The sequence below is a fragment of the Corvus moneduloides genome, chromosome 2 (genome assembly GCF_009650955.1).
Source record: "Corvus moneduloides isolate bCorMon1 chromosome 2, bCorMon1.pri, whole genome shotgun sequence".
Classification (NCBI taxonomy): domain Eukaryota; kingdom Metazoa; phylum Chordata; class Aves; order Passeriformes; family Corvidae; genus Corvus; species Corvus moneduloides.
In genome coordinates, this window is record NC_045477.1 from 48,066,800 (window position 1) to 48,210,978 (window position 144,179).

At 43.5% G+C, this 144,179-nt stretch overlaps 3 protein-coding genes, 1 long non-coding RNA gene and 1 other non-coding gene across 7 annotated transcripts; 3 read left to right on the forward strand and 2 right to left on the reverse strand.

Annotated features, from left to right (window-relative positions):
• Window positions 1-29,412: 29,412 nt before the first annotated feature.
• Window positions 29,413-62,278, reverse strand: USP12 (ubiquitin specific peptidase 12). Of its 2 annotated transcripts, XM_032099482.1 has the most exons (9): window positions 62,101-62,277; window positions 51,166-51,246; window positions 45,500-45,713; window positions 42,313-42,539; window positions 37,279-37,355; window positions 37,009-37,092; window positions 34,464-34,661; window positions 32,571-32,649; window positions 29,413-32,033 (listed from the first exon to the last, which is right to left on the reverse strand). In XM_032099482.1, the coding sequence occupies exons 1-9, from the start codon at window positions 62,146-62,148 to the stop codon at window positions 31,932-31,934; spliced, it is 1,110 nt and encodes a 369-aa protein (XP_031955373.1). In that variant the 5' UTR covers window positions 62,149-62,277; the 3' UTR covers window positions 29,413-31,931. The 2 variants fall into 2 exon arrangements, with proteins under 2 accessions (XP_031955373.1, XP_031955374.1); XM_032099483.1 differs by lacking the exon at window positions 34,464-34,661 and having other exon boundaries at window positions 62,101-62,278.
• A 7,801-nt stretch (window positions 62,279-70,079) lies between these two features.
• LOC116439654 lies at window positions 70,080-76,498 on the reverse strand. Its single transcript, XR_004238222.1, has 2 exons — window positions 76,147-76,498; window positions 70,080-75,771 (listed from the first exon to the last, which is right to left on the reverse strand). It is a non-coding gene; the product is annotated as an uncharacterized LOC116439654 (long non-coding RNA).
• An 81-nt stretch (window positions 76,499-76,579) lies between these two features.
• RPL21 (ribosomal protein L21) lies at window positions 76,580-81,392 on the forward strand. Of its 2 annotated transcripts, none has more exons than XM_032099485.1 (6): window positions 76,580-76,668; window positions 78,057-78,135; window positions 78,692-78,753; window positions 79,768-79,880; window positions 80,528-80,678; window positions 81,254-81,392. In XM_032099485.1, exons 2-6 carry the CDS (start codon window positions 78,069-78,071, stop codon window positions 81,341-81,343), a joined length of 483 nt encoding a protein of 160 aa, XP_031955376.1. In that variant the 5' UTR covers window positions 76,580-76,668; window positions 78,057-78,068; the 3' UTR covers window positions 81,344-81,392. The 2 variants fall into 2 exon arrangements, with proteins under 2 accessions (XP_031955376.1, XP_031955377.1); XM_032099486.1 differs by lacking the exon at window positions 76,580-76,668 and adding an exon at window positions 76,688-76,706.
• Window positions 79,940-80,072, forward strand: LOC116440493. Its single transcript, XR_004238646.1, has one exon. It is a non-coding gene; the product is annotated as a small nucleolar RNA SNORA27 (small nucleolar RNA).
• A 5,374-nt stretch (window positions 81,393-86,766) lies between the features above and the next one.
• On the forward strand, window positions 86,767-88,873 carry RASL11A (RAS like family 11 member A). Its single transcript, XM_032099484.1, has 4 exons — window positions 86,767-86,957; window positions 87,040-87,096; window positions 87,169-87,248; window positions 87,448-88,873. The coding sequence occupies exons 1-4, from the start codon at window positions 86,837-86,839 to the stop codon at window positions 87,898-87,900; spliced, it is 711 nt and encodes a 236-aa protein (XP_031955375.1). The 5' UTR covers window positions 86,767-86,836; the 3' UTR covers window positions 87,901-88,873.
• The last annotated feature ends 55,306 nt before the right edge of the window (window positions 88,874-144,179 follow it).

Genomic DNA, 144,179 nt, shown 5'->3' on the forward strand with positions numbered 1-144,179 from the left:
AAATATCCTGAGGCCTTAAAAATACCATCTTCAGGCAGACTAAACAGGTAAATATTCATGAACCAGAGAGCTGGCAAGATGCATTGGGTAGAAAAGTCTTTAAAGGAGATTCTCCTTAATAAAAGACAACTATAACAATATGTGACCATAGCAACAGCAAAGATGCATGCAGAATGCAAGAAGGAAGTATTCCCTTTAGCAGATGGATGTCTCTCCTGCCTCCCATTGAAATTATGTGCTGAAATACTAACATCAAAGATTTGTTCAGAAAATTGTTATCTGTGAATGCTCTGTGCATACACCACTCCTGTGAGCCTCAGGAAAGCTTTTTTTTTTTCATTTTACAATTCAAATGCTGTTTCATGGGATGGATTTGGATTAGATTTTAGAGAGCAAGCCTGGGAAATCTACAGAACAGCAGTGTTCTCTCCTGCTGGGTCTCCTTTGGCAGTAATGCTGGATCTCCCCACCATCCCCGAGCTGATCCCCCCATCTCACTCCTTCAAGTAGTTTGGTGCCTCTAAGCTGGTGTTAAAAGAGTAAGGTTATGAAAACAGGGAAAGGAAATTCACTGAGAAATAAATTAACAGCTGCCTGTTTTTCTCCATGCCTCATTTCTTGGAGTGACAGAGGGCACAGGACTTTCCCTTCCTTCTAAGAAGCAGAGACACCAGCCATGAGTCTGTGTCCACCACAGCCACACAAGCAGAGAAAAACCATCCCACCGGCAAAAGGAGGTCCTGACAGCCTTTGATTTCAGTATTTACCCTTCCCTTTCGATTCCATGCATGAAATATTTCCAGGTGACCCTGTGTGAGTCAATAAATAATATATCATCCCCTAGTGAAAAAAACCTGACTACGTCAAAGGCGCCTTTCAGTCTGAGGCTGGCTGTAGTTTATCTCTTACCTTCAACTGGCAGTTTAGAAACATTATGACAATCAGATAACCAGAAATGAATAAGCATTTCGATGGTTCAATATCTCACTCCACAAGTGACAATAAAAAGCTCATAACTTCTCCAGTGACACATTTGTGTGTGCAGCAGGCAGAGGAGGCAGAATAGCAGGGGCTGCTGATGCCAGAGGTGTGGCACCCACTGCCCATCCGTGGGTCTCACATCTGCTGCTTTAAAGAGGAGCCCAAAAGCACAGGTCTCCACAAAATGTTTATTTCTCACCTGCAGAGATGCAGACCATGCGTCTACGCAGCCTAAGGCTGTTTTCCCTGGGAGCTCATTAGAGTACAGACAAAAATGGCTCCCTTGCTCTTACTCTTTTGCAGGCAGAAAAAATGGGGGTGATGTACAGGTGTGGCAGGACAAGGTTAAAATTCGCAATTTGTGAGCCCTTCCCCATGTCCTGAGCTTGTCCCTCCATTTGACCGTCCTGACTTCAAATGGGATGTACAGCAGAAGTTTTATAAAACCTCAGGGAAAATGCATGTCTGTTTCTAATGGAAATGGGACATGGTGAAGTGCAAAAGGCTGTGTCCCTGATATACACAAGGGAGCAGGAGATCTGCAACAGCTCTGCCAGTGATGACTTTAATTTGCCTCTGATTGCAAATGTGCTGCATACGGACAGCAAGAAGGAAGCAGAGGGGATGGAAATCTTACTGATCCCCAAGAAGCCGTCCCCAGGATTGTGCAGGATGTGGCTTCAGCCAATTTTTCTGTGGTGGGAACTTCGTGAACACCTTTTGGGTGCATTATTGCTAATTCCGTGCTAATCCTCCACCGAAGGAATCATTGTGCACGTATAGAAAGAATCATTGTGCGTGTTCTGTAAGAAAAGACATTGCTTTCCAAGGTTTGTCAAGATTTCCCACCCTTTTCAGGCTCGAGGGGTTGGGAGAGGTTAATAACTACTTGGGCGGCGATGGGGACCGGATTTTGCTCATCGAGGGAGGACTGACCAAGCAGCTGTGCAGGGCTATGCCGTCCCGGGGCCGTGTGTCGCTGCCCGGGGCGCCGCGGGGACCGGGAGGCGACAGCGGGCAGCTGCAGGAGCCGCCCTGTCCCACCAGGTGGCGCTGCGACACCGAGCGAGCCCTGCCCGGGCCGGGCGGACACCGCGCTCCCACCGAAGGCGCGGCGGCTCCCGCGCCGCCTTTACCCATGGATAATGCAAAGCCTCAGCTGCTAAGGAGGGCGTGCAGGGCTTCCTGGGGACCCCCACTTGTTTTCCCAGCTGGGTGGTGGGATGGGAGTTGACTGTGGCCATCCCCTGCTGTAAGGACACTCAGACCAGCTAAGGTGCAGTGGAAGGGCCGGGATGTCCGGGACGTCATGTTTACAATTTGCCGAGAGGGAGAAGAGTGAGGAAGACAGAGGGAAAAAAAGGAATTAGCAAAATGTGACAGAAAGGGGAGGGCAGAAAACGTTCCCCAAAATCATGGGCGGGGACCAAGGCTAGGTGGGCATAGGAAAGCTGCAGGAAGGGCAAGAGCTGTTGAATTGTTGAAGAAGGGTTTCCTAAGGTGTGGGGGGGAAGCACGTGGCTGTTGCTGGTAGTTTATCTCTCCTCCTCTCCCCAAAAAGACTTTATGCTCTGTGATACTTCTTATGCAAAACAAAGTGCCAGGGGAGTGGTATAGTCTGTAAGGCTTGAGATACTCTGCTCCTCTCTGGGGCACAGGTCCCCATGCACCCATCTAGGCTACCTCGGTGCAAAATTAGACCAACACAGCTGCAAGTGTGAGTGATTGAGAGCACTCATTTTCATTCTCAGGAACTGGGAGTCTTTTCCTTTAAAATTGTAAAACCTTGTTGAAGAGAAGGAGCATAGATGTTATAATCTGTCTTCCTGCCAGTGCTGAATTATTCTTAGTGAACATTCTTATAGCTTTATTTAGTTACATTTTTTATGGCAAATAAAACAAATTCACTATCTAATCCATCTTCCAGAAAGCTCTATGGATACAGAGCTTAATCTCTCACAAGCATTTCTTGTCCTCTTTGAGATGATTTGGGCTAAAGTTTAAGCAAAACAAGAACAAATAATAGTAGGCTCATAGCTCTCAGTCAGTGTGGACTTTCAATATTGGCAATAGACTGCTGCTGTTTAAGTTCAGTCTGGTGCAATGACTCTACGTGACATACAGCAATATCTCTAAAAACATTCAGTGTTACAAATGCAGCCAATAGGAGAACAAGCAATCAAAAAAATCAATCCTACTTTGACTGTCAGGTTGGTACTTGTTTGGGGACTCGCCTATTAGCATAGAGATTGCCTTTTCCATAGTACATGATGTACTTTAAAACTTTGAAAAGCCTGAGAATAAGTGGACTTAAAATTGATACACTGAGGAGTCAGAATTTGAAGAGTGATGTGAGTAGTGAGACCCTGGGACAGAGTCTTCCTGGACAAGCAGACCCAAGCTGCCGACTTGAATGACTTACAGAAAGGATGAGGAGCTTGCCAGCTGCAGCAGGAGGGGATGTACTGTAGGACTCTGCTCCTGGAGCCACTTGGATTTGCCGATTAAAGCATGGAGTTACTCAATAAGGAATGAAACAATAAAGAACTGTCCCTTCTCTCTGAGGAATGGAGAGGAGGTTGCATTGGTGGTGGCATTTCCCATGTGGTCTCAGTGTTCTCAGCAATGTCTACTTTGTCATTGCAGGGGGCTTGTAGGACAGAGTGTAGACTCTGTCCCACTCCCTCCTCTCTCCCTTCCTTCCCTTTCCAGAGCACATACCAGCAGTAATTCTCCTCTGCTGAAGCCCAGAAGTTTCACAAAAGCTTTCTTTGGGTATGTGCAGCTGACTGCAAGGCTCTGTGGCCAACAAGCTGCTGCAGGACCCACAGGGATGCCCATGTGCCAGTGCCCGTGCGTCCTGACCGCTGACCCCATGCCATCTCTGCCAGCTGATGGCAGAGATGTTGCTGTTTGCACAGGAATGTGGAGAGCTGCCAGTGCTGGGTCCTGTTCCAGGTTTCAAGAAAGGAGTGTGCTGTACTGGTTACAGACTGTTCTTCATCTGCTTATCCCCTCCGAGGTAGTGTGACCCCTTCTGCCCCTGCTGTCTCCAGTCTGTCTGTCTCCTCAGGCCCTGCTCCTCCTCCCCCCACACCTTTTATCCTTGAATGAACTTATTTCTGTTTGGCATTCAAGCAAAAATACTTCCTTTCCCTCCTTGCTTCTCTGTGCCAATGGGAGAAGTATCAAAAGCAGAGGGCTGAGAGGCTTCCTGGCCTCTGGTCTTTGGCACTCAGGAGCTGAAATAAACTATGGCTGAGAACGTCCTGCTCTGACATTGCCCTGTGGAGAAGCAATGGGTCATTGTGCCCTAGAGATGGCCAGTGTGGAGGATAGGCAGTGCACAGGGGTATGCCAGAGCACAGCAGGCCCCGTGTTGGTGTAAAGCATCCACAGAGAAGCTGGATCTGGAGAAGTGTCTGGGGAACACGTGAGATCTGAGAAAGCAGAGGCTGATAAATTTCCAAAGCATTCATGTCCTGTGGTGGCGTTTTGAGACCAGAACCTCTACTGTTGCATCCTGTGATGTATAAAACAGTTACCTGCAGAACATTTCCACCAAATTTAGTTCTCAGAAACAGCTGAAACACCACAATCCTGTAACTAAAAAGGAGCTCAAGGCAGTCTACCTGCATGGGAAAACTCTGTTCAAATGGTACAATTTTGCACACTTGGCAAAACTGTAAAGCCACCAAAATCACAGGGATGGCATAAATGAAAGCCTGAGCTACAGGTGGCACCACATGGAGCATGTTTTGAAGTGGTAGCTACAAGCCTGCTGGATAAGATAGTGCCATCATGTTCCCTTTCCTTGATATCCACTAGCAACGAGTCAGTAATAGCAATTATTTAAATCCAAAACCCTAACAATTAAACAATGTCTTATTAAGTCATCAAAAAAGCACATTTTCCCAAGCTGAGTCACCCCAGCATGACTGTCCCTCTGACTAACAAGGTTCTCAGGCCACAGTCCCTGCCACAGCATCCCTGCTCCGCTGATCTTTCTGCTGCCTTGCTCATCACTGCTTTATCCTCTGCCGGCTTTCATGTGTAGTGACGACTGAAGCGAGGCTGAGGGGGGGATGTGTCTGCATTTAACACCAAACATGGCGTGCTTTGTGGAGGCTCTTATCAGGTGGATGAGCTGCATTTTCTGGGCCTGAGAAAGAAACAATAGAAAGAAAATAAAGCTGGTGCAAGCCTGTGTCTGGATACGTCTCCAAATGCAGCACAGCCAGTGACTTCACCAAGGAGACAGGGCAGAGTGGCATTTCTCCATTGGCATCAGTGCAGTTTACTTATCTCCCTCCTGCTCATTTATGGAGAGATGCTCCCCAGCTCAGGATAGTTGATTTAGGCAAGGCTTAACGACTTTCCCCACTGGGTAGACATTTGTTGCAACTGAGGAGGTTCTTTTGTGTCTAAATTTATCAGCTTTAACTCTGTGCTGACTTTTGTGGGGTAGGTATGAAATTCAGGTGGACTTGGAACAGACTGAGCCAGAATCACTCCACTCCACTTGCAAGCATGAAATAAGGGGAACTACAACAGTTTTGAGCATTAGTGGCGTCAGAGGACCTGCCTCTGGAGAAATGTTTGCATCCCCAAGGCTGCTGGTTGATGTTTGGAGTTCTTGTGATGTTTTTGAACCCCGTGCAGCTCTGGCCGGCTTCTAGGCCTCAGTTTGCTCTTGCCCTCATCTCCTTCTTTTCTGAGCCAGATATGTTCAGTCATTTCCTGAAGCACAGCATCCGCCCACATCCACTCAAAGCTCTGGTCTCCATCCCACATGGCTGGGCTTGGTCTCTCAGCCAACAGCTTCTCCCCAGCCATCCATGACTCTCTCAACTGCTGCAAGAGTGAACTGTCCCAGCCCTAAGAAGGGCTGCAGGCAGGGATTAGAGGACAGCCCTGGGGACTGGGCAGGAGGAGGGGTGAATTGGCTGAATTCAAGGGCATTCAAGGTTAAACACCCCCAGCTCCCTCAGCTGCTCCTCATAAGAACTTGTGCTCCAGACACACTTGTGCTGTGGGAAATGGTATCAAAAGGCTACTACAGTCCAGAGACACAACATCCATGATCTTTCCCTCATCCACTGAGCTTGTCACCTTGTCACAGAAGGAGATCAGGTTGGAAGAGCAGGACCTGCCTTTCACCAACCCATGCTGGCTGGGCCTCATCTCTTGGTTGTCCTGCACGTGCCTCATGATGGCCCTCAAAATGATCTGCTCTATGACCTTGCCCAGCACCGAGGTCAGGCTGACAGGCATGTAGTTCCCTGTAACCTCTTTCTAGGCCTTCTTGTAAATGGATGTCACATTTGCTGACCTCCAGTGGTCTGGGACCTCCCCAGTTAGCCAGGACGCTGACAAATGATGTCCCATCATTCAAAATGTTCCAGACCAGTCTGGGTGGGCCTTTAAACTATCTGATTAGTGGGAGATGTCCCTGGTCATGGCAGGGGGGTTGGAACTAGATGTTCTTTAAAGGTCCCTTCTAACCCAAACCATTCTGTGACTTTATTATTCTATGAAAGTGGCTCAGTGAGCACTTCTTCCAGCTTCCTCAATATCCGAGACAGGCGATGAGTATGGCAGCACGTGGTGGCTGTGGAATACTGGAAAAGATTGAGAGGCACGCAAGGAACAGGAGCTGCCAAGAGCTGCTGGTATAGACAGCCTTCAGGATGACGGCTGCTGACTTTCTCAGGAACCTGAATGTCCTTTACCTTGAGTGGGTTTGGTACATGTTGTTTTCACATAACAATTTTTTCCCAAATGACCTCTCAGGGTGTTTTCTTTCAGGCCTGAATGTGGTGGGCTGAGTGCTCTCTAAAAGGACCAGCTTTTTAAGGGACAAGATGTACTTTCAACTAATTGCCTCTGTGCTCAGGTTCTCTCTTAATTTCCCAACTCCCTGAGCAGTGCCCTTATCAGTGGGACAGAGGTACTTGTTAGAGCTTTAAAGGAAGTGATACAGAGAATAGACTAACAGTTACCATCCGTGGAGAACAACCTGTTTAAAATAACATCACTGGAGGCCCAGATTACTAATTACACTTTATTAGTTGGTAGATATGAGTTTTCTGAAGAAGCAATTTATGTAATGCTACTGCTTACACCAAATGCACAGCGTGAAGCATTACTACGAATACAGTGTTACCAGATTAAATGTAAAGGTTGTCAGTGGCTACTGAAAATGTGGCCTTTTTTGAAGCCAGATAAACCTTCTTTTTCACCATCTTTTCCCCCATGCAGTGGAAACATCAGTAGCAGTTAAGGATACAGGCACTCTGGCCTGCCTGAATTGTTGGAAAATCTTGTCTGGTGAAAAGGAGATGGCTGGTTACTGAGTGTGCTAAATAAGCCCAGCATCTCGTAAATAAATCTCTGCCCTTGTATGAATTAGTAGCATTTTCCATATGAGTGAGAAGTTTACACCTTCCAATAGCCTGTCATGCAATCCCAGGGACTCCCCTTTGTCTGCTTAAGGTCTGGGAGTTATAGGAAGTCTGCATCTCGCACCCTTCACAGGTCTGTTTACCTGTGGGGGCTGCATTCCCTGACTCCCTGTGCATCCCTTACCTTCTCCATGTCGGCTGATCTAGTGGGGCGATGGGAGGCAGCAGCATGGCCATAAGGGTGGCTCTGGCTCCCAGGACCTGGGAGAGTCTAATGGGAGGTTTTCCCTTCCCTGAGGAGATGAGGTAGAAGGTGGTGTGGGATGAAGAGCCCTACCAACAGCCCCTGGAAAGCCCAGCCCTTGCCCCCTGAAGGCTATTCCCTGTCCTCAACCCCCTCAAATATGTGCCCCAGCATGTCCCCCACACTGCCCCCTCCCTGGTGCCTGACTGCTGCCTGCAACAGAAATTAATTTGCCAGCTCAGTTTTGAGCCAGCTCTTGGATTCCCAAAGCTACTGAGAAACCATTTCTTACTGAGTAGATGTGCTTATTAAAATGAAACCATTACCTGAGTCCCCAAGAGCTGAGAGACACATGCACAGTTTGAAGTCCACTGGCTTGCGCGTGATGTGCTTGGCACCTCCAGAGAATGACTCTGAGCTTATTTCTGAACCCAGGAGGCTCAAGGGAATATTTTCTATGGTACCATATTCTTGCAACAGCTACATGCACACCCATCCTGGCCTTTGCTAACTCTCTTTCATTCTGCTGGTGAAAATCATCACTTAAAACAGAGTTTAAAAAAACCCCTCTAAATAGATGAATGGAAGGAAAAGCTACCTGTGACGTCAGCAAAACAGATACTAATAGACAGATATCAAAGGGATACTGCCTTCAGCTTCACTTGAAATACTCCTGACGTCAGTCTAGGGCACATTTTAGCCTCCTATGCTTTGCATTTAGGAAACTGAAGCACATTATATATAATTGGTTCCACCTACATAGAATTTGTTGAGGATAAAACAACAAGATTGCAGGTTCTCACCACGTCTGTAGGCACAAGACATATTCCTGACACCCCAGCAGCCATCCTGCGCCCACAGAGGAGTACAGGCAGGAGCTGACACAACTACCAGCCACCACCTCCTCGTCCTTCCCTGCCTGAACTGCCGACCCGGACAGATCTTGGTGTGTGCACAAGAGGGACCACAGCCCCATCCCCACATACCTCATACAGCAGATGGCAAGGGGGACATAATGTTTTACCAGGGCCTGTGGTGACAGGACCTGGGGAATTGGCTTTAAATAGAAAGAGGAGAGATTTAGATTAGATATTAAGAAGAAATTCTTCACTGTGAGGGTGGTAGAGCACTGGTTCAGGTTGCCCAGAGAAGCTGTGGATGCCCCACATGGAAGAGTTCATGGCCAGGCTGGATATGGCTTTGAGCAACTTGGTCTAGTGGGAGGTGTATCTTGTCTGTAGCCTGTCACGGACTAAGTGAGCTTTCAACCAACCCATTCTACAATCCTATGTACTTTCACTTGCATTTTCAGCCAGAAGCTGAGTGGGTGCTATCCTGAACACTACAGATTGCACAAGGAAATAGTGATACTACTGCAAAGGGTTTTACTTCATAGCTATCCCAGTGATGACGGCACTGACTCAACTGGGTGGCAGAAAGCATCTGCAAGGTTCACAAGACCAGGAAAGGAGCGTGCCCAGGCACCTGAGCACTTGGGTACCAGGTTCCTGTGACTCAGCTGGCAGCATTAGCCATCAAAAAAATATGTTGGAGCCACTTTCTATGAGATATGTGTCTCCTGGCTTGATTGCTCTTATCAGAAAACAGGTTAATTGAAATAAATAATTGTGCTATTGTATTTATAGCTGCATTCCCAATGCAATCGCAACAGGCAGGTCAGTATCCCACAGGAGCTGGTGGGAGGAAAGACACTGAGATGAGCTCAGTTGTTTGGAGCACAGTGCTAATAATGCCAAGGTTGCAAGTTGGATCCTTGTGTGGGCCATTCACTTTACAGTTGGACTTCATGATCCTTGTGGGTCCCTTCCAACTCAGAATATTCTGTGATTCTGTGAAAGGCAGGCAGACAGAAGCATGCTGCTAGTCAGGTGGACAGGAGTAGCACAGCTTCTTGGCAAGAGTCTTGCAGCAAAAGGCTTCACCCTGTCCAGGAGCTGTATCTGGCTTGCCAGAGCCCCCACCCTCCTAGATCAGGGCATAGATGTTTTTGCATCCCTCTGGCACCCTGAAAAATCTCCAACCCTGATCCACCAGCAAATTTGTGCAGGAACAATTATTGTCCCATTCTTGCTGTGCTGTCCTGTACCCTCCCCGTGGGCAACATCAGAGGGTTTCACAAAGCCTTTCATGTTTATCTCCAGACTTCAAAGAAGCACTCAGTTCTGTGAGTCAGTCCCACTGAAGTCATTCCCCTAGAGAGGCAGGGGGTGCTGAAGGGAGCTGTAGAGAGATGGCCTAAAGACTTCCTGTCTTCCCACTGCTCTGCTGCTCCTCTGGATATAGAAGGATATTCCACATGTGCTCCCTCATTTAATGCACCTCTTCTCTCTTTCCTCTTGCCAGTTGCAGTTTTTTCCCAAGAAGAAGGCCTCTCCAAGCTCCCAGCAGCAAGAGCCTTTCTTGGAGAAGACATAAGTGAGGTGACTAAGGGAACCCAGCAAGTACCTGGACTGAGCAGACAGGCCCTAGTGCTTGCATGCTGTTTCTCCAAGTTATTCTGCAATCCCCACCAGAAATAACCCCAGAGGCCCACGACTGCCTCTCACAGCACCCACACCAGCAGAGCCAGCTGCTCCTTCCCTTCCCACTCCCCTTCCAAGCAGCCGCACATGGACGAGCACTCCTACACCCTTCGTACTATTTAGTGTGGCACAGCAAGAAGAGGAGGAGAACAAAGGACAACCCTGAACCAGTCACTGAACTGGATGAACCTTTGCTCTGTAGGGATCTCACATCACGACCAATTCCAGGCTCTTGCAGACCTGCAGGGAAAATGCTGTGTGTGCAATGTGCTGGGGCTCTGATTCCTTACACACCCCAGGAGCTCCTGAACTTTGCTGGAGGCAGCAGGTGCCACAGCTAGGTTGGGCCTTTGGAAATGAGATCTTTTACCATTAGACTGTATCTAAAAGGAAGTTGGCCTATATCTGAGGACAGCAGGCCGAGGAGGGACAGACAAAATTACATTTGTGCTCAACCCGACCTACTAAATCAAACGAAATTACATTTGTGCTCAACCTGACCTACTAAATCAAACAGCCCAGTGTGAGTGTTGCAATGTAACATCTTTGCTTCCTACAGACTTGGATTTAGAAAAAAAAGCATTTTGGAAACCTTCCTATAGGTCTTACTGAATCTTTTACTTATCTCTGCTTTAAAATAAATGTGCTGCTTTAGGCAGCCCAGGCTGGGTCTGGCTCTGTCTTTGGGGAAATTCTGGTTGACCCTCTGGAAGGGCACATTAGCATTGCCCTGTCTGCCAGGGACATGAACATGTCCAGGTAAGAGCTTGGCTACTGAATCCTGGGCAGCTGGGACCATGGGGCCATCTCCCACAGGGGAGATGCCAAACAGATCCCCCCACGGCTGTCCCCAGCTGCCCAGCACTGAGCTCCTCAGGGCTTCTGTGGCTGCAGGCAGCACCTCCTGCCCTCTCACAGGCACTCATTGCTGCACCTCCAGGTCTCTCACTCTGTAATTATGTCTCTCACATTATATACCTGAAATGAGAATGTTTTGGGTGAGGGGAGAATAATTCACTGGAAGGTCTGGTAAGTGACTGAGGCACTTGTAATGCACACTTCCATCATCTCTCCCTTTTTATCTCTCATCCCCCACTGGAATTAAATACACTCCATGGTAGCATAGACAGAGAAGGGAAGAGATTCTAAAACCCAGAGTCTTGCCATCTGAGAGGGAGCTGCATTGACCAAGCCAGCAGAAAATGCTGCAGAGAGCAAGGGACTTTGAGATGGAGGCCTTCTTCATGTCCAGCCCCGGGGACTTTTAATCTCATTCCAGATCAAGCATATCTCCGTTCAAGTTTCAGTATCACTGTTAGGACTGCTTGCAAGCAGGTTTTAGCATTTTCAGTGCAACCTGATTCTCAGAGAGGCCCTAACTAACTTGGGAAAACTCGGCTGGCAGCTGCTGTGCTATCCATACACCCACTGCTCATTGCAGCTACATGTACACCCACTGCTCATCACAGCCCAGAGCCCTCTTCCCACTTTCTTTCTAGTATTACTACCTTGAATAATAGAATCATCTTTAGGGTCTACCAATTTGAAAAACGTCCATTAATTATCCAAGAGACTGGTTAACCACATGGAACTGAGCCATCATGATGCCAGTGTGCCTCTCTGCTAGGGAGACTGTTACCTTGCTGCCCGGAGACTTTCTAAAGGCACTTGCCAGTGGAACAGGTGATATTTTTCAGAGTTAAAGAAGAGGGGGATGGTCTGTTTTGCTAACAGCAAGCAGCATGCAATCCCCAGCTGCCTGGGGAGAGGGGAAGAGCCCCAGTCCCCACTCTCTACTCGCCAGGTCCCCCTCCTTGCCGCTGATGACAGCGAGCTGAGAGACCACTTGCCTTTCCCTTGCCTTGTCAGACATACTGGAGGGGCTGACACAAGCACTGTCCCCAGGACGGCTGGAGGGTGTGCCACGAGGGATCCTCAGAAATGGAGAGTGAGGATTTGTGACTGAAACTCCAAGTCACTGCCTACTCCAGACAAGCAAACTGCAGCAGAGTGGGTGAATAATTCTTATTAAGTGGAAAGATGTTCACAATGCAACCACAAAACCCTTTCCATGGGTTTATCATCAGCTCTAAAAATAAGCCGCTGCCCACTCAAGTTCTTTCTTGCTTTTGATGACAGATGAAATACTTGCGGGACTTCAATACCTGTGTCTGGCCTCAAAGCAGCAAGGGCTATTTAAGGGCTTAGAGGAGCACCTACAGAAATGCAAACGCCGCCGAGCTCGGTGGATTCAGCAGAGCCGGCTCTGGCTTTGTGCAGAGCCTTAGGGCTGCCCTAAGGCGGGCGCGCCGCTCCCAGCCGAGGTATCCTATTTAAATTTCAAGGACATTGTCCACAGCAGAGGGCTTGGGCAACAAGCCAGTGGCAAACTCCTGGGGTATTTGTTTATACCAAGAATATGCCCTAGTTTAGGATGTTTCTAAGAGAACTGCACACCAGATAAGCACTGCAAGGCACATTGACCAGAACTAAGGCCCTAGCACTGATACTGGGGTTAATACCTTCCTATCATCCACGGAATTAAAACATCCTGCCAATTCTTAACCATGCCCCACCTCTGGCCAGACTCCCTGTGCCGAGCTTTGAGGGCCCCTAAAGGAAACTTCTAATGTAGTGAAGGACTATAAAGAGTAAGGAAAAATGAGCCCTGATGTGTGTTTCGATAGAGATATTGGAAGAAGAATAATTTTTAAAATGGAAAATACAAACTAAGATGGAAAAAAGAGAAGAGATTCAGCCTAGAAAAATGCATAGTCCCCTTGGTACGGGGCGGTGCTGTTATAAAAACCTGAACTATCTGAGAAGCTTGGGGGGGGGGCAGTGGTGTGAAGGAGACTCCCTGGGACTTGGGCAAAGTCACTGACACTTGGCAGGGAGCTTTCTTTCCATCTTCAGCTCTCAGAGATGGTTTTCACTCCTCAAGAGTAAAAATACCTCAAGAAAATCTGTTATGAAATGTTTAAAAGAGACAACTAATAGAAACAATAATTTCTGTTTTCTCTTTTACCTATCCAACACCAAACATGAAGCTTGGAGAAACTTGATGGCCTTTGAGACTCCTGAGTCTGGCATGGGTTTGGTTCAGAAGCTGCTGGAGAAAGAGCATGGGGGGAAGGCTGTGGGTAAGGCAGAAAACTGGGGGAAAGCTTTTTCACAGGATGGTCTCTCAGATGAGGAAAGCTGCCCTGCAGCAAGGAGGAGTCATCGGCTGTGGAGGGTGAGGAGAGGATCCTGTGGAGCCCACTGGGGCAGCAGCTGGAACCCCAGCACTTCACTAGGGGCTGAGACCACAAACCCACTCCTCTCTGAAGCTAAAGCAACCCATCTGTTTGTCTCATCAGACTCCCGGGTTCAGCACCTCCAGCCAGGTGTATGCCACTGCTGATCTGGATTTTACCATTACTTCTATGGTAAATGTCAGGTGAAGAAGTAAACAACTTCACCTCTAGTTTCCCAGCCTTTAAAGCTCTGGGAAATGTCCTTCTGCCTCAGGGCATTGCTGGCTGCAGAAGTGACAAGGGGTCCTGAGCCACTGGCAGTGCACAAGGGAACCACAGGCAAGGATGATGAACAGCCATACCCCCTTAGATGTCCCAGCTAATCCAACCTGTTACTAAGAACAGGAATGCCAGCTATCAGGGTTTTCATCCTAAATTCCATTTAGGGATTTTTGATCCAGTGTGAATCAAGCATGGAACCTTTCCTGCCATTCATTGTTAGGTCTCTCCCAGGCTGGAAGACTCAATTAGCCAGGACAAGCTGTAGTCTTGGGGAGCCACTGGCTGGCAGGGAGGGTCCAGCACAGCAGCAGCCAAGGACCAAAAGCCTCCTGGGCATCACCAGCACCTCAAGGACAGACTTCACATGCTGGATGGTTTCGGTGCCACCTAAGACCTCTACACTGCCCTGCATTTGGGGTGTGTGCTTTCCTTTTGGAAACAGAGAAGATGAGAATGTGATCTAGAAACGTGAGGATTTTCTAAAGAAGAGCAGTCACTTACCCTTCCTCCAAGATCTCAGCAATAAATACAGTGTGCAACCTTTACAACATGGCCTGCCAAAAAGAGTTTACAGGGCTCCCCTGAGACGGAAGACAGGGATGGGGAGAAGAATGAAGCCCCCATTTTCCAAGGGGAAATGTTTCGTTATCTAGACCTACTACACCATTTGGACACAAGTCTATGGGGCTGTACAGGATTCATCCAAGGGTACTGAGTGACCTGGCTCAGGTGTTCATCGAGCCACTTTCCATCAGAGGGTAGGTTTAAATTAAAGAATTTAATTTAGGAAGAAATTCTTTACTGTGAAAGTGGTGAGGCACTGGAACAGATTGCCCAGGGAGGTGGATGCCCCATCTCCAGAAGTGTTCAAAGCCCAGGCTGGATGAACTTTGGAGCAATCCGGTGTAGTGCAAGGTGTCCCTACCCATGGCAGGGAGGTTAAAACTAGATGATGTTCATGATCCCTTCCAACCCAATTCATTGTACAGTTCCGTGATTAACCAGCAGTCCTGGCTCACTGGGGATGTTCCAGTTGACTGGAGGTCAGCATTCAGGGAACTACAGGCCTGCCAGCCTGCCCTTGGTGCCAGAGAAGGTCATGGAGCAGGTCCTGCTGAGTGACATCACACAGCACGTGCAGGACAACGAGGGGACCAAGCCCAGCCAGCATGGGCTTGTGAAAGGCAGGTCCAGCTCTTCCAACCTGATCTCCTTCTGTGACAAGGTGACAGGCATAGTGGATGAGGAAGAGGCTGTGCATGTTGTCTGCCTGGACTTTAGTAAGGCATTTGACGCTGTTTCCCACAGCATTCTCCTGGAGAAATGGGGATGGCTTGGCTGTGTGCACAAAAGGCTATTAAAGATAGGACCAATGTCCAACATCTTCATCCCACCTACAAATTAGAAAGTGCAGTCTGCTTGTCTCTGCTTGAATTAATACAAGGTAATTAGCACATCCCTTCAGTAACATTGCACAAGCACCAGCTGGAGGGATAAATTACAGCTCGGGAGCTGCTTTCCCAACCAAACAAGCCATGGCAGGCACATGGCACAGGCTGGGGCTGGATTCTAGCCAAGCAAGGAAGTGGCACTACTGCTAGTGGCTGTGGGGAAATAACAAGTGCAATTTTCTGTAGCTGTTTATAAAAAAGATAGCAATATATTTTTTAGTTTCAATAATTGGAATGAGCCCTCTTGACTTTGCCAGAGACTGTTGGATGTGTAACAGCTTAAAGGGAATGGGTTTTGCCATAACTTCTTGTGATTATAACCGAATGTCACTTTATTTATTCATCAAGGGGGAATTGGGAGGGGAGAAACACCACATTTTGAATTATCACTCGAGATAAGAGGTGCTGACAACTGTGCTCAGGTTTTTAGTGCCTAATTAGCAGCATGCTGGAACTTCACCTCCTCTCATTACTCCTGATTACAGCCTCACTATGTTTTGTAAAAAAATAGTGCAATGTTTATAAAACACTTCTCCCAGAGTTTGTGTCTAAAGGTTTTTGTCTCACTGGACTTATCCTGTATAAACTGTGGAAATAGCCTGGTCGCTCTACAATTTCAGGATAACACAGCAACTCACTGGGAGATACAAATAAATGGATACAAGCAGTGCAAACTTAAAATTAGAAAATGAGAAAAAATAGGATATTATTAGCAGCAGACACAGTACCTCAGATGATTTACAGGTGTTCAAAGGATAAATTCTTCTTAGGAAGGAGATCATGAAGTTAAGTCATCTTTCCAATGCTTCTAGTTTACAAATTACAAAATCTTAAGCAGATCCCTTATGTTACTCATAAATGAAGAAAAAGGTATTGTGACTTTGCTAGGAAAATGAAGCTGACATGGCTGCCCAAGCCAAAAGTGCAGATACAGATGAGGAGCAGACCTCCGACAGGTAGGAGACCTTGGAACTGAAGTGTGTAGCTTTGTATAGTACAACAAAAGCACAGCACAGGAGAGAGTTTCCAGGCTGAAAACTGAGTAAGTGGTAATGTCTCCTCTGGCAAGCAGCATTGCCCAGTCTCTGGCAAAGGTTAATCCCATGTTACATGGACTACCTTGAGCCTGTGAATCTGCAGCTCTCAAAAGGTAGAACTCATGAGTCACAAACTGAATTCTGGGGTTGGGGGCTAGGTTTGAATCTGCAGAAGAAGTATCCTGCTGCTGAGCCCCGGCAGGGAGAGGCCAAGAACTTCCAGTCTGAATGCAAAGGAGGCAAGTCTCAGATCCACCCCAGAGGAGAGGGGAGAGAGTAAGAGGAGAGCAGGACTGGAGCTGGTGGGATGAGTTAGGCTGGGAGTTGACACTGAGGAAGGCAGAGGGAGGAACAGAAAGCAGAATCGTGTGTATGCAGACATCTGCCTTGAGAGGCAGATAGAGTTCAGAGGTGGGGAGCAGGTCAGATGGAAAATGAGACTTACACACAAAGAAATTTGGAGCTCAGGGACAGTGGGGTGAAGGCAAACATGGGGCAGGAGAGATTAGTCATATGGGGGAGGAGGAAATGGCTGGTTCAAACTGACCATATACGAGGTCACACAAAAATCCTGAAGGCAGCTGAACGGAAGGGTACTGAGCTGCAAGAGGTAACCTCGTAAGGAAGCCAGCAAGAGGCACCTTACATGTGGAGACATGTACCACTTAGAGGTGTCCCCCAGGAGCAGCAGGGTGAAATTTATAGCTCTGTGATACACAAGGGGTCACATGAAATAATAATAGGTCTTTGATTTTAAAACATGGAAGATGAAAGTCAGGCTATTCTCTGTGGTACACAGTGGGAGGATGATTGATCATCATCATAAACTAAAGAGAGAGAAGTTCAGACTTGCAAGGAGAAACTTCCACAGCAAGTGCAGTCAAGCAGTGACAAAGGTTGCCCAGAGAGGCTATAGCATTTCTGTCTTGGGCATTTTCAAGACCAAAATGGACAAAGACCTGAGCAACCTAGCATGACCACAGACACTGAACACAGATTTGGGAAGCAAATAGCTCCTGCTCTTTCACTAACAAATTTTAATTCACCACACTTGAAAGCAAACAAGAGGATGGCATTGGGAGACAATTCCAAAAACTTGCTATGGGCAGACATGAAAAAGGAGAGTTAAGTGGGAAACAATCTCCTCCAGCCTGGGGAGTCAGAAGATCATTGCAAGGTCACCTGTTTTCTTCAAGTCTCTGTGAAGCTCCCTTGCTATCTCATATGATTAATTTTTTTATTTACCAAAGTCTTCAGAAGTTAACCATCTTATCTCTTGCTCTATTAGCTCAAATCACAGGTTTTTGTACATATCCAAAGTTCTCAGCCCTTCTAGATAAATTATCAGCAAAATAAACCATCTCTGCTTATCCCTGTTGTCTTTCAGTGAATCCAGAAAGCTACAAAGTCAAGCATGCAAAGGGTAGAAGTGGGAGGAAGGGGGTCTCAATCCAGCCTCTTAGTGTGTGCATGTTATCAGGCTTATCAAATGTTTAGGCTGAACCCACCATATCTTGTGGAGAACTTAAACAAGCACAGCAGACTCAAGATATTTATGTTGTCTGAAACCCTCATGACTATCCCTTAGTGCTCCTGAAATCTGGACTCCCCATAAACCCACACGATGAGTTGGTAGGCAAGCGAATGGATCACTGTCTTCACTCTGCAGCTGTTTTGCCAAAAAACTGGTGAATTACATTCCAAAAAACATTTCAGTTTTCACAAATCATCGATTTCTAACAAAATTTTCTTTGCTGGAGAATTCCTACCCAGTTATAGCTCAGAAGCCACAAGTGCACAAACACAACAGGAACGGACCCTCTTCAGAAAGTGCCGTACCCGATTAGTGGATTTTACCCTGGCCCTCGGTGGTTTGGTGATCTCCAATCCATCAAGAATCAGTGAGAGATGGATGGGCTTTGAAGAAGTTGAGACATATTCTGCTGGTGCTCTGAAGACCAGGAATAGCACAGTGGATCTGAGCCAGTATCCTACTGAAAGCTAGCACAGGGCTGAGCACGCTGAGATATTATGTTTACTGTCACAAGTGCTGCTCGGTAGGTGGCCCACTGCATGCTCAACAAGCTGGAACTCCTTCTATGCTCCCTTCTGCAGTCCCACTGTTTGCCCAAGCGAATTTCTGGATTTTATTTTGATGTGGAAAGAGAAACATGTTTCAATAGAACCAGATTCCCGTTTCTCAGAAAGCTGCTCTTGCAGCCCTGCTTTTAAAAGCACTTATTACTGACATGAATGTAATTGCTTTTCCTCACAACATTATTATTCCCTAATAATCAGTCATCAGCAAAATTCCTGGTGACATTGAGTATTTAGTACATATACATGGCACTGCCTTGGCAGGACTGGTTTAATGTGTTTGAATTCTGCAGTAGGGTGCAATGCTTGTCCTTCCACAAGAGAGCCAGAGCAAGTCCTGGAGCCCAGGTCACCGGGCATCCTGGTGGGACCACTGCTCTTCTCAGTCATAACCACAGTATTTCAGTCTGCCTTGTTCTTCAGCAAGATGGGGCAACACTAGTGGCTGTTTCTATAATCCACAGTGGCCACTATTCCTTGTGGTTTACCAGTCCTAATCCAGCAACAGGAACATCAGATTTAGGTTTTAATCTCAGGGCACAGCAGAGACATGAGGGTAGGCACATACATACCTCCAGCAACCAAAACATGTCTTACAAAACAAAAAATCCAAACCCTTCAGTCAGCTGGCCATTCTATAGCTTGGAATTGCACTTTATTAGTCACCATCATCATCATCATCATCATCATCAATGTTTATTCCAGTATTTTATGAAAGATCTACAAACATGTCTCGGTTTTTGAGACAAAATTTCAGGAGAAAGCACTCCTGTGTCTCCTCTGAAGGGAAAAGGGCCCCCCCTTTTCCTCCGTCAATGAGACAAATGGGTCACAAGAAGTGAAAGTGGGAAAAAGAATCCAAACTGTTTATTAACACACGAACAAAACAGGGTAGAACAGGATAAAAAACTCCCTCAAAATACAACAAATTCCCAGAGAGGTAACAGACACCTGGGCTCAGACCAGCTGGGGCCACCCCACGAGCCCACCGGCACCATCCCCATAGGCTCCCTGGACCAGTGAGGAGGGAAGGGAGGCAGTGAGGCAAGGGGAACGAAAGGGGAAAAAAGAACAAGAAAAAAAACCCAACAGAACCTTTTCCCAGCTAGCTGGAACACAAAGAAAACCCAGAAAACAGCACAGTGCTCCTGGCTCACTCCCTCCCGAGCCCTGCCCAGACCCTGGAGCCCTTGGGCTGAACCGTTCAACGCCCCCTCGGGTCCGTGGCTCCGGCCCCGCCCCCGGGTCCATCCTAAAGGCACAGCGTCCTTGGGCATTGAGCGGATGGTTGAGGAATAAAGCGGCTTCATAACATCACCCCAGGACATTCCACCCCTTATTCCATACCGTCTGCTCAATGCCCAAATTAATACATTTCAACTTTAAACACACACGTTTATACACATCTATACAGCTTGGAATTGGATCTCTCGGGCAGGTCCCTTGACTTCGCTCTTCTTGATGGCAAAGCTGGCTTCCAGGAGAATCGGGATAATCTTCTCTCCTTTCTCAAATACCTCCATTGCCGTGTTCCCCCACACAATGATGTCATCAATGTACTGCAGATGTTCTGGGGCCTCACCCTTTTCCAGTGCAGTCTGGATCAGTCCATGGCAGATGGTGGGACTGTGCTTCCACCCCTGGGGCAGTCGGTTCCAGGTGTACTGCACACCCCTCCAGGTGAAGACAAACGGAGGCCTGCACTCTGCTGCCAGAGGAATGGAGAAAAATGCATTGGCAATGTCAATAGTGGCATACCACTTCGCTGCTTTGGACTCCAGCTCGTACTGGAGCTCCAACATGTCTGGCATGGCAGCACTCAGTGGTGGAGTCACTTCATTCAGGGCACGATAGTCCACAGTCAATCTCCATTCCCCGTCAGACTTGCGCACAGGCCAGATGGGGCTGTTGAAGGGTGAGTGGGTCTTGCTGACCACCCCTTGACTCTCCAGCTCGCGGATCATCTTGTGGATGGGGATCACAGCATCTCGATTTGTCCGATACTGCCGGCGGTGCACTGTCGAGGTGCCAATTGGCACTCGTTGCTCTTCCACTTTCAGGAGCCCAACTGCAGAAGGATTCTCTGATAGTCCAGGCAGGGTGTTCAACTGCCTAATGCCCTCTGCCTCCACAGCAGCTATTCCAAAGGCCCACCTGAGTCCCTTCAGGTCTTCGAAATACCCGCTCCAGACGAAGTCTATGCCCAGAATACACGGGGCCTCTGGGCCAGTCACAACAGGAAGTTTCTTCCACTCTTTTCCAGTCAGGCTCACATCAGCTTCAAGCAGGGTCAGCTGCTGCGATCCCCCTGTCACTCCAGAAATAGAAACTGGTTCTGCCCCCACATGTCTTGATGGTGCACTGTGCACCCCTGTCAACCAAGGCTTTGTATTTCTGTGGTTCTGATGTGCCAGGCGATCAGACCCACACTGTCCAAAAGATGCAATTCTCCCTGGCCTCTACCTGGCTAGAGGCAGGGCCCCTCTAGTCCCGGTTATCATTCGAAACTTGGGCTACTTCCCTTCTGGTGGAACTCCCTCTCAGCATTACCATCCTTCAATTCATCACCCATGCTGCCAGGACAGAAGTTGGTTTTCCATCCCACTTCATGTCTTCCCCACTGTCACACAGGAGGAACCATAGTTCAGCTCTTGGGGTGTACCCTCTCTCTCTAGCCGTGGGATGTCTGCTTCTGGTGACAGGGCCTCTGGTCTGCATTGATGCAATTTGGAGGAGGCCCTCTTGCAGCTCCTTCCTGAGTTTCTGATGAGTCTTGTCCATCCTATCTTCCATCTTCTGTATGGGCTCTGACAGACTCTTTTCCACAGCTGCAATTCTTGCTTGTGTTGGGCCGTGCACAGTGTCTGCATACGCCCAGAGCCTCCTCACCATAGGACTCACTGTCTCATCCCTGTCATTCCATGTCATCATTGCCAAAGCAGGGGTGTATTCTGGTGGCGCATATTGGGCAAGTTTCAGCCACACCACTGGTGTGCATTTTACCATGTCAGGGCTCCTAATTGCTTGGTCACCTGAGAATATGATCTCTATCACTGCCAGTTCTCTCAGGCATTGAATCCCTTGTTCCATGGTTTTCCAGGGGTTTAGCTGCAGCTGGAGATCTTTCCAGCACGGGTATCTTTCCTTTACACTTCTTAAGAGCCGTGTCCAGAGACTGAGAGCTTCAGGCCCCCTTGTCATCCCTTGGTCGATTCTTAGATCACGTGACAGGGATCCCAAATGCCTCACTCCAGTGCCATCCAGAATTGTACCATTGCCTGCAGCATCCCAGATTCGGACCATCCAACTTAATACAGTTTCATTGGGCTGTCGGGTGTAATCCTTCCTCAGGGTACAAAGGCTTTCTATGGACAGGGACTCAGTGATGATTTCAGGTTCCAATTCCTCTGCTGGCTGTGAAGGTCCTGGCTGCCCATCATCATCCACTGGGCGAATGGATTTGGCTTTGTGTTTCTTTCTCTGGACAGGGGCAATTGTTATTGGTTTAGGCTCCCCATCTGCTTTAGCTGCAGCTGGAGTGATTGGGGTGTCTGCTGGCTTATTCTCCTGCCCCTCTGGCTGTATCTTCTGCCCTGCAGTATCCAGCAGCATGCGGTAAGCGTTAGCCAGGACCCAGCGCATGGCAATGAGCTTTTTCTTTTCATCAGCATTGTTATTGCAGTTTTCCTTCAGATACTTCCCCACCTCAGCTGGATTCTGAATTTGTTCAGGGGGAAAGTTCCAGGCTACTGGGTCAGAAAAGTGCTTCAGGGTCTGGCCTATGTCCTCCTATACCCCACACCACTTAGGATTTTCCACAACTGGGGCAGGTGTCTGGGCAACCCCTCTGGAAATCTCAGCCCTTATTTTAGACAACCTGGAGACCACATAGAGAAACCCTGCTAGATAAAATAAGAAAATGGTACCTTTAACATCCAGGGGAAACTGGACACTTTCAAAAGGTGACGTGCCAGATCTGAAGGGGAAGAAGGAGATGAAGGGCTGGGAATTATCATCCCCTGCTTTTCCCCTAACAAACTAGGTGTAATTGCTAATACATTCCAAAAGGAAATGATGAAGGTTAGAAAGGAAAAACAACATGACATACACATTCTCAACGGTTTCCATTACGTCAGCCAAACTTTCATGAATCACTACTACCAGGCATATTAAAATGGCAGTCCTGATTCTTATTCCTGACTTATAAAAGGTGTAAGCCAGGGAACCCGACTGCCCATAGCTGTGGACATGTACTTATGGTTAGGTTCCACAGAAAAATTATTAAATCAAACAGCATGGTCTTACTGCTGTACCTCAATATGAAGTGCTTCAAACCAAATTGTTGTTTTTTTCCCACTTTCACGGGCACCAAATGTATGTCTTGGTTTTTGAGGCAAAACTTCAGGAGGAAACACTCCAGAGTGAGTGTTTGACAGAACGGCATGTACATGTCACATAACTGTGTCATTTAGTCTATTACATGTTCTAGGAGGGGGCTGTTCTTCTCAAATAGCTGTATGATCAAAACAAAAGAAAACTTCAGGTCAACAGTATAAGAAAACAGACTAAGCATAATTTTCTGAGGCTTATTAATTCAGCTTTGAAGATTTAAAATTCTATATGGGATAAGTCAGCTATTACTGACATGTGAATGGAATAATTATAACTATGTTTGGCTGCATACTTCACTCAGTTTTAGGCTGAAATTCATTCATTTGAATTTTAACGGCATCCAAACTTACTGCAAATGTTTTCTCCAAGCCCCAAATGGTATCTGAATGAGACAAAGCTCTGGAGAAAGAATAGTTCAATTAACTGAGCGCAGTAAAGTTATGAGCAAAGACTGCTTTCAAAAGAGTTTTTGAAAATTCTGCTTTTTCACACATGGCATGTGAAAGCTTCACTGTTGATGTTAGCCTTTTTGTACGAACAGCATTAATCATCCATAAATGAGAGCCTTTGCTCGCACAGGTTTGAACATGCCACACTCAGGACACCCCTAACGCTTTGACCATTGCTATTACCAGCTCCAGTGATTTTAAGAAAACAAGGATTTTATAATGTAAAAAGTTTCAATCCTGTGGCCCTGTAGATTTTCATCACCATCCACGAGATGGAATTTTTACCTTATGTGAACTTAAAATTTCTATTAATACATCAGGCCAAAATTGCCAACTCTGTATAAAAAGTTAGGCTTCCAACTCCGTATTAGGCATCCACATTGCAATGACCTTTCCAAAGACACTGAGATTATGTAGCTCCTTTTCATTTTAGGGGGGTTTTTACCATTGACACTGAAGAAATATTCAGAAGACAAGCAGGATTTTAAATCATATTGAAATGATTAGTTTCAGGCACTTTCATTTCAGCAGTTTTTGTCTTTAAATATGTAGCCTGGTTTCCTGTATAAAAGTAGCAGTTTGAAAACATCCACGTTTAGATACTGCACTTTAGGCATTTGCATGTCTACATTCAGCTTACGTTTGTATGAATATGTCAAAACGTTTTTTTTAATTCCTCCTCACACTTTAGGAGAAACATTCAAAAACTGTCAGATTTGTGGAAAAAACCCCTCAAGTCGGCCATTAGCAAGAAATCAGTGATTTACATATAATTATCTAGACATCCACAACAGAGCAATCAGCCAAAGAAATGGAGCGCTAATGTGACAGCTGAATCCTAATCTCCACATCTTCCTTAATATAATTTAAAAAATAACAGCAACAATGGAAAACCAGCCTTGATACAAGGAGACTTGGAACTTTAATTCACCGAATTTAATCATCTGTAAGAAGGATTCCAGTAAATCATTAATCACAAAGCATCAAAATAATTTTCAATGAAAAACATCTCAAGCCTCCAAAATTACTGTAGACCTTGCCAGCAGAATGCAAAAAATGCTTCACTGCTTTTCATTTCACCAGAAAAGGTAAGTCATCTGCACTGTATCAGCCTATCAGGTAATACTCAGAGAGAGATGTTGCTTTTAGAGGGTCCATATGCTCATAGGGAGCACTTGAAAGGTTTGCTCTCTCAGACATTCAATGCCACAAACTTTCATCACTCCTTGCTTCCATATGAATTATGCCTTTGCACTACATGATATTGTCCTCATCAACAAAAGTATTTGAAATACGTAACTCCTTTTAAATTTAATGATTAACCTTCCTGCCTATTGACCCCTACAATCTTACCCAAACCTTGAGGGAACTAAACAAAAAACACAGTTCTGCTCTTAGTACTTTGGTAAACAGCCACGAAACATCAGGAAATGTTTTCTATGCATGCCCAGCCAGGAATGGAAATTGGAGTCGGATCATGGTTTAATGAGATTATCGCCACAAGCAGATGTTAAAGTGCCCCTCAGTTAAAAACTGCCAAACAGAGCAAGTTAGAACAAGATGTCTTGACTATGAAAACCACCGCACATATGCTAAGCCCTTGAAGCTGCTGTGCCTGTTGCACACAAGAGGAAGAGCAGGGGACCAGCTTATGCAGCCTTCTACCCGGTCTCACCACTAATTTTGCAAGGAGTGTTTTATAAGATGGAATTTTTATCGCACTTCATGTAGGTGGCTGCAACACTAGAATACCACAGGACAAGTGGCAGGCAGGCCAAGTCTCCTCCTGAGATTTGTGGCAGCTGCTTGAAACACATTTTCTTGATGGAAAACACTGAAGTGGGACTGGATTACTCAGGACTCAGCATCCCCATATAAACCCAAGATTTATCTTTTTGTGAGGCGGACACTTGGCAGTTGTGTTCTCACATTCTTCCTTCTCAGTTTCCAAAATAGAAGTTGGCATTTGTGCACTTAGAGACAAATATTGCTGTACTGTCATTATCATCCCAGGTAAAACTTACGGCGTAAGTTTTCAGCTGAACAGACAGCTGTGTCTTCTGACGTGTGTAGAGGTATCCAATGTGCAACACGAGTACCAGGAGATGCCACGTTTTGGACACACACGCTGACAGTGCAGGTCAGTAACTGGTGTAATACAGACTGCCCCATCAGCCAGCCTGGTGGGCTGTCACTGTTTTCAGAGATTTCAAGGCTCTGGGGCTTTTTTCATCTCACTCTAATCCTTATTAACAAGCTTTCAGTATGTGATTATTTTTTAAATTTACCAAATTTGTCCAAAAAGCAGCCTTTCACTGCTTCGTATTCTTCGAAAATTTTCTTTACTCACTGAAGCGCAAAACTATCATGCATTCTACTTTTTTAAAATGGCAAAGTTATTTTTCAACATTCCGCCCCCCGCCCCCCCCCCCCCAATTATATATTACCTTGCACACAATCCTGTAATGAATAAAGACAAAAGACAGCTTAGGAACTATAGTAATTTTTGTCTCTCTTCTCCTTTGGTAAATTATGAGTTATTCTACATGCAAAATATGGGAAAAAAGAGGCTAACTGGTGTTGGGATATGTATGTGGAACACACTTCTGGATCTCAACCTGTAGTATCTCCCTTTAGTACTCTCCAATTCAGGAAAAGTTACCAGAATTTAAAAAAAAAAAAAAAAAAAAAAAAAAAAAGAAAGAAAAGAAGGTTCTTGGTGGTTGCTCTGCAAAATTTGGGTCCTGTTAGACTGCACTGGGATTAGCAATTAAAGTGAGACCTCTCTGGCATCTAGCTCCTAACAGGTCTTCTCATAACCTGCTTCTGACAGACCCCCATGTAACACTGCCATGCCATCACATGGTACTCCAAACAAACTCAAAAGTAATCTAAAAGGCATCTGCTGCAAAACAAAGATTTCATTTTTCAAATACGTTTCTGATTATGTAGCAGCCTTAGGGAGAAACACTGCATGCCTTTCATAGCCTCCTTAAAAAGAGGAGGAAAAGGGTGCACCAAGGCTGCACTTGTTCAATCCCATGATTCCAATTTTTTTTTATATTGAAGAGTATTTTCACCACAGAGACATGACAATTTAGAAAACAGAAATCATCAGATATTTTCATCTGTGACATACAACTCAGTAATTTACCAAATATTGTCTGAGGCTGTGTGTCGGCAATCTTCCTTGACGTGGAAGATGCAGAGAAGACTGATGTGACATAATATTGGGATAATGAGCCTCCAGAAAGCCAAATAAATGTGCAAGCATGGAAATAGGCAACTCAAGCTGAATGTTGTTAGCACATCCCATGAGAGCCGATCACAGCAGCCACTGCAATGAAGCAACACCCAGTGAAACAGAGTTGAAATACCATAACAATGCACCTCAGAGCAGCTGATATACACCAAGCTGTGTTATCATGTGATGACACTCAAATTCAGCTGAGGCTCGAGAGCAGAGGCATCCCTGGATATTGAATCACTCAATAATACAACTTGCTAATAAAATATTTTGAGATCTTCAGTACTTTTTTTTCTAAAATCAGTTACAGAAAATACACAAAGGGGTCCTAAGCGAAGAGTCAGAAAATCTTTGTAGATCAGACCACTAAAAGATTACACTCCATGTGACTCACATATACGCATAAATTGTTTCTGGAGGAGCACTCATTAATACAATCATATCAACCTAAAAATCTGTGTACAGACAGAAATTTCAAATAGATTGAAATAACAAATTAAACACACACACAAAGGCATGAAAAAACCTAGAATGGCAGGATGTTTTGAGTACCCCCTAAACTCTCTGAATACCAGGAATCTGCACTAAATACAGTATTTTGTCTTTTGGGGGAATGCTGCTTTCATATCTATTGTGTTAGTAAATAATTTTAAAGCTACTTCTCTCTATCCCCAGACAAATTCCTGCTGTGCATTCTCTCTCCTGCATTATATAACCTGTGGAATGCAGATCAAGGACACGACTGATGAGCCCTGTGTAATTAAGGCTCCCTAATGATGCCAACATAGATTCCGTAACAAAGACCTGGGTAAAAAGTACCTTGCTCTTCTCTGAGCCCTTACAATCTCTTATGCAGGCAGCAATCACAAGCCACTACAGAGAAAGAAAGAATAGAATTTATTTGTATTTTTGTTAAGAAACTCAAAGATACTACTCAGTTCATTTCAAAACTGGTGATATCTACAATCTTCCTTATATATCCAACACATTCTTATAGAAGTTACCCAAAGAACATACTTCAACAGAGACCAAAGGAAGTTCATTACTGCCTCACCACACTCTATCACTAAAACTGGAAACAATGGATTTCAGGGATCTCTGTATTTAAGAGATGAAGCCTGTGTTTGTTTGCATGGTAGTTGATTTGCACAGTTCATTTATAGCAATCCATCAGTAGCAAAGCTGCTGCAAAGTGAACCACCCTTGATTACGTAGAATATCAATTCAGTAACAATTGAGTACTTGGAGGCTCACAGCTAAAGAGACTAAGGTATTACACATCTCATGTTATGCTGTGAGAGGCTGGAGGACTTTGAAGCCTTACAAGACCAAAACCATAAATAGTGCATACTGCATTGTCAAGAGGGGAAAAAAGCCCTGAACTTCTAAGATACACAAACTTAAGATCAACCCAGACAAATGTGGGTGGAAAAGTAGAAATCTTCCCACAGTAAAGCCACTCTTTGGGAAAAAAAAATCCATACCTGGATTGTTTAAACTTTTAGAAAAGTCACAAAAGTATCTTCAGTGTAATTCTACAGCCCACAGATAATTAACATGTACTGAAATGTTTTCTTCTCTTAGAGATAAAGCTAACTGAAGAGGTGGTTTCATCTATGAATACAATTTCAAGAAACTGCTCTCAGACAACTTTTAAAAACCCAAACCATGACAAAATGAAAACAAAAAACCCACAAATCCAAACCAACCAACCACCACAAACCCTTTTTGGCATCCTCAGTGGCTGATGCATTTCCAACACTTTCTCAAAGCCCCACTCTCCATCTTTCAGACCAAGCTGAATTCTGTCACTGAACAAAGTCAGCAGTTAAACAGAAAAAAAGATGTCACCTTTTTGTGCATATAAGTAGACAAAGCTTTGTGTGTAAGAGAATTCATCCCTGTTCGTTTATAATCCATGTTGTGGAGGTTTTGTATGCTAACTACTGATTTTGAATCAACAGTCTAAGAGTTAGAAAGGTTACAAGGGAAGTTAGGAGGAGTTTATGACATAAATGCATGTATTTAGGGTCTTTCTGATAAGGACAAGTGGAAATTCCTGTAGGAAAAGGTATGAAGAAAAAAAGCTAAATAAATTCTGAAGTAACTGAAGATTACACATTTCAAAATTTCATTTAGTTACAAGGATGAGCCTAATAATAAGACAGACTAAACGTGATCATCTTACACCTACAGTTGAGAAACCGGACCAAATAGCACAAGATAATGTTCCTTCAATTTCAGTAAGGGAATTAGGAAAGTAACTAGAAGCTTCAGATACTTCAGGTTTTAAACTTCACAAACATCACCACAAAGGAGAGTAACCAACCAATACAGACTCCCATCTGTACATGATCCAAACAGAGCATATGCAATAGTACTTGTGGAAGCACTGAGACAGACACGGGGAAGAAGCCCTGATGTCCTACCCAGCTCCAAGCTGCTGCTCCAGAAGGATAAAGATCTGTGGATCTGTCAGATCTGTTAATCTGACACTCCTATGCAGATGTCACAGACCGTAGTGGGGGATAAAGAAGAGTGGACTCCAAGTGAAGAAGGATCCCAGATCATACACAGATACTGTAACCAGCTGCAGCTTGTACTTCTGATGCTGCACTCTGGTCCTTTGTCAGTCTCTCTCCCACATTAGTGCTGTAAACACTCCTATTTTTCTCTCCTTCTGTTTTCCCTCCCACAAGGCAACAATCCCAGAAATCCCTTGGGTAACCTGGACTCATATTTTGTGGCAAGGTACAAATTTTTTTTTAAGGGAGAAGTCCAGGAAGAACAGTATTTAAAACTCCCTTCTCTTCTACCCCAGAATCCAAGGATTTACCAAAAAACTCCTCCTAGAGAAGTACACCACCCAAACCATGGCTGCCACCCAATGATTTCCTTAATGCAGCATATTTAAACCACTTCTCCCCCAGGGCTCAGGGCACTTGGCTTAATACAGGAAGTTCCAGACAGGTTTTTTGTTTAAAAACACTGTAAAGCACAAAAGGCAGCTGACTGACCATCTGGGCTCCACAAAGGATACAGTATGTATCTTTAGAGAACATACTTTATTTAATAGAAGTTTTTTTGCTCCAATATACAAAATAAGGGACTGTAATCCCAATTGACATTTACATAGTTACACAGCAAATGAATTCCACCATTTACAACAACTGATAACTTTCCCACACTCCTCACTGTATTACAGTCAAGAAAAAAATCCTATAATGTTTTACATGCCAATCAGTTATATTTCATATTTCTGTCTCTTTTAATTTTTTTTTAAGTTGCAGTTTCTGACATCAGTTTAATTAAGAACTTACAATTATTTCAGCTGCGCTAAAAGAAAAATGAACTATATAATTTGGAATACTATCTCAAAACCCTTATACAAAATAAAAGTCAGTATCTTATAAAAATACAGAGCAGGAGTAAAACCAGTAAAACAACAGAAATGTTTTAAATTTTGCTACGGTATAAAACATTTATCAACTAGCCTCAGCTTTTAACTACATTAAAACGAAAAAAAAAGAAAAAAAAGGAGGAAAAAAAAGACCAAATTAACAAAAGGTAATATGACAGTTGTTTTGCAATTCTGTACCTTTAGTATGCAAAGGACTTCATCCTTCTAACATGCACCATTATCCAACTGATTTACCCCTTTAACCCTTTTTCTACTGAAAGCCAAAAAGGAGTTTTAACATTATCTGAATCCTTTCAGAAAAATCCAACCATCTTTTTCTGCATCTCCCACAATATTTAGGCTTTACTTTACAATGCTGGTAGTTTAATCATGATACATAATCTTCTAAAAAAGAATTCTAGCCAAACCAAGACGTTAGAAACTCTGCGTCTTACAAAAGCGATTTGTTACAGTATGACAGTTGCTCAATAGCCCAATTTATTTAGTGACCCTGTTAAAGATTTGTTCAACTGAGTGAATAGGTGAAGTCATTTCCTGAGCTAAAAGATACAGGTAAGTAAATAGTCAGTTATAGCAGCAGACAGGAGACATTCTTTTTAAAAGTTGTAACAGTATCAATAAAATAACCTTAGAAAATTACAGTAATGTAAAAATCACTAGCTGACAAGGGAGCGACAAGGACATCCAAGACCTGATTGCCACAATCTGGAATGCACATCCAATGACCTTCCAGAAATTACATTCAGCTACTGTCAGACAACGTACTCCTAAGTGAAGAATGTCAAATAGTTCACATTTCTTACAGATCAGGTGTTTTGTCAAGATTTAATTCTTAATGCTGTTTCATACCGAAAGCAAGGTAAACTGCTTAGTTTCAAAAATTTCCACTATACAGGACTTAAATATTATTACTTTTGCAGTAATGTGGTATCTTCAGTCTCATGAAATTCCAAACCTATTTCTTCTTATTACTCAGACATAATTTAATGTTTAATGGAAGCTGATGTGCTTTTAGGAGAGGAAATAATATTCTTAAAATTGTTTACTTCGATCCAAATCATTCTAATTTGCCTAGAGTATGAACCATTAACAAATCATCAAAGAACTACAAAGACCAGTATACCACCACTGCATCACCATTTCCTATTATATAAAAGATGATTTAAGTCTTCTTATATAATAGTTAGATCACTTTTTTTCACCCATTAATGAAGAGTCTATTCTAATTTAATTAAAGTACCTTGGTTAGACACCAGTTCCTCCAGAAGGAAATCTCTTCTGTGTTACTAAGTTTTTTCAGATATTGTAGTCGTCGTTTTTGTAATTTGTATTGACTCTCCTTTAACATTTAAACATGATTAGTTTTAATTCAAATTAATATATAAAATTTCCAATACTTGTTAGAATAAAGGACAATACACAAGATCCTAAGCTACAATAATTTATAAATAGAAATAAACTATTGCAAACCAAATCTTTCCCCATACGGAGATTAAAAGCCATAATCTTGACTGATTGTTCCCGATCACACATTATAAATAATGTAAGCTTCTCCACAGAAGCAAAGCATCCTTGCCTCCCTGACACCAGTTTACACCTTCAGTTAAACCACTTCCATCAAGAAGGCAATTGAGTTGGGCCCAGACATAATTTCTTGCTTATATGTTAACCCTCCAAACCTCATTCTTTCAAACTTAAGCATAGGAAACTAACTCCACAGAGAATCCTTTACCTGCTATACACAAAGTCTGTATAAAATACAGATTTCTAACGCTCCTAACTGCACCAGGCTGGCAGTGCAGTGAGAACCTGATTCAAAGGCCACTGAAGTCCATGAAAGGCTTCAATGGGCTCTGAACTAGGACCACAGAGATGGTATTCCCCAAAGGAAAGCTCCTGCAAGAGTGGCTGGTATCTCTCTTTTTGCTTATGGGATGCAGTGGAGATGTGTAGTCAGCATGATACCTGAGCAAATAAAATGAAAAAGATACAAAAGTTTTAGGAACCCCAAACTCTTTACTTAGTTGTGTGCAAACTGTGCTATTGCCCCCACAGCTCCCTGCTCTCCTGCTCTTCAGTGCTTGCTCCATTCCAGGATAGAGAAGATGTGAGACACAAAAATCTCTCTTCACTACAGCTCCCTCTCAGTCTCGAGACTGATAGAAGAGGATGTAACCAGACTCAGAGTTCTTTGAGATGTCTGATGTCAACCCGTAGAATTCTTCAATAGCTTGTGCATCTATTTTCTGTACATAAAACCACAAAAAATTAAAGTAGGAATATCTTGCATAATATACACATAAAATTAAGTTCCACTCTAAAAATTACTGTCAAACCAAATTAACTTTCATATAGTTACGTAAAATAGTAAAATCCAAATAAGTCTTAAACTTGTGTTTCAGCTTCCCCTCAGCCATCACCGGCACAGAGGAGAGCAGCTATGTATGTCTTACACATAAATTTTTAAATATTGTTGTAAGTATGCACAAATTCCTGTGTATTGTAAGCTAAAAACCCAATTTATCTGTACCATTATTTGTCTTCTGGCCACAGAATAGCTTATTAAACAATGCTGAAAGACAGTGGTCATCAAAAAAGGAGCTTCTTTAAGTATAAAAACCGAAATGCAATTCAAAGTGTTGTACAGTCAGACTGTAAGGCACAGCTCTGCACACACAATTATTGCTCATTTAGACTGGAGATGAAGCCTCTTTTCATTTCTGTCATTCTACTTTAAATAAACATATCCACAAGGGCGGTGCATGTGCTCTGGTTGGGCTTACCTCAACAATATCATCATCAAAAAGCAACCAAAAATCATGACTCTTCACTATTGCAATATAATGTCCTCTGTTAGGGCCACTGCAAAATAAAATTAGGAAAAAACATAAACAATAACACACATATATGTGGAAATGCATTCCATTTAATTGTTTTTTCTTGTAGAAAAGCAATACTTAACAGTAATTAAAACGGCTACCACTACAATATCTGTTTGGATGTGTCTTCTTTATTACTCTCTACTTACATCATTTTCATAATGTGGCCTTATTTATTGTGCTAAATAAAGGATTATAATTTCAAATGAGGAATAAGCAGCACAGGTGTTGAAAATATAAATGAAATCTTAAACAGAGACAGAGAAGTGAAACCAAGAAAGCATTCTGGTATTTCATAGAGACAGAACAGATCCCAAACTTTTTCTGATCTTCAGAAAGAAAAAGGGCTGTAGAACTGCAGCTCATCTACAGTCTCAGTCATGAATGTCTTTATCTGGTCCACTGTAAACAAAAACTGAAGTAAACTGGCAGTTTAGGAGTCTCAAGAAGCTCAGCAATGAGGAGGCTCCCAGTCAAAACTGTAACAACGCTCAGCCTCTTCAGTTATGGCAGACAAGAAATTTCACCGCAACTGTGACAGAAAAAAACAACCCAGCAAAACTTTAAGTGTGTCTTACTTGTCATCAGGTTTCAAGTAAGCAAACAGTACAGTTTCTGAAAGAGCCTTACAACTGGAAGTGAAAAACTGAGTGAGAGCAGCTCTGGAGCTGCCCTAAGTGGCTAACAGCACTCACGCAGTTTTTGTGCCTGGATCAGGGAGGGAAGGCTCCCATCCCTGAGGGACATGTCTGAGTACCAGATCACCTACACCATGAAAACAGGGGTCATCTCATGCCATGGCTCTGAGAATAGAGAAGTCCCCAAGAGTGCAGCTTCAATGAAGGAGGCAGAAATGGTCAGAAGAGGACAGAATGGCCAGAAAGAATTTCCCTTAAAATCCAGAAAAAGAGTGTCCCCAGAAAGCTATGGCACAAAGGCTTATTTTCCAGAATTTTCCAATTTGAGATCTATTTATCTTAGCTCTACTCTTTACTCACTGTGAGAACACTGAGTAACTGGAACAAATTGCCAAAAGAGGACGTGAAATCAGCATTCCTAGTTATGAAACTGGGACCTGTGCAACCTAATCTAATGTCAAAGTTACCCTGCTTTGAGATTTAAATATTTGACCTCACAATATAAATTATTCTGTGATTTTAGATGTCAAATTGTAATTTTCACCTTTGGGGCTTTTATCTACCCAATAAGCAGTTTGTAGAACAACATGATTTTAAGCCTTGCTTGTAGAGTATAGCAAAATCAAATATGAATCTAACAGTCCTATTTTGAAGGCGATGAAACAAAGTAATCAACAAAATTCATAATATATGGATATATTTCAGAAAATGTTACTCAAGCCTTAAGAAAAAAACCCCACACCCTAAAGGAAATGCTTTATACAGTAATCGTTCTAGAATGCTTTCCTTCCAAAGAAAGCTTTTTTCTCAGAAAATGTTTTTAAATGTTATTATTGTTACATGATACTCTGCACTTCGTGGTTTGGTTTTTTTTTGTTTTTTTGTTTTTTTTTTTTTTTTTTTAACATAGTTAAGTTCATAAAAAGATTTTTAATGTGAAATACAGTTACTACTTTTCACAATGATCTGTCACAGTAACAAAGCTGTAATTTCTGCCAGGACTGGTAGTTTCTCCCCACGACACTTTTTTTCCTAAAAAGCTTTTATTTTAAGGGGGTCTTTAAATGCCATTGATTTATATGATACTGGATGCTTTGTGTTGTTCTTTTAAACACAGTTATGCTTATACAAAATCCCTTGCCTGAAAGAGAGTTATTACCTTCCACAATGAACTACCACAGCAACAAGGTCATACATTCTGTCAGGATTGGTGGCATCTCCTGAGGTGTTAAACAAACGAAGCTCTAAAGGGAAAACTACTCTATAAGAGAGTTTTGTGTATCGATGCAGCTGATCCATGTATTTAAATCTCTTCAAATGGAGAGCTAGAATCATAGGCAGCTTTTTTACTTTCATCCTGAAAAAAGGAACAAAACCAAAAAACCAGCAGTATTTCCAATATTCATCCAAAACATTCAGCTGACATCAACAAACAAGAAACCTGTTCTACTGAAGTCTTTAAAAATCTTTGCATTACATTAAAAGAAACCAAAATAATCAGCTGTTTAAAAATAGTTTAGCTGTGCTGCTAAAGGGAGATTTTTAACAAATGAGAGAACTGAAAATGTGCTTAAAAAAAGAAGATATAATATATAAAAACAGCCATGATGAACTCACATACTAATTTAGACATAAAGATCACATAGCACAGAATTAAATTTTTAAGTATATTTACCCAGAGCTTTCTAGAGCTTCCAAAAGCAAAACCTAGATTCCACTTGATACACAATGCAGGTATTGCAATAGTTGTTTCAGAGGTCCTGTTCCAGCTGAATTTCCCAGTACACCAGCCAAGTCAAACAAGCTTTTCAAAATGAGCTTTGTTACACCACTTTGTCACAGAAGTATTACTCCAAGTTTACCTAGCCACTCATTTCCAAGCCATTCATTTAGAATTTCCAAGGGACACAAACAGCCCACTGTTATCCACCTACCTCCTGCTACCCAAACAAGATAAGGCTGTGCTCTGGCACAATAATTTTGTACAAATGCTGCAGCAATGTTTTACGGCAGTCAAAGCCAGAAAGTGACCTAGTTTTACTGAGGGCTCACTAGCCCGTTTCCCTAGCATGGGGTATTGAGATTTCACATCAGTGCCTATGAACCCTTCTCAGCCAATCCTAGCTGGCCTGGCAGCAAATACAGACTTCCAAATCTCTGGGCAAGGAATTTGCCCATCCTAGCAGAACAACCAAACCAGAGTGCTCTGCTTCTTGGCACAGCCAAGTGCCTTAGATCAGCACAGTGCTGAGTTTTTCAAACTGCTTTCAGCCCCAAAAGGCAGCTCAAAAGTCTCTGCAATACAGGCCAGGTTTCAGACATGTCTATTAAGACCGTACTTTGAGAATGTCAGGAAATTTGTAAAAGACAACGCTTTTTCAAAAGGTAGGGGACTAGGGAAAAATTCCTTGATAACTCACCTGCCCACATGGGAACTAGGAAATGAAAACAGCTGGAGAAGGGCAGAAAGATGACAGAAGCAACTATTTTTAGGGAGAGTTATGTTTTTATTATGTTGTAGCTATAATTTCTGCTCTGTTTTCAAAACTAAGTCCTCTCCTTATAATGTAACTGTGTTTGATATTAGGAGCTCTTTCAATGGTGAAGAAATCTGGTACACCATCTTTGCTAGCTGAGAAGACCCCATCACAGACAAACTGTTTTATAGAGATGGAAGAAAAATGTGACTGCAGTGAAACTGAACTTCAGCCCTACGTGAAACCCAAAGTATAAACAATCAAAGCTGTGTTTTGCTAATACAGAAGTGCCTGCAGTACAGGTTTATGTCAACCCAGTTGATATTGGCCAGGGATCACATTACCTCCCACACAGAAAAAGAGCTCAGACAACAGAAAACAACAGGCCAGGCCTGGATTCACAACCTCTACCAGACACCAATTAGTAAGCTTAGGCAACGTGTGAAGGCAGACCTGGCAGATGAGATATGCAAAAGCTGTTTGTGCAATCTGTGGTAAACCAAATAACCAGCAGCAGTGGTATAACCAGTAGAGCATGTCAGAGTTCCCACTCCTTCAGCCAAACACTTTCTCAGATAATAAATAACCACACAGTACACAAAATGACAGGTTTTTTCAAAGGTGTAAACAAGACTAGAAGAATTATTAGGCAGACAAGAATTGTTTTTAAACATAGTGATTTTCAGGCTTCCACAGAGCTTCTGATGATTTTCAGGAGCACTGTGAAGCAGTTTAGCACAACTAATTAAACAGTTTTAAGAAATCAGAAACCCAGCTAACAACAATAGTTACAAAAAGTGCTATCAAAATGATTTTCAGCAAATGGAAAAATTATTTTATCTTCAAAACAAAACTAAGTTTAAAAAGTCACATGCAATCAATGACTTTTCAACATTGCTTATTATCTTTGATTAGTCACTGACATTTTGTTTTAACTTGGCTTTTTAACTTATTTTTGGTCTTAAGACCCTTCCTTTTCTCATCTGTAAAATAAATGATGATCAAAGGAGTCCCTAAATGCATTACATGGATTCTCATTACTCATGGAAATAGACACATTGAATTCTTGCAAGAGGAATGCAGGCAAGTTACTTTTAAGTGGAAGAAGAGTAGAAAAATTAAGGGGAAAAGGGTGTTCTCTCCTTGACACATGCACATGAAAGGAAATACCAGAGTATTTTCATTAAAAGCATGGGTTGTTTTTCTCCTTCCCTAAGTGGGATGTACCTTTTATGTGCTTCTTGCTTACTGCGACATTCTTCACAGTAATACTTGTATTCACTGCACAGAGTTTCTGTGTTGCTGAAACCCCTGGGCAAAAAAAGAAAGCTGTAAATGCTAGCTTTTTATATGAAATAGCCACATAAATGTACCATATGAACATAACTTTATACACCTGTATCTACGTAAGATAGAACTGTCAGCTTTTAGTTTTACTTCCTGCTTTCTGGGCAACAGGTGAAGGCAAATTTCAAAAATTCGGATTTTTATGTCTACCTTAAACAGTGAGTGATTGAAGTATTCTGCTCCACATCAACTGAAAGGTCTAAGAAGTCTTCATCCTTGCTGCTTACCTTGCATGAAAAGAAGAACCAACAGAACATAGTTAAAACAAATTATACTAGTTTACCTCTGTTTTTCAGTACCACTTTTATTGACAGAATGCATCTTTTACCCTATAACATCCTTTTAGAAATTTTTGCAAGTGGCCTTTCTATTTCAGAGATTTGCTATAGTTTCTGATTTCGCTCAGGAATGGGGCAGTGTGTCTGAATCTCTGGGTGTAGATAATGCTAGTTGTCATTACGCTGTGATTTCAGATCAACAATATTAATGCCAAGCTTCTTCTACACGTCACATTTTTCAAAAGAACAGAATCTTCTGCTGAGCGCTTTCACTTCTGTTCCTCTCCTCTGACTCCCTTGAACTGAAAGTTATGTATTTGCATGCCATAATGAACCTAATAAACAGCACGAATATTTTGAAGCTTCTTCCTGGTTAGATTCATACTCTTAAAGGAACAGAAGACAGTAAATTTGGCAAATGAGAACTTGGGGCTTGGTCTGATAGAGGCAGAATAGTAGCCAATTCTCACAAAAATGTAAGAATAACAAGTGAAACAGAATATTCTAGAAGCAGAAAGTAAATTCCACCACAAATCCTGACAAATGATGAAAAAAGCCACAGCTGCCCTGAAAACCAACTATATCACTGAAGTTTTAGAAAACAGTAATGTGGAATCTTTTGTCTGCTAGTGTCTCCTCTCTGTATCTAAAGATACTCAATGACACTCATGAGAATATCCTCTGCCTAGATACAAAAGTAAAGGCTTTTAGAAAATATATCTGGCTGCAGTTTCTTGACTGAAAGCAGGAAAAGTGAAATGGCTACAGGAGAAGTAATGTAAGATGATCTTTTAAACATATGAGATTTATGTTCCTTTCGGAAATTCAACTCAGGATTAAAAAAAAAAAAGTAAAGTTGCTCTCTGATAATCAAGAGATGAGAAACACACAGCTCCTAAGGGCAGCATACTTGGAGAAAAAAAGAAAAAAGCAGGTGGTCAAGACAAGTATTTTTGAGAATTAATACCATAAGGCAAGTCCAAAAACTCATGAAACTTAAGTTGAAAGCTTCTGTGAGAGGACTGGGCTCCCATTGTTCTGTACCTAGTCTTTCCAAGAGTTAAGTGTGCATGTAAAAAAACGCCACTATGTCAGTACAAATCATTTCTACTGCAATATTCAGATGCTCACTTTCAGAGAGATGACAGAACACATATGGAAATCTTTCAAAATGTTTAGAATGGGAAGAAAAAAGCCACCTGCATCTTCAGTGTGCTGCACCATTTCCTGAATCCAGGGATGTACTATGGTTTAGTTGTGTGGACAATTCTTCAAAATATCCCATTGCCAATCACTCTTGGGATTATCAGACCTTACTTTTTTTCTTTATTACTCTCTATGACTCTAATGACTGGTGGAAGTCCTTATAACTGAGGATTAAGAATGGCTCAGGAAAAAAAAAATCAGTTCTAGAAAATACTCTGCTGCTGCAGTCTTCAGCTAGGACAGCTGGAATTAGGGAGTCATGTGATCAGTGTTATTCAGACACGCAATTAGATAATTCTTCCTCCTTTGGTCTAATCAAAGAAAATTCTGCAAAACAATACAGATTTCACAGGCAGCTTTATCCCACGCAGAAGCTGTAAGGGCAGAGAGGATATGGAGAGGAGGGAAGGGATGTGCTGTACTTGGTTAAAAAGAGATTGGTATTGAAATCGGAAGTTCACAAAAGGACAATTTCCATTCTCTGTGACAATATGGCCTTAAAAAACCACACTCCAGCTAGCCAGTCCATTGTGCACTTAAGATCATGAGGAACCATTAAAGGCCTTATTGCAAGAACAGCCAGGTTGATTTTTTTCCATTTATGTTGGTAGTTCATTAATTGCTTTCCCTAATTTTTAAGATTCTTCGAGCCTTAGTATTTGAACAGATTTTTCTAACATCAACTCATAAAGTTTAAATTAAAAAAAAAAAAAAATTAAAAGCCACTCTGCAGTCTTACGAGTCCCCCCTCCTGTAAAGGTTCTGTTTCAAATAAACATCACTGAGCTTCTTAGACTACGACCACCAATGCTATGTTCTTCAATCATCTGTAGAATGAAAAAAAGATGGGCATGATCAGAAAACCTCATCACCTGCAGAATCGAGCCCTGATGCGTTCAAAAAGCTGTCTGAGTGCTCCTAACAGGAACATCTGAGTAATAGTGAGGAATTTGGATGTTCCAGTGCTCTGGCTGAAGAGGATGGTGTGCTGTTCTCACGTCAAGGACATCACCTGCACCCACACAGCTCAGCTGTACTCTGATGACCAAAGCTGTGCAGAACAGAAAGCTCAGAAGGCTGACACTCACAGAATCCATTATTTCTTACAGCTGGGAATTTCACTGGCAATGCGAATCTGCGCACTGGCAAAGAGCTCTTTCAGCTACAGACTCCCATGTGTTCTAAGACAGAAAGCAGTTTTTAAAGAAGCTGAAACAAAATGTGCGACTTATTTTGGTTTTAAAAAAAAGAGAAATGAAAATCAGACAGAGTTAAAGGTTCTATAGTACTCATGAAAGAGAGGACACTGAGATTTTCCTTATTGCCTTCTCTCAGTCCAAAGCAGGATTGAGCCAAAGAATTGTATGCCTTGTAGAGTCATTTGAACCCAAGAGCAAGACCATCACCTGGAGATTGATATGGTGGTTTTGACAATTTCCTATATTTCTCTGTAGAAGTACTGGTCACATTTAGATGTTGAAATTTAATCTTAATGAAGCCAATTACATTATTTTCTGATTTACTGTTATTCTTCCTTAAACTGTGAGAGAAATAGGTAAAACCAATTAACTTCTAGATAATTTCTATAAATTAGCCATAAAATTTACATTCACTTCATCATTCTGCCTCTGTCGAGGAAGGGTGAAAGCATTACAAAGAGGAATCACATTAAAGCATGTAAAGGCAACTTACAATCCTTTTTGTAACATATTCATTTAAGACTGTAGCTTGATTCACAACACAAATCTTTGTTAAAGCATCATATCTATGTTCCTTATACTCCACTGTTCATACTTAGACTGAGGATACATCTTGAGCCAGTTCAATTTTTATCGTTAAGACGGGCTAATGAAACAGCGTATCCTGGAAAGATGCTCTTTTCCATAACCAGGACAACTAAAATTAGAATAAATATTTTGCTCATTTTAGGAACATTGAGTAGGTTAGTCCAGTTAGAAGATAACCATTGTCACTCTGAGCAAAGATATATGATATGCTTTATATATTTACATATGCAATAAATTTCCAATTTAAATTAAAAAATATACTAGGGCTATTGTCGTGTCATTAAGAAGCAGTAATTCATCTTCTACATGAGCTATTTCCAAGTAGTCCTAACATTTTAATTTATATTTCTAAACACAGAAATAATCTAAATGCCAACAGCTTCTAATAAACATAAAACCAATCATATATACTCACTATATTTGAAAATAAAACACTTTTCACAGTGATATTACCTATTAATGTGCCCAAATGTGTTTCTAAGTGCTCATTTTCAGATCACTGTGTTTTAGACACAAGCTGATATACTAAAAAGACAGAAACTGATAAAATAGTTTCCAGATTACTTTGATTATCATCTTGTCCAGCAATAGCTGAATATTTCTATTAGCAATAGCTAATAGGAAAAAAAAACCTGAGCAGTGTTAGTAGAATTCTCAGAATTGTGACAGGCCTGATACCTAATAAAATATGCCAGCAAAGAGCATATCAGTGTTTTAAAATTGCATTAAGGACGGTACCTAGATCAAAATCCTGACAGCAGCAATCCATTATGCCACAGTGAGGAAAGGCAATGATGTCAGTTGTGTCAAAAGACTTAAGCTAAACTCATGTTTCAAGAAAAAAAAACAACAACCAGTTCAAGAACTAGAAGAGAAGCAACTGACAGCTGACAAGAAATACTTATTAGGGAGGGGAAATCTGCCAGAAAAGAAAATGTGGTAACTTGGAATCACCACCTAAATAACTCATAGTCTGCAGTTACATTATACATGACATTATGAAGCTCTTTCTTTGAAATAAAAGAGGTGGGTATTTCTAGAAGACTGAGAAATTGCATGTGAAATATACAGATTTGATGAATTCCTCCTTTCCGATGTCATGCTGACATATCTGCATTATCTAATTCAGGTAAAGAAAATAGGAGCACAGTCATTTAGCTTTTTTACAATCTCTAAGGAATAGAGATGACAGAATTACTGTAATTTTCAAACTGTGCTGCTTTTACTCTTTCTCAAGCTGGTAAAATTCAATTTTAAGTTTTTAGGAAATACATTCTATCTCTTATTGTAGAACTTCTCAAAGAATATTTCTGTATAGCATACTCAGAGAAAGAGTTTATTTTTCAGGGTGTAGTACTAGAAGAATTCCTCTGGACAGACATTTAGGAAAGGATTACTTTTTGTGAACGTGCAGGTATGTTTTTTGAGAATCCCAGTCTACTATCCTAGTGCCAAAAGCCAACCATCTTGATTTCAATGGCTTTAAATTTAAAAACTAGGAATCCATGGAAACTGATTGACAATACTTACTTATGGGATGTATCACTAAGCATGACATTCAGTTATTAAGACATTAAATTTGAGAAGAACCTCACAACCCTCAAATTACAGATTTTTATTTTGTTTAAGAATGCATCACTTTAGAATTTTCTGCTCTAAACTTTGAAGGTGATTATGATCACACTGACAAAAAAAATCCAACTGGGAATTTTCCTAATATTGAACACGTGTCTTTTCCTACAATTCATGCACCAGCTGCTAGAATGTTCTCACTAAGAAGGAAAAACTGCAAATATCCCCACAAATATAAGATCACTAAAGAAAGAAACTAATCTAATCTGTCAGGCTGCTGGGATAAATGAATCGTGAAGCATGCCGTTCGGAAACACGGCAGAGTTCACATGAAGACTTACAGTTTCACAGGTAAGACATCTGGTTTCATTAGTTAATGTTCCCTGAAAGATTTCGTGCACCCAGGTGGGGTCTGGCGGGCTGTTGTTCTCAGTGTCCACGTTGCCATTAGGCAGGCGCCCGTTCTGCTTCTCTTGTTTTCTTTCCTCTTGCAAGATGTCCGCAATGGTATTTAACAGATAGTTCAGGAACTCGTGCGCATCCTGCTGCATGTAGTTATCAAAAAGTTCTGCCAGATAAAGCAGAAGGTGTTGCAATTGATTGGTTAGTGCTGTACTACAGGTAAGTTTTAATTTAAGAGCGTCATATTTCAAAACCAGTCCTTTATTTCACATCTTGAATCATTCATGGCAATACAACACCAACCCAAAATGCCTACTTGATAAACTAAGTCAAAAAAACGGGGTGGGGAGAGGGGACAGCAAGTCAGCTTGCATTGGCAGAAATCACTGGAAATTACCAGAAGACTGCAAGAAAACCAGGGCACAATTCAACTGCCTAAACACAGGTGTACGTGGAGTGCCACCTGAACTTGTATGGGTCATCCTGTCCAGCCTCCAGATGACACTGCATCTCCTACAGGGGCTATGGTATCTCTGCCAAGCTTAGGTCAATGTCTGGGATAACACGGATTTAATAATTACTTCTTTTCTGTCTGACCAGGAACTGCTAAGAGGAAATGTACCTGCCTATTTAAAAAGCATTCTATATCCTCAGCTAATATCATAGAAGTCTTTTATTGTGCAAGTACTTCACTTTGCTGGCAGTCCAAGAATGTTCTAAGAGACATGTCTTCAGTACAGGAGTGGAAAGATGAATGAAAAAGATACTCAGTGAAGCTCAAGTTTTGAAATGCATACAGGGACTCCATGGCAGCTTTACTGTCACTTACCTGATGGCACCCAGAAATAAACAGAAATAGAAAAAAAGTCCAGGGTTATTAGCTAAGTAGGGAAATCGTGATGCTAATCTAGGTAATTTGGAGAGGTTAAGTAGTGCAATAGGTCAGGCAAGAGTATGAACCATGTAGTTTACTTAATGAACTACTACAGTATTTTTGAGACGAGTAAATTCAATCTAGCCAACTGCAAGGTCTTTATTTGATCAAGTAAATCAAGGCAGAACAAGAGCTACAAGTCTCTTGAGATAAAAGACTTCAGAGGTTCTTCACAGTGTAGTATCACAGGCCCCTCAGGGCTATGTGCCCAGTCAGTAATTAGCATTAATTACAGCAAAATGAAAACTACAACAGATTGCTCATTTTACAATTAGAAGAACTTCGTGCAAATATTAACAGTATACCTTGAGCTGACTTCAAGACAGCAGCTGCTTCCCAGCCAATTAAACTTTAAGGTCATTAATAGAGAAACACAGAATTGATAATTGAGTTCCAACCCCCCTGCTCCGGACAGGGCCACCTTCCAACAAGGCCAGGTTACACAAAGCCCCATCCAACCTGGCCTTGGACACTTCCAGAGATGAGGTATCCACAGCTTCTCTGGGCAACCTGTTCCAGTGCCTCACCACACTCACAGCATGAATTTCGTCCTAATACCTAATCTAAACTTGCCCTCTTTCAGTTTAAAGTCATTCCCCTTGTCCTGTCACTACACACCCTTGCGAAAAGTTCCTCTCCAGTTCAGAGATGTATAATACATGCATGTTGTATTCAGACATTGAAAATAAAAGATGGAGCAGCAGCTTTGTAGTCTGGAATACATTAAAACTATGTCCTCAGTTATCAGTTATAGCTGGATACAAACTGGAAGACACTCTAGATTGGTGTTGCACACCTACCCGATTCTTAAACTTCTTTAAGGCTCAAAATTATATACCTTCACAATAAGTACTTAATAGCATATATGATACCCATGTAATTGCAGCCTGAATGTAGCTATTTATTTGTACAAAAGGTGAGAGTATCATCATTAAAAGAGACCCAAAAAGAAAACAAGGGTTGAACTTCCATATGTGACTTCTCTACTGAAGGTTTTCCAACTGCCTTGCCCTGTGCAGAATTTTAGCGGCGTGACATAATTACACATTACAAAGAACACTTTCTAAAATGAACTTAATAGCTCCTGTGGTTTGCTTTCTGCTTTCCATCTGAATGATTCTCTGCATTTGTTATAATGAACTGTTTCTGCACCTGTATCAAACACAAGCACACTTACTTGAGTAGAAGTGCCAAAGAAGGGAATTTGAGTTTCCTATGCTGCACAGGCAAGTACCGCACCCAAGAGCTTTTTTTTTAACAATAACATTACAACTCACGGTGTGCATTTGCTGGAACAGCCATGTCAAACTAGGAATGTCATTATAATATTTTATTTCTTGTTTTTACGACAGAGATAGTCATCATACCATTTAAATGTTTTTTAAGTCTCCATTCATAGCCTTGGAAAGATTGCAATAGTGTGAACATATCTATCGCAGCAGTGTTAAGTACAGTACATCAAACAGTTTATTTAAATACAGTAATTACTTCTTAAGGGAAAAAAAAGTTGTAGTTTTATAAAAATGCATCCAAACTGAGTAGTAGATTACAAGGCTTCATTTCTATTTTAACATCAAATCATTTACTAAAACATTCTGACCAATTAGCCCTGCAGAGAAGAAACAAGAAATGTGAAAAATCCCTAGAAATCTCTTGAAATTTAGGATAACAATGACATTTAAAAAACAATTTGCCAAAACTACTTAGTGGTTTTAAAATTAATTAATTCTTTAAAAAGTAGGTCAAATTGCATATTGCATAAATTCTAAATCAATTTAAAAATGGTGGGGGGTTTTAAGCTAGATTCTTATGGACAAGTCTTTCTACACATTCAATCTGGGAGACTGATTCCTCCATTCAAAAAGTATTTTTTTAAAACAAAGGTCTTACAGCGAATTTTGATTACAAATTTAAAACTCACAGAGAAACAAAACTAGCAAGAAATTTCATAAGCAGCCAGTGACAATATGACAATACACTTTAGCTCTACATGAGGGGACAGAGAGACACAAGGATTCTCTCTCAAAACTGCTCCAGGGTTACACCCTTATCCTGGGGCCACCTCTTGTTTATACTACAGCACCAAGAACACTTTCTATGTGTAACAAATATATAGGTATTCCACTACGTAAACTTCAGAATTAAATCATAATTGCTGCATTTATTACACAAGAAAAAGAAAAAAAAGTTACCATTTTCTTTTCGTAATCTTGTTATAAATTTCTTGGGAGGTATTACTCCAACTTTTTTCTTCTGGGTGGCTATACTGTGGAAGAGATCTGCTAAGCATGTAAGGAGATTCTCTTTTTTTCTTGGCTGACTCTTGTATGCTAAGACTTTGTCTCGAAATGGTCGACAAAAATAAAGTGCCTGGAGAACCGAATTGCAGTAGCACGTATTCCCAAACTACAAAACAAAAGACAGATCTATTAGTTTGCATTGTATTATGGTAGAGGGGTAAAATTAATTCCAAACTATAACAGAGTGCATAAGCAGGGGCCAACTTTCTGCAAGATGTTTCTTCCTGACTTTAAGGTAGAAAAACCATATTAATATCACACAAAGGATTACCAAGTAGGTAAATGCACAAAAAACCTTGGTAAATTTGAACAATACTATTTAATTTTGTCTCACTTAAATTTTAACTTACTGGTAATATTTTACATCTATTTGGGTCAAAATGTTCAAACAAATACCCCCAATTTCACAGCTACCAAAATATGCCCAGGTAAAAATATCTCTCTGTCTACCACACATCAGCCACAACAGCAAAGAACAGGCACAGCATGACCTTGAACTGTGAAGAAATTCAGCTGAAAATACAGTCAGACACTACAGAAATTAGATTCTCCAAATCTTAATAGCTGCCATTGAAGTCAGAAATAACTACTGTAACCAGTTCCCACATTTTCAGTTCTTGTTCCAGGGTGACAAGATTGATTTAAGGAAACTCCTGAATGCCAATGTGACATGGTTTGCTCAGGATTCAAAGCTATGGCAGTTGGTAGCTTGAAATCAAGATTGCAAGGAAAGGAGAGCACAATTTGGATGTGCACACTTTGAAGGAGGCAAGCCACTGGATTGAAAGGAGAAAGCAGAGTCAGCAGGAAAAGCATCTGTAACCCACTTTGTACCAGGACACTACAGGTGGGACACTCCAGATGTCCCCCTTCCCCAGACTCCTTCAGGCACCTGAGATCACTGACACTGTCTGCAGCTCACCCCGACACTGCAAACGTCCCCATCACATCTGTGAAGGCGTTGTGAGCTGTCAGTGGATAAAGCCATTCTAATTTTATGCTGCCATTCTAATCTTATGCTGCCCTCCTCCAGTGAAACCTATTATCCAACACTGAAAGTGTGGGAAACATCTTTACAAGGCCCTCAGCAAGTAATCCAATCTTTCAGCTGCAGTCACGCAACTTGCAAATGGAAGCATGTACTTACGACACACATTCTGCAAAATGTGGAAATAACATTCAGATTTACGTTATATAAAGACAGCAGCACATACAGATAGCAAATTCCGAGACTTCATTACTGTGATGGGGAAACTTATGTGGCAAAGACAGCCTTTAGAGCTATTTTAAGAGCAGGTTCCTTCAATAGAGAAAAAGAGCTAAAAGCCTTCACATCTTAGGAATAACAGGGAGGTAACTACTTTTTGCTCTCTCCCAATTAAGACAAACAAGATGCATTGCAAAAATGCAATTTCATTACAAAACTTAAAAATTAATTACTTTCCTCTATTTTAAACTAATGGAATTTGAAGAACTACTTTCTAAATAACCAAGACACACTCAAAGAATAAGTAAGAAGCATATTTAAAAAAAATATTAAGATGTCATTAAGGTATCCATATTAAAAAGTGATGAGTTTAAAATACATTATTTTTCTTTATTTAGGCGAGGAAACTGCTTATATTAGCTTCTTTGTGGTCCAAATCCACAAACAAGTCAATGAACTTAAGAGAAAAACTAGGGCTTTTTACCTTAAAGGAAGCTGATGAATCACACAGTAGCTTCTGACAAAGCATTTAATATTGTAAGCTATTTTTGAGTTTATAATTAGAAACTGCCATAAAAAGAGAACTACATTAAAAGGTTAAGAAAGTTCTTAAAGTTTAATCAAATTGGAAAAGTGCTAAAATTTCTACAGCAAGTGTCAAAAGATGAAAAGCAAGCAAATTAGAAATTTCATGAGATTCCAATTTTAAAAAGGAGCAGTCTGATAATAAATTAATTAGGAAGGCAACCATGCAGTGAGAGACAAACAAAATATGAAGACCTCAGAACACTGAACAAAATTCAGATTAATTTAATATGAATGTATGTTAACCTACATGCCTGCGAGTATGAAATAAAAGCAACCAGATTAAGTTCATAAAAGGCTTTCTCTGACCAAATTCAGAAACACAGCAGGCAATAGAAGAATGTTTGAAAGCAAACTCCTGAAGAAAATTTAATTAGTTCACATTTGTTTTATCTCTAAAGCATCAGTCTTTATCACTTCAAAACTCAAAATATTTTTAAAATAAATGCTTCCAATCATTAAAAAAATTAAAATGGCACCTGTACTAAACAACATGGGGGAAAAGGCTGGGAAGCTTCTAGACGATGCAAATACTCAATTTGATAAATGAATACATTCTGGTCTTACCACCATTATTACTTTAGTTCCCATCTTTGACTCCACTACAGAGAAACACCCAACACCTTGCTGCAGTCTCCCCATCCTCCCACCACCCACTCGACACCTATACTCTGCTTTCTAATCCTGGGTCTCCAGCACTGGGCTCTGCTACGACTCCTCCCCACTCCAGCCAGCACTGCCTCAGAGCCACAACACTTGGGAATGCAAGCCCTGCACTGTGTAACTTCATGCTTGGCCAGCCAGCTTCAGAAGAGCAGTAAAAAATATAAGAAAGACCATCTTACACTGTGTACTTCTAAGAGATGCAAAGAAATCCACATTTTCTCTTATTATCAGTTCATACTGTTCTTCTGTACTAAATTCTGAGAAATCAGACTGTTTCCTTTCACAAAAATACTGCATTCTCTACATTTTACACCCCCCCCCCCTTTTTTTTCTTTTAAATTCTGAAATCAAAGTTACAGCACCTAAACCTATATGGAAATAAGAAGAATGAGACAGTAGGGAAAACAAAGACACTGCAACAAAACCACTGCACATCCATGAACACTTATAGTTTACTCTTCTGATGCACATACAGCTGGGAAGAAATGTGGTTGTTAAACTCCATTCAACAAAGGGATTTACAAGAACTTAGATCTGCTTGAAACACTGTCTTTGTGCAGCTCTAGGGTTCCTCCTAGCTCTGATGTACTGGCAGCTCTAACAACTTCTCCTTGTTGACATGGGCCACTCCATTAGCATAGGATTTCTACAAAACACACGGATCCACTGCAAGGGACTGAATAACCAAACCTTCTGCTCTACAAGTCTGGTAAACTGCTGAAAAGCTCCCAGAGCAGCTCTTTGAGATTAAATATCTTATTTCATGCTCACTGGATAAAATGATTGATTTAATTTGTGAAGCACATAGATTTGACTAGTTTGCATTACTGCACTGAAGAGGGAAAGAAGAATGATAAGCAGACTTGATGATCCTGGGTGTCCATATGCATGGGACATCACACTACTAACACTTTCATTTTACCACATATCTCACATATTTCCTGCTGATTTAGTGAATGGTATTGCCCCTCTAAGATGAATTTTCCATTCCCATCAACCATCTGGTCATCCATATGTTTCCCATAATTGCCCTTTCTTAGGCCTTCTTTTACCTCTCAAACTGTTTTTTCAGCAGATCCTCTGAACAATCCCTAGATTCTACCACAAAGCTGGAAAAGAGATAAGACAGTGCTTCTGCCTCCGCTTCTTTTATGCTGCCTCTGGATAAATTGACAGAGCTCTGTTTCAGGATTGTCATCTTTATCTAAAATGCTTTTCTGTATTCCAGACACCTCAAATGGCTAGCTATCACACAGTTAGAAGAAAGCTACTGACTTACACATCATTTCACTTTTTTCTATTACTCTGGACAAAGCTAGGACAAACAAAATCAATGAACAAATTAGAAAAATTTAGCAGTAAATGTTAATGAACATCTAGGAGATTCACTTCTTGTAATTGCTACCAAAAATTAGAGAAATCAATGAAGGCAAAAATTGTGATTTCTATTGCTTCTCAATCTAATAGTACTAATTTATTATCTAATTATCTAGTATTTCTTTTCATCATCATTATCTCTGTCATTCTTTCCAGTCATTGGCCACAATTTGTTACTTTCACTCTTCCTGGCAGATTTACATGCTGCGGGCTTATTACACATTCATGGTGTATATGTGCTGTGTTAGTAAACACAACCTGCAGAACAGATCTAAAACCATTCAGGCATCACCATCACTGAACTTCCTTAGCTAACCACTGTACCTGAAAACCAGCACCAGTGTGCCATAAATATAACAGATCCCATTTTATTATATGTTACAATGCAGAAAATTTTAGTCCATAAAATTTTATTGTTTGAAGCTAAAATAAGCAAAATTCCTGCAGTAAACAGAAAGTTAAAAGCACTCTGATATATTGTAGTTGTCTGTCTCTTATGTGCATGGTTGAGGGCTGAATGACACATATTCCCTCAAATTTCTACTCCCTCTTGAGTACAAAAAGCCAGAACTTGTTGATATTCATTACATATTAGGAGGACTGTCCTTTATTGAGCCTCCTCTTAAGGGTACAAACTATGTAAAAAAACTTCAAGCTTAGGTGTGCAATACAATTTCACTGTTAAGTCTTAAATCCTCTCTGGACTTGGACAAGAAATTGGGAAAAAACAGTTTATCTGTCAACAGAGTAAGAGATTTGCAAAAACCTGTTATTGGAAAAATGGAAAGCCTAAGCTCAGCTGCAGAACTGACAGGTATGAACAGTGAAACTCCTGAATTTCCTCTTCTGATAACGCGGCATTTGGAGGGTATTTCAGCTTTCATGAGAAAGGAAAAGAAATCACTTAAATTTAAGTGGTGGTATTTTGAGATGCATGGAAGTCAGCTTATCAGTGTTTACAGACTCCACAGTGCATGCTCGGATTGGAGACTCTTGAACCAGGTCAGTGCTAAGCACCTGGAGGTAGAGACACGTTCCAGCCACCAAGACAACGTTTAAATAATCAGTTTCATTAAGAAAAGCCAGACAATAGCTCTTGTTAGACCAGCTTGCTCAAACTATGTAGTTTCTGAAGCCCCAATAAAGGGAATAATATTTCATATCAGTACAATGCAATTTCTAACAAAATATGTTTTTCATCAGTAATACCAGAAATTAAAGTTTATGTCATTCCTTAAAACCAATTATTGATTTAAACAATCCAGGTTTTTTTTTTCCACCACTGCTTTCCCCTTTGGGCTATGTTTTTTTTTTTTAATCTTAATACAAATAGCAGACATAAATACTTCATATCATCAATAGTCTTTCACAAGATTTTTTTTCTTTTTATGTATTTATTTTACTTCATTGGCATATTATGAACAACAAACTACATATTTTAAATAGCCTTCTTAAGATTTAGACATTTTAGTAACATGAAAATGATGTAAAAGTTACCCTACAACCAATAAAATGAAATGAAGTATTCAATAGAAAGCCCATCTCAACAATTCAGTAGCATATTTCAATGAATACCCTAAGTACTGAAACACATTTCAATAGAATGAATATCCAGTGACTACATCTTTCATATTTTTAAGTATTCACTCATCATTACAGTCTTGTTATTTAACAAACCCATTCCCTGTCCTTTCAAAGCAGTAAGTTACGGTCTGAAACTCACATTAACCAAACCAAAATAGTGCTCATTGACTGGAAATTGTTCCGGACCAATCTCTTTCTCCAAAGCTGAGGCATTGGCGCCCTAGAAGAAAATCAAAAGTAGCAAAATATTAGAGTGGCAACAGTGAATTTAAGCTGCTGAGGAAAAAGAAATTTTTGGCAAGGATAAATGATCAAAACCAATCAACCATCCATAAAAAACCCCTGCAAAACACACTGATTACAACTAAAAATTACCTTAGAGATGTTTCCAAATATGTTCTGTCCAAAAACATCTCAAAGTTATATAATTTTCACATATTTTCATGCAATTACACTGTTTTGATGTTCTGTACTTATTATTTTCAGAGTCGAATTACTTTAATAGCACTTGCACTAATGCAGGATGCAAAGCAGGTCATACAAGGCCCACTGGCAAGCTCCTTCTAACAAGTCTAACTTGCATTCTGTAAAGCACACTTCAGAAGAAATTAAGAGATGCAGATTGTTCATAAGTCTGTTCCACTTACACTGAAAACACAAGCTGTACAAAGTGCTTTGCTAAACACCTTGAACTTTGTAAAACTAAAAGACAATGCAGTACAGCTACTGATGGTGTGCATTACAAAGGCTGCAGCCTTTGCCCAAAAAAATCTGTTGGGTCTGATCCTCAAAAAGAAGCCAGAGCAAGTAACTTTGGTTATTCTGTGGGTGTTGACTGAACTGGAGCAGTAAACACTGGGTTTCAAAGGAAAGTGTTGTTTTCTTTTTTATTTAGAGACAGAAAAACCTCTATGCTGGAAAATTCAGAGAACAAAAAAACCCCCAGCTTTCTATGAGCTCTTACACTGATTGCTTTTAGAGAAATGGAAACACATGCAACTTTTTGCACACAACAAAACTGATATCTATCTATCTCTCTCTCTCTCTCTCCTATGGGACTAATACATGAGCATGAATATTCCAGCAAGTCTAACTGCAGCTAAAATAGCACATAATATACAGCAAAGAACCTTAAAACCAGGTGCAACTCCCTCCCAACAAGTTCTTTCTTTACACCAAAGATATAGCAAATAGCCCTTACATAGGCTATCACAATAATTAAATTAAATCAAAATCACAGAGTGCACTAAAAACAGCACACAGGATTGCACAGATTAACTACAGACAGGAAGAAGTGGAACAGAATGAAAACTAGAACTGTATCAAAATGTATACAACGTGGCATCTGCCATGGTATGACCCTGGTACTGCAGAACTTTACAGAAACTACCTCAGCAGTTCTGAAACTGGAAGCACATGCTCAAAGGCCCATTAGGAGGTACCAACTTTAACTAGAACAGGGCAAAAGATAGCAAAACTCCACACTTGAGACACTACAGCTCTTCTCCATTCACAGCACAGCCCCAGCTGCTTTCACCAGTCACATCCCCTCCAATTACCCAGTTTGATAAAGCCTCTCCGTTACTGGGGATTTAGCTGCAGGGCTTATTACTTAGAAGCTGTTCTCAAATGGAGATTATAGTGGTGAGGAAAAGGGGTATAAACCCTCATTTAAGATTAAAGCACTCTGTGACTCTGAATATTTAGTTTTGCAGCCTTATTTAAATGCACCCACAAGCTCTGGCAAGGTGAGTATTACAAATAAACCAGGAAAAAGAAGGAACTGTGGCGGCCTTTTATACTATTGTTAAAATCTCTACTTCTTTAAAAATAAATTCAAGAGCAGGCTTAAGGAAATTCCTTCTCTTTTCGAAGCTAGGGTGGAGTAGCTGCTTTATTCTATATTTGAAAGGAAAATATTATGATACAAACATTGATGTTTCTGTTTGTACAGACCTGAACACTGTATTTAGTTTTCTAGCACAATAAAGATCCAACCTGGCAATAAGAAAGACATGCTGAGATACTACAAGATTGTCATGGTTTTCCAATTATTCAAAGGTGCTTCATTCAAGGCTCAGACTTTCACATGATTTCAAAGCACTGCATCATCTATGTTTGAATGCAGCTGTTTATGAATGTTAGTACAAACCAGCAGGGATGTTTTACACCAATATAAAACCCTCGAGCTACTCAGACTTCCCTTTACAGCTCTCTTTTTGTCTGTCATACAGGATCTATCTCTCCCTCCAAAGTGATCATTTATACTGTGCACAGTGTATTGGTTGCAAAAGCAGAAACACAGGGAGACTACACTAAAATGCATGTTCACAACTGACCCATAAAAGCTATTTTAAAACCTAACTACCCCTTGCTTCAAAATGTTTCCCAGCTGTGATTACAGTACATGTTATCAGTCTCAGCTGACTCTTCCATCATGCAAATACAGATGCAGGGGGGGAGCACTGCAGGACCACCAACTATTACGGTACTATATCACCTCTTGGACATGAGGACAGCAGAGGTTTAAGGCAGAAGTGGGAGTGTCTCTCTTTTCATCAGCCAAGTCGGACTTACTGGACTTGGGAACTAGACTCAGGAAATTTCAGGCTGTGCTCTATGCTGAGGTACTTCAGATAATTGATTCCTCTGCCACTTAAATGGGATCGCTGGGGAAAATCCCCAAATAAATCCCTCTTCTTTGGGGGGCTCACTTAATAACACATACAACAGGTGTTCAGTCCCCACACTGCAACCTGGCTTTGATATTATATAGGGGACAGAAGGAGACATCAGTAAGTTTGGTCAGTACCTCCACCTCCAATTTCCCTTGTCCTTCTGAGGGGAAGCACACAAGGTCATTACCCAGAAATGAGAAGGAACAGAGGCACAGCAGAAGTCCAAAACGCTAATAATATTGCAGTAGTACTAGGATTTACCACTTTTTGCATTGTATCAGTGTAAAAGCTATACAGCTACACAACCTAGCAGTGCCTTACATTAACCCCCTTCCAGCAAAGAGATACAGGCACAGAAAACACGAATTTCTCATAGCTGATGAAATACACCTTTACAAAGTGGAAAGTTCAGCAACTAAGGTGTGTTTACAAGAACACAACATGAAATCAAGATTTGCTTTTTATCTGTTACTGAAAATTATCTTGGAAACATTAAACCATCAATGACTATACAAAAATCTTCACAAATCTAATGAAAGTTAGGTGTAAAACTGAACTATTGCGGATTTCACCCTTCAAAATGATATGTCATGTAACCTTTATTTAATCATGTTCAAACCAGTTGAACATTTATTGCTTATATCCCCCATCAAGTTAAAGAAAAAAGCTATACTACTGGATTTATAAATATCACCGTAAATGCTAATTTCTTAATGAAGGGATAAGAATCTGTGTTTGCCACGGAAGCCCCTTAATTAAATTTCTCAACTTTTATTTTTAAAAGAGCTTGAGCTTTCTACAAATCAACACATTTAACATTAGCCAGATGAGGGGTTTATTTCAGTTTAGTGGAATCAAAGCCCAGGAAACACAGTGGAATAGGAAAGTGTATTTTCTTTGAATTGAGTACAGTTGTATTTTCCCAATTTTCACATTTTATAAATACACATCCTCCCAAATTACTAAAATAAACTAAAAAAACCCACTGATGCAATCCATTTCAATGGAAAAGGGCAGAAAAAACAAAGCACAGACAAACGCAGATGGGTTTTTTTGTTTAGTTTTTCACTTGCTGAAACAATAATATTATTAAATGCCATTTCCATTTTTATTATTGCCTTTCCTCACAGCCTCAGAGGCCACACTGCTGCGGTGTTACATGTTGAACTAGTCCTCCTGAGACACACTAACAGCTGACACATGGATAGGATAACTGGAGCCAATCTGTGAAACAAATCAGTTGGTGCTTAGGATCTGACACACACACTTTGGGTTTCACAGCATTCTTGCCAGATTAGTTGTAGGCTGGTTTTGTGACTGAATACCAGCTGCAGCTGAACTGTGTTGTCTGATGTAGTTTCCTTCAAAAGCCATCTAATTTGTGCACTCTAAGAGTGCTCCCAAAATGCAAACCAAAGCATGGTAAACTGGTATGCCACCCTATATTAAAAATACTGTCTAAAAACATGTCAGCAAGCAGGCAAACAATTGCAGTTTTGAAGTGTCCTACCTTGTCATTACCATCCAACCTGGCAGGCAGAATTTCCCTTACAAAGGCTTGATTCATAACCAGCCTAACATGCTTGGAAGCTTACACTTTTTACTGGCACGGGAGAGGGGCTTTGATCTATCCCTTTCTAGAGTAAGTATCAGTTGATTGCTTTGTGGGTTATCTTTGCAGTAGTTTAACAGCTTTACCCTCTAGTTTGATTAAGTTGTAAACTTCCTGAGTAAAATCAAAATTTCACCTTTAAAACAAATTTCTTGTCAACTTACATTTGTCACCAACATCCTGAAGATCCATTTCTCCCTTCACACATGCACTATGCTAGATCCTTCCTTACAATGCCCTCCACCTCGCTCAAGAAAAGGAACAACACTGATTAAAGGTGGTTCATACAACTAAACCATGTTGCACGGGTGTATATATAAGCCAAATCTCTAAAACATGACCTTAGCTATAGGTAAATTAACAATACCACCACACAACACAGAACTATCACCTTTCCTAGTGACCAAAAGGCATTACAAGTAAAAGGGAAATTCAGTAATCAGGAAGAACAATGTTCCTGAACAAGTGTAAAATTAATGGAATTATCTATAATTTGCAAAAATAAATCTCAGTATAGAAGCACTCACTAGTGTTTTCACTCTTTTTTTTTCGCTATCCTTGTCTGCGCCACTAGTGAAGATATGGAGAATTTCACAGCCTAATGCACTAATTAATGCACTATGACTGAAGGAATCCTCTCTTAACGAAGAAATGCAGAATTCTGCTCTTCCAGTTATGTTTTATCAGAATACGTGAATTCATACTTTTCCATGTATTCATAGGAATCAGGATTAAGAGCAAAGAAAACAGCTATATTAAATCAGTTTATATTTGTTGCTTCAATTGCAACCAAGACTGAAATGCAATTATTTTGATACTGTTTCCAGCCAGGAAGCAGCATCGAAATACTAGTGTAATTAAATAATCCTTTTTGTTCATTTCTTTACAAATGAACATGCATTATTAATACATGAAATATTTGGATAGTTTCAGTTAATACTTTTTAAATACTTCCAAATAGTGTTATTTTACTAATTAATCAGTCTAAGACATATATATTCATATCATGTGCAGCTAAGACAAAAGATTTTTTGAGTATGAAGTAAAAACACCTCTGCCTGGGTAAGGAAAATTATACCAAATCACAAAATTAATTTCTCTTTGTATTTGGTATGTCTACCAAGCCAATCTTTTTGAGCCCCACTGAACATTCACAATGTATTTTCCTTCACAACTACATATAGTCACACTTCCTTGTGTATGACGGCGTATCCTTTTGAATACCCAAGTCAGAGACAAGTTAATATTTCAGAAAAATTACTACCTAAAATGCAGGGTGAGTGGGGAAAACACATTTGCTCAATCGTTGTTTTTGCTAAACTGCATCCTGTGATGTGTTTCACATGCTTTTATTAACCTACGTAATTCCAGTTTCAGAAAACAAATATATTGCTTTTATAACTTCCCATGCTCATGGAATCATAAAAAGAATTTAAGTTTATAAGAGGTGGTAAAAATGTGTTCCTATTCTGGTCTACTCATGTTAATACAACCTTCTGGTTTTACACTACAAAAAAGATCTAGATTTTTTTTTTCCCTCAGCTGAAAGATTAGGCACACCTTACTGAAATAAATAATTTGTTAAAAGCATTTAATTTTGGCAATCTTCCTAAGCTACAAAAACAAAAGTTACCCCTTCCACACGGCTTTTATACACCTCTTTCCCTCAAGAAATTTGAAGAGAAAAGCCCCTTTTGCCACATTTTTACAGAATCATTCGTATAAGTTTTAATGCAACTGAGTTGCTTCAGGAGCACATAACTGACCGATCTAAATATTCCAGTGTTGTCTAGTAACAGGATCAGGTGTTCACACTGACACAGCTAAAAATCCTGCTGCCAAGACTAGAGTCCAAATTCGTATTTCATTGTTTCTTTGAGCTTAGAACTTGCAAGATGAATATACACATGTACGCGTAAAAAGAAAATGGAACACTTACATAAATAAAATTATCCACCTAAATAATACGTCAACTAAATAATTCCCTGTGCTGGTATAAATACTGCTTTACAACTACGTAACTTCAAGAATTTTTTGTGTTTCATATTTGACAATTGTTTTATATTAGAGTCAAATTCCTACTTTGATGAAAATTGAAAACGAAATTGTCTAAATTAATTAGTATACTAAAAAGTGTCACAAACCCAGTAGTTTAAAGACCAAATAAAAACATTCATCTTTTATTACCATATTGTAGCATATTACAGCTACAAAAATGATGATGACAGATGTCACAACCATGCTTGAATCTTAGTATAATGTTTATCATGAAATAGTCTCCTGATAAGAACTCCAACAGACAAGTGAACCTCCACACTGTGGTGTAAACTCTTACCCCAGCTGCCTAACAAATACTTCTCCAAAATTTCCTGTGCTTGCAACAGAGCCACCACAACAGAACATGTCCCTGAGCACTCTGGTCCACGGAGCACGGCAGATTCAGGTCATGGTGCCAGAGTGAAATGCAGTGGCTGAGATGAGCAGCAGCGGCACATGTTCCTTCTTGCCAACCGTGCTACATGAGCAAGGTAGACAGCTGGATAAAGGAATGCCACAACACCACTGTTTCCTCTGTGTTACTTTAGTCCTTTCCTTCTCTGCTGGATTTTTCTGTCACCTCCTCTTTTGAAGCGGTTTTCCCATAACTTTTCTTTCCTTGCTGTTACTCAATTCTCCCTTCTTCCAGCATGGATCCTTTGTATACCTTCCTGCGGAATCTGTTAACCTGATCATCAATTAATGTTTAAGTATTACAATTCATGCCTCAGAGGAGACAGTGCAATTAGAAGGAACAGGAGTGAGTACCTCATAGCCATTTCTGGCTGGCTGTAGACTCTGGCAAACATCAATTTACATGAAGTGCAGATTTCACAATCAGGTTTGAAAATCCTATTGTAAACAAACAATTCCTGAAACAGTAAGAAAGCCCATAAATCCACACCTCTCCCACAGTTAGCTACAAATTTTTCCTGCAATTTAGAGTTTTTATAAAGCCTCTCTGCTGTGACACTCAAGGTAGGTGCACTGCAACCTTCCCTCAGCTGGGCACTTCCAGGGTCTGTTTCCTCTGTTAGGACGCCTTTCCCACACATGCTTGTTTGAACTCTAGTACCTCTGAAACATCTTCACCCTTGTGAAATGTGACTGAAATGGGCAAAAGGGTACTCATAACATAACTGCCCTTCAAGAGGAGGCAGGCAGGAAAAGGACAAGAGCCAGCCATTCAGCGTGACTCCACGTCTTAATCCTTTCAAAAACGAAACAAAAATTTGGATTGTAAGATAAGCAGAGGTCCTCATGCAGAACACACTGTTACATCACACAGTCAACATCTAACCACAAACTATCTATTTGATGTCAGTGCTGAGGGGTTGAAACCATCACTGAAGACGTTCAGTGACAGACTCTGTATGCAAGATGCTGAGCTGCCAGGCAGAGAAGGGAATACACAGACAAATACCCAGAACATGAAGATTTTGATGTCTAATGCTACAGCTCCTAGATTAGCATGGTTTTAAAATATCACACTTTTCCAGGTTGTGCCAACATCATCAACCACTTTCTACAAGAAACACTGAAAACAAGTACTACTACCATTACAACTTCCTTGTCTATGTCTGAGGCTGACATCTTTGAGGCTTTTCATAGCTTTTAAGCTACAAATGTAATTTCTATCTTCTCTTTGCTTCTGTGACTCAAAGACTTGATACCTTTCAACTGCTGGCAAGAGTTTCCTGGACTCTAGACAACAGAAGCAGAAGTACTAGATGCAATCTGTGAGTATAGCATGGGGCACATCTTCCTTGTAGTTAGCCTGGGTTACTTTATCCCTCCTCAGCCATGCATAAAAACCCCAAACAGTTCAGTCAGGTAAGACTCTGACTGCAGTTTTACTCATGGATGAGGGTAAAAGATCAAGTTCTACTTTTACTGCAAAGACATTAAAAATAATTTAAAAAAATAGACCACACAATTTTAACCTCATGCATTTTACAACAGGAACAGTGGCTAAACCACTCAAGGGCAAAGGTATTTCCAGTGCTTTTCCACAATCTCCAGCCTTGTCATTAAGACTTAGTACAGCACAAGGAAGCATGGGAATGGTGATATAGAGCAAAGAATTTTAAGGAAGTTGAAAGGCGACACAACACTAGGAAACATTACTACAGAAAGAGCTCTGTTAACATTAGTATGAACACTGGGGTGTAGATCAATGAACTAATGGAGCATACACAAAGGAACCAATCAACACAGACGGGATGTCCTCTTGGAAGACCATCCCCAAAAGGTACTACAGGTAAACTAAACATACTGGTTATCACTCTTCACTGTACCCACACAACGTGCCAGTACTGCAAAACATAATATACTGCTTTATAATATTCAGGGCTTGAACAACGAGGGTAAGATGCATAAAATATAAATGAGTCAGCAGAAGCAAAACTTGAATTCAGATTTAAAAAAAAGAAGTCGTGAAATGCAGAATTGCAATGGAAGAGCTTTTTCAAAATAGTTCTAGACTGCTCTTAGAGATTATAAGTGTACATGCATGCTAGGTTTGTGTAGGCACAAACTGTCTCTTGAAAAAAATGCCTGTTACTGGTTTTGTACTAAGTAATCATAAGAAGAGAAGTAACAGTCTGAGAGTTCTTGCAAGAGGCATGGGAAAAGGCAAGAAAAACTTGTGAGAATTCTTAGGTAGTTGTCTGGCACTTTATCAAAGTGTGTTGACACGATGTAAGCATTGCCAGAAAAAAAAATAGTATTACTCAGCAATTATAATCCTTCTCAATTTTGTAAAACATATGCTTAAACATAAGTATTTGACTCTTGTTAAAATTAAAAAGATCTGCCTCACCACAACCACACTTCTGAACAGCTCCACAGTAACTACCAAGTGCTCCCTCACACTATCTTTATGGATATACTTTTAAGCACCATCTTATATTAACTGCCGAAAAGCTTTTACAGCTGGTATCCTATGCTAGGTGTCCCATATCACAATACTATTAAAGCTCATGGATCAGAAAGGCCCAGCAAAAATCTTATGCCTGGAGTTTATCCACCTCAGCACACGTGACAATGATTGGACAGATAATATCGAACTGCCATCAGAATTTCAGCTTTATGGATACAGATACTTTAGTTAGTAATAAGAAGATTTTTAGTTGAAAAAATTGGTTTGGGATTGACCTAAATCTCAGTGACATAACATCATTTCTAATAAACATACACACAGAATAATCTTAAACTATCTGCTTGGCCAGTCCAGACCTAGGGTTTGTATGCAGTCCAGAAGCAGAGCAGTGAGGTCTGACACTTGACCCAAATCAAGAGGCCAGCACTGAATTTATGCTGACACAAAGGCCAGCGGCCAACTCTGGGTGAAAAGATGTCAGCTAGAATTGCAAGAAAAGGAGATCACCCCAGCTCAGGGATCAATCACACTGATTCCTCAACAACCTGCCTCCAGAGAATGGAAACTCCTCAAGTACATGGTACACGTCCTACAAATCTGGCCACAAAAAGATATCAGTATACAGCTGATAAATTCAAGAATTTATCAAGAATTTTATCAGACTCTTCTAATTCCAAACTGAAAGATGTCATCTCCCATGTCACAAAAAACATTATGCCAGTGACTAAACACCACCTGAGCAATCCCATCTATGGGCTTCCAGACATTCACTCAAAATTCTCATGGGCCACCTCTGAAATATCTGTTTGAGACATTAAAGCCTCTTTGCAGCAAGATTCATGAAAACCATAAATCAGTTTCCAATAATATGAAATGTAAGCACTTCCCACTGTTTGATGTTATGAGACATTGTAATAGCAACTCGGCAAATTAACAGAGTAGATGACAGAGTGCGTTCTTCCACTTAATAATCTCTTTCCTTCCCCCGTGGAAACGGATTTGGTAACAAGAACTTTCACATGGCCACGGAACAGGTACAAGAGAGCACAAATGCAAGACCTTCTGCTATGAACCATCAGCACACCTCTGCATGACAACCAGTAACTTCTACTGACTAAGGGATATTTCCTTCCTTAAATTCATCACTCCTCCATCAGCGAATCTACTGAGCCGCCCATCCCTCTTTAAAACAACCCGAGAGAGCCTTATCACATCTGTGCTTCTGCTTTTGGCTCTAATTCATCACGAGAGAGAGTAATGAGAAAGCAGTCACAGGGAGAAGCCTCCTACGGGACCAGGATCGATGCACACCAGTCAGATCACAAGGAGCGCGCCTGGCCGAGCCCATCGGGCGGGATGGGATGCCCGCACTTGTCGGGGTAACCCGGGGAGCACCGGCCCGCTGATGGGCGATTCCAGCCCCAGCTCAGGCGCGCTGCACTCGGAGGGAGAGCAGGGACGCTACGGAGTGTGTCGGGAGAAGGAGGGCGCTTCCAGAAACCCGACCGTAACCACCACACGCCCGCAGTAAGCAGCCCCGAGCTGGACGCGATGCCCCCGCTTTCGGCACACTTAGGGGAAGGCTGTGCTTGGTCACCCCGCGCTCCAGCCCCGTCCTCAGTCGGGACCGCGCTTCGCCGCCCGCCCAGCCCAACCCCCTCGGCGCCCGCATCCAGGTTGAGTCTCCCAAAGCCGATTAACTTCGCTCCGCTCCCGCCCGCCACCCACGGCAGCGCTCCCGCCCCGCGCCACGGACGCCGCCCCGCGCCCCCGCCCGGCCTCCCCCGCAGGCCGCCCCCCGCAGCCGCTGCCACCGCCCGCGTCCCCACCCCCGGGGAGCCGGCACAGCCCCAGCCCCTCACTCACCATGGTACAGATGGAGGCGATTTTGGAGACTGTCATTAGGATTTCCATCCGCCCAGCGCCATCTTCCGCCCAATCACAGCGCCGAGCCGAGCGGAGCCGGGCCGGGCCGGGCGGGAGCAGGAGGGGAAGGGAAGGGAGGGACGGAGCGAAGGAAGGCAGGCGGCGGGGGCAGCCCCCCGCCCCCGCCGGCGCGGGGCCCCCGCGGCCGGGCGCGCAGCTCCCACCGCCGCCACGCAGCCCCGCTCCCGCCGCCCGCGCCGCCGGCTCCCAGCGATCCCGCCCCGCCCGGCTCGGCGCGGCCCCGCCTCCCGCCGGGTCAGCGCCCGGCTCCCGCCCGCCCCTCCGCCTCTGCCCCGCCTCCCGCCCCGCCCGGGCCGGCCATGCTCGGCTGGCCGCGCCTGGCGCCGCGGGAGGGGTGGAGGGAGTGGTCAGGTCCCTTGGTGGCCCGGGCGTTTATGCAGAGTCATCGAATCGTCAGTGTTGGAAGGGACCTCTAAGATGTTCAAGTCCAACCGTCCACCCAGCACTACCACTGTGACCCCTAAACCACATCACCCAACGCCAGATCCAGACGCCTCTTAAAACACCTCCAGGGGTAGTGACGCCACCACTTCCTAGGACAACCTATTCCAATACTTGACCACAGAATCACAGGATGGATCAGGTTGGAAGGGACCACTGGAGGTCGTCTGGTCCAACATCCCTACCCAAGCAGAGCCATCCTGGAGCACATGGCAAAGGATTTGCATTCAGACACTTGTTGAATGTCTCCAGGAGGGAGACTCCACAACCTCTCTGAACAGGGCAGCCTATTCCAGTGTGTGGTCTTGCTCATATTCAAGCAAACTTCCTGTGCATCAGTTTCTGCCTGTTGTCTCTTGTCCTGTTACTGGGTACCACCAAGCAGAGCCTGGCTCCATCTTCTTGGCACTTCCTCTTTAGATACTTATGTACATTGATGAGGTCCCCTCTCACTCGTCTTTTCTTGAGGCTGAACAGGGCCAGCTCCATCAGCCTTCCCTCATAAGAGAGTTGCTCCAGTCCCTTAATCATCTTTGTTGCCTTCCTCTGGACCTGCTCCAGGAGCTCTATGTCTCTCTTGTACTGAGGAGCCCAGAACTGGACACAGCACTCCAGATACGGCCTCACCAGGGTTGAGTAGAGGGGAAGGATCACCTCCTCTTCTCTAGACTAAAAAGAGAGTAGTTGAAATCTAATGAGTAGGTGCTTGGTGAGCACTGGTAGTGGGAGACTTGGGGGTGAGGGGAGTTGGTGTGTGATGGCTTAATGCAAATACTGAGCGAAGTCCAGGGAAAGAGTTCCTGTGTGGCCCAGAGAGGTGAGGAGAGTGAATAGGCATAACTCACAGCTAAACAATAAAAGAAAATTATGGAATGGCATTAAGAAAACTTTTGCCTCCTATCAGCTCAGTCACTCATGCCAAGATAACTTCCAAGTGACTTCTCTCGTCGCAACAGCAGCTGTAAAAGCTGTCTCTCTGGGGTACCTCCCAGGAGGATGGGGATGTGGAAAGGCACGTGCCTATTAATTCCTGTCTTCTTTTTCCTGCCTTGGCTGTAGATGACCAACCCATTGGTTTCTGTGAGTCTGGGATTTGCATGCCCCCACCTCAGACATCTTGAAAAGTAAAGCTGATGTGTAGAGTAGTCATACCAAGTACTTGAGGGACCTACTTGAGAAAGAGCTTAATCATGTTGCTTGTCTGCAGACTGTAAGAGAAATCTGGATGACTTGTTCAAGATGTTGATACCTGCACTAAAGAAGCACAAAGCTAGCCAAGATATCTGCCACCCTGTCTTTTTTTTGTATATAAACAAAAATCTAGTAGATCAAGATGCATTATTATTAAAAACAATGCCAATGCACACAAGGTCTTGACCATAAATACATCCTTTCACTGTAAAAAATATATTTTAATATCTATAACATTAAATCATTACAATTTCTATGATCTTCAGAAGTAAATGTTCTTTAGCAACTAAGTTAATGGACTAGTAAATTTTCCTTCAGCTGAAACATAAAGAATATGACTTCAGAAAATATTATAAATTATGAACTCTACTGCAACCTGAAATATTCTGAAATACCATATAAAATCATTTTATATGATACCTGTCATCTAGAATTGTATATTTCAAAAGTATAGTACTTGGATGACTACATTCTGAAACTGTTGCCACAGAAACCATGGGGGAGGACAGCATCAGGGGAATGAGAAAGAATAGAAACAAAGTAGTGGATTGGCCATTTATGAGCAAAAAAAGCAAGAATGGGTATTTAGCAGGATAGAAGTGTCAAACCTTCAGATATCTAACAGTTCATCCACTGAAATACATTTGCTGCCAGAAACATCTCCAAAACAATTCCTTACACTATTAATCAGATCCACCACAACAGGTACTCCTCTATCATCCAGGGAAGACCAAATCTTCAAAACATGACAGGAGAAAAATAAGGCAATGTGCTGTCTCCCTGAAGCAGAAAAGCATGAAAAGCAACTGCACTATTGCAGAAGCTGATACCATTATCTGGGAGGTAATTCAGTTTGGAACCAATTATGTGGCATCAAGTAGAACCGTACGGGCCAGAGAATACGGCAGGAAATTTTGAAAGGCACACAACCGGAAAGTCAGAGATTGCCTAGAAGTTTCTTCCTGCTCATAAATTAGAGAAAGAAGGTAAAATATACTTGTTTTGAAATGCTCTTTCTGTCTCTAGTTCCAAGGCAAAAATTCAATCATTCTGGAATATTGGACTACATTTTAAAAAGTGGGGAGAATATATGGCTGTGCTGGCCTGTATCTGGCAGATGTGGGTAATCGTGGCTAGAGATTAAGCAGAGCAGCTGGGAAGACGCTAAATTAGTAACATACAGAGAGACTGGTTTTGTTCCAAAATGCTGTGTAAACTGAGTTGCTGTGTTTTAAGCAAACTGGACTCAGGCCACATAGAATGAGGGGAAATACAGAAACACTTTCTATACTATCAGCCATTAAACTAGAGTAAAATATGAGGAAATGAGGGATAGAATTGAAAATTATCCCTTAATTGTCATCATCAAGCCCTTTGGGGCAATTGGAATTACTCAAAAATTAAGTATATTTGATGAGCTAAGGAAAAATAGGGTGGGTAGACCAGGACTGTACATATGTTTGTGTATGCTTGAGGCTACAGAGTTTTGAAAACAGAATGACTGTAATTCATAAACAGCAGCATGGTAAGTGACCTGGTCTGAGAAAAGGTATCAGTCATGTCTTCTATTGCTGGGAAGAGACAAGATCCACTGACAAAAGGCAACCAGAGCATCTTTGCCAACTGGCTAGCCAATTTGCTGAGGAGAACTTTAATAACAAATAAGGAAGTTTCTTGATCACAAACCCTGGAGTTTGGGGTAATTTTAGCCTGTCTGATATCTGCTGCAAGTATAACACATTAGGATGCAAGCAATCAAGGAGATTTCTGGAAGGCATCAAGGATAACTTCTTGATCGTGGCTGAGCCAACCAGGAGTGTTTCACAGCTGGATCTGGTCTTCACTAACAAGAAAGAACTAGGGGATGTAGTAATCGAACCCTTGGTTATCAAAGCCTGAGCTATAGTGACTGAGGAGTGGAGTACATGAGCCTCTGCGGTCTGAGGAAGGAGAGTAGGAGATTACCAGCCCTGGATTTAGAGGATCAGACAAGTTTGTTCAGGAAACTGGTAGGTGGGATGCACTGAACAGCAGCACTGAAGGGTAAAGTTACTCAGAAAAGCTGGCAGGAGAGTGCCAGGATCCTATCAGTGGGAAAAACAGAGGTATTACTGAGAAAGCAAAATTGATATGCTGTCAAGATAGAGTAGCTAAATGAGAAATTAAATTCAGTCTGGGGTTATCGTAAGATCTGCATTGTTTGGTAAATTCATCCCATTCAGTTACAGTATATTTCAATATATACTCAAGTAGAGTTACTTAAAAATACAGTGAGCAGGTCATGTCTGCAGAGATGAGGGGCTTTGTTGTGGAGAGCGGTGACTGAAAAGAAATTTAGAGTGGTCAGGGACCAGTCTAATGCTATGGTATAAGCAAATAAGGGAATCCTTGCATATATAACAAGGGAACCAGAGATGGGGCAAGCAGGAAGGGACATAATTTCCCCTTTAGATATGGCACTGAACAGATTTTTGTGGTAATAGTGCACTAACCTCTGGTGTCCTTGTTGTCAAAAGAATGCTGAGAAATTACTTGAGGCAGGAGAAAATTCTTTGTATGGAGAGACTTAAAGAGCACAATCTTCTTGGCTTTTCAAACAGACTGGAAGGTGGCTACAGTGATCTTTAATCTTGCACAGTGAGAGGCATAACAAGATAAATACCTATAAACTGAAAGGAAACAAATTTTAATTATAAATGGCACACATTTTTTAACAGTGGAAGACATTAATGGTTGGAATATGCTGCCAAGAGAAATGCCACCTACAGTATCTCCTAAGGGCTTCACTAAAGAATGGATTATTTTCTTACAGAGGTACATTAGTTGAACAGATACAATTATTTCCTTGCCCTGAAAATGTCTCGGAGCATATACTTGTTATTGCATAACATCTGTACTACCACAACATCTAAGACTACAAGTCAGAAGCCACAGTGCTTTGCCTCCTCAGTCAATATGTGAGACACTAAGAGAAAACCCCATTCTATCTTCTGAAGGACTTACATTCCGAATGTACAGAGACACAAAGAAGCAAAGAGAAAATATAACAAGGGTAAACTGCTGCTGCTTAACCTGTGCCTCTCCTTGTTTCATAATCTTGTGGTTTGGCAAGCACCCGGCTTACTCTAGGGTGTGTGAGTAGGCTGGCTTCAGAAATTGAAGAGTAGGCATGGCACAGGTGTGTTTGTGCCTGTATCATCTATCTGTGACTATAGATGGTTTTGCTGAATCTGGGGGATGTCAGGTTTTCATTAATGTTGCTTGACAACAGAATTGGTCCCACAAGTCTATTTAGCCCTCCACTAACCAGTCAAACCACCAGCTGGTTGGACTATTGCTGCATTACCTGAATGCAAACATACCACACCTGTTCTTGGACTTGTACAGTGTGACTGCAAGAGCATACTATAATAGGATAAATCAGGTTGAATGGGACCTCTGGAGGTCTCCAGTCCAACCTTCTGCTCATAGCACAGTCAGATCTGAGGCCAGAGCAGGTTGCTTTGTGTCCCACTTAGGGACACGGGTTAGTGTGGACTTGGCAATGCTGGCTAAACGCTTGGACTTGATTTTAAGGGTCTTTTTCCAGCCTAAATGGTTCTATGATTCTATATACCTCCACTTGTTCCAGACACTCTTAAATCTGGATCCAGACTGAATAGTGGGGGTGGAGGGGAGGCGGTTTTGTCCGTGCAAGAAAGCCATCTGAATTCACCATCTGTATTTTTATTGACACATGTCCCAGTGAAGGCCATCCACCATTCTCATGATAGATTAACCAGCCTTACTATGGAAATGCACCTTACTTTGTGGTCAATGGGCATTCCAGGATTTGTGCTATGAGGCAGTAGAGGGTAAGACATAAAAGAAATTTTCCCCAACTTGTATCTCATAATTCCAAGAAAACCTGATGCTGCATAAATTATACAGAACTGGACTCTTAACATGTTATGAAAATTGAAACTGGATCCTTCTGGGGAACTGAAGAGACAACAGGAAATATATTTGGAAAATAATATTATCAAACCACCTTGGACTAACTGACAGCTAGTGAAACATCTATATTAGTAAATTATTTTTGTAAATTACATTGAGGGTACATTTTCAGAAAATACAACTATTTACATAACAGTTGTGCATGCTCTCTGGGAGCCATACAGGGGTGGTGCTGAACTACCTGATGTGGGAGGATCTGAGCAAGTAGTTAAACAAGTGATGCATTTTATGCATAGGTTCAAAAGCGTAAGTTGTCTTAGTTGTAATCATAAGCAATATATTAATAAATTATCTCAGGAAAGCATATAAAGTGTACACATTGTGATGTATAATTGTACTATAGATAAATATTATTTTATTTCTTAGCTGTTTTTATCAGTAGATCTCATAATATTTTACAAAGAGATGTGAGAAATAACTATTATTAGACCAAATCTGTTAAGAAAATGGATTAGACAAGAGTTCTCTGGCAGGGTAAAATTTGCTTATGATGTTTTTTCCCTTACATTCATTTTAGAAGATCAAAGCTTTCCTCAGTAAAGGTGTTGAGTTTTGTTGGGGTTTTGTTGGTTTGTGTTTTTGGTGGTTTTGGTTTGTTCTACTTTTTTCTTATTAAGCAGAGGGCAGTATTTGTTTCTTGCAGAGTTCTCACATGGAGATATTTTGATACTTTGATATTCACAGCTCAGCTGATACTGGGCGTCTTGCCATATATGTATAGCTGGCAAACAATTAATCTGCTATACAAAGGATAACCAGCATCTGAGAAGTTAAAAGGGAAAATAAAAAATGTTATGTTACTAAACGGAATGAAAATTTCTACACAAAATATACATCAGTTAAGAGAGATGTCCAATGGACTGTAAAATGTAAGAATTTAGTTGTGTTGAAAATAACAGAGATTTCTAAACTGTTATCACTGTTTGAGTCTTTAGACTTCTAAAAGAAGGTGGAATTCTAACTGAAAATAAAGTTCCAATTCATAGAAAAAGAGTCCATTTATAAAATGGTAACTCTTTGGAAAGATGTTACTGTATTCTGCAAGAGAAGTGTGTATAGCTTGGGTCTTGGTGATCTTGATATAAAAGGACATGGGCTAGGCACAAAAAAAGAACTGTGCGCTTTTTTACACTGTTCTGAACAGAATCTTTTGGATAAGTAGGGCCACAGGTATATTTAAAAAGAAGGAGGGGTTAATATTGTAATGAAATGCTTTCAATAACAGAAACTTGTTAAAAATTAATGGCTTTGATCTTTGACCCAGGCACTTGAGATGCCATTGTTTCAGTAACTCCAGCTTCTCCTTAGTCTGAAACTTTGTGAGTCAGTGACAGTGTCTAACACTAACTTGGAAAATCCATTATTAGAGGTAAGAAGTGCAAGATGCTTCCTCAGTCTCTGTGTTCTCTACCAGAATACCAAGCAACACTTCCCGTTGCAGTCAGCAAGGTTTTATTTTTGTGATCTGCGCAGCAGTTCCCCAAAAGCAAGATTAGCTATCATGGAATAACAACAGTGACGCACAATCTGACAACAGGCAGCCTCCAGGTGAAGAGTTTGTATCGTTACAGTCTCCCCCACTAATCAGTTCTCTACAGTACCAAGATATAAGGGAAGCTAAGGAGGAATATGTAAACCAGCATGGAGATAGATATGCAGTAGAAAAAAATATCCAATAAGAGGTAGAAAAAAATACTGGAAACTGCTTTGGGGAGAGAATAAATTTGTTAAAGAGCATTTACTGTTAATGGCCTGTGTCTTTCATGACACTAACAGGTGGTGAATTACTTTTGTTTTAATTGAGACATATGTCACAGCAATATCTTGTCCTTCCGCTGATTTAAAGCTATTGTTCAAGTCCTTGTTGCAATCAGTTCTCAAACAATGCTCTCTTTGTCAGCAATACAGAAGTAGAATGATTTTGATTTCTTCTCTTGCAAGATTTATACCCTGGAGAATCCACAGTTGCCCTCTGTACTTGCAGATGGTCAGTTAAATACTTCCATCTGGTTATACTTAGTTTTTTCTAAAAACAAAGCTAAATAAAAGCCCACAAACAAACAAAACAAAAAAGAAAGGAAAAAAAACCAAACGAAGAAAAAATCCAAACCCACCAACCAACAACAAGTTATTGCACGAGCAGCAGAACTAATAAAGCTCCATTTCGTAGAGTTTGTGCCCTGTGTCTTTATACTGCAGTAATCCAAGCATCACCTCTTTGTCCCGTGTGGTCTCATCTCCTCCTTCCATTTCCTCTGCAAGTTCATTTCCTTCTCTCTCCCTGCAGCACTTAGTGCCATTTGCCCTGGGGGATTTTTTCCTTGTTTTGTCCCTTCAGCTGCCTCTCTCCCTTGGATAAGTTGCAGCTACCTTGGAGCAGCTCATATGCTGATTAGGTCACATTGCTATTTTGCTTATTCCATGAAGGACTCCACAGCATTTCACAAATATTAATTAGTTGATCCTTGACAATAACCCTGCTCCATATATAGTGCTATTATTCCTATTACACAGATGGGAAAGTTGGTCCAGTTTATCCTCGTTTGGTCAAAGTTTGGTCAAGTTTATCCTTTGCTAATTCTCTGTTTCACTTCTCCTTGACTGACCATTAATTTGTTCTTTTCTGGCTGCAGTTTTTGTTCAGAGCAGCTGTTGTTGTCTCATTGACAGGCGTTGTCAGAGTGTAGCCAACTCTCATTATTTTATCGCAAGCCTTGTGATATTTGATAGCTCCCTTGCAACCACAGTTCTTGGGTTCAGGTGATGAGGATTACTTGAGAAATTCACCTTATTATAACAAGTTTATGGCTCAATAAGCTAGAAAGCTGAAAAATGACGGCAGGACTGATAATGTTCAAAACAGGGTGAAAATAAAAGCACGTGTACTTTTTAAACATACAACTGTTAAAAGGCATTTGTACCTTGTGATGTCAAGGGCTCTGTCTCAGGTTCATAATTTAAGATACTGGTATGTGTAAGACTGCAGAAGCTACAGTCCATTTCCCACTTTGGAAAGGAGGCAGAAAGCCAATCACTCAGTGAAGGCTAACATTTTCTGACCACAGCTTCAAACTCTGCTAAAGCACCTAGGAAAGAATATGTAAGTGGAATTATAAACACGTGTGAAGTGCTCTAATGCAGATAACAGTGAGCTTTTCACTCTTGTAGTTTCTGGATGTGATTCTTCCTTCCTTTTTTTTCTTTCAAGAAGATGCTATGAAAGCAGGATAGGATTTTCTTTTGGCATCCGGAAGGTATTTGGAACTAGGTTCAAGACAATAATGTTTACCGAAAGATTGTTACCATGAGTTTGCAATAACTCTGGTTACTTCATGCATTATTAAAAAGAGCATTTTGTAGCCCTATTAAAATAGTAAACATTCTACTTTGTCTTTAGGCATTCATACAGAAAAACAAATTTAATCTGGCATAGTTGGAAGATAAATTTAAATTTGTGCTTACTGGAGTTCAGCTAACACTAAGTAAAAACCATTTCTTTACCTGAAACTAGCAATATTTTATATAGACCTTTCCTCCCAGCAAGGTTCTTTGCCATTTTATAAGTAATTAAAAACAATTATGTTAATAGCTGTGATCAGAACAATTAATGAAAAATGCAAATGGCTACTCCAGATGCCAATACGCTAATAGAATGCCATAGAGTATTTATAGAATAGAAAATTATTCCACCCACATTTTCACTATGTGCTATTACATCCATCAGATGTAATAACTGTAACACCTTTTTTTGTTGATGATTGTGATCATCTTCAGTAATAGCAGAAAGCATCTCAGAAGTAATGGGTGCACAGTAAGCAAGTTAACAGGGACTGTTGTGTATAAATTGGAACACTGATAATCAAGAGAGGTGTGTGGGAGGTAGGGGCAAATGCACAGAGCCTGCTAAGTGTGTGGAGGCTTCAAGAGCATGGAGTATTTAGCTTGGTAAAATGAAAGTGTAAAGGAGATATTCTGTGCAAATAATTACAGAAAAAGGGCAAGCATCATTGTTCTTCCAGCTAGAAGTACACTAAGGTCAGACATAAACAAAAGAGAAAATAGCATCCTAATCATTAAGCCAGTTCTTAAACTGTAGTTAGTAACTCCCAAGAGGGCTAGCAAAGGGCTCAAGGTTGGAATGTGAAAGATCAGATTTTTAATCATATATTTCAATATTAATTCTATATGTACGTTCAGTACATTATCAAAAGAAAATCCGCACAAAAATCCCCACATTATGCAGATTTACTACTGGCAGCAGCTGAGTTCCTCCATGACAAAGGAGCAGAATTATGTGTAATTATCAGCTGTATCAGTGTAGGAGTGGCTAATCACCTTTAGCCAAAACAAGTAAATGTACAGTGAAGCTGATGGTGACAATATAAGGAGTTGCTTGTGCCTGGGTAACTGGTTTGGACTCAGGAGAGGTTACACAGAGACAAAAATGTGGTAACACAAGAAGTTTGAGAAAACACTGAATGGTGATACCAGCTGAATAACTGAATACTGGATACATTGAATAATAAAACCAGTTGATTGAGAAGTTGCTCTGTTAGTAAGGGAAGAAAGGGACCGTAATTTCTTTTGAAATGAAGTCTGATAAATCTGAAGTTTGATAATTGTATTATTTGGTATTTTTAAGAAGATGGTCATAGTTACAAAACAGCTTCCTTGGAAGTTCCTGATGATTTCTGTAGGGGCAGTAGTGCAGTATTCACTGACATAAAAAGTAGAATGCCATGTTAATCAAATAAGCAGCTGAATGACAGAATTTGTTCAGTATTTCAGATTTCATGTTGCAGTCTAATGATGGAAAAAAGGCCATTTGTTTCAGTCCAGTGTCAATCCACTTGCATCAAGGAACACTTTGAATTGGCAACAAATCTATAAGTACCATAACTGTAATGAAAATTTCCACCTATGTGTGACATGCTGAGCCCCATCACAATTCTTAGTCTATAGAGTTTTTGTCTTTTCATTTCTCTCAAAGGCAGGCTGCCGTTTTTCCCATTCCTTTCCCCATGATATGCCTCACTGGCAATGCATCTCAGTACAGTCACCTGTACTGGCACTTCAGCAATTCCACAGTGAGCCCTTCAAAGAAGTTTGTCTGCACTGTCATTTTTGGAAGGTGATTGGTTGCTTAGACACTAATTTGATTGACTTTAACTCCCCTGGAACTAGGCTCAGGCTTGTATTTTCAGAAGGGGTTTTGTGGATAAAGAGATGAACTAACTACAGAAATAAAAAGGTTGGTTGTTAGGGCTAAAATCACGGGGTAGCTGAAGAGACCATAAAAGGGGACAGAAGCATGACTCTGAGATGTCATGTAACATGATCCTTTTGGAAGGAATAAACAAGGGAGTAACTGGGTCAACTGAGGAGGTAACACAGATTACTTTGGTCCGTAACTTTTCGATCAAAAGCGCAGTGTAGATGCTGTGGATGGGGTAACCAATTAACTTCACAATCTTGATTTTCAATTTAGGCTCTTGGATTTGCAATGCTATCACAAAAGGAACTGGAGATTTTAATCCTCTTTAACATCTATTTTCAGTTATTTGTTAAAATTTTGCTCCAGTCCTCATCAGCTTTTTTTCTTTTCATGTAATGAATGCATTATGTGAGACACAGGAGACCTACACCCTACTGAAGGGGAATATTTTTCATTTTTCACCTCAAAGCCCTTTACAAACTCTCATTAATTTAAATTCCTTCCACACCCCTGCTGAATAACCCAACACAAATGGAATGTCACACTCAAGATCCCTCTGTGTATCACTTGGTCCGCTGAGCATAGGAGCAAGCCAGATCCCACTGTGCATTAAAAGTTCAGTGAAGGATTCCTGGCAACCCCATGTGCAGAATCATCACAGCACATTTATTCTTTACAGAGAGCCATCATCCAGACAGATGCTGCAGAGAAATGTCAGAAACAAAACACGGCTCTCCCAGGGAAGATACCAGGATCCTGACTGTGGGAGCTTGGGGACTGAAAATGGTTGGGGTTTGGCATGGTATTTTCCACTCTGAAAAACAAAGTGATGTTTATCTGTTCTCCACTCCTCTGACTTCTAATGAGCCCTCCCTTTCAAGCTCCCTTCCCCAGCAACTTTTGCATTGGTTCCCACTGAAGCTGTTTTCCCTGTCTTGCTTTACCTCCAAGCCAGGCAAAGTGGGAAGGAAACAAATAGTCTAGCATGGTGTAGAAAGATTTCCAGAGTACATCAGTGGGTGGAGTACCAGTCTGGGACCTTCATGGTGTTTTGGATCTTCGTGTTAAGCTGTGCATTGCTACTTGTGTTCACCCACCTTGAGTACCTGGTGTTTCTGGAGCAGAACCAGATGTGGTGCTTGCCCTACAGCCTAGGAGAAATTGGAGTCTGGGTCCTACAACTTGCAGTTTGATCAGGGAAAAGCAGTTTAGGCTGGCTTTTTGAGAGGACAGAGCAGGGCAGTAAGGGGAGCACATGCAGTCTGAAATGCAGAGCTGCAGGTCTCCCCCACATCTGCTTGGCTTTTAGCTCCAGTTTCCAAACCAGAAATCACCCCACAAATTGTGCACCTTTATCTGCTGGAGACAGCCATTATTAAGAAATCCTTTTGTGAGCAACTTGCAAAGGCTCTACAACCTTTAACTGCTCATCAGGTCTCAGTTTTGGAAAATCATGTATCAAATGTTGTGAGGTAGGATGGACTTCTGCATCAGGCTCAGCATGCCTAAGGAATGATTCAATGGAGACAAACTGTGAAACATGATTGCTTTGAAATGTGGAGCTAAAGAAGGATCGTGGGAATGTGCTAATCAAGGTAAATTTATGAATAAAAACATTACTGAAATTTTGAATCAACCTGTCATGTGATTTATTCAGGAAAAAATATGTACCAAATTCCGCATGTGTTACTTGGCCACAAATAGAGCAGAGTTCAAGTAAGTTCACAGCTACCACTCCCTTATGAATGACACTTTCCATATGTGTTTCCATATGTGTTCTGTATGTGGACATGGGTTTCAACACGTGGTGTTTCTTCCCCATTCCTTCCAGGTTGATGCAGAGATTTGCCCTCCATGTAAATCACTGGTAAGATTAAGGCATTCAGCTCACTCACTGTAAATGCCTAGCTTCCTTCATCCAATAATGCCTTTTAGGATTTGGCTTCCTGTCTTTACTTTGGTTGATATCCTCTCTGAAATCTGTTGCCAATGCACTTCCTTATCTAAGAGCTGTTCAGGCTTGTAATGATGCTCATGCTTGGAAAAGTTTCATGGTACCTAGGCTGAATGCATATTAAATTATATAGATTTTTCTCTGCATATATATCAGGCACTGTAAATTCTAGATTTTTCATGGTGACAGGATGGAGTACAGACACATTTTTCTAAATGTAACACTTTACTCCAAAAGATTTCATGTGGAGACGGGGCCTGTCTGTCAGAACATGTCCTGCCAAGTAGCTCTGCAAGCAGAACCTGATAGTGTATTTAATCCTCCATATCCATTCTTGTGATCCATAAATATTAAACTTGCTTTAAAGTGATGACTGAAAGGGCTTGAGTTTTGCAAGACAACATTAGTACAACTGTGAAGTTAGTCAGAGGATCAAGTATGTTTTTATACGCTGCTTTAAGTAATCATCCCTCCCCTAAATTAAATAAGTGCTTCGTTCATTCAAAACGAAAATTTCTGCAGTAGGGCAACTCCTCGCTGAGACAAGTTTTGAACTGTTCCTGCATGTTTAGCTTGGAGGAAGGAGGCCCTCTCTTGACTCACTGCAATCAGCTTCCCATGGCGATTCCTGTCTGCTCCGGTACTGGAGATGCACAAACACACTGAGTCACTCTGCCAGCTCGGGAACCCGCTCACCATTCCCTTCGTTCTCAGGCACCTCGCAGCCGATGCAACCTGTGGCACTGTAAGGACTCCTCGTAGACAATCCGCGCTTTATTTATCTGGGGGAAATCTCTGGCACACAAATTGGAGATTATGGCATCATAATACGAAGAAACCCCAAACCTGCGCAGCCTCTTCGCCTGTGGTGTTGGCATGCTTCTCCCACCCCGCTTCCCTGCCCGGGAATCCGGGATCGCCGGTCGGGCAGCCGTGACTGACACAGCAGCGGCAGCAGGCTCACACTGCCGCGAATTTAAATGTTGGTGCACTACTTTAATGTCGTAAAACATCCTGCTGGCTGCTTATGTTTCACATTTCCAAACTCAACTCCTTACGGATGGCGGGCCAGCTGCTCGCCGCAGGACTGGCTCCTCGGGATCCCTGACGGACACCTGGCTCGCCTTCCCTCCCCGGCATCCCCGCTGCCAAACCCCTCCCGCCGCACCTCACAGAACCGCAGAGCGGCTCACGTTGGGAGGGACCACCGGGGGCATCTGGTCCAACCTCCCTGCTCAGACAGGGCCATCCCAGAGCACACGGCACGGGGTTGTGTCCAGACGGTTCTTCAATGTTTCCAGTTGGGGAGACTCCACAGCCTCTCTGGGCAGCCTGTTCCAGTGCGTGGTCACTGCACAGTGAAGAAGTTCTTCCTCATGTTCAGCTGGAACTTCTTGTGCATCGGTTTCTGCCCGTTGCCACGAAACCACATGCACAGCCGTGGAACCCCCGGTGTTTGTCCCTGCTTTAGCCAAAGGGTCAGACTTGTGCCGCTGCTGTTTTTCGGGATCAGCCTCCCGGGGGTCGCTGCCCCTCACGACATTCCCTTCCCGTGGGCGGGCGCGCGCGCCGCCGCAGCACTTCCCGTCAGGCGCGGCGCGGGCAGCCCCGCCAAGGCCCCGCTGTTAAGGGCGGGCGCGGCGCCGCCCCCTTCCTTTGGAGCCGGGCCGCCATTTTGTGCGCACGCACGGTGAGCGCCCGCGGCCCTCTGCCGCTCCGGGGGACGCGGTGGGAACACGGGGGGACGGGGATACAGAGGGGGGACGCGGCCGGAGGGGTCGTGCTTCCGGCAGGGGGCGGGCGGGGGGCCGCCGGCTCCGATGGGAGCACCACGGCCTTCCTAGGCCGGGGAGTGAGGGAGCGAGGAGGCCGCGCGTTGCGGGTGGCCGGGCCGGGCGGATTGCGGGAGGCTGGGCAGGAGGGAGGTTGCTAGGGGAGGGAGCGAGGAAGGGGCCGCTGGGGCCCGCGGAGGGTGCAGGTGCGGAGCAGCAGCAGGGCTGCAGCACGTGGCAGCGGGCCCGGACACGCCGCGGCCGCCGGCGGGATGTCGGGGCTGGGAGGGCGGCAGGGGTGGCTGCTCGGGGCAGACACCCCCGGAATGGCTCCGTAGGCTTGCGGAGCGTCTGGGCGTTGTGTCAGACGTAATAGTAGCCGGTAAATGTGGTGGTGGAGATCCTGCCTTATGGATGTCTTATAAGGAGAAGCTGAGGGAATGGGGCAGAGGTGTCATCGGGGTACACTTCACAGCGCCACAGTCAACAGAATGTATCCTGGTGCCTGGAAAGAGCACGTGGAAGGAGCATGAAACAACGAGCTGAAGTTAGAAGGAGAAGCTCAGACTGGATATAAAGGGAATAATGTTAATGGGAACAGCCAGGCCTCCAGACACGCTGCCTGGGGAGGATGTGCAATAGGGTCTGGAGGGACAGCCATACAAGGAGCAGCTGAGGTCCCTTGGCAGGCCTCATCGCTACAGCTTCTGCATGAGTGAAGGTGGAGGGGCAGGCACTGATCTTTGTGATGACCGGTAACAAGACCCGAGGAGGTGGCATGAGGATGTGTCAGGGGAGGTTTAGGTCGAATAATAGGAAAAGGTTCTTCACCCTTTGTGAAGAGTGTGGTTGAGCACTGAAATGGGCTCCCCAGGGAAGTGGTCACAGCACCAGCCTGACAGAGCTCAAGAATCTTCTGAACAATGCTCTCAGGTACATGCTGTGACTCTTCAGGTGTTCTGCACAGGGACAAGAGTTGGTCTTGGTGATCCTTGTGGGTCCCTTCCAATGCTGAATGGTGTTTGATCCTCAAAGGGTTTCAAGACCTGGATGGACAAAGCTCTTGAGTAGCCTGGTTTGATCTCATAGTAGACCTTGGTTTAAGCAGGAGTTAAGTGAGTGCCTTGCTGGCATCCATTCTAAGCACCGATTTCTTCGGGTGCCTAAGTGAATACCATTGGTTGAATTGAAGCAGTGCCATTCTGAATAGGCTTAAAGACTCCATTAATCTGAAATACCTGAAAATCCCATCAACTTTGTGGTGAGTGAACTAGTAGTTCTGAATAGTTTGCCTTCATTTTTACAGTAATCAGCCAAAATGACGAACACAAAGGGAAAGAGGAGGGGGACACGTTACATGTTCTCGAGGCCATTCCGCAAGCATGGTGAGTATCCCTTACAGTACCAACACTGCATCCAGTTACTGACCTGATGGGCCTCTGCAGTCCCTGAGGATGGACTGCGAAACAAAGGCTTGTGCCAAAGGATTTCTGACAACTTGGGCTAGAAACTGGGGCCGTACGCAGACGTACGCTGAACTCTTACAGCAAATGCATTGGTATTCTAATTGCTTGACAGTAGTCACAGGGCTAATTCTGTCAGTGCTTGAAAATTAATTTAAAAGTGATGAAACTATTTCAGCAGTTACTTAAAACATAGAGGGTTTTTTCCTCTGATCAATAAGCAGTTCCATTTGTATTGATATATTAAACAAGTCTCTTCAACTTCGGCATTAGGAACACAAATTAATTTTTCTTTAGCTGAGTATTTTAAAAATTTGAAGTGTGTGAAGTGTGTAATTACTGCTTTAAAAAAACATGGTTTGATTTTTGAGGTATTCAGGAAAATTCTATCAAATGCATGATCTGTATCCCCCATCCTTTTTTATGTATGTGCAAAATTCTGGGCTTCCTAAGTATCCAAATTTGTATCTCTTAACAGGAGTTGTCCCTCTGGCTACCTATATGCGGATCTACAAGAAGGGTGACATAGTTGATATCAAGGTACTTTTTGCAGTGCTGTGTAACTAAAAGCTAAAGCAGTGTGGTCCTGTGCAGTCTCCAGTTCCTTGGGGTGGACTTTTTTGTTAACTGGGTCACGTGTATCAACACAAGCTCGCTTTCGGAGCAATATTGGAACGACAGTGCTTCCGGACCAGTGGCAGCACTTCAGTGTCATATGCTGGTGTATGTGGGGTTTTGTAGATGAATATCATTTGGCTGTGCTTTTTTATGGTGTGTTCAGCTGAAAAACAGGAGTGAAATATGCCATAGCTAATGTTTGAGTTGGCTACTGGCACTACTTTCATAGGAACTTCAGCTGTCGTTTCAGTAGATGTTCTGTTTTGCTCGACTTGAGCTTTCTCTTCAGATGAGCCATGATTTATGGTGGGGCAGTTCATAGTTATGTGATTGCAAAGCTATGTTAAAACTAGAAATTGAGAAATAAATCTAAGGATCCATCATGTATATAAATATGGGGGGGGGGTTGAAGTAACATTTCCTGTCGCTTGGTATTTTTTAGAACTTTTAAAGTTAACTGTACTTTCATAACTGAGTTGTAATGAATGTGAAAGCCTTTCACCTAGGATTCCTACATTGTTGAATCCTTTGGTTTAATTTGTAACGCCACGTTCTTGTAACAGTCACACAGAAGGTGGTGTACAATTTGCTTGTTTGTTGTTTGACTCCTGGAGAATGTACTGCTCAGAATTGACAATTCCTGACGCACTGGAGCTTGATGATGAATGTCTCTTGTGATTGCTTGCTCTTTCTGTAAGCAAAGTGATCAGTCATTTCACCGACACTGAAAGCAACCAGAACTGATGTAGCAAAATTTGGTAGTTTTCAGATGCAAAGTGCATGGTTATAAATTCCAGCTTAAAATGGAAATATTTTAAAATTAATCTCAAATATTTTGAAATGTATACTTCAAATTACTTCTGAAAGAAAAATTCTTGATGCTACCTTCCCCCCCCCCCCCCTTTCTTTTTTTCCCCTTCTTTTGCTTCTTAACAGGGTATGGGTACTGTTCAAAAAGGCATGCCCCACAAGTGTTACCATGGCAAGACTGGAAGGGTATATAATGTTACTCAGCATGCTGTGGGCATTATTGTTAACAAGCAGGTTAAGTAAGTAATGAAATTCCATGTATTGAAACTTGGTATTTGAGAAAGTTGACCTGTAATTGCACCCTCCTTTCACTTTGCCAGTTGGACAGTTATTGTCTTTATTGGTCATTCAAGGTGGGTAAAGTGTATTTCCTTTTTATAACCCAAGCAAATGATGCTCATTTGACTTGGATCCTGTCAGAGGAAACAGTTTTTGTTTTTCTTACCAGCACCTAAAGTCCCATTACCTAGCAGGGGTTTTCAGCCAGTGTGCTGGTACTGAAGCCCTTTATAAATACTAGTCTGTAGCTGTATCCAGCTGGTTTTTGTACAGACAAGCTGTTTTTTTTTGTTCCAGGAGCTGGACTGCTGTGCATTGGTAATAAAATGACTTGTTTGTATGCTAAGAGGCTAAAATTATGTATTCTCCACAATTTTAATTTGAAAGTGTCAGCTCATGGTTATATATTATATTGTTATACATTAATAACCTTTTGGTTATGTGTAACTTACATCTGATGTGCGTCTGCAGCTGTGTGTTGAGGTATTGGCCTTTAAAGAAAAATTACCTGTAATTGAGCTTCTGGAGTTACTTTTGTAAGGGCTGTAGGTCTTGCTTTAAAGTGACCTTTTTCAAGTGTGGATTAAAAACTGACTCCCTGTTTTAGGGGAAAGATTCTGGCCAAGAGAATCAATGTGCGTATAGAGCATATTAAACATTCCAAGAGCAGAGACAGCTTTCTGCAGCGTGTGAAGGAAAATGAAAGGAAGAAAAAGGAAGCAAAAGAAAAAGGCATTTGGGTTCAACTCAAACGTCAGGTAATGTTTCTATTGGGGTCACAGTCCTTCTTCAGGAGATTACTTAATTCTTGGAGTAGCAGCTGCATGCAGTGCATCAGCGTCCGGGCTGTCTGGGATGTTTGGTGCCTGAGCTCTGTGCTGGGTGAAAATTGTAGCTGTGAGCAAAGGGTTGGGTGCTTCCTGTTCTGTTGCTAATCTGCAGCAGCTCTGGATGGTTTTATGGTCAGTAGAGTCTTTGTTTTAATTGAATTTTAAGTTGCAACAGGTTCTGTTGTAACCCTTGAAATAAAGAATAACCAGACTTCACAGAAGATACAGTGGCTAGTGCTTCTGTAACTGCAGGATACATCACTCCATGTTCATTGGGTTGGTCAGCTGCAGAGAGTAAAGCATAAGTTTTTTAATTCAGCAGCACATTTTCTAGCAGATCATTTTCTTACTGCTACTTCTTGAATCAAATTTATGAGATTAGGAATGGTAAAATTGCTGTAGTGTTTATACAGTAAGGTGCTAAATGGTTGACAGTGTTGTTTTCTGAAAGGTTTTTGAGCTGTAGTGCCATGAGTTTTTGTTTTTTATTTTTCTGTTTACAGCCTGCTCCACCAAGAGAAGCACACTTTGTGAGAACTAATGGCAAGGATCCAGAGCTGCTGGAGCCAATTCCCTATGAATTCATGGCGTAATGCACGTTTAAAAAAAAATAAATTAAAGATCTGGTTTTGGACAAGTGTATGTGATTGTGGCTGATTCATTTAGTTGGGTTTGGGGTTTTTTTTGTTTGAACAGATGCTTTAGAAACCTTTTATTGAAGTTTATTTATTTAGCTTGCATTTACCATGATGCTTAGTCATTTAAATCATCTGCAGCTTTTGCTGACGAGTTTAGTCATATACATAGATTATAAATGCTAGAAACACTGAAATTTGCTAGTGCTTAGTAATGATCATGAGGTAATATGAGGGGACATGGAATATTTCACCAGCAAACTAAGAACTTGTACCAAGAACTGTCCAGTGTCACTTAAAGGCTTTTTTTTTTTTTTTTTTTTTTTTTTTGTAGGAAAAGAGATAATGGCCTTCAGATTTCATTGATACAAGGTTTTGGCTAAGGGGCCTCATGACTACCAAGGAATTGTTGAAACCATTTTTGAAAACAACCTCTCTAGAGAATGGCCTGTGGGCAGATTTTGGTGTTCCACCATTGTAACCTGCAGAACAATGTTTAACATCCCCATGCCAATAAGCATTCTTACAAAAGTAGTTTAGAAACAAGGTTTTAATTCCAAAACTGCCAGCCTTTGTATTTTGATTTTTAACTTTTTAATTGGCTGGCATAGCTAAACACTTGGATTTTACATGTTTGTTGCATGCCTGTTGAATGTTGTAATGAATTCCTCTCATCCCAGATTTACTGATCTCTCACAAAAGCCCAGTGCTACCTGTGCAGTTTCTTACATGGAAGAAGATCTTCAGCTGAGTGTTTACTAACCAGTGCTGGTTTAGTGAGCTTTGTTTGGGACAGCGTGAAGCTTGCTAGAGACCGCTGAAGGTAACCTCCTTGGTTAGCCTTGAAAATGCACAGTCTCAAGATTGTGTTGTAGTTACAGGTAAATAGTACTTTACCTTGAAGTATCATGTCAGGCATTGCTCAGCTACCTTCAGTAAGTGATGTAAAAGTAACGTCTCCATGTAGAGAGAATACTAGAGAAGCAAGTGACTTCAAGCTCTTTGTAGGTGTTGACTGTTGAAAATTACTGAGCAGTGAATTGCAGCATTTAAAGTGTGGGAGTAAGAAACAGGGAGATGATGAAGTTTGCTTTTTACCTAACTCAATCGTGGGTGTTTCCACTCCCATGGAATTAATATAGGTTTCGGACCTTGAATTCAGTCTGGCTTGGGCTGGAATTTAAGGGTTAGGTGGGCTTTAGGTGCTAGAGTTTCAAAGGTCCAGTGAGCAGATTGCTATGTTTGAGGTTTTCCAAGCTTCCATCTCAGAAGATGCAGCAGGCTGTATAGATGGAATGACTTTGGAAGTGACTTGAAGGAGCTTGCCCCTTAGCAGACTGATCCATGAGAGTAGTGCTGTATTTTGACACCAGAGGTGTTGGACATGGCGTGCAGCACTGTATCCTGAAGCCCTCACTGTTGCACCTTATGCACTTGGCTTTTACGGTCAAGCGGCTTTTCTTGGAGCAGCAAGATTTGTGTACTTTATCAACCTCTTTGGCTTGTCAGTTTCCACAGCCATTTAAAATTGGCATTTGCCTCCCAAGATAAGCATCATTTTCCACTAGGCTTTTTAGGAATTAAGTGGGAGGCTATTGGATACAAACTTCGGTGGTGACATGTTAAATTTGCTTCTCATGCATGTGTGTCTAAGCTATTTTGGTTCTGTGTTTGGTTTGTACGCATTTGTCAAAATCACGGTGGATTAGCTGTATCAGCATGATGAAATGATTAACATCCTAAGTGGGGCATAGTTCTAAACTTTTGAACTTATTTTCAACAATTTGGAATAATAAGACTGGACAGCATTACAGTGGTCTTGTTTAAGAACTCTGCTCCCTGAGGCACTGCATTGCAACACTTTCCAATTTAGTAAAAGTGTTTTTAAGGTTACTATGCCAACGGCGGTTCGTCATAAATGCATATTTGGAAGCCCTGCGTGGGCTGGGAAGAGAGGGAGGAAGTGCTTTCCTTGGTCAGAGTTCCCAGAAACAACTGAAAATGAAGCTGGGTTTGTACAGGAGGAGAATAACCTTTTTTTGTTTGTTTTTAGTGTTTGGAAACAGGACAGATAAACTAAGGTGCAACCTGTCTGTTTGTTGCACTCAGTGCTGTGGGGTTTTCATGATCACCTGAGGTTTGCAGAAGCACAGCCCAGACACTTAACAGGTCTCAGCACCTGCTGCTGAAGTTTGCTTCCTGTGTGTTTGGCTGCCCTGTTTTTGCACAATCCTGACGAAAGAGGGAGATCTGTGAATTGGGAAAAGCTGAAGAGCTGCCTGTTAGGACATCTCAGTCCTGAGCTGAAACGTGAAGCATGTTCCTTACAGGGTTTGGAGTCACAAGTTTTGATTTGCCCTGGAAGGGGTTTGACACACTAAACCCATAAGCTGTAACCAGTTCTCTGCAGTCCTGTTCTGAGGCTCCTTTACTGTCACAAACCTTTACTGCTGGTTCCCTGCCAAAAGCCCTGGCGAAATCTGTTGTCTCCTAGAGAAGCAGCAAGGAAGCTGCCTTCTGAGCTGTTGCCTTCATCTTTTTTAGCATGTTGGCAACACTGGGATTTGAGATTTCCTGAGGACTGTGTAGGCAGGGAAGGTCAGTGAAAGGGCAGAAAGGACTGGGAAGGAGGAGGAGAAACTGTGTCAGTGCAGAGGCTGCAGGCTGAGGACCCCAGGAGGGAGCAGAGCAGGGAGCAGGGCATGCCCCTGAGTGGGGCAAGGGATTTTATAATCTTCCCATTGTATGTATTGGATGGAGTAAACAGTCTTGATGTTCTCTCTTTTTTCCTTCTCAGCACAATCCTGGACTCAGCATATTCGTGGCCCTCACGGTCAAAAAGATGGCTGGCATCCCAGGTGCTGTGCTGGAGTGTCAGCAGGGGCTGACATCCCGGGGGTGCCAAGAGCTGTGCACGCACCTGCCGGAGAGAGTGGCCTTCCCTGTGCCGGCACAGGCAGGACAGGCTCACCTTGTGCTTGAGGAGGCACTGTTTGTTCCTGTAGTTCAGACTGTGTTGTGAAAAAGACAGGGTTAAACTGGGCCCACCTGGGTAGGACCTCCTGACTGGGGTGTGGGTAATGTCTCCCACAGTGCAGGGGCACCCTGTTGCTGCAAATGGTCTCCTTGCACGGGAAGAAGGTGCCAGCTGTCCCTGCAATGGTGAGGGTGGTGGTATGAAAGACAGGTTATGAGTTTTTTGTGTCCATGCATCGGCTTCAGTGGATGCCCTGCTAAGGTCTGTGTAAGAATCAAGTTACAGCTGTGGGGATTTACATGGTCATAACCATCCTTGCTCAAGCATGGGGTAGGAACATTGCTCCCACCAGCAGCACCCATACAGCTTAAGAACCCAGAAAAATACAAAAAAAACCAAACTCCAGAGGCTCTCAGGATGTCCTCCCTGCCACCGTCACAGGAGTAGGACACCTGCTCTCTCCCTGAAAGTACTGCTGTTGAATGTTACTGCGGCTTGGAATAGGGAGATGTGTCAGGCAGCAGTATGGCATACCTGGCACTGAGCAGTGTTCCTATGGGAAAGTGGATAGTGATGGACCATAGGGATAGTGGCATAGGCCACCTGCAGACGGTGGGTGAAAAGGTAAAGCCTGGTGCTTCCAAATGGGGCCTGCAGAGCCAAGAAAGGCCCCTTGGAATAGCTTTGAAGCCCACACGTCCCAGGAGTGCTTAGTCTGCAGGATGGGGATGGCTAAGCTGAGCCTCAACTGCTTCAATTTACTGAGCTCTTCCTGTTGCATCTTGGGTAGGTGTTGGTGGAGACATAGTCCATCGCACCCTGAACATTAATTCGTTCACAGGGTGTCCCACATGGGCTTGGGCAACGTTATTTCTCTGCTTGACCATCCCCATTTGCCCTTTGGGGGTGCTCCCAGCAGTAGGCAAGGCAGCTTGAGTTCTACAGCTGCCCAGAAAGGGGCAGCTCCTCAAGGTTTGAGAAGGGTGGTTGGTTAATACTGCTTTAATAGCTCAGCACCTGGGAATCATCTGTCTGGAATGGACTTGTTTCAGCAGCATTTTTTCAGAGGCACACTGAATGTACTCTAATAGCTGTTCTGTAAAGGAATGTATAAAAATAGCTGCTGGTGGCACTGTGAGGCCAAAGACAAGTGATCCCCTGACAACAGGAGTAGATGACAATAGCAGGAACCTCTGGAAACCAAAAGCTTTTAGTGATACAAGAGAAATCTTGTTTCCCAAAAGAAAGAGCTTGCTGGCATGATGGGGAGTGAAGTAGAAACCTTAGAGGCAATACGTTTTGGCAGTCAGAAGGGGCCCTGGTGTTACCATAGGGGTTCTTAGGCACTGGAGTACCACAAATAATCAACAGTGCTTCTTCCACCATGCTTTTCTGCAGGTACTACTTTAACTGATGTTAATTAGTACTGTTGTAACTCAGCTGCCTGTGTGTGAGCATCCGGGGTCACCTGGGCTGCTTTTGGGGCATCAACCCCACATCCAGGGCACAGCAGCTCTCACAGTGGCTCCATCCTTCCATGCCATGAGATCAGTCCTTTCGTGTACCATCCACTATCCTCTTCCATGTTGTGTCCTGCTGGCATGTGCTGTCTCCCTGATAAAAATTAAAGCAGCCTCTGAACAGATTATTTATCTTTCAAGCACTTAGACACTTGCAAAGCAGTGCACAGCAGGAGCCACGGCAACAGTTTGTGGAGACTGAAACATTCACACAGCTGCTTGCAGGTCTGAGGCTCATTTAAGGGCAGCCTGTGGTGGAGCACTATTCTCTGAAACTTTACTATTTAAAAAACCCAAAAAGCCCAAGCAAGACCACTCAGGTTTCAGGTCTGGCTGTTGCTTGATCCACAAGCTGGATTTTCAACACTGGCTGTAAAGGGATGTGTTCAGGTGTGGGAAACAAAATAGTCTGAGGTAGAAGAATAAATAATTCCTTTCTTTCAAGACTGGACTTCCTCACTGCAGGGAGGGTGGTGCATTAAGCCAGAGCCCGTTGCAGTTGGGGCTGGTGTGGTTGTGCAGGTGCACATCTCAAGCCCAGGATGGCTTGTGCTGACATCTGCCCGCCTCCCTCGGGTGGGGGGATGCCCAGACATGGGCCGCAGGGTGCATGGCCTGCCCAGGCTATCCCCCAGCCCCCCGGTGCCTGCGCCCGCCGGGGCCACCCCACGCCCTGGGAGCGGGGAAGGTGGGAGAAAGGGGAAGGGGTGTAACCCGGGTGGGCAGCGAGGGGATGCGCCCGCGGGGCAAGTGCGGGGAGGGCTGCGGGGAACAGCCGGGGCTGGAGGGCCGCGGGGCGGTGCTGCCGGGGGGCGGTGCCGCGGGAGCGGAGCGGCCCCGCGGGCGGTGCTGCCGCCGGGACCTTTAAAAGCTGTCGAGGCCGCTCGCTCCGGGCGCTGCTGGCCGAGCCGAGCGGAGCCGTGCGAGCCCTTCGGCCGCCGAGCCGCCTCTCCCATGCGCCTGCCGAGCATGTCCCAGCCCTTCCTGCTGGCGCCCATCGCCGAGTGCCCTCCGGGGCCGCCCGGCGCCCAGGTCCGCCTGGCCGTGCTGGGCGCCCGCGGCGTCGGCAAGAGCGGTGAGTGCGGGGCTGCCCGTCCCCTTCCCCTGCCCGTCCGTCCGTCCGTCCGTCCCGCCTAACGCGGCGCTCTGTGTTTCAGCCGTGATCGTGCGGTTTCTGACCAAGCGCTTCATCGGTGACTACGAGCCCAACACAGGTGAGGAGGGGGGCGGCGGGGCCGGGCGCGGCGAGCCCCGCGTCCGGCGGCTCACGGCTCTCTGCTCCCCAGGCAACCTCTACTCCCGGCTGGTCCATCTGGACGGGGACCACGTTGCCGTACAGATCCAAGACACGCCGGGATGCATCCAGGTACGGACATACTTTGGATCAATTGGTTCTTCTCTGCCGCCCAGAGGCTCAGCTTTTGAGCCCAAATTTCCTGCATGCCCAGACCTAGTCTCCTAAGACAGAGCTTAGGCTTCCCTTTGAGCCTGTTTGATGGTGCTGTGATACAGCCTTTATACTTTCATGACCCAACGCAGAATCTGTGCTCTCTGTTGTACCTCAGGTGCAGGAAGACTGTGTGCAGGTGCTGGACTCCCTGTCCAGGTGTGTGAAGTGGGCAGAGGGCTTCCTGCTGGTCTACTCCATCACAGACTACAGCAGCTACCAGTCCATCCAGCCTCTCCACCAGCACATACGCAAGGTGCACCCCGATGCCAGGACTCCCATCATTATTGTGGGGAACAAAGCAGACCTCCTCCACGCCAGGCAAGTACAAGCAAAAGAGGGACTACAGCTGGCAAATGAACTGGGCAGCCTGTTCTTGGAAATCTCCACCAGTGAGGACTCCCAAGGCGTCTGTGATGTCTTCCAGTATCTTTGCAAGGAGGTCAGCAAACTACAGCATGCCGGCAGCACAGACAGGAGGCGGTCATCCATCATCCCTCGGCCCAAATCTCCCAACATGCAAGATCTAAAGAGACGTTTCAAACAGGCTTTATCTTCCAAAGTCAAGTAAACCTCCCAATGAGATCCTGTGTGACTCAATAGAATTTATTTTTGTAAACTAGTTAATAAAAATCTTTATTTTTATACTAATGCCAGCAGTGTAGAAGTAAGTATGTCAAAGCTCAAGATTTCCTTGCTGTTCTCTCATTTGACTGGTTGGGTTATTTTGGGGAAAAAAAAAAAAAAGCTGCATAGCAACTAAATAGAGGTAGCTGGAGAGGGGACTTTTGCCAGGAGGCTTTGATTCCATTTCTTTTTTGGGGGGCCTGGAATTTTCTGTATTAAGATACTCATGTGATTTTCTTTGGAGGCCTCTATTTCCTGTTTGTAAAATGGGAGTGTTAATGATGTAAATCACTACCTGCCTTTACACAATGCTTGGAAAGCCCTTGGCGGAAAACTTTATGGGAGACAAAAAAAGGCTCTATTAAACATGAAAATATAAAAGTGTCTGTAAGAATTCTGATTATAACAGGTCTGCTTTATTCCCTCAAAGCTGCTATTTTGCTTGCACCTGTAATAGCCTGAATGCTGATAGGCTGTAGGAATGAGCTCCAAATTCTGATGTGCTTTAGAGATCTGTTCTACAGAATCAATCATTTGAGCTCCAAGCATTTAACAAGAGGGTTGAGTTTCTCCTACAGATTGCTATGGAACAAAGTGCTGAGCAATCTGCAGCAGAGGAGTATGTGGGATGGCTGTTGCTTTCTCTGGAGATGTGTCATAAGAAGGCCTGAAGCTTAGGTTTCCTGGACAGAAAATAGCTACATTTAAAGGGAATCACACCTTTATCTTCCCCAGAGTAATTCTGTAGCTATTTGAAACAGGTCAGACTTTACTCTTACTTCACATAAACTCTAAACCATACTAGAATGGGTTTTATTAACTGTTTGCTGGTTGTCTGAGCATGGAATGTGGGGTTTGCCCTTCCAGTATGCCTCTGAATTGTGTATGTAAGAAATAAAACTGCTCCATGCTGAGTAGAAAGTGTGGAAGTGGATTAATGTGTCCTCACTGGGAAACTCGATGTCCTCATTCAAGCGCAACTCCAGTACGATTTTATTTTAAAAAATCTCATAGATTAAGTCCAAAGACCACCTTTTTCTTTCCTTGTGTCAGGAAAGGGAGGTAGGTGCTGTGCCTTGCAGTTAGTGGGCAGCCCCTGTTGTTTCTGACCCCTGTGACTTGAAGCTTCTTGGGCCACCTTCACTCTTTATCTGCAGATGACTCTTCCTGATGGTGATAATTGAGGGAAGGGTGACTGAGCACGTTAGAGATGATGCTCTGTGCAGAAGCACCCGAGGCCTGTGTGAGCACTGGGCAGGGGTCTGGGATGCCAGCAGTACTATTCCCCACGCAGGGCTCTGTGCACATCTTCAGTCCAGGCATGTCACCTGTATGTCTCTTCCCTGAAGGCCCTGTGCTGCCCTACCAAAGGGCACAGGAGAGCTGGTACCCAGACCTGCAGGAACAGACTGGAACTGGGGACTGCAAGCTGGGTCCAAAACTCTTGGAGTTAATTCATGTCAAAAGCATGGTGCCAGCCTGGACATACCAAAGGACTGTTTGAACATGTTAAGACAATATTTAACGCATGTCAAATATTTCTTCACTGTGAGAGTTGCTCTGCCAGGCCCAGGACTCTGGGCTTGAGGGGAGCAGGATGATGAGTACATAAATTAGGCATTTATCCTGTTTGTCTGAATTTTCCTTGGCTGGCACAGATCTACTCTTGCCCAGAAGTTTTCAACTCTGAGCTGACAGATAAAGCACAGGAAGAACCTGCTGGTTCCCAGCTCATTTTACGCCAGCATTTACTTCAGTCTTGAGTGAGCAAAGAGGGCAGGGAGGGCAAAGCATCTCTCAGGTACTAGCAGGGGAGATCCAAAGCCTTATTTCTCCTGGGAAATGGCCACTTATGCCCTCCCTACTGAATACTTACCATCCCCTTCTGTCTCTAAGAAGTCTCTAAGCCCTTCACACAGAGGGTAGGGTGGCTTCAGGAGGGTAAGTGGTGCATAGCCTGGCCTTTCTCCTTGATCAGAGAAAAATATGCATCTGCCTCTTTCCTCCCACCACCTCCGCTATGAAACAGAATCACAGCAATTTTCCCTGACAAGATGGATGAGTGGGTTTTCAGAAGCAGGGATGTGTGCGGCATCACACACTATTATGGCTGCTACTACATCAGCATCTCCCCCCTGTTGGACTATTTTGTCTACTTATCTCCAAGGTCTGAAATCATCCAGTAATGCTTTAAGACTTCATGAATTTTAAAATAGCAGCTGCCATCAACCTGTTCTGTGCACTTCAGCTCAGAAGCTGCACATGCCTAGACAGAGATAGGGATGTTTTCTTCAAAAAGCTTTCTCATGTTCCCTTTATTTTCTGTCCCACTCGAGCACATGGACCCAAGCTGCTTCCTCACTGTCTCTTGATGGGGACTTGGCTCTCAGCACAGGAAATGGTCAGTGTTGCAGGCTCATGCTCTATCCTGTGGTTTGTTTGTATGAAGGATCGTGGACAAGGCAGACTGTGAGCAAGGACTGTGTTCACACCATGGGCAAGAGCTGGGTTCAAGCTTCAGACAGGGAACAAAAATGATTGAGATATGGATGGATGGATGGATGGATGGATGGAAACAAATCTGCATCCCATGCCTGGATGTGCTGTAAAATGATTTTATTCCTGAGGGACTTCATTAGCTTTTGGTGAATGGAAGGTCTGAATAGATTCAGAATAAAGTCCTTTAGGCAAAGGTGACCTTTTGTGGCAGTTGCACTTGGCACATGACCACTGGTGATTCACACCAGTATGGCAGCAGGATCTCTTCAGTTTCTCCTGAAGTGAGGATCCAAAATCTGTTGTCCTTCTAGGAGCAGCATCGTTGAGGGTGATGCTGTTGCTGGGTCACTGCACACTACATGCAACACTCCAACCCTCAGAATGACATCCCTAAGAAGCCTCTTATGAATGGAGCATGGCCCACAAAACAGCAACTCGGATTGGATCTGGGGTAATTAATGACAATTCAGATTTCCCTGTTGGTTCTCAGACTTGCTCTTCCACCACTCTCCTCATTTCCCCTATCTAAAAAGAAGGAGAAGCAAAGCCTTTTTATTGAAAATGGTTTTGAGAGAATTGGCTCATGAAGTTTTCTTACTACATTCAGTGCTTGATGCTTTTGACCAAAAGAACTATAAATGTATATTGTGACTTGTTATGCCAGTGTATATTGTGGAGCATAATCAGATGTATACTATCTTCCCACACTACCAAAAGAAAAATTAGGAAATGGAGATTGAGCTTTCATTTCAGTGCCCTGTGATACTTGATTTACAATTGAAAAGCTGCATAGTGAATTTTGCATAATGATTATAGAGCTTCATAGATGTCATAGCTGCTGTTTTGGAAAATGCACTTGGTTGTTTTCTATCCACGTTTTCCCTTTGTGACAGAAAATAACCAGCCCTAGGAGCAATCCTCACCAGAGACCCTCATGGTGTGAGCTGCTGTGTAGAGGTGGCTGCTTCAGCCCCATGCCTCGTCCTTTGGGCTTTGCTGGGCAATGTTAGGGCAGAGGTACCCATGTACCCAAGCTTGTGGGGTCGTGGTTCAGTAACTATATTTTGCTCTTGACCTGTGCACAGTATTTCCATTAAAACATATCTGTCCGGGAGATTGTGCAAGGTTATTTGTCAGCCTGCATTACTGGGAAGCAATAATTAATTCTTAAAGCTGGAATATTTATCTTCTAAGGTATTTGGCTCTTTCTGCATTACTAAAAACATCCTCTTCTCAGGTTTCAAATGGTCCTTGTAAACATTTTGTAGTAATTTTACCCCTTGGGATGGTAAGCCAATATCAGCAAACATTTTTTTTGGGAGCAGTTCAGAGAAGAGGCGACTACACTCTCCCCCAGCTGGGGCAGTCAGCTGAACTACAGACTCCGGTCCTCCAGCTGATACTTCCTTCCACTCCCGTAAACAAATCCCAGAGCAGGCAAAGTAATGTGCCTGTTGTTTGGGGCTCAGAGCCAGAACCCTTCCATGAGCCTTTAAGAGCTTGGTAGTTTGATCTGAACCACACTCAGCAAGCAGACCTCCCAATGATCCCATTTCTTTTGGGCATTAAGAAGTCCAAATGTCCCTTTTAACCCTAGAAGATAGATCTGGCAGAAGCCCAAGGAGTGCAGAGGTCATGGAGCAACCATAGCGACAGCAGCGTGGCATTGGTAGCCCCTTAGGATCTGAAGTAGATAAGGAGCTGTTGCCTTCCTGTAACAAAACAGCAGGCAATAAATATGGATGTGATTAGGCTGATTTGGGTGAAAATTCATTGGTTGCACTCAGATGCTGAGAAAGAAAAGGCCTGGCTGTCACCCCAGCGTGCCCAGTGCCAGTGACGAGGGCAGCTGGTTAGCCCTGGGTCCTGTCCGTGGCTAGGGAGGCTCCCCTCACCTCAACAGAGACATCTCAGCAGCTTCTGAGTAAAGCATGCCCTGCAGCCCATGGAAAGGAGGTATGTCTGAGATAGATCATTTTGCTCCTCCACGGGGAGAAACCACCCTGCATGATCCCCCATCGTGGGCAGCCATCCCCGGTCTGTGCTCCCCAGCAAGGAGGAGATAAGCCCATGGTCCAGACCTACAGTACTTTTTCATTCTTCACTATCTTTGAGCCTCTGAACTGAGTTGGGGAAAAGCTGGCCTGGGCTTTAGACATGAAGTAACCACTCCATCAGTACAGACAGGAGGAGAATTTGAGGATTGTATATCGGAATTATGATTTTTTTTACCCTTTCTCTTACGCCTTCACGTTTTAGACAGCATATAGAGGCTAAACCAGACAGCTCTGCTTGGGTTTATTGCATTCTTCAAGGTGTCTAGTATCCCATCCAAGCAGCAATGTCCCTGCAGATTAAAGGTACTTAAAACACAGCATTAGTCAAGAGGGAATTTTTACATCTGCCCAAGTGCTGTTCACATATGGCCTATTAAAAAGGCTCCTAATGGGCTGGTTTGTGGCTGTTGCACAACAAGGCTTTGGCTGTTATTAGAATGTGCAGATAAGCTACAGCACCTGCTCGGTGCTTGGGGCTCCCCATCCGTCAGACACGCAGCAAGGGGAAAGGTGCTGTATTATTTAAAGGAAGGCCTCAAGAAAGCACTGGTGCTTCTGCAGTGAGCTCAGTCAGAAGCAGCGTGGGCTCCATTTCCTTCAAACAGGTATCGGTAAGTGATTTGCTATTAAAAAATGTTCATAAAATTTCATATCTGGATGCTCATGTTTTTTCAGCATGTAGCAAATGGATGCAGATGGAGCGTGACTTCTGGTGACCCTTCAGTATTTAAACAGGGAGATGCAAACATAAGAGTTAGTCTGAGTCTCATGTGCCTCTCTCATGCCAATGATCCTGCTGTAGAAGAGCCTGTCTAGAATTATGGGCTATTGGCAGGAGGCAGAGGTCTGTGCTAATTCAGGCTCATACCTTGAAGATAAAATATGCATCTGGTTGTTGAGGTGACTCCTAATTTTAGCTCTGGTGTTGAATAATGGAATAGCATTAATAGTCTGATGTAAACCTGTCCATATTTCTTATGCAAAATAACCATCTCGGTAGTGAAACAGACTCGTTTGATTTTGCCTGGATGCTGAAGAACACTGCACAATAAATATGCATTCAATTAGCTTAATGAGAGTGAACAAAGACGTATTGCCTAATATAGCTGCAATTCCAAGAACTGATGCATCAAATGCAATGAATTGTCTTCCCAGGCTTTTGTTTCAGGGATTTCTGATCAAGCTTGCTAGAAGGCATTATAATCTATTTGTCTGTGTTAATGAGACATTCAGATATGAAGCTGATAAAATATAAGGAAGACATGAAGCAGAACTGAGCTATTTTAACCTGGGCAGTGAGCTGTGTTGCTGGCTGCATTGTCCTCTTGCACAATAAAGGAAAAACACAGGAGGAAACAGGAATTTTCAGGGGTCCACCTTCATGTGGACACAGCAGAGGAGAGGTAAGGAGATGAGAGTTCTGCTCCCAGCCACACCACCCAGGCACGTGCCTGCGTGCTGTACAATGGGAACCAGTAATTGTAAAAGCTTCTTGCTTACCTGGAGGCAACACAATGGGCTCCACTCACTGCTTGTGCCCTTCCTGATCTTCAGCATCCTCCCAGTAGGGAGCTGAGCTGGCAGACATGCCTTAGATACTGGGGAGGTTCCTCCTGGCAGCTGACTGAAAGTCTCCATGGTCGTGCCTATGCTGCCAGCTGAAAGAGAGCTGGAGACTGAATCCCAGTCCCAACATCCAGCGGACTGGTCCATACCCACTCCTCTTAAAGCTGATTGCCCCTAGATTAGGCAGGTCTCCCTGAAATAGTATTCAATCCTGGGATTCTTCTGGGCCCTCTGGGATACTCAGGTCCTTAATGATTCTTTTTTTCCCCCTTGTTTTCTTTCCCCCTGCACTTCAAAATACCCCAAATTATTTGAGAGCTGTGTTTGAGCCTAAAAGAGTGGTATTTCTAGCATGCAAAACAGGCTTTCTGTTTCTTTGCATGAGGCTCATGGAGGCATTTTAGAGTGCCATGCCCAATAGGGTCCTGTTAAAGGTTGTATGGGCAGGACCTAGCACCACACCATTCATGCTGTCTTTTGGGACACAGCTTGTGGGAACGAGCTGTTCCCAGGGCAGTGCTTGGAGGGAGCTGGCTGGGGCCACCCACAGAAGGCAGTGAGCTGTCAGCTGGAGTAGGTGGTCAGAATTCCACCACAGGGGTCCACTCCATGACCCTCCTTCAGGCCCCTGAAGAGACAAACCTGTTCACTCCAGTGAAGATCAGGATTTTTCTGTATAGCTTGCCACTGGTGAAGAGAGTTTGGCTCCACTGTCTTTGTCACTCCCCTTAATGCAGGTTCAGGCCAATTTTAGAGCTCTCCTAAGCCACCTCTTTGTCAACTACCCAAATCCACATCCCTCAGCATCTCTTTGTGGCTCATGTTCTCTAGGCCACTGCCCATCCCGTGGAGTTTCTCCAGTTTCTCAATGAACTACTGAACTACAGGTCCTAAATGGGAAAACACTTCTGGGGCAGATTTACTAGCACTGAATAGAAAGGGAGCAATAACTACCCATCAACTGCTGGTTGCATTGCTCATAATGCATCTCCAGAGTACTGTTTGCTTCATTTGCATTGAATTCTCCCAGAAGTCTCATAGAAAAACCCAGGCCCTTCCCTGCATGGCTGTTATGTAGGCAGAAGGATGCCATCCTACACCAAAGCACAGGATTTGCACTGCTCTCGTTGAACTCCGTGGGATTTCTATTGTCACACATCCCAAGTTTCTCAAGGTCCCTCTGGACTGCCTATCTGCCAGCTCTGCCAAATGGAGATGGCTGTCATTACTTCTCATCTATTACCATCTGTAAATGTGCTGAAAGTGCCCTCTGTGTCATCAGCCCGGTGACTGATGAAAATATTGAACAATATCAGCTCCTGTGTCATTCCCTGGGGTCCTCTGTTCATTACTGGCTGCCAGATGGCCCATCACAACATTGATTATAATTCTTTGACCTAATGGTCCAGCTAATTTTTGGTCCAGCTAATTTTCAATCCATCTAACAATTTGTTCATCCAATTCATGTTTGCTCAGGTTTTGCATGAAAATGCTGCAGGAGAATTTCCATCTATCAGAGCTGTTTCTGATCACTGTTTCTCATGATGGACAGCAGCCATGAGGTCAGATCAGCACCCTCAGGTGAATCCCATCTGCTCACCTGAATCTGAATACTTACAGCTTCTCAAAGTAGATCTTCATCTGTTTCTCCTCCTATTGGTTGTTCCCCTTCTTCCCAAATCATGCTGGATATGTGAAGGTGTGGGAGTAAGCCTTGCCAATGGAAATATATGCAAAAAAAGCATGATTTTTGCTTATCATCTTTTTGCTTATCATCTGTCAGTGGGTTGGCTCACACGTTTGTCGATGGACTCAAAATTTCTCCACGTTTGCTTTTGCTGCTAAGACACATGTAGCATCCATCCTTCACATTTCTTCTTGTCCCATGCAGTCTAAGCTCCAGCTGGGCTTTGTCCTTTCTGATTTCATCCCAGAGTGAATGAACAATGCTTGCAGGTTCCTTTTGGTTGTCTGCCCATGTTTCCAGTTGTTATGTCTTATTTTGCATGTCAGTTAACTGAGAATATACTTGCTCAGACAAAATGCTGCACAAGGGGATGGTTTGCTCCCAAGCTGTCATTTTCATACTCCCTGAGCCACTGTTACTCTTCTCTGATCTCCCAGGCCTTCAGCTAGATTTAGGGTGTCAGGTCACAAGCATTCCTCCTTGGCATCCCACCTCCAGACTGCAGTTCCCCATCTGTTTGCACTTTGGGTCCATGGCACCGCCTCAGATCTCACCTCGTTTCTGAGAACCGAAGACATAGTGCTGAGGAGCCCTCCTGCCCTCAGGCATTTCGACAGTTCAGCTCCCTCTCTGTGGGGCTTGTCTTGTCTCCTTCATGTCAGCTGTAGAGAAGACAACAAATAATGGATATAAACTGCAGCACGGGGATTTAGGCAAGACATTTGAACATAATTTCTAAGAGTCTGGGCAGTTAAGTCTGGAAAAGGAATACAGCAATCCCATACAATCTCACTCTTCAGAATTTTTTAAGAGGAAAGAAGAGGGAAGTGGGGTTAGGTATTCCTGTGCTGGGTCTGGAAAAGCTGGAAGAATTCCTAAGCCCCTCTCAGCCCCAGTTTTCTGTCCTCTCTTCAATGTACCATCTGCCTTGTTCAGTCATTTCTGCTCATTTCAGCTCCTTTCTCCACATGACCAGGTCCTCAAGGGCTCCCTCTGACCCTCCCATTTTCTGGTCTAGAAAAATGCATTTCATTCCTTCACTACCAGGAGCTCCATCTCTTCATGGCCAGCAGATCCATCTCTTCATGGTTTGAAAAGCAATGGAGTCACACTAGTGGGTGCCTGTGAGCACACAAGGTCCTTGGGGAAAGGGGCTGTTATCCTCCCCTGGAGAAGGCTGCCCAGCCACCCATCAGCTCCTCCCCAGAGGACACAGAGAAATGCAGGGAATGTGTGCTGCTGATCTTGAAAGGGAGCTGGAAATATAAACCAGAACAAGTCTCCCCCTGGCATGGCTGCCCACCACCAGCATTGGGAATGCTGCTGGGTGAGATGGAACTGGCCACCTCCCTTTGTCCGTTGGAGCAGCTCCCACCTAGCAGGGAACCCATGCTCTCAGGCATGACCATCAGCAGCAGCTCAAACATTGCCAGGGATCATTTTAGATGACTTCATTTAGAGAATCACTCAGCAAATACCAGCAGAAATCTGGTATAATTGTCATAATTTCCGCTCTCAGCAGTAACTCCCTTTTGTCCTCCCCATATGACAAAACAACACAGCTGTGCCCTGTGGTCCTGTGGTCAGGACACTTCCTCCGTCTCCAGCTCAGCAGCGTGCCATGGAAAGGTTATACCACCTCATCAGTTGCTATCAAGTGTGGGATGTGGGGCTCTGTGCTCGCTGGAGAGGAAAGCCCTGGTGCTCAGGGTGCAGCTTGGCTCCCCAGGGGAGGCTCCAACGGATACCACCCCTGCAAGGGCAGGAGCTGCTCCCACCTGTGCTGCCCACCCTTGCTTTCCCCAAAAACTTCAGTCAAACCTGGGCTGAAGCTCTTCACTTCAGCATGTGCATTTCTAGAAAAAACAGTGACCTCTAATCACATTCACTCTTCCTCAGGCCTCCTGCAGGTCAGGTTTACCCCATGGGAGCCACAGTTAAGAACACTCACAGCCATCCCAAGTCACAAATCTCTGCCCCAGTTAACAAAAACCAGATGTGATAAAAGCAAAACCATCTCTAACCTCCACATTACCTAATGAAATCAGCCTATTCCATGATGAGCTTGTGCAATGTGAAGTTTCACAGCTCTTCAAAAGTGGTTTATTAAACTATTAACCCATGGATGTTCACTGCTTTCAGTTCCCAGTCAACACTCAGAATTTGCTGCAAAACTGTAAGGAAGGTGGGATCTAGTTCTGGGATAGTGTTTTGCACATTGCAAAGGGTGGAGATAGGGAAGGTGATGTTTCTTTTGGGGGACAGGTATTGTACATATAACAGTGTGCACTCAAGCAGTACAATGCAACTGCTGTAAGTATTTATACTATTTAAACAACATTTAAAATGGGGAAGCCTCAGGAGGCCTCCTGAAGTTTGTCAATACCAATTTTAGTCCTAAGGACACTTTGTGGCATCAAAGGCCTTAATGAAAGATTTCCCAAAGCAAATGGGAACTTGGAAGACTTTTATATCTTATATTTTTTCTCTTTCTTATGTTCCTTTTCTTCTCCTGATAAACTCTGTATAATCTATCCACAAGCAGGTAGTCTGAGAGAAGATTTTATTACTGACAACTATGGACAGTAGTTTCTTCTGTCTGAAAAATAAAGATAGATTTGTATAGTCTTTGCTGCTGCTCTCAAGAAAATGCCACTTTCCTCACCAGAAGTCAAAGGCAGGCTAGACTTTTCTTACCTATTTTTCTAAATTATTTCTAATATTATAAATTTTTGCTTTCACAGCACAAGTCCTGTGGTGTGACTTTAAAACCCTCGGCTCCTGGAGACAAATCTCTCCTGTCATTCAATGCAAATTTCTAACCTTCACACACTAAAAGAAAAGTGATGGGCAATGATCTAATGCGACCCATAGGCCCAGAAAATTAGAGAACATCCTGATCTCCAAAGCTTATATTTTAAATTGTATGATTTTTAAATCAATCTATTAATGTGGAGAATTAGGAAAGAGAAAGGATGGCTTGTGGTGATTTTTCTCCCTTCTCCAGCTTTTCTGTACTTTAAGAAAATGGCCACGCAATCCATTGGAGTGAGCTGAGGAAAGTGGTGTCAGCCAAAATCATTGAGTCATGGAAATCTGGGAGCTGCAGCTCTTGAGAGTTCTAGACAGGGGTCGGTGTGCTTTGGGAAAGGAAATGCTGGTTACTGTACATCATCTGCTTGCTTTCCTGTTGCACTCTTCCTCCAGGACTGGGGAAATTTGATTGATTTGTCCCTTATGCTTGTCGGAAATGTTGCTCACTGGGGACTCTGACAGCTTTGTTTAATCTCCCCGGGGCTGTGCTCAGAGGCTTGAGCAAGTTGCTGCTGTCAACAGCTCAAATTTGAATCAGGCCCTTGTTGCTATCAATCAGCATGGGGCAGAGGGTTGTGCTCAGCTAGGAGAGCCCAAGCAGACAGCTGAGGGAGGAAAAGTGCAGCAAGCAGAAGCCTTGTGTGCACAAGCCTTAGCTGGGGGCGGCTGCCTGGGGCAGATTGCACTGAGGACAGGAGCTACTGACACCGTTTAGCCCTGACTCAGTGAAGAGGGTGGGATGTGGGCATTAGTCCTATCTCCTAAAATGAGCTCAGTAAGTGCTTGTAGGCATCAATGACGTGAACAACCTTGGGAGGCTCTTACCTCAGAGGTAGGATGCACCTCCACCAAAAATTTATAATGCTCAGAAAAGACTTGCTGAGTCTTCTTTCCCTCTGTGCACAGGCTAACACCGAGCCCAGGAATCTCAGCGCACCTGAGCAAGAGCTTTTGCTGTGGCAGGGAGTACCCTCAGCTCTGTGGCAGCCCAAGGTGGGGATCTTGCTGTCTGTTCCCAGCCTCATAGAGACGAGCACGTGGCAGCTCAAGCTGAGCACAAAAGAGAGAATACAAGAGAAAGTTACAGGGTCTTTTGTAAAGACTATTTTTTCCCGTTTTCCAGCTCTGTTGTGGTAGCCCAACCCCCCAATGGGCTGGGTGTCTATCAAGCTGGTGCCATCCACTGGGTGGATTCCCCCGCCCAAGATAGTGGGTCTGGGGGTGGATCCTTGGGCGGGACTGAGGTCTGAAGTCACACCCCCCACTGGGCGGCGCCCTGGTTCAATTCCTCCCCCTGTTCTAGAATGTTCTCCCCTATTAGGTTGATCATTGGCTCCTTGTTGTAACTCCCCCCTCCCGGTTTCCCCTATTGGTCCTTGTTGAATTGTATCCACCCCCTTGCTTGTACCTCACTGGTTGTTTCCCTTTTCCGCGCCTTGTTCCACCCCACTATAAAATGTCATGCACAGCCTTCTTCGATGCTTCCTTGGTCCGTAGTCTTCTCACCGGTAATGTGGTGGAACTCGTACCAAGAGCCCCTCCTGTCTTCTTTGTCTCCGGGTCAATGTGAGCCCACTCTGTCGGCTCCCTGACGTGCTTCCTCTAAGGAGGAGCCAGCACGTGCATCCATCTTGTGCTATTCCTGCACCAAAGTTGTCTGGCGAGGACGTTGCGGAAGCGACGCTGTATCCCCTCTGTCTGAGGGCATGCCAAGGCTCATGCTGACGAGCTCAGCTAGGTCACAGCTTATAATAAGTATATAATCTCATCTTGTTAGCATGTACTGGTTTTGTGTGTATAATGCAGTCTTAAACCTCTGCTGAGTTCTGTGTGACTAACATTTTCTGCTGAGCTCCTCATCAAGTAGAGGCACAGGCTCCAGGCCTGCTGGGGACAACTACTGGTCCTCTGTGGTGGGGTGCAGAACCACACAGCCTGTACTCCCTACCCATCCCTGTCCCTGCACCCCTTGTTGGGATGCTGGCTCTCCTTCCTACCCTTGTTTTTGCGGAGAGACTGGACGTCACTCCTCTAGCCTGGGCAGAGCAGGGTACCCTGTACTCTCAATATTCCCAAATGTGAGTTATTATTAGGGTGGTGGTGGCTTTTGCTGCATAGGTTGGTGTGGATGTTTTTTTCCCCTGCAGAAGGAGATGAATGGAGGAGCTGGTGGGTTAAATGTAATTGGGTTTGTCTCTGCTGCAGTGGCCTGAATGGGTGATGGATGGTCAAGCCGAGTGGAAAGGAGGTCCTGTCATCCCCTGCTAACAGACCTATCGTGCTCTTTCAGAGGAAGGGGTCTCACCAGGGCATCCTCCAGGAGCCTTCTGGAAGAGAGAAGTGTTTGCATACATCCACAGGGACATCATCCACACCTTCCCAGCTAGGACACCAAGGCTTGGAAAGCACCGGGTTTACTCAAGCCTTTGTGCTCTGCCCCACATACCTTTCAGTACAGTCCTGAGTGCTGGCCAAAATTTATTTCTTTCTTCAGAAACCTCACTTATGTCTGGCAGTCTCAAACACTGTGTTTCAAACTCCTGTGTGCTTGACCCATCCTCAGAGCCATCTCCAGTATGCCAAGGTTTCTTCAGTTTGCACTCCAGAAATTTCTGCTGGTCAGATGAGACAATCTAATTTGCTGGTTTAACTTCCCTCAGGTTACTCTGAAGACACCAGTCAAGTTGAAGCTGGCTTGTGGCTTCTAAGAAAAGTGCCAGGTGATTCCTGCAGTGTGGCTAGTAATGCTTGGCTGAGGCAGAGAAGATGGGAGAGAGAGTGAGATAAACCAGGACAAGATGCTGTGGGCTATTGCGCTTCCTTACAGAGCCAAACACTCCATACCCTCCAGCTTCACTTCCTGGCTTACCTGCTCCCCACAAACGGCCTGCAAGGACATCATGTTTGAAGAGTGGCATTACAAGAAGCCTTTTCAGTTCTCAAGCTCCCCTTTGTTATCCTCTGCTCGTGAGAGTTGTGACAATGGCACCAGTGACCGCAGATGTAGGTGTACGTCGGTTCCTGGCAATCTCCACCCCCTGCAGTCTGTTCTTACATAAGAGTCGGGGACGAGGCTTGACAAAAATATTTTCCACTTAAAACAATGAAACAGTCTCGATGACATCATTTGCCAAGCAGCTGCAGACAAAGAGCTTGGGGGTTTTTTCCCCAAAAATGGGGTTACACATTCTTCCTACCAGACCCAAGTAAACTCATTGCCAACACTGAGCTCATTGCTGGAAATGATGAGGGTGCTTGGGGCACAGAAGGTGTGATCAGCACCAGAATGGCTGTGGCTGGTTCTGCGTCCTGCCTGGTTGGCAGTGTCAGCAGTAACCCAGCTGATGAGCTGATACACCCCACACTGCAGGAGGATTTGTCTTCTTTTCTTCTTCAGAAGAAGTACAAGAAACTGGTTGAACTGGGCTGTTGAATCTTCTTCTGCTTCTGAGTCTGCTTCTGTCTGCAAAGCAAAACTCCCAAACTTCCACACAACCCACAGGAAGAATATATAAATCAGAGGAATGGGCCGAGAGGTGCCATGAAGGTACTTTTCACAGCTTTTACCTTCTACCTGTTGAAACCCTGACGTTCCTAAGCAGTTGCTTTGATTTTACAATATCCAGGCAGCTTTGGAATTGGAGCTGCTAAAATCGGGACCAAGCACTTTCCGAAATGGTAGTGAATTGCTTTATCTTCCCTGGATTGCTCAGTGTTCCCGCTGCTTCATTGAGCAGGCAGCCTGTGAGCTGTGATGCCAAACCTTCCTGGGCGCTATGCCTTTAGCCCCCAAGGCCCCTGCTACACTTTGCTGAGAGATGTTCTGATGGTGTGGCATTGTTCCTGAAAATCATAGGTTTTTCTGCAATAAGAGCAGAATTATATCTGAGGGTATGAAACTTCACTGCTTCTCAAGGGGGCTTGAGAAATAAAGCGTTATTTTACTGGTTGTGGTATCTGACCTTTATAAAGTAGGGAAAGTTGTTCTGGAAGCAAGAGCCACTGTGAAGGCCGAAGTGCTGAAATGAAGTTTTTATTGCAAATGCATTCCTGCATCTTCTCTAAAGATTTATTTTTTGTATAGACATAGAAATATTTTGGTTTGTGCTTAGTTTGCCATCTCTTTTTTCTTTGTTATTTTCCGATTATTCCCCCATCCAGTCTGATAGCTGTGCCTTGTCTTCTTGTAGTCATTGGCTAACTGCATCTTGAGTATCTCTATTGTGTAGAAGTGAACTGAAAACCAGGGTTTGACACAAAGAGAATGTCAAAAGATGAATAGAGAAGCCAATTCTTTTTTCATTTCATTTTGTTGGGAGTGAAAACTGCCTTTATTTTTCAGGAACAGCAAAGTGGTAGTGTTTATGAGAGTACAAAAAATAAAACTTCACTGATTATGGTTAAAAATGAGATTCAAGAAAAAAAACCATTTAAGTAAAAACTTGCTTTTATCCTACTGCTTATTTCACAAAAGCTTGTTGAGTCACGTGTTCTGAAGGGTACCTGGTGGGGAGAGGGATTACATATTCCACGCCAAGATGACAGAAAATGCTTTAAATTTTTAGCTTGGCTTTTTTTGAGAACAACTAAATCTTCATTGATTTTTCTAGAGATCAAGGCTGAACATACGTAACTGGAAAGAACAGCCCCAGGGAGAGCAGAAAAAAGAAATGCATGACACTTTACATTGATTTAGCCTGTTATGTTCTGCTGGACAAACAGGATATAGCCAGAAGAGCCATTGCACATCATTGTTTCCAAAGATGGCCTTGATATTTGCAAGTACTTACACACAATTACAGCTTTAAGTACAGTAACAAGTGGTAGAGCTTTGCCCTTCCCTCTTTATCTTTTAAGCAATAAAATTACACACAGTGCTTCTGAGTCATCCAAAGAAGCCTGAAGAGGTGGGCAGAGCATCACTATCTTCCCATTTGTAGGGAAGGTACCAAAAGAATGGAGAGAAAAAAAACATAGCAGCTATGAAGAAGAAGGAGGAAGGCTTTTCCATACAGACAAGATGTTCTTCTGGTTCTTACTACCTGTTGGGAGCTGAACTTTCCAAAATCATTTTAACTCCCAGTTCCTGGGGAACACATTCAAGGTGTTGCCTGAACACCAAAGAAGAAGAGTTTGAATTAGGCTTTACCATTTCCAGCTTCACATTTTGGGCAGTGAAGCACAACCAAATCAACCAGCTGTTGAAAATCTCTCCTGAACAGAAGGAATTATATGACTGTTAGTTAAGATCCAATCAGTGATTTTAGAGAAGTTGCCACCATCAAGTTCTCATGTCACTTTTTGTTCCCAGTGGAGAAGGCATGAACTCAAGTTGCTTTTGACTTGATAAAAATCTATTCAGGGGTCGGGGACTGGAAACACTGCACATATCTCCCAGAAGAGCAGTACATTTGCTTTCAGCCCAGAAAACCTGAGAAGTCCTAGTTAGGACTTACCTGAATCACTACTTCTCAAACTTTTATGCAGGTAGCCTCACCTCTGTTTTTACTTCTTGATTCCTTTATGGGCTTTCAACCCTATTCCATTTTCAGGATCATGAACAACTTCGTGTCTTTCTTCCTTACTTCTCACTCCCTTTTTCATTCTGGAAGTCTAAGGACGTGCTCATGACTTGAGGATAGATCAGTAATCCATATACTGAGCGCCCAGATTCTGCACAGCTTTTTCCATACTGCTAAACAGTGGAGACTAGATGAGTAATTCTGGAGACTAAATATTGCTGGAGACATACCCCAGCCTCAATGCCGTGCTGCTCTGGGTGTTCACAACCCTCAGGGCTAGTCCTTCTGTAGGAGATTTCTCTTGAAAAGTGATAGCTGAAGACATCCAGATTGGAGCCAGGGAATGAGCTCAGAGTGTGGACAACTGCTTGGGGGATTCAGTACCTGAGCTGTCTCCCTGGGTCTCTTCTACTCAGTAAAGTAGGTACATCCTTTAAAGACTGGTTGTTCTTACACCTTTAGTCCATTTACATGTTTTTCACAGAAGCAAGTGTGGCCCCAGGCCAGCAAAGACATCTATATCTTAGACAAAGGTAGCAAGTTCTTACTGGACAGCCTGGGCAAAGTGTAGTCAAGTAAGAGTCACTTGAGCTTGAGTGAAAATGCCACTGGGGTTCAACTTCTGCCTGGGTAGAAGTCAGAGGACGAGGGAAGTCCCAGATTACCACCTGATCCATCTCCTGATTGACCCAATTCAGCCGTGCCCTTCTCTGTAGACTGTACCTGAAAATGAACGGATGGATGAATGAATGGATGGATGGATAGATAGAGAAACAGAAAACATATTTGATGTGTTAATTGCCTGAACTGCTAAATTCCCTGGGTTGGTTTCTGTCCTTCTTAGTTCCTCCTGAGCTAGAGCTGTCAGGAAGATGGCAGAAAATGGGAAGAGCTAAGATAATGTAAAGTTATGGTCACATTTGTCACAGTTGCCTTTGAAATGGATACCACAAAACATGTGGTGTAAGTACACTTATGCCTGGATCTAGTCTCCAGGACTTTCTGTCTAGTGGGTAAGTCCCACCAAATTCCCTTTGACTCAGTAAAATCAGTAATTGCTGTCCCCAGCAGTATCATACTCACCCACCTTTTGGCCAGCAGTGCTTCCACAGGTATTTCCCAGCAATACACCTGCATTGCACACTTGCCTCTCTCTCTTTTCCAGATAAATGACGACTGTGCCTCTGTTTCATTCTGGGGACATTTGTGGGATGAGTGTGAGGACCCTGGGTATCAACTCAACTTTGGCCAAGGATTGTATTTAAGGTCAAGCCCTTGCCCATGGTCCCTGCCTGAGCCCCAGACAGTGAATGCACACACTCAGGACACAAAAACAAGAGCCCAGGATATTTTGACCTGATTGCTGATGTGAAGTATTTGCAGATCTGTGGAACAAAGAGTTCTCCTATGCTTTGTCTCCATAAGGGTCCCCTTCAATTACCTGCACTGGATGCTGTGACACCTCAGCTTATGTAACTGCCTGAAGTATATACCTGTAGGGCTGCAGTGCTCCTGAGTTGCTACTCCTCTGCCACAGCTGTGGAATTCTGCTTTTGTTGGACCTCTGTGCAATAAAGGGTTCATTCACTCTGTAGTGCTATTGTTCCTTTCCAAGTGGCTCTTAGGTTTCCTCTCCCTTAGTGCACTGCTGCAAGACCTTTATAAAAGATAAAAGACAACTGATTCATTGTTTGCTAACAACTCCTGCGTTGTGAAGTGGCTGAACACTTGGTCTCCAACACTTTTTCATCACTGTGGGCCCGGCTTGGCCCTCTCTGGAGCCAGCAGGACTTTATCTTGATGTGAATTAAACCTCAGATGCTGTGGCTGATATCAGTAAGTAAAAAAAGGACAAGCCTGGTGTTCAGAAGTATTGTATAGAATAGACAGAAGCACACTTGCTTCAGAGCTGGGGATTAGGAATTCTGGTCAGTGGGGCTGATCTTGATGTTCACAGCCATGGGTTGCCCTCCCAGAAGTGATGCTGTGAATTAGCACACTTTTCCTGCTGGGTAACGGTCTCTGCTGTAGAAGAGTCACAATGTGGTTCATGAGCAAGCAATTGTATGTAATATTTATGAATCTGTAGTGTATTTATCATCACAAGTCTGCTGAAGGAAGTATTGGGCAGGCAATGATAAAGGCCAAGGAACTGACTGATCTAATTCTGCAGCCTGAACTGCTTGGCATAACTTTAACTGGAACTAAGGGTTTTGGTGTCAGTTCCCTCTCCTGACAGTGTCACCAGCTGTAAGGTTCCTACGTCAAGCTATCAATCCCTGTTTATTCAGATGGCTGGCTGCTTCTCTGGGCAGAGATCTCCTGGGTTCCCAGGTTAGCTTCCCAAGCTTCTTAACATCCGTAAGTTCCTGACAAGTGGCTTTTGTGCATATATGGTGGATCTGCTGCTTCCCTGACATTGGAGAGCAACTGTGCTAGTGTTGGTGTATGGAATGATTTGAGAGGGGTCCCTGGCAGTCTTGTCTGCAATTGTTTTGAATAATTTAGTAAAGCTGACCAAGATTTGGGAAGGACATCTAGGTGACTTTCAAGGTCCCTTCCAATCCAAACCTTTCTAAGAGTCTGTGATTTCCATGCAGTTTTCAACTATTTAATCAGACTTAAGTCTACCTTATTGATTGCAAAGCATGAATGTTCATTGATTTGACTGAATTGGCCTGTTTCACAAAAAGCCTGTGGTTTTGGAAGAGCTTCTATCTTTTAAGGACTGCTCTATGTTTTATAGCTTCTCCTCCTGGGCTGCATACTCCAGCCACTGTTACTAGACCGGCAGCAGTTTGCATGCAGCACCTGCTGAGATGACCCAATGACTCTTGGACAAGGAACCTGGTAAGGTTTTGCTCTCAGCTTCTCTAGTGCACCTCTGCCCATGTGATTTTCTTTTTTTTTCTTTTCCGTAATTAAGTGTAGTCATAATAAATACATCAGGCATAAAACAATCTCCTACCTCATAAAAGGTATCCAGGTAAATTGCCCATGTTTGTGTGGGAGTGTTTTCTTTTTCACTGGCAAAGTTTCCTTATAAGGAGTAGTAACAATGAAGATTCTGTTAAAGAAAAATGTGTATTGAAGGTTTACTATTTCCCTGGTTTTCTGTAGAATGATTTACGCAAAGCTGTGAGTCACCAGCTGAAGTTCAGCGTCTGAAATTGCTGGCAGAGTAAATTAATTTTGTGCATGAGAGATCAGTAATCTGCATGCATTACAGTCAATTCATAATTGCTTTAAAATCACATGGCAGATGATTATAATTAGGACAGGAGCTGTTCAAATCAAGAACAAAAGAAGGCCAGAACCTAAATCTGTTCATTGCTACATTTCTCCTCCTTGAAGGTTTATGAAAGACATCCCAACTCCTAACTGGAAAGCACAGTGGAAATCATTACTGCCCCTTCCAGCTGCAGTGGTGTTGTCAGTGAATTTGGCAGAAATGCTTGTGAAGTGCAACATTTATTCTTAGTACATGTCACAGGGACCTAGGCATAAAGGCCTAAAATAGGGCAGGTCTTGAGAGCAGTAACTTCATTGTCCTGCCTGGATAGTTGACCCTACCTGGAAAATTGAAATGACCTCTGTCTATGAGTGTTCTGTCTCCTCCACACCCAGGCTCTGCAACATCTATCACTACAGACCTTCCTCTAAGGGGTTCTCTCTTTAGAAGCAAGGAAGAGTCATCTATATGTAAAGGGAGTATCTCCAAAGGTGTAAGATGTCTCAGGAAAGTACATGTCATTCTTGAAAAAGGTTACTATCCATTAGCCCTACACACTGCAGGAGGCCTGAGACCATGGCTAAGTGACTAGAAAAAAGCAGAACAGAATGAAATCTTGAAAGGAGATATTTTGCTGGTAGAGGCTAAAACCAACACAGAGGCACCCTACCTCCACCCTCAGCCCCCCATACTGATAGTGCAGAGACAGGAGTGTGAGCTGAGCCTACACAAGCCCCAGCAGCCTGACTGGGAGCTCTTGCCACAGCCCCCATCTCACTGGTGGTGCAGAGGCACAGTCCCTTCCTGCAAGGTGCTCCGTGCCCCAGCACACGATGGGAGATGGCACATCTCCTGGCAAGGCCAGGAGCTGAGGGAGACGGGGAAAAACCTCGAACACGTGTGAGGGGGTGATGCAGCACATCAGCATCTGAAATATTACCCAGGGTTTTGAAACCATCTGAGCAAAGACAAGGTTTAAGGGGGACTTCACTGCAAGCTGTGGCTTTTGCCTCTGGTTATTTGTGCTTCATCCATGCACAACGGGCCAGGTGGGAGGCAGTGCCCACGCAAATGGTGGGCTGTGGGACAGCACGGCCCCACTGCTGCCAGCAGACAAGCTCCCCCAGCCCCATGGGAGGGCAAAACTTTCTGAAGATAACTCCACTCAGGAGAAGGATGCTGACTCCAAAATGCGTAGGCATAACCGATTGAAAGAAGTGAACTCACACAGTTTACAGCAGCTGGTACAGATCATCATTTAACTGAATCAGAACAGAGCAAAAGCTTCCTACTCCAGAAATCCAGATGAATGTGATTAATTCCTGTGAAATTTTATTATCAACAGGTTATATTTGGTCTTCATTTGAAGATTTGTGTAATGGTCTTTTTTTGCAAGGTCAGCAGTTGTGCCGTGCCTGCTTTCTCACCAGTCTGGAAATCCCTAGCACTCTGTGCACCTTGGCACACACACGTGACACAGAGCTGCTGTTTTGGCAAGGTCAGTCCAAGGAGTGAGGCCATGGCCATTCCCTGCATGAGATGGGGACCATTGCCAACCCCACTGCTGGTGTATGCAGAGGTGGAAGACCCATTACTCAGCATCCCAGAGATGCCAAGACTCTGGCATCTTAGTATAATTTCTGTTCTTAAACACAACTTCCATCAAACACACATACCCAAGAGAGAGCTATTATTTTCTCTTCACAGGTGAGAGAGAAATAATATCAGCAGGCAGTTGCTGCTGCCAGGAAAAATAGAATCTTCAAGCTGGGTGGCTGCTGAAGTCCCTCAAGCAAGAAAGTTTTCTCTCCTCTAATGACTTCTGGATGACATAGCAAACCCTCTTACTCGATAGCCTGCAGTTTACATGAGAATTGCTTCAGAATTCCTCTAATGTGTGCTTAAGATGGGATTGATCTGAGGAAGGATTCTTGATTCTCTTGCTAAGGCTCTAACCAGAAGGACTTTCTCCAAGTGACATATCCTAGATCACACCATCCTTTTGCTCTCAGCAAGCCAAAGCAGACAGTGCTCCTGCCTGGAGAATTCAATAACTGTCCTGAATAGCGCAAGAAGCTCCAAGGCCCGGAGACACCATATTTAATACTAGCAATCAAGCCTGCTCTCATGCCCAGATTTAGCCTCCCTTTCAGCCACACAAGAACTAGAGAAAAGAAACTTCAGCAGGATCAGTGCATTTTCACTGATAACAAATCCAGACAATGCAGGATCCAGACTGGTGCTCTTTCAAGAGACATGTGTGAGTCACTAGAGCTGTTCCCAGGATACAAAATGTTTGGAGTGATGACCAGAGGTCAAGGTGCCTTTGCTCTGATGCAGCTCAGCAGCAGTGAGGCCGTGCAATGTGCACCAACTTGGCAGACATAGCTGACGGGGTAGCTATGGAGACATTGCTGGTTAGGAATAAATAAGGGTGCTGTCAATCACTAGTGTAAAACCAGATGTTGTGAGATTGCATTTGTGGCTAGCCAGCTGACAAAGTGACAAATCATTTATCTGCAGGAATAGGAGAGTTTGGCATAAAGATGTTTCTTTTGAAATGGCAAAAAAGAAGTCTGATGTGTCTCAACTGGTTGGTTAAGAGCAGTTTAAAAAGCCAGGGGAACAATGGACTGAGATTAAAATCTCTAAGTAAAAAGAGGCAGTTTAGATTTCAGGTGCTTTGAATTTGTGCATTTGTGAATAATTAAGATGATCCTTAAGGGGTTGTGATAGTGTTTTTGTATGTCCCCAGATAAATGTAAAAGAATCTGGCTATCAGTTTAGCCTTTGCACACATATCATGCTCTGCAAACCTGGCAAGTGCAAAGCTGAAAGGGGGCTACACAAAGGCTTCAGAAAGTAAGTCCCCTGAACAGCTCCTGATCTGAGTGGTGGCAAGCGATGTGAGCAGATGGGTACCAACTCATCCTTCTGCCATAAGATGATCTGTGAGCTCTTAAGATAGTTCAAAGTCATATGTCCTAAAGAATTGTTGTTGGGGTGCTTGTTCATTGGTGGGATCACATGGCTATCGTTTAGGACCAGAAAGGCTCTTTCCACGGTGGTCTTATTAAAGTCCTGCTGTGCATTACTCAAGCCTCCCTTGCAAGCCAGACAATGCATCACATTATATTACAACCATGTGCTTTTTACCCTCTTCTTTTTCCCAGGTCTAGGACAAGATTAGTCTTTGATGAGGTATGGTAGTTCTGGAAGAGGGAAATAGTAGTCTAGGTCTGCTTTCATCCAAAACTCACAAGCTTATGTGGTCCCTGTTCATCTACTGGAGAGACCAACAGTCAGTATAACAGGCACAGACAATGAGTTTTATCATGCTGTCTGTAACAGGCAGGTCCTTGTGAAGTCTAGCCATGTTAACAGCATGCACTGGAAACTGGACTTCTGTTTTCTTCTAGAACAGAACAGCAATCTGCATCATAAATGAATGGGATGGGATATCTACATCCCATGTAACAGCAGCTCAGCAAATGTTTGAAGGGGCTTCTTACAATCTCAGCTGTATCCTTCAAGTCAGTTCAGTATGGCTCAAGCAAACTTGGACAGGACATGCTGTTACTCACAGGAGCATAAAGGCTGTGATGGGCTGAGGAACAGGTAAGGTAGGAAGCAGCAAGAAATGCTATGGAGCACTCTGCAACAGCTGGACTTTGAAGGCTGAATCTGACTTAATTTTCTGACTTCCTTTTGATTAGGGAGAAGATGGTTGTGAAGACGACAGCCAAGAAGCAGCCAGACTGGAGAAGGTCTAGCACTGTCTATAGAACCACTGGATGTCAGAGTGCAGTTGGACTCTCATTGACAGAGGGGGTGAGACATCAAGCATCATGGAGATATTTGTCAAGGAACACATGTCATTAAAAGCTTATCCTGCAGATGTTCCTAATGCCTCTTCTTACTTGGCATCTAGAAGAAGATTCCTCAAGGATATAAATTATTAACCATGTAATGACATGGACACTTAAAAGGATATTCCCATCTGGAGCATCATGAGTTGTAGAAGAAGATGCAAGTCCAGATGTTTATTCATTAGGCACACCATTAGAAAAAGCACAGTGCTCAAATAGGCAGGCTGCTTTATGCAGCATCATGAATTATTAGTCTGAGTTATACAGACTTACAGTCAACTTCCCTGTCTCCTGCCAGCAAGCTTTCCAGTCTCACATACCAACACAGTTCATGTGCAGGGTAGATTTATTGAATTTCTCTCAGCTAGAGACTACCCAGCCTCATTCGTTTTAGTCTTAGGTTTTCTTGGGTGGTAAAGGTGCAGATTTCTACATTTTTGAAGTATGCTTAAGCAATTTCCAGAAAATAGATGCATATCAGTACATGCTCCAGTGTTACCTAAATGGTCCTTAAGAAATAGACAGCAGATGTTTTAAGGCAGAAAAACCCAGCATTTCACAAACAGTCTCAAGTTCTGTTTATTTAAAGAATGTACTTAGTAAGTCCATTGTGAGCATAATCATAAATAAAGTAAAATGGATGCATTTGCCATGACACTTTTAGCTGGAACTTTTCCGGATATGTTTTCTTTGGAGTTCTGTAAGAGCTGAAGACTCAAAAGGTGACCTTCATAATTCATTAATCATCACAAAACACTTCCTTGAGGGAAACAAATATGAAAGGCATGTGCAGTGCTGAAAGAGAGCAGCTTGATTCACAGCAGATTTGAGAGTCTGGGCTGTGAGCCAGAGGATGATTTTTCTGAAAGATACGGTCCATCCAGCCCCCAGGTGCATGGGGGGTCCATCCAGCCTGGTGTGCATGGTTGTCCCCCTCTCTGGCTTGCCTGTTCCTTCCACCCTGACACCTCCTGCTGGCTCTGCAGAGGTCAGGGCTCACCTCTTTTGGTAGCTCAGCTCTGGGGGATGGTGGCTTGGCTTGTTACTCCAGCTCCAGCTCAGCTCTTATGCTGTCACCTCTGCCAGAGACTGTCCTTGCCTTGCTCTTCACCAGCACAGACCATCTTCTCCTGGGCCTCCTTTTGGTCTCTGGATACACCTATGCAAGTAAACTAGGAAGGGACAGGACACAGGCTTCTGGCACTGGCCTGCAGCTGTCCTGGTGGAATACTTAGCACACCCCCTGGCATGGTTTTTAGCCCCAGCAGCCACCCTTCAGTGCAGCAAACACCTGAGCACAGTTCAGCTCCCAAGAGACTCAGTGCACACACAGGTGCAATGGGCTGTATGGATCTACACCTGAGCTGTAGGTGCAGGTGGGTTATCCAAGCAAATGCAAACTATGCCATGGACATGTTCACTTCACTCATACAGTTGCAGGCAATGGGGTCCATCCTTCTGCACTCCCCTCACACTTGGTTGCTCTACAAGCTGTTCTGGGTCAAAGGAAGAATCAAAAGGAGCAATCAGGCATCCCAGAAGAAAATTTCTTTGGGCTCAACAACACAAGATTTGTGAGATCTCAACTCACGAAAAAATAAGCCTGACAGACAGAAGAGTCCAGGTCTACATCACCTTGGAGATGAGACTCCGCTTGCTGTGTATGGGTGTTTCAAGGATCCCAGTTAATTGCTCCACCAGTGCTGGCAGTGCCAGGCCTGGCTGTGCTCACCATGAATAGAGCTATGGCTGCCCACGCCCTCTGTGGCTGTGGCACACACCATTTTTCACCATAGGGCTGCTGGATGCCCTTCATTCTCACCCCACACATCTTCCAGCTCTCTGAGCTGTGTTTGTGGCCATTTCACTGTCTGACTATCACAGATGAAGCCTCTGGTGCATGTTGCAACTGCTCACGTGGTCTCCTGGAGTTCAAACACACTGATGCTGTTTTTCCCTCACACCACAGATGTCACATCTTCAAGTCTGTTCTATTTGAAGCAGTCACCAACATCTGTGTGCCTCACCAGTGCAGTGTGCAGCCAGACCTGGAAAGCCTCAGCTACAGATCTGTAGGAGTGGCATTACAGACCAAGGCCCATTCTTGGGCATCTAAGTAAAGCAGATCAGTCTTTAAAGGCCCTCAGCATTGCAGATCTCCCTGATTTTGTCAGTTGTTCACTTAAAAGGAATGAGAATGTGATTAGAATGGTACAACTCTCCATAACTCATCTGGGATAACTCCTTGTTTCCTCAAGCAAGTCTTCTTTTAGCCAGGCTTGCTAAAGAAATGAAGCTCTTACTATACCACGGTTTAGGCAGAAAAGCATGTGTGCAGGTGTTCCTCCTTATTCCTGCACTATCAAACTGTGACTGACATAAGCCAATGTGTCCCATTACTTTCACAGAAATAAATGGCTATGTACAGGAGAAAAAGAGACGCTGGGAATGCCTGCATGGGGAAGCAGGAGAAGAGGACCAATGTCTTCACAGATACCAGGGAAGTTTTACAGGTACATTAGGACTTCCACAGCCACTGATAAATGTCTTGGAGCTGGCACAGAAGAATCTAGCAACTCAGCAGAAATCCACCAGGAAACCACCCCACCTACATTCCCACCATAAGTCATATTTTCTCAAGGCAAACACATCGCCGAAACTCTCTTCATCCCTCCACTTGCCCATGTGCTCTTTTTAATCCAGACAAAAAAATAACAAGAATGTGACTTGGCTTGGAGGAACGTGAAGTTGTTCAGGAAAGATACGTAACCCCCAAATGTTTAGGGAGGAGAAGCACAGGTACAAGAGCACATCCAGAGACACTGAGGTGACAGTGGGCAGCAAATCAAACACTTGCAAGAAAACACACTCTGAACTCTATTCACACACATGCATTTTGCCATGGAAAAATGGGTGAAAATACCTTTTTTAATGGGCTTGATGTAGAACAGAGCCCTCTGGTCCCACTCCAGCACAGCAGCTGAGCAAGGTTTTATTTTAAGGGCACGTGTAATCTCAGCAAATAAAATAGGAATTCTTGTGCACTTAAAGTTAAGCACAGGTCGAAAATTGCTTCTCTGGCTGTGGGACAGGGTCCTTAACATGCAGGTCACCCTTTCTGCCTTCACAGCTTCTGGGAGTGTACACTGGGTGCTGAGACCACTGTCTCAGTGGAATGACAGAATCCAGAGCAAAGCAGCAATTTCAGAAGACCAGAGTGATCAACTTCTAAGGTAAAATCATAAAGCAAAATAGGGTTTTTCTGACGTAAAGCACAGTGTGTGGGCAGACATAAAAGCAGTCTGTAAATATCTGAGGAGAGTAAACACTGTTGATAGAAAGAAGTTACTTGGGCAAGCACACTGACAATGTAATTAGGGTAAATGAGAGAAAATTAAGAAAAGGAAAATTCAAATTAAATACTATGGGCATATTTGTGAGAGAGTTTAGGCTATGAAACTGCTGTCTACAGTTTTTGCTAACTTTCACAATTCTGCTTCTCATAAAGCCATCAGGCTGGAATTGAACAAATTAACATCAATACTCTGGATTTTTAATTTGTTTTAATTTTAATTGGATTGTCTTTGCATCATTCAATGTATCTCTATTACAATCAGGCCACTCAATGTCACCTCTACAAGAAGGAAGAGCCAAATTATGGTCAGAGTATTAGTATCAGTCTTCTTAAATGGTTTTGGGCAAATGATGCTAGAGCAATGGAGATCAGATGCTGTTCCAGGCTGTTCAGATTTAGGTAATGTACTTTGGATGTCCACATATTTTTTCTTTTAATTTTTCAGTGTAAAAGAGCTTGTAATCTATTCACATAATTATTTCTATAATCTGAAAATAGTTGACATTTATTCACACAGCTCTTTTGCATGGTGAAGCTAAAGCACACTGGGATTTTAGTATGAGCAATCTGTTTAAATCTTGTGTGTCAGCAAAGGAGAACCAAAGACTGGTGCCACTGCCTGCAGTGAAGGCAGGCCTGTTGTTACCTGTGGCTTTGTGCTTCAGATAGCTCAGGGCTTCACTTTCACAGAGGATGTGTTGCTGGTCGTTGCTGGTTGTTGCTGATCAACTGCCTGGCTCCAGATCCACGGGACAGTTTGGTCCTGGTGGAAGGATTCCAAATGCCTGTGCTGAGTTAGACAAGGGTGTCTAGGTTGAAGCCGTCATTGCCCCTTGGCAGTGTTGCATACTGGCTTCTGCTCCTGTCCTTGTCTTTTCATTCTGCTTTTGTTTCTGCACAGAAGGATGCTGTAGGATCAAGGGGAGCCAAAATAAACATAATCCAGGGTCCAGACCCATGGGCACAGGTGGTTGGCAGAGCAAGCTACCTCAGCATCCACAGAAGAATTGTTCCCACTGGCACCATCATGTCCTGTTTGTCTACAAAACCCCTCTGGATCTCTTGTTGCACCAGAGCTGGAGGAGAGCAACTGGTGCAAGGACACAGTGCCCAGTCCAGTCACAAACCACACTCTCCCTGCCTGGGAGCTGGTCTGCCAGGGCAAGGACAGAGCCCAGCCAGCCCTTGTGTTCAGTCCCCTCCAGCATTCCCAGCCTGCTGCAAAGACAGAGGGACAGCAGGTCCCCATTCTGCCAACAGGGGTGCAGAGCAGTGAGGTGACCCCAGAGATGCAGATGCTCCTCCTCATGCCATGGCAGTTACAACATTAAAAGCATAAAGTGTTTTTATGGCTTTATCCTTTGATGTGAGTAACTTTTGCTGCTGTTTACCTCCTTGGGGTTGCCAGAAGAAGCTTCCATGAGAGGTTCGAGGCTTTGCTTTTCTTCTGTGATGATTCTTCTCTTGGCAAAAGTGCCTCCATCTACATGAGCAGCTGGTGACTAAGCAAATAATTTCAGGGAGCTCGGTTTCTGTGGAAGCCTTGCATGTGCCCCTTAATGTAACTCTCCATAAACACTGGTGTCACTGTGAGAGCGGACAGCAGCTATTGCTGTGTTTCTTGGTAAACACAGATGGTGTTTATGCTTAAATATGCCAAATGTGGTAATGAGAGCAAACTTTCAAAGGATTTATTTTTATGTTGTTTCCATTCTGTCCCTCTGATAATTAAGGCTGCTGTGACCTGCCTTTTGAAGGAGGAAAAGATATTTATGCAGTGCTGTTCAGGTTTCTAAAATAACTAAGGAAAGTTTTGATTGGTTTCTGCTGAAGGACACTGAGCTCCTGTTTCCCAGTTTTTATTGCCATATATTGAAAACTGTAGACCAAGGTTTACAAGGATAATTTGTCTATTGCTTTATGTATATATTAATTGCTTCTAAAGCTTTCTCTATCAAATTACTATTTTTTTTTCCTCCAGAAAATGACATTAATGTAAGAGTTGGAAAGTTTTACTCTATTCTGTGTAGGGTCTTATGCCATGCTCATGCAGTAGCATTGACCACCAGTGAGGAGTGTGTTCAGACATGTATCTGTCTTCTGGGACATGTCTCTTCTCCCACTGCCTCTGGAGGTGTGCTGGGAAGCCCTGTTTCAGTTAAACACTGACACATGCAAGCATGCAAACAAACATTGATGCTAGAGGCAAGATCTGAGAAAGTCCTACACTCTTTAAAAAAGGTGATAGAGCTCCCTCCCACAGCTACAAGCATCCTTGCTCTCCTTGTCCCTATGGAAAGGAGCTTCTTTTCCTTAGGATAAATTTCTTTCCTGAAAGATCAGTCAGGTGTTAGAACAGGCAGCCCAGGGAAGTGGCGGAGTAGGCAGCCCTGGAGGTATTTAAAAAATGTGTAGATGTGACACTGAGGGACATGGTTCAGTGGCGGACCTGGCAGTGCTGGGTTAATGGTTGGACTTGATGATCTGAGAGGTCTTTTCCAAGCTAAATGAGTCTATGATTTTATTATTCCTCCTGCAGGGACTAGTTGAGGTTTCTTCCCACGTGCACATCTGCCATCCCTCGTGGAGGAGAGCCTGCTTCTCTGCAACACAGGCACAAAACTTCCCTCAGATTTCAGTGCTGGAAACCTGGAATAAATCCAAGTAAGGCTGCTCTGGAAGGTCAGTCTGACTAACCAAGCTAGAGCACAGAGCACCCCTATTTGTCTTCTGTCTTCAGGCCAATGCATAGGAAATCTTTCAGAGCTAATGCAACCTTGTGCCACGAGCATTGGCACTGGATGTTTGGGATGAAATAAATGGGCTGTGACATTTCAGTGGGGTCAGTGTTGAAAAGATGCTAATGTGACATATCAAGCAAGCTATGACAGACAGCTCCAGAGATACCTTTCCTCCAATAGCTCAGCACCAGTCATGCTTGTTGTGGGTTCTCGGGATTTAAGTTTTGATCCTTGTTATCCCACTGTTTTATTGCACTAAAGGTCACAGAGTCCCTGGCACCTCTTCTGTTATCAAATACAACCTGTAGCAGAGACTCTTACACCGAGTTCTTAAACAGCTGTGCCTAAATGTCACTGTTACAGAAAGAGACTGCATGCACAGAGACTGTATGTTCTGTTGGCACAGAGCTCTTGCAGGGATAGCAAACAAAGCAGAATAAAAGAAAAAATTATAATTTCTTTGTATTATTTTAAAATTTTGAAATCATCTCGAGATGACTAAATAATGCAAACAGCTTTCTGATGATTTGACCTTCCAAGAATACTGTCTTCTTTAAGGAAAGGTAGTTTCACCACATATTTTGTGACTTTGAGATAAAAATAATATTTTAAATCTGTATTCTCCCTTCTTGTGGCTTGCAGATGCAGTTAGGAAGATGCTAGGATGTTTTTTACTGCTGCAGCTATTACCATATAAATCGTGGCCAACAAGAGCTGTGTGTTGTAATTTCAGGAGTCTGTAAGGCAGCAGCTATGTTAGAGACAGCTGTATCTGTTTTCTTCTTTACTTCATCTTGGCATCTATACCTGTATTTACAGACTTGCACAAGAGGCCTAATCTCCTGCACTGCCAAGCATCTTCAGCTTCCACCTTTGAAAATGAGAGCGGATTAGGGGGCTGAACCCTGGAAGCAGGAGATACTGTCTTCCATGGCTACTTCAGCATCACAGCATCAATCAGGAAGACTCTCAAATGCTAATCACAGAGCAGGAATTGCTGATCACACCTGTTTCTCTCTCGGGGCTACACACAAGTGTGTAGGATGCTTCTGGTCTATGGAGTCTGTTTCCCATAAAAACTGACCCAACTGAGGACCTGGACTTCTTTTTCTAGGGTCAATGCAAAAACTACTGTTGAAATGGTGATTGGATCACCTGAAAGATGGTGGTGTAGATACAGAGGTTTTACATGCATTGAGCAAGTAACCTGTGATGAAAGCTTGGCTAAAGGTTAACATTTGCACAGGTGGAAACCAATGAAAAAGGCCTGGCAAACCGGACAGTCACAGGGACAAACTTGAAATCAAGTCCAAGCCAGCTGCTAGAGTAGCTGCTAAACACTGAAGAAACTCACGCTTTCAGTCTTGCTGGACCAGATCCCCCTACAACTTTCAGAAATTCACCTCATAGGAGATTCATATCACCTAACTTTAGGTATTTAGACTCCCTCTGTTATCAGAGGAGAGAGAAAAGCACTTCCAAAGGTAATTCATCCTACTCACCTCCAGGAATAGGTCTTGATGACCTCTGCTGAATTCTCCCCATCATCCCCATTATCATCTTTCTTCACTTGGGAAATACAAAACTGGATGCAGTATGTAGATGTGGTATAGTGAGGGCTGACTAGAGGGGATAATCCCTTCTCTTGATCCACTACAATCTTCCTTTTACTTCAACCTATATGAGTAAAGGCTGAGAAACAGTCCATGTACCCCATTCTTTAGCCCAGCTTGAGTGAAATGATGTGGCTATAGGGTATTTCCCTGGCCCTGTTACCACCCCATGGCAGGAGCAACACTACATCTCCATTCTCTATGGACCTTTGGGCTTCCTCACAACAGTCCCTATGAGTTTTGATGTTTAAATTCAAGCAGGACTTAATTTCACATCCAGACTCAAAGACGGGAAATATTCTGACAACAGTTTAACAGGATGTGAGCAATATCAGTCCAGAAGAAAGAGTCTGGTATGCAACTTAGAATGACGATTTCTTAAAAGAAACACTGGACTTTGGTCTGAATTTTCAATGACTAAGAAACAAAAATACTCACAGTCAAATATTAATCCAAAATAAATGAGGCATGAAGGATTAAGACATAGAGATCCTTAGATTTTCCATGTCATTTGATTTTAAACAGTTGTTAGGAACTAGGAAAAACAACAGAAGTGCTTGTCTTTTTAAAAAAAGGACATTTTTGAGGGAACTGCCCTACAGCATCCTGAGCTGAATCTTAAAATAGGCTATTGAAGAGTGGCACAAAACCATGAAAAATATTTTAAGAGCAGCTGGAAGGGATTGGGATTGAAGTCCCCGACCAGAAATAGACAGCAGAGGTCCCGGGAGCCGTCTCATCTTCAATCCAGTCCGATTTCCCCGGGTCCGTCCTGTCCGTGTTTCCCTGACTTGCTGGCACCACCTGGTGGCATCCCAAACAATGTGATTTATCGAGAAGCTGCCAGAGCAATTTCTTCCTCTGCAGGAATGGATAAATCTAAACCACAGCAAACTCTATTCCGGCACTCAGAGCGTGATTATTAGGAGCTATCAATCAAAAAAAAACTTGCCCTAGTCTCCTTCGAATCAAAACAGTCACATTGCACTTATATTCAAATTCCTGGCAGTATCATAGCTGGGCAGGTTTCCAAGATTTTCACATAACTGATATTTTTGCAGAATAGCGCTGACATTTATACAGCTGTAAATTCCAGAGGACTTCAAAAGCAATAATTGTGAAGTACCATTAAAGGGTTGGAAGATGTCAGCTGGGGGTAGCTGAGCAGAACATCTAATAGGAAAAGAAGAGAATTTTGCCAAAGGACATCTGAGCTAAAACATGTTCTTAAAAAAATAAAAGTGCAGGATGTTAACATGCAGGAGCTTTCCTTCCAGGAGCTTTCCTTACAGATTTCAGCCAAAAGTACACCACAAAATGAGCTGCATAAAATCTCATCCAGTCTAGTATTGGAGATCAGACGTTAAAGCTGCTAAACAATCTTCTTCCACATGGTTGACAATCTGAACAAATAATTTTCTGCATGATTTCCATTCTTGTATCTCCAGAAGGAGTTTATTTTATAATTCACAAAACAAAACATAACATTAGTCATTTGCATCACGTGCGAAATATACTGTGCTTGCTTATAGTGTTCCAATCTTTAGAGCTGACTGCAGGGGAAGCAGTGATTGATGGGTGAACTATCACCCTGCATTGGAGCATGGGGAAGTTTTCTTGGTGATCAAATGGAGCTAATCAGGAAATATTTAGATTAGAAAATATATAAAAGAAGTAATAAAAGCAATTTATTAACAGCAGCAGGTGATATCTATTGATCTGCGGAAGATATATAACCAAGAAGGACTGAGATGAGGTTACCCAGAAGGAGTATGGGAGACAGGAAAAACTTATGGGCCCACTAGTTTGCATGCCCATGAAGGGCTGAATAATGAAAGCCAAAGAAGTGGACATATAACAGGAAAAAAAATAGGAAGAACATGGATCTAGAAAAGGTAGGTAATACCAGATAAACCTGACGTCTTTTTCACAGGTGTTCTACTTCACAAAAAAAGTATTTAGTCTCTGTGGGGATCTGAAAAGCATCTCACTGGATGACCTCAGAGAAATTATCAAGCAGCTTTTAGAAAATGGGATCCAGCACAACACATATGTAAGGCTTTGAGGTGGCCTTCAGGAACTGGTCATGGTGGGAATTTCCTCGGTGGCCAAGGTAGAGAGCAGAACCCCAGGATGGTACGTGGAGATGTTCAGTCAGAGCATAAGAGGATTTGTACATTGTAGGGGAAGAACTGGTGGCCTTGGAGACTGGACCAGCTGCTCAGCTGTATTGAATGGAAGTTCACAGTCCCTGGAAGGGATGCTAAGAAATCCACAGTAATTCAGCACATGCTTTGGGCATGGCTAACAAGAAAAAAGAGATTTTTATGTTCAGGGCTGATTTTGAAGCTGCCTTCTCCCAGCTTGAACCAGTTTCCCATCACAGAATGGGAACCATAAAATGGTGTGTGTTGGAAGGCACCTTAAAAATCATCTATGTCCAACGTCCCTGCCATGGGCAGGGATGCCATTCACTACATCAGGTTTCTCAGAGCCCCCTCTAACCTGGTCTTGAACACTTGCAGGGATGGAGTATCCCCAGCTTCTCTGTGCAACCGGTTCCACTGCCTCACCACCCTCACAGTAAAGAATTTCTTCCTAATATCTAATCTAAACCTGCCCTCTTTCAGTTTAAAACTATTGCCCCTTGTCCTGTCATCTGCCCATATAAAAAGTTTCTCTCCTTCCTTTTAATAAGCTCCCTTTGGGTACTGGAAGGTGCTATAAGGTCTGCCTGGATCCTTTTCTCCAGGCTGAACAACCCCAGTTCTTTCAACTGGTCTTCAAAGGAGAGGTGCTCCAGCTCTCTGATCATCCTTGTGGCCCTCCTCTGGACTCACTCCAACAGGTCCATGTCTTTCCTGTGCTGAGGACTCCAGAGCTGGCCAAAGCACCCCAAGTGGGGTCTCATGAGGGCAGAGTGGAGGTGCAAAATCCCCTCCTGGCCCTGCTGGACACACTGCTTTGGATGCAGCCCAGGTTGTGGTTTGCCTTCTGGGCTACAAGCACACCCTGTTGGCTCATGTCCAGCCTTTCATCCTCAAGAACACCCAAGGCTTCTCTGCAGGGCTGCTCTCAACAGGGCACATTATTCTTGCTCCTGGTGCTCCTGTCCCAGTCTTGTGCTTTAGGAGCTGACTATAGATGGGAAGAGATAACATGAGAAAAGAGGACAAGTTGGATTAATGTTTATGGCACTGCAGATATTGCAGTGGCTGCGGTTGCTATTATACTGTGGAAATGCCGAAGTACTGCTTGTACAGTCTCTACCAGTGCCTCACCTTACCTAAACACAAATTATATGCCAGGTGCCAAAATAATAAAAAGCTTAAAAATCACAGTATTTGAAAGTATGAGTGTTGTTTACTTTCTATTCACCTTTGAATTTGACCCTTTGAGTGGTGTATTTACCACTTTTTTCTTTATGGCTGCATTGATAAGAATTTGCAAGGTTCAGTCTTGTGAAAGAACCTCATGAAAGGACATGGAGCAATACTGCTCCAGCTCCAGCTTTCTGGTTGGTCTGTGCCCACAGCCAGGCATTTGGTGAGTTGTATTCAGCCAGGGCAGTTTGTTGAGCATGGATCCAAGTGTTATAACCTGGAGCTTAACTATAATATTTCATCCAATACCAATACAGCAAAAGCCACCAGCCTGGAACTATTTCTTTTAAAAAGGATACAAGTATTTAATTTTTGAAAATATGTGTTGGATTAGTTATTATTCTGGGGTTTGGTCACAGCTAGGCAGGTGGTTTCTTTTTTTTTTTAATTTTACCTACTACTCTTCAAAAGGTAAAAAATATTAGAGAAATGGCCATTATTTTGCCATTCTCAAATAAATCCTAGGATGAGTGGCAGCAATTTTCTTTAAAGAAAACTTCACTAATTTTATTTCATATTCTTAGTTTCGCTGTGGACTGGTTGTGAATTTTCAATTAAAGAAACAGATCCAAAATCTAATCTTAATTTCAGGGGAATAAAGTACAGGGGAATAAGCTCCATTCGTGTTTAAAGATTTCCTACGGCTTTGCACTGCTTCATTTGAAGTCTCGGCCTTTTGTCAAACCCCAGAGAAGGTCCGTGGCATGGGACGCACAGCCTTCACACAGTTATTAAACTAATGTATTGGCTTTGAGCCTGGCGCAGTTAACGAGCAGTTAGAACAGCCTCGAGCGGCGCTTTCTTGGCACCGGGTTTCTTAAGAGTCGTAAAAGCACAAAACGAAGCTGAAGACGCGGCCGGTAGATGTCACCCACGCACCAGGCACCAAGCGCGCAGACCTCGCTCCGTAGCCACCCAAAGAGCCTCCCAAGGCAGGCAAGGAGGCTTGAAAGGATGGTTTTCCCTCAAATGCAGTCCATGGCTGCGGCAGGGCTGTTCAGAGGGCAGCCGCCATGGGCATCCTGAGTGGGGACAACTCCTGTGACCCATGCTGGGCATGGGGAGAGCACCCAAACTTCTGCCTCCACTGCCGGCATCTGTGCAAGGGGTGAGCCCTAAAGGGAGGAGGTGTTACTGTCAGCTCTGCTGGGCACAGGGAGACGTGCCCCAAGCAGAGTGCCGGCACCTTGGGGAGCTGGTCTCCACCATCACCTCGTCTTCGTCACCATCTTCATCCCCATCTCCTGTCACCATTCTCGGGCTGGGGATGTCCCTGGCAGAGTGTCCTCTCCTGCAGTCCTGTGTGTGTGCTGAGAGACTTGTGCTCCCCAGCATGGCTGGCCGAGAGAGCCAGCCCCTGTCACTCCTTTTTAGAATTGTGTGTTATGGAAATGAAGATTCCAGCTTGTTTTTTCCACTCTAAAAATCAATTGAAAGTAGCTTGGTGCTATCCATCTTAATCATTAATTAGCACTGAGCTGACTAATGGTGCTTGTTCAGGTCTTCTATAAAACATCTAAAACCAAAACCCTGCAACCCTCCCCCAAACCCTGTACCCAAGAGTCTTATTAATCCCAGACATACTGACACTGCTCAGTCCCTGCATTTTTATTGCAAAAGGTTTAGAAATAGTCAAGCTTACAGCCTAATCTTCTTATCAGTAGGGCATTTGGGCACAGCCCAGGGTTTTGCTGCTGCTTCTCTGCTCTGGTAGAAGGCAACTGCTTTGGCTGAGCACCTTCTGCCTCACACCAGTGTCTGGCACTGGTGGGGAACTTGGCTGTCTAACCAACTCTCACATCTTACCAGCGAATAGTGATTCCTGAACAAAAGACTGGGAACTCCCAGCCTGGACAATTGGGAACAACATCAGATATACCAGTGGCTCTGACTTTTTGTGTGCTCTGGAGCTCTGTGCTCCAGTGAGACAAGTCATGGGCTTCTTAAGTCACCTCTGTGGTTCACAGGAATTTGGGCACTGAAACATAGGATAGAAAAATATGAATTTAAGAGAGAAAATCAGCCAAACAGTGAGAAATGTGATCATCCCTATTTATGGCAAATGGATCAAAGAACATCACTGATGTTTCTAGGGGTTTTTGTGTGTCAACCAAATGAAAAGAAGAATTTTAACCATGCTGACTCTAGACAAATAATCCCTTCAGGATCCCTAATCACACACACTGAGGGCAGCAGCCACAGTTACGTGTTGGCTGCAACAGGTAGCTAAGTATAATTTTTTCTAGAAAGAGTAACAGGTCTTGGGAAAAAAAAAAAAAAAAAAGAAGAAAATGAAAGAGAAATATCACTCTTCTGACCTGTCTGCCAGATTAGACTTCATTTTCCAAATCAGAATCTTTGGAAGGGGGCAAGTTCACTTTGTTTTCTTGACAGGAACAGAACACTGTCAACAGAAATCAAATTAGTCTGATGGAGCAGCTTTAATCCTGTACCTCTTCACACGGGTGCAGGAGTTCCTGAATGGTTGTGTTACCTGTGGGTGCCACTGAATAATTATTTCAAAGCATGGCACCCTTTGCTTCAGTGCCACAGGACTTTCCTGGGGGGCTTCCAGAAGGTGGAGGAAAATGAACTGTTGTTAGTATCACACTCTGTGTATGAAAAAAGTGGGTAGATATCACCTTCCCTGAGTACAGGTGGGAAAATGAGGAGAGGGCCATTTCTACAGAAACTCAGCAAGTACCGGGGGGTAGCCAGGGTTCGAAGAGCTGCTGACTTGTAGCCTCTCCTGGGCCATACCCTCCTTGCTTGCTGAGCAGCTCCCCCAGCCAGTGCTCCCCTGGCAGCTGACCTGGCTGTGGGCGACCCCTTGGTCCTCGAAGCTGCTCTGCCTGGTGCCTTCCCATGGCTGCCTGGTTGGACCACTTAAAAGGCCATTTAATTTCTTTGCTTCAATGGAAGATGCTTGGCCTGGCCTTCAACCAGCTCTCCCACTGTCTCTAAATCAGAGATCTGCTGTAATGAAAAAACCTTTTTTTCTTTTCAATAGTAACACAAATATCACTACCATCCACATGGGCTGCACAGAGTATCTTGAGCTATGGGAGAGGAAGACCCAGGCACCACCCCGTGCCTGTGCTGTGTGTGGTGTGACTGTGACAGACACTGAGATAAAACCTCTTATTAGACTAATTAATGTAGCAGCAGGCAGGATATGAGGCATGAGGTCCTGCTGGGGCTCACAAGCCAACCCACAAAACCTCTGGTAAGCAGGTCCTGAGATCATTTCCACGAGGTGGGGCTCTGTCCCCAAATTTTGCAGGTTTTCCTGCTTTCCTGAAGGCATGTGCAGATTTCCCCTCTGAGGTGCTGAGGGTCAGGGCAATGGTGGTGGTTCCTGGAGGTGGGAAGGGAGAAACATGGTATGAAATTTTGATGGGACAGTGGTTTGAGGTGCTCAGCATGGAGATGCTCAGTGTCATCCCCCTGAAAGATGTTGATTCCCAAGAAGTGCTCAGCACACCCCACCTCTGCAGTGCAACCCTGAGGGCAGCTCAAACCTGCACCCAAAATCCAAAGCAATAATATTTTTGCAAATAACCACTGAGCTGGTGCTTGGAGGGGGCCTGTGAAGGCCGAATCCTGCTACATGCTAAACACCTTCTCACCCCAGGTATTGAGAATGTTCAGTCAAGGCAAGATGCTTTTGTGAAAGGGTTTTCCTAGCAGGAATTATTTGCTTCAGGTGGCAATCTCACAGACACAGGCATTTTCCCCATTTCCCTGCACTTGATACGAGTCATGTTAACATCCCAGTAAACGTGTTTTCTTTTCAGCTACATTGCTTGTAACAGTATTTGCCTGAATTAGAGCGAGTTTGCTCTGCAAACGGCATTTACCTTTCCCAGATACAGCGCAGCTGTTCCCTGGATGTTCTCGCAAGGTCCTTGTTTGCACAGACTTTTGTCAGCAAATACACCCCCCTGAACAAGCCACTCACTCTGACTGCCCAGCGCTGATAGGGGAGTTGTAAGTCCTGCAAGACACCTTCACACTTGTCTCCTCCTTTCATTAATAGGCACCTGCCTTCGAGACGGCGCCAACAAGGCTTTGCTCACGCCATCAATCAACAGCACTGGGGTTGAGTGGGTCCTGCAGAAGTGTGAAGGAAAGAAGCAGACATTATTAATCCTTCCTGCAGTGAAAGCTCTTCGATAACTCAGTGCTGACACCCACATTGTATCCCCATGAGCACAAACACAAAGGTCACCACCTCCCGTCAGTACTCAACAGCAAACATGTCCCACAAGCCTCCCACATGCATGACAGCATGGATGGCCACTCAGGTGGAATCATGGTCTGTGGAAAACAGCAAAGCAGTGGTGCCTGCTGTGATGGTGGAGGCACAGGGAACTGTGCAGGGGCTGTCCTGATCCCAGAGACCAGGACTGAGGGCAGAGCCAGGGCAGCCTGCAAGCTCTGCAGTGACAGGGGTTTCCAGGCTTGAACGTCAATCTGCAGGAGTCAGAACATTCAGCAAATACACTCATTTCAATGATGTGTGGGCACACATCCATCAAGTCTGACTGTGAGATGCTGCCTGCTTGTCTTGCAGGCAGTAAAGCAGCCTGGGCTCCCAGAATCTGCTGAGCCAAGGCTGTCTGTGACACACCAGGGAATTGGTGACTTCCAGGGCTTGTGGTCCTCTCTTGCAGAGCTGTAAGGTGGAGCCAAGGCTCTGGGCGAGACAGGAGAAATCAGCTTGAGCATGGATCCTTCATATGGAAGTGTCGGTGTGACTGTGGGAGGTATGGGAATGCTGACATGTTGGTGTATGCTGGGCTCCTCATTGCTCCCATGGTTCTTGCTGTGCACACAGGAGCCTGTGCTCTTGGTTCTCAAACCGGCTTTCCAGTCCTCTTCTTGTCTGCTTAGACTTCAGCCTTGACTTTTAGCCTTTGAGGAATGTATTGATAATTTGGATCTGATGGGAAGGTGTGAATCACCAGAGAGTGTCGCTAGCTTCAGACAAGTGTCATCTTTATACAGCTCCTGAAGAGAAAAAATGTCATGGATATATGTGTGTAGGGAGGAAGCTACAGAAAAGTGAAGAGGGCAAAGACAACCACCAGGGGCTTTTCACCATCTGACATGTTCTGAGATACACACTGGGGGTCCCAGAGAAGGCCTTCTCCTCCCTTCCACCAAGGTCAAGGACTGCTGTTCTGGACATCTCTGGGAAGAATAGCTCTAGCTTTGCTGACAAGTAAAGTACCCAGCCACTGGTTTCCTTCATTTTTCAATCTGCCGCTCAATTCTTACACAGAATATTCCAGTATTAAGGTGGACAAAGCTGAAATACCAAGCAGGGCTTCATATCATATACTGTGGGCATCCCAAACTGAAATTCACAGCATGGGTTGGAACCTGTTTCTTACAAAGTCTAGGATATGGGTAGCCAGCTGGGGATCTGGATTTCATCTTCCTAGCCCTAAAGAGGTCCACACCAACTGCTTCTGCTCTCAGGGGCAGGTACACCTACAAACTTACACACCTGTGCTCCTCTGACCTCACCCAGATCTTCTGGATGCTCAGGCCAGGTCGCAGGGTTTCTTTGAACTGTATTTAAAAACTGAGTCTTCATCACAGCCAAGATGTTGCCTAAAATAAGAATGCAGTTTGTTACAGCGTCCACATTTTCATGCCTATTGCAACTAATTTAGTTGCTTTCGCAGAGAGCAAAAGCAGGTGTCCTGGCAGGTGAGCGCTTGGGAAAGATCTTCAAGCATGGGCCCAGCTTTCAAGCATATGCAGGAGGTCTGCACCAAGCCTGACAGAGTTCAACAAGCATTTGGACAATGCTCTCAAACATATGGTGTGATTCTTGGGGTGTCCTGTGCAGAGCCAGGAGTTGGACTCAATGGTCCTGATGGGTCCCTTCCAACTCAGCATATTCTGTGATTCTATGATTCTAGGTCTGCCATTCCACATAGTCAATACCCGACCAATCTTCCCAGAATACATTATTTTCCTTGCTCAGAGTTTCTTGTCACAGGAGATCTCCACCTTTTAGCTGGAGGGCTGGCTGTAGCTGCCTTTAAACTTCAGAGGGGATAAAGGCAAGACATGGTTGTCTTCCTGGAAAGTGCCTGCGGCAACTCCACCCTCTGAGCTGGCTTGATCCTATCTGCAGTCATTTAAGCAGACATTGAATGAGCAAAGACTCTTACACATCAACCACACACTAAAAGACAGAGTCTGAGGAATGGTATTTTACTTCATTGCCAATTTCTTGAACTGCTGTTTCTGGCTTATCCTGGTCTGGGGACACATCCCTATCTCTTTGAAAGCAGTCAGGCACAAAGTTTTTTCTTTAGTGATTCATGCCCTCAGCTAACTCCACAGTCATGTCCAGGTCCAAGACTATTAATCTGGACTGCTTTTAACTAGCCAAGACTATTTGAGACACCCCCTCTGGCCAGGATTCATTGAGAGATGAGCATATGGGACTCATTACAGACCTGGATGCAGACAGTTCGCAGATAAGGGTTGTGATCTGTGATGCTGTGCTAAGAGTCGGGCTGCTGTGTTAAGAGTTGGACTGAGCTCAAAAGTGCAAGTGATTAGGGCAGAATGACAAAGGCTTTCTGTCTGCATTGATCATCCAATGCCGGGAGGAAACCAGTGGCAACTTTGCCCCTATTCAATGAGCTTGAGCTGGTATCCAGAGGCATTTCTCACTGGACAGTCAAGGCTCAAAACAGTTGGGGTCAATAAAGAGGGATAATTTTTGCTATCTGATGAAAGCTGAGTAACTTCAATCCAGTTCCTCTGGGCAAGTGTGTACTACCACCACTAACATCTGCAGGTGATTCAGCTGGCTCTCCACACAGGTCAATTACTTGTAGAGGCTTGCAGCTTGCAGCTCAAAGTTACCTGGGACCCCCTCAGGGCTGGAGTGTTTTAGCAAGGACTCACTCTGGTTCACGTATCTAAATCTGTCAAAGGATGTTTTTGAAGCAGCACAGTAAGGTTGCATAAAGGTTGTGTGGCATCTCTTGCTGTCCTGAAAGGTTAGCTCAGCTGCAAAACTCTGACTTGGTGCATTTCCAATTAATACACTTCTGTGCAAGACATATAACAGTCCACTAGATGAAGTCTAACTTGCTACATATCTTCGTACATTTTCAAGGAAGTTTGAGTTCAACATTAAGAGAGATTCTGTCTATAGTTATTATCACTGCATTCTGACTATGCAGACTGAGCACCAGAGAGACATTAAAACCAAATAACCATGACATATGGAGCCAATCACATTTTAAGGTTGTATCACCTGAATCAAGCATTCTGTGAAAGAAGCACAGAACCTGCTTAACATGCTATTGCTTCTTATCAAATTGGGATTTGCTTTGATGCAGCAACTCAGTTCATCATGATAGTCAATGGTGGAGAAAGCTGGGAGAATGTGAGCACAGTCACATTAGCCTAGAAAGGTATTAAGATAAACCAATGAAACCAGACAAGGAGAATGGCAAACTAGGCAAGTACAATGTGGAAACATGAACTATTTGCGTGGTCTTTAGGAGAATTGTATTTACCAAGTAATCCTGGTTAGCTAATGCACATGGGCAGGGCACGTCTCTTATTATGTGTCTGTACAGCAACTGGCTAAATGACACATAAATGTCATTGATGATAATATTATATTAATAACTGCAAGAATAAAAGCAATGGAAGATGAGATCTTCATGCAAGAAATCTTTCACAACAGCAACAGGCAAAGTTCAAAGTTCATGTGGATGTAGTCAGCATTCAAAAGAATATATGGAAGCTGTGCATTGGTGTTAGCTTACAGCACAGCTGTAAAAAACTTAAAATGGGTACCACAAGGTTTCAGTTTAAAAAGGAATAGGATTCCCATCTAGAACAGAAAGGAAACTAATCTTTTTTCACTCATTTTTGGGAAGAAAAAAAAAAAGAAAGATTACGTTTTTCCTAGTAAAGGGAAATTTTGCAGTTCTGAATTGTGAATGTTAACACAGAATCATTTTAGTCCAGTAAAGGATTTTAATGACCAGACAAATGCCAGGCAATTTTTATCATGTAAGTGTAAAGACAGAAAGTCTCAGAAATATGACTATTTTTTATTCTTTTCTTGTGTTTTTATGACATCATTTGTAGAGAGTGACTAGCTATCAAAGGATGTCTTGGAAACATCACAAGGGCAATATTCAAGCTCATCTGTTGATCTGTAGCAGTGAACAACTGTGGTAAATTCACTGTGTAGCTTTCTGAAAGTGGGAAAAGCTTTCTTGGGTTTTCAGTAGGTAAAGAATTGCAGTTGCCATGCATAAATTCCTCCAATCTCACTTCACAGAGTTTTTAAACTTCCAAAGTAATTCCTGCCTAAAAACTTATGGTTCGTGCCAAAAGGAGACAAAGACACAACTGAGGGGTTTGAGTCTTTAGGGCTATGGTGAAAAATCAAGAAACTTAACATTTATCACCCCCCTCCTTCCAAAATCTGACATATCCACATAACAGCTTGCATCATTCTCAGATATGCTGGTTTAAAGAGAAAAAACACCAATCCATTCTAAATACAGCACTGTGACTATTTGCTTTCCCATGTAACAGGAGAAATAAAGTAGTGCTTGGGTGATTGAAGAAGTCTAGGGAGATGCTTCATAAGAAAGGGAGCTAGATAATGGAATATCAGGCTGGTTATGTATGACTGCTGCCAAGCAGGCAGAGGTATGATGCTTATGGCCAGAAATAGCCTGATTTCTTCCATACAAGAGCTTGAAAAATGTAGGTCCTGGATATTGTCATCTAAAAGGTGAATGAAATGGTGGCAGCCTGCAGTGACAATCACATAATCACTCAGATTGGAAAAGACTTCTAAGATTATTGAGTCCAGCCCAGCACTGCCAAGTCCACCCCTAAACCATGTCCCCAGGTGCCACATTTACATGGCTTCTAAATACCTCCAGGGATGGTGACTCTACCACTTCCCTGGGCAGCCTGTTACAGTGCTTTACAAGCCTTTAGAGGAAGAAATTTTTCCTAATATCCAATCTAGATCTCCTCTGGCACAACTTGAGGCCATTTCCTCTTATCCTATCTCTTGCTATCTGGAAAAGAGACCAACCCCCACCTCACTAGAACCTCCGTTCAAGAAGCTGTAAAGAGTTTTTTTACTAGCTAATAAGTGTTAGCCCATGGATTTACACTTCAGTTTGAAATTAGGTTCTTAACTTTTAGATACTGTGGAGATGGGACCTCCTGACATGGTCTGAGTGCCCCTCACAGGCCACCAAACCACTTTTCTGGAAGTGGAGGCATGGGACAGTTCAAGGAGCCAGGTCCATGGTGAGCTTTGCCTCTGAGATGCAGTGCTTCATTCCCTGTGTGCTGTGTCAGATGCTTGATGCATGCAGAGATCATAAAAGAGATAAGCAACTTGCCCAAGGCACAGTAGAGTCTGAGAGGCAACATGACTTTTATGCAATTAATTTGCTTCCAAACAACTAGTAAACACTGGTAAATACTGGCCCAAAGACAGCAATAAAATAAATACTGCGACTTGAACTGTCAATTTTTGACTACTGTAATCCTGCAGGAAGATCACAGATGGAACTGTTCACCAGCTAACGTCCCACAGACAATTTGGAAATGCCATATGATTCAGTGTGGAATGGTCTCTCGAAATGTATTGATCCATCCTTTTTCATCTTCTCAAATACATTTTTGTAGCAACTCCAAAAGCAGCTCATCCTGTATCATGCAAACAAGAAAATAAGCATGGCCTGCCCAACTTTTCACTGCAGAACTGCTTTTGCTGAGTAACACCAGATCACTCTGGGGTAATGTAGTGAGGGAATCACACCCACAGGAATAACACACTTTATTTGAAGACAGCTGTGGTAAGTTACGTGAGCTCTGCTCTTTGTGCATGTCAAGTCTCTGTGGACGGCACACAGCCAACAGTTCTGTGGTCTGCTCCCTCCCTCCTGCACACCCATCTTCTGGCTGCAAGCAGGGACTTGACTGCTGCAGGAATCTGGTCCCATCCTGCAGCCCTGGAAGTTCATTCCCAAAAGTTTCTTTAGTTGTAGCACTACAGAATGAAGCCCTTATACCGCAAGGTGACTTAGAGTACATTGTGAGGCACTTGGAGTATATTGATCTGCCCAGGAAAACAAGATAAAATGGAGACTTGTGGAAGCTGGCCAATGTGGCAGCTGCCTTCTCCTCTCAAGATACGGTTAATACAGTAAAGCTTCTGTTTGAGCATAAGAGAGCTGAAAAATAGGAACAAAGTCTGAAAACACATAAATTGAGAAGCTGTTTGAGAACAAGCTATGCAAACAGAGGATTTTTATTACCTCTGATTGCAAATACAAGGTAGAAATTGTTAATTTAAAGAGTGTGTGTGTGCAGATACAACCAGAAAGAACAAATAAGCAGAGAGAAATCCCAGAAGTGTTGGAAAAGCATGAACTAGGAAGAAAAGTGTAGACTGCAGGCTGGAGAATGGCCAAAGAAACACCAACAGAGGTCTTGTTCTCTCAGGCACCTCAGTCCCTGTGCTGATCATTGGGTATTGTTTTAGCTTCTTTTTTCTAAATTTAAATTAGTCAGGAGAATTGTATTGCAGAATTACCTGACTATTCCTTGTCCTAGTGACTGTATGAAAATGCCCGGCTTGGAAGTGGCAGCCTGATTCAGGCTGCATTTGGTATGTTCACCTGAGAAGTTGTGGACAAGAAAATTCTGCTAAGTGATGTATGTTCAGGGATATCACTTTATTAGGGACCACAAAGTTTTGGAGTCGTGGTACTTTGATATGTTTATCAAATAATACTCAATCACTTTTATTGCCTTTATATATTTGGGTCCTCATGTCAATCAGGACATCACCCTTACCAGTCCCTCCTACCCCCGGGAATGGTGCTCCTGCAATTTGCATTACCAGGGCTCCAGAAGTACTCAAAAGCTGGAGATGGCTGTAAGGTGCATCAAGTCAACTTGGCCTCACCAAGGCACTTTTTAAGCTGCTTTGGTCTTTTCCTGGGAGAAATCACAACCACCTTTCACAGACTTTCCCACCCAGGGCAACACCTCAGAAAACAGGTTTCCTCTGATACAAACAACAGTAGAAAAAATAATCACTACTGTACATAAAAGCAGACATATAAAAATCCACATAGAGCTAGGATGAAGGGAAAAAGCTCCTATACATCCAACTTCATTAGATGAATTTTATTCTTAGCAGAATTGAAAGTCATTTGGATGAGCTTGCCTAGAACAACCAGCAAGCAAACAGCTCTTGAGCTGCTCCAGCAGACGTCATCCCAGTCAGCAGCTTTCCTGCCAGCCTACCTGCAGCAGCTGCGTGCAGCTCAAGCACCTCTGGGGATTGAGACCTGCAGAGTAAATAGCTGTCCACAGCTGCTGGGAATGGAGTCGTCACTTAATGGTGCTTGAAGCCACCATCATCTAGAGTGGCCAAACATGATTTTTGGACATGTGGAGTTGTGTAGGCATTTTTTTTTTACTTAGTGTTTGTCATTTTACAGGTTTATACTGTTCTGGCAGGTTCACTTGTTTGCACAGGGATTGAGGCCATTGCCTGTGATTTGTGGGGTGCACTGTGGGTCCTTCCCCCTCCCACACTCTCCACCACCTTCTCTGAGCACAGCACAGCTGGAGTTATGATCCCACACATCTTGGGGAAGGGCAGGCAAAGGAGTCATGCCAGGAATTGGGTACTGCCACTCTAAGCAGGGCTATGCCTGAAGGTTTTACGTTCCCCTTCCTTTGGGAGGGAAGTCATGCACCACCACCTCACCCCTGTGGCTGAGTTTTGGCCACTCCGCAGGAAAAAGTGACATTTCAGGAGGACAAGCAGGGCATCTACATAGAAGCCTGACACTGTAGCCCAGGGTGAAGTAATTTTCCTGAGGGAAGTGATGGGTTTCCAGTATGACTTGCATCAATCTGCAACCCTCTGAAGATGGTCTGCAGGACCAGGGAGCAATGAAGGGGACCTGAAAGCAGTTACATTAATATACCCTTTTTGTACCCTGTCTATGGTTACAAAATGGAGATGATACATCGCGTCCCCAAGAAGTCAACTTCTTGCTGACATTTCATTCAAAATATTTGTTTTGAGTATCTCTTGCATAGTTGGAGGCAGGTCTGATGAAGGTGTTGACAAACACCAAGAAGAGTTGTGTTTCACTTCTGAAAGTGGAATTTGTGCACTTGCACAAAAGCATGGGGCTAAAGCTGAAACTAAGGGTAAGAAGCTCTGAGCTGTGCAGTGCAGGTCAGGCTGGGTGGTCTGCATCATTTGTCTAGCCTTCAAAACCTGTGACCATGTCTTGGGAGAAATGGAATTAGGGTTTGTCCAGTTCATTGCACAAAAACAATGATGGTAATTGTACTGACACCCCAGTTTGCACTGGAAGAGCCGCCCAGTATTGCTTGTTATGAGAACCCACCTTACGAGCCAGTTAATGCTGAACTGACCCACAGCAGGCTTACGTGATGGCAGAGAGGCTGCAAATGGCCTCGTGCCCCAAGTTCCTTTGTGATGTCTTTCCTTGTATCCACTGGATCAATTTTACCTGAAATGTTTGCTGCCCCTGAGCACAGAGGAGGAGGCAGGAATGCTAAAGATAACTCTGTAAACAGAGAAGGCACGGAGGGGTCAGAGCCCAGGGGAAGGATCAATACGTTGTCTTAGCCAAGGGGATGAGTGAATTGTAACTGAGGGACAGACATCATCAAAAGAAAAAAGAAGGTGCTTTCTTTCTTTAAGACAAAGCACAGATGATTTTCTTGCCTGCATGAGGCAAAAGTCCAGATTCCTGGGAAAATCAGGAAATAATAATAATAGTAATATTATTAATAGCAGTACTACTATTACAACCAGTAATAATTACTTTAATAGTAATAGTAATCCAGACATGCCCCCACAGAAGAGGTGAGTAGGGTGTGGGTTCAGCTGCCTGTGCCCTTTGGCGTTGAAATGCAGTGTGTCTTCAGGGACATGCACACCAGGGATGTCCTGTGCCGCCTGCAAAAGCCTGGCACAGGAAGAAATGCTGACTTTCTGCAGTACTCAAACAAGCTCCCCAGAAGCTCTTTCTGGCTGTACTTTCTCCTCCTTTCAGGCACCTCTTTGTTCTGTTCCCTGTCATCTGTAGCCCCAACTCCTTTATTCCCTTTGCTGCCTATCCTTCCCCTCGCAGCTCCTGGTTTCCTGTTCTGTGTGGGTCCCAGGCTCTCACCCAGCCATGATTAAATGGGGAATGTCAATATCATGTGAGGTAGGAGAGGCTGCAGGGGCCAGGGAAGGCATGCCTGATGCCACCCAGTTTGGGGTGCAGCATTGTCCCTGCAGGGAGGGAAGAGAGCAGGAAGAAGAGTGGAGAAGCAAGGTTGGAGGGTCCTGGTCTCACTGATCAACTCCTGGGACTGGGAGAAAAACAAAACATCCATCTCTTGGCAGAGTAAGGATTTCAGGTTCCCCTTTCAGTTAACTGGGTACTAAGAGGTCCTGCTGTCTGATGCTCAGAAATGTTGTGTCTTCCTGGGCTCCTCTTCATTGCAGGGGTCTCTGCATCTCCAGAACTGTGTCCCCAATCCAACCACCTTTCCCAGACCTTGTTGAAAGCATTCCTGAAGTTTTCTTTCATAGCCTCTCATCTTTCTGCAGCCCATCTCGCCTCTCCCTAGGAGCTCCACTCCTGACCAGTGCTTCTGTTCCTCCTAAAAGCCCCAGCTCTGATGGCAAGGGAAGCACAAGTGCCCCAGGACACTGACAACAGCCACTTCCCAGCTCATTTAGCCACCATTAATCCATAGTGAAATCACTGCTCTAATGCCAAAAGGGTCTGTGTTTTGCATTTTGTATTTAAGAACTTGATGAAATGTCAAGGCAACAAGTGGCTGGTTCCCCCCTGACTGGGCATGGACTCTCAGCTGTGAAGTCATCATCACTGTCCTTGCTTCCAGATTTCCAGCTGTGTCTTCATTTTTTGCCCCTCCTGCTGCTGCTACCCCATGCAACAACAAGTCAGATTTTCCATCAAGGATTTCTCCTGCCCATATGTCAGGTCCTCCTTGCCCTGCTCCATTTGATTAATTGGCAAGGCACCAGCGCTTGTAGCAGCAGACATCACAACCACTGACGCAAGAACTTTGTTTATCCACTCTCAGCTCTGTAGTATGACACTGAATAAACAGTCTGGGCACAAAACTGGGTTAAGGCTCCTTTCAGATATCAAGATGCTGCATTCCCCTCCAACATTAAACTCTGTGGGAGGGGGTCCACTAACACAATTCTGCAAGGTACACAGTCATGGGTGGTGGGAGAAGGGACTGTCTTGCTGAAGAAGTACTCAGAAAGGCTGTATCCATCAGCTCTCCAGCCCTGGCTTGGAGAGTCACCCTGACATGCCTCTGACAGGTTCTGCCTCTCCAGGCTCTGGTTACCCAGAAGAGGAAAATCTTTCCCCAAAGCTTAGTCTTGCTTAGTTGAATTGGAAGCTGACTGGGTGCTGTGGGCTCTGGGCTCTCAGCTAGCTGAAGAGCCTCAACACATTGTCACAGCATCCTGCTCACTGAGCTGTGTGTGCAGGTTAATGCGCCTGCTGGTGCCTATGCTTCTGTGAGTGTGTCTGGTCAGGAGCACGTCTCCTCCTATACCCCTTTCCCTCAGCCCTTCTCCACCACATGTGGAAGGAGGGAGTGGACAGAGAGCACCCCAGCCCTGAGACAACGTATCTGCATCATGGCTCACAGCATGGAAAGACTGTGTGCCAGGACTAAAAGATGAAACCTTTAGTCTGGGGGGTACTGTCAGAGGCCATTTAGTGACTGCTTGCCTAATCCTCAGCTCCCAGTTTGGGGGGTGTTTTGTGCCTCATCAAGTAAGAAAAGTGTGCATTTGGGATCTGTCCATCACCCTTATACAACCAGACAGCAAAATACTTCATTCAGGAAGAAAGAACCTTCCAACATCTGACATTGCTTCTCCAGAGGAGAATGAGAAAACACGTGAATATTTTAGATCAGGCATTTGTTTTATCTGTTGAAAATTGTGGCTCTTCCTCTGGTGGAAAAGGATCTCATACAGGGGATTAAAACCAGTTGTGCTGCTTTTAAAGTCATCTGGAGGCAAGTAAACCTCTACTTCAGGAAGGATTCAGGGTTGCCTGTGCAGAAGCCAAGACACCATGGATGGCAAAGAGCTTTAAGAAAAACCAGCCCTCGGAAACAGAAGAGATGTGGGGCTGTTCACTTCCACAGCAGCAGCAGCAGCCACGCTGCTCAGAGAGCATCCAGGTGATTCCAGCCCTGGGAAAATGGGGACGTTATAAGCTTCTGTGTAAAAGTAGCGTCTATCTTTGCTTCCCTTTTAACAAGATTAGTCTTGCTTTTCTCTCCCTCTTTCTTTTGCTGTCTGCTGGCCACCTCCTTGCTCTCCCACTAATGTGATTAGCGGTGCATGGGGACCATACTGGCAGCAACTGTCACAAAGATCTCTGCTTACTTGAGTGCACCTCTTTCCTCAATGAAACATCTTGTGTTTATGGTCACAGGGGGTATTGTTAACTCCTGGATTCGAATAGAAAGGGATATTTACGACCCTCCCATAAAACTTGATTCAGGGAGACATTTAGGAAAGAAAGGGACAGAAGACAGATGTGTTTCCTACCACAGATGCTGAGGAGGTTCAATTGTTCTGCATATGTAATGACTTTTTATGGTCCCTTACAAACACTTTCCACACTGCTAGAAAGGTGCCTAAGTCAAATACTCGTAGTTGCTTACAGAAGACAATTTAGTGATCATACAGGACACTACAGCTTTATATCTTGTTAAATATGTCAGAGATGGGCATCACTACATGTACAACATGAAGGGGAATCTCTGCCTGCACTGAGTCATGGCTGCCGTGCTGCCTTCCCCACTGCAGCTCTGCTTTCATTTAACATTTCCTGAGGCTTTCTGAGCATGTTTGCTGTCATGCCCATATGGTTAACACTTACAGCACCTATTGATTTTTTTCTAAGTGAGGCACATTATTGGTGTTACGTTGACAGCTGCCATTTGTATCTTCCCAGAAGAGCAGAAAAAGAAGCCTAAGTCTTCCTAACGGGGCAAACAAATAACTACTTATAGGTGACAGGACCGGAAAGGTTGCCAGATTAAAGGTCTGAAGAGAACAGATGACCAGTGACTAAAGCATAATTACAGACAAGAGAGGAAAAGGAAGATGGCAAATTGCTATGTTATCCTAATAGCAGCCAGAGGATTCTTGGTTACATGGTGCTTCTGCTGCAGGCTGGCTGGTTTTACTTTGTGATGTGAGCTCCTGCAGGGTGATAAGAGAGTTAAGGTGAGTGTACAGGGGGAAATTTGTATCTCAGGTGGTGAGATGAGCTTGTGAATATTTACAGCAGTGGAAGATCTGGCTGAAGCCACTGACTATGGTTCCTCTGTGCTCCTGTGACAGAAACAAAGACATTTCCCAAGAAGTCTTATGCCAAAATGTTGTGCATAAAGTGGCTGTGCATTGAGATGTCTACAGAGAGAAATGCAGCTCATCCCAGCTGCACCCACCATCCTCCCACTGTCATCCAAGGGATCAAGACTGACACTGACTGAGGACAAAGTCCTCCGGTCTTGATGCAAACAGAAGAAATGGGAAAGATTGGCAGCATGAGATCATCAAGGAGCTTGTGCACCTCCTTTTGTTCTCAAACACAAATATTTCCAGCTGGCCTGGGGATTTGCAGCATAACAGAGCTAAGGAGGGTTTCACTGGGATTGACTCACACACTTACCAAGTTAGCTGTGAACTTAAATCCCAAGCAGGACAGGCTCGCGTTGGGAGTGGATGGTTAATTTTCAAATGTCCAGATGGAGTCCAGCTTGTTATAATTAAGAGCTGAACTGCCACTATGTGGGCAGTGTTATCAGGGTATCTGTACCTGCCAGACTGATTTCCTGCAGTGTGCAATTCTGCATGGCAACATCTCAAAAAGGGTTATGACCAGGTTCCCTGCACAGACAAGTAATTTCTAATGATTTTGTATCAATGGATGCATCTTTGTCTAGCAGCTGGGAATACCAATGTCACTCCTGCATTCTCATGTCATGACTGTCCACTCAGTACCCTGGGAAAATATAACATTCCCAGATGGGGAGGATTTCTTTGTCTGGTAAATAATTAATAATGAAACTACAAGCTGCCGCTTGTCTCATATGCTCACACAACAAATGGTATTTTCTTTGCCTGTGAGCAAGCAAGGTAAAAACCTCATGGGATACACAGCATGTCTGCAAAAGCCAAACCTTACTTGCTAGAAAAATCTGCTAAAATGACTGGGGAACAGCCAAGTTTGGTAAATGCTGGAGTAAAAAAAATGTTATGACTCACAGAAATCCCTGCTCAGGGGAAGGCAAGCTCAGCCACAGCAATCTCATCTCATCTCATCTCATCTCATCTCATCTCATCTCATCTCATCTCATCTCTCAGGAGAACTCAGGTATGCTCCATCCAGAATTTCCTCTGACATGGATAGTGGGCATCCATTGGGATTTACCTAACCATGTGAGTAGTGAAGGCAAGAGCAGAGGTTTGCAGTCCCCCTACCCCATGAAGCTGAAGCGAGACATCAGTGGAGCCTGGATAGAATGCAGAGAGCATCAGACTCCTCCTGCCAGCAGCACAGTGCTGCTTAATGTGACCTTTGTTAATGTTTAACTGCCTTGGGAGAGAATAAGGTCTGGCATGTGTTTCTGGTTTCCAAGCATCTTGCATTATTTCTGGAACTGTAGGGTCTTACCTCATCCTCCAAAATGCTGCATTTTCATTACCAACTCTTCCCACCACATGCTTTTCAGGCCAGACCCTGCCATTAGGTCCTTTACCAGTGTTACTGACTTTTTAGGAACAAATCCCTTTATTTGAGAACGTATTTCTCTATTTCCTTCCTTTTGATGTGAGCAGAAGTATTATAAAGTACCTACTGATAAGGAAAACCCCTGGCCACCAGCCCAGGAAACCTGACACTAGGGATACCAGTGACAGCAGCTTTGCATGCATCTGCTGGATGTGCCTTTGCAATAGCTCTAAAGACGGTACCACACAGGGCAGCACTGGTCTGGAGCATATCAGCTCAAGCACTGACAGCCATAGAGACCATGGTGTCTGTCTGTGTTTGATCATGGTCCCAGCCCCACACTGATGGAGCCCTTCCCAGCATCTACTCAAAGTCACTGGTGCCCTGCCTAGGTGGCTATGTACCTTGATGATGCTGGCTGTTAAGAGGAAGCTCTCAGTTGTTACCTTGCCCAGACTAGCCTTGTTTTAACTCACATAGGGTTTTGAATCCCAGCTCTCTGCTGCGCCAGTGATTCGACTGAGTCCAGGATGTGGCCTTGGGTGTTGGGGTGAGGCACAGCCCTGCCATAAAGAGGGAATGCTGTGAGCAGTGAGGAAATGAAGCCAGGAACGCTGAGAGTTCTTGGCCATAAAAAACATGCTGCAGGCTGTGTCTTGCTGGGCAATGTTAGTTCCCAAGGTTTTTTTCCATTGCTGTTGTCATAAAACTTCAGTGAAATCACCTACAAGCTTCAGAAGTTGAATGTGGGAGGGGGTATAAGTGTAGAGCCCATTGTTAGAGCCTATAGAGACTCTCCTGCTTAAACTGGCTTGTACTGGTATGGCTTTTCTGGGCTCAGTGGGATGGTCATCGACTCAGACCCCAGGAATTAATTAATCGTAATTTTCTTCCTTGTAAACAGATGACTCTGCTGAAAAAAGTTTTGAAAAAGGGAGCCTGTGCTGGGCTCCAAAACCTTGCTGTTTCATCCCTCTCATTAGGGACAAGGCATCTATTTAGCAGGACTGTTTCATGTGGGAGGCAGAGCTGCAAGCTGGTGGCAAACCAATGGGCCAAAGCACAGAAAACAAACAAACAAACTCAACCAACAGGCACTTTTACAAGGGCAACTGCAAACACCGCAACACATCACTGCGCACACGTACACGACCCGGCACCTTCTGAGTATGGCAAATATGTAAATGTGCCTCCCAGTGAATGCTTAATGATTCAACTGACCCTCCTGCTTATCATTAGCTAACTGATGCAATCTGTCCTTCTGCCTGCAAACCATCCCCAAGCTGATAGTAGCTCTCCCTGTCCTGATGCCATCTCTCCCTGCCCCTCCTGGGCTGCACATGGCTCAGCATGTGTTTGACACTTGACACTAGAGCTGCAGAGAGCATTGGTCTGATGGGCACCCAAGTGACACAGATGTGTGTGTTTTTGGATCATTGAAACATAGAACCTTAGAATGGCCTAGCTTGAAAGTGACCTTAAAAATCATCAGTTCCAACCCCCATGCCATCCACGAGATCAGGTCACTCGAAGTGCCATCCAACTTGGCCTTGAACACTTCCAGAGATGGCACAAGCAAAGACATTAGGCAGGACTGAGGGGCAGCATGGACAACAGGAGAGATGCAAGAGAAAAAGGATGTGGTCCAGATGTGCTAATTACAATTAAAATCTGTAAAGAGAGCTAGTTCTCTTAATGAGGAAAGAAGACTTCTTCCAAGAGCATGAGCTGAATAATTCAGCCCTCTACTCCCCAAAATCTGCTACAGCAGGGAAAGGCTGTTTCCTCTGAGGCAGATGATGTATTTAAGACACCTATCAAAGGTGTGGCAGCTGCCTGCTATGGAGCAGAACAACATCTTTTAGGTGAGCAGGGAAAATGGAGGCCAAAGTAGGGAGGCAGAGAGCCTGATGAGTAAATCTGTTGGTGACTTATCATCCAAGTTGGTTGTAGTTGGACTTATTAACAGATATGAGGTAGAACAGTGAAAAGCATTTGGTTTTTCCAGTTTGATGCAGAGTGAAGAAGGGTTTTGTATTTTTCTCTTTACTGTGATGGAGATACGGAGACTTTTGAAATTAAACAGAAAACTGTTTTGTTTGGAGTCCTTTCCAGAAAGCACAGTGCATGTTTGCCCAGCTTCCAGCAGCTGGGGGGGTCTGGTGGACTACATCTTCACAGAGAGCTTTCTGTTTAAATTCATTCAGAATCAGGCCTTTAAATTAAATGTTGACCTGACTAAGTGTCACAGTCAGCACTGTGAGACAGCTACAGTCTTTGCACCTATCTCTAAAGTGATTAAAGTGACTTGACTGAACGGACTTGTCACTCCAAGGCTCACAATCAATTAACCATGACCAGAGTAACACCTTCAGATGAGATGGTAAGGGAGAGCCATGCACTGCTGAGGCCCTTGTTCTGTGTTTCTAACAGCCCAGTGAAAGGCTGGAATCCCTGCTGCGGGATGCCAAGGGCTGGATGAACATGTAGCACAGCCTCTTGCCCCACACTTTAGTACGCAGATTTATGAATAAGTACAAAATGTGGGTGAATTTTTCATCCACAAATGGACAAAGGGAGCTGAGAGGATCCGGGAAGAGGAACAGATTACAAAACAAACAAAGCAAAGATAGAGATTGACCATAATCAGGTAATAATTGTAGGGAATTCTTGTTTAAATGATAAGCCTACACAAAAGCGTTTTTCTTTCTTTGTTGACTGCATTGTCCTTGTTCTCCTTCCACACCCTTCCACGCTCTGGTAGCTTATTACATCCACTCATGTCACCTTAGCTTTATTAGGGATGTGTGAAACAACCAGAATGTTAATACTGAGTTTCTGGCTGGGACTGGAGGTATGAACAAACCAGTAAGTAGAAAATGTCCAAAACCTGCCACCTGATAGAAACAAACCTTTCTGTGGGAACAACAAAAGCAAAATTTTGTCCTTTATTTTCAAAAGAAAAGCAGCAATCAGAAGCTAATCCAAACAAGTAGATTGATCCCAAACAGATTGCTTTGGGGTGTTTCGTGGTTCAGACAGTGTTGAGTTTTTTTCCATTCTGAGTCAAACCAAACTTTGTAGCTGGAACTTCCCCACAAAAATGGAGTTCAAGTCCTTTCCCCTCCCAGCACAGCTTGGTATAGCTTAGTCTGTCCTTACTTGCCCCAAGCTAGTCTGCTGCTGTTTCAGTGCAGACCAGGTGTGGTGGTCCCAGCTCAGCATCTTCAGACAGAGTCATGCCACACTCCCACAGGTATCTCCATCCTCATGCTATGAAAGCACCACTCCAATGGGCTACCGTGCACCCCTCATCCATTTCAGGTGCTTGGAAGTGGTTTCTGCTCCCGGCACAAGGTGACAACCCGGTATTTTGTTCATGGGGAAATCTCATGGCGTAAGGAGATGTGAGCTTGAGGGCTTTGTGGTTGGAACACAACCATTTTACTCAGGGGTCCATCCCTGAGCAGCATGGATACAGCCTAAGGCATACAAACGATCTGTGTTTTGGCTCTGCTTTCAGCACACATACGGTCTCTCTTTCTAATCTGGGGAAAGTGGCGTCACCTCTGGGTCTCCAGTAGGAGAATCCCTTTCTTCCCAGAAGTGCTAGGAGACATGGACTACGCTTGGGAAGGGTAACATAAAAGCTATGGCAGCTACCTTATCTCCCACTTTATAAACTAAGTGTATGGAAATTACCCAAGGAACAAAACCTGCAAAGTAACCTCATTATCCCTTTCTTTGTGGAGTTTACTGTAAACCGGCAGGCTTTGGGTCTTAATGTGCTGGGAAGTGCAGTAATGTAATTAGCTAAACTGATAACAAGATGAGTTATGTGAATTCTTCAGAGGAAAGGAGAAATGTGCTAGACAAAGAGAGAACTAAAAGGAAGAAGAAAAAAGCTTCCTTTGCCAAGAAACAAATTTTTTTCAATATGTTAATGATATTATGGAAGACTTTTGTTTAGGTCAGAGGGAATGCCATATACAAGTAC

Excerpts from the sequence above, each read along its gene's own strand:
- RPL21 (XM_032099485.1), top strand. The coding sequence starts at position 78,069 with ATGACGAACACAAAGGGAAAGAGGAGGGGGACACGTTACATGTTCTCG. Across the intron at positions 78,136-78,691 it reads GAGGCCATTCCGCAAGCATG|GAGTTGTCCCTCTGGCTACC; the intron begins GTGAGTATCCCT and ends ATCTCTTAACAG. Across the intron at positions 78,754-79,767 it reads GTGACATAGTTGATATCAAG|GGTATGGGTACTGTTCAAAA; the intron begins GTACTTTTTGCA and ends GCTTCTTAACAG.
- USP12 (XM_032099482.1), bottom strand. The coding sequence starts at position 62,148 with ATGGAAATCCTAATGACAGTCTCCAAAATCGCCTCCATCTGTACCATG. Across the intron at positions 45,714-51,165 it reads ACTATTTTGGTTTGGTTAAT|TTTGGGAATACGTGCTACTG; the intron begins GTGAGTTTCAGA and ends TTTGTTTTGTAG. Across the intron at positions 34,662-37,008 it reads AAGCAAGAAGCACATAAAAG|GATGAAAGTAAAAAAGCTGC; the intron begins GTACATCCCACT and ends TCCTTTTTTCAG.
- RASL11A (XM_032099484.1), top strand. The coding sequence starts at position 86,837 with ATGCGCCTGCCGAGCATGTCCCAGCCCTTCCTGCTGGCGCCCATCGCC. Across the intron at positions 87,097-87,168 it reads TGACTACGAGCCCAACACAG|GCAACCTCTACTCCCGGCTG; the intron begins GTGAGGAGGGGG and ends TCTGCTCCCCAG. Across the intron at positions 87,249-87,447 it reads ACACGCCGGGATGCATCCAG|GTGCAGGAAGACTGTGTGCA; the intron begins GTACGGACATAC and ends GTTGTACCTCAG.